Source organism: Aptenodytes patagonicus, chromosome 1 (assembly GCF_965638725.1).
Source record: "Aptenodytes patagonicus chromosome 1, bAptPat1.pri.cur, whole genome shotgun sequence".
In the NCBI taxonomy this organism is placed as follows: domain Eukaryota; kingdom Metazoa; phylum Chordata; class Aves; order Sphenisciformes; family Spheniscidae; genus Aptenodytes; species Aptenodytes patagonicus.
In genome coordinates, this window is record NC_134949.1 from 79,146,667 (window position 1) to 79,268,991 (window position 122,325).

At 44.1% G+C, this 122,325-nt stretch overlaps 1 protein-coding gene across 4 annotated transcripts; it reads left to right on the plus strand.

Moving 5' to 3' along the window:
- Positions 1 to 19,214: 19,214 nt before the first annotated feature.
- PRR5 (proline rich 5) lies at positions 19,215 to 110,899 on the plus strand. Of its 4 annotated transcripts, none has more exons than XM_076344109.1 (11): positions 19,215 to 19,315; positions 19,827 to 19,910; positions 42,986 to 43,123; positions 58,870 to 58,983; positions 69,505 to 69,585; positions 76,222 to 76,270; positions 76,941 to 76,998; positions 81,366 to 81,457; positions 83,697 to 83,837; positions 106,746 to 106,884; positions 109,747 to 110,899. In XM_076344109.1, exons 4-11 carry the CDS (start codon positions 58,880 to 58,882, stop codon positions 110,295 to 110,297), a joined length of 1,215 nt encoding a protein of 404 aa, XP_076200224.1. In that variant the 5' UTR covers positions 19,215 to 19,315; positions 19,827 to 19,910; positions 42,986 to 43,123; positions 58,870 to 58,879; the 3' UTR covers positions 110,298 to 110,899. The 4 variants fall into 4 exon arrangements, with proteins under 4 accessions (XP_076200224.1, XP_076200243.1, XP_076200234.1 ...); XM_076344128.1 differs by having other exon boundaries at positions 19,827 to 19,845; XM_076344119.1 differs by lacking the exon at positions 19,827 to 19,910.
- The last annotated feature ends 11,426 nt before the right edge of the window (positions 110,900 to 122,325 follow it).

Below are 122,325 nucleotides of genomic sequence, written 5' to 3' on the forward strand. Positions count from 1 at the left end.
TAATGCATTGCATTCCAAAGTAATCCTTCCTGGGTTTGTTTTTTCTGCTGGCTTCCAAATGTTTCACAAACTGATTTCAATTTAGAGCACTGGCTCTGTGGTTCATAACTACTCACCAAATAATTTCTGCAGCTTACATTGCCAGCCTTCTGTTTATTGGTTGTCGATGTTAATATTTGTACCTGGGATTTATGTTGCTGCTTTCACAGGGACGAACGAGATGTGGTACCCAGGCCACATAATTTCCATTCCCTCCTTGGATATCCAAGGGTGTGACTTCACATTGTACCCCCTCTGATTTATGATGTGCTGGTGAGAAGGGCAGCCTTGTCCTCATCAGCCTTTCTGCATTGAAAATGGTGGTCTGCAGCCTCACTGGCAGGAGATCACCTCACTCATCTCAGAGACAAGAAGCTTCTTTTCTGCAAACTGATCTGATTCAACCCATGGCTGCAAAATCTGTATTTGATGCAGTGAAAATAGCGGGGAGGGTGCAGCCAAGACAGGAGAGACCAGCATCTGCAGTTAGACAAGGTTAGGAATAATATTAAACTACACCACTAAGTCCCACTGATAGTAACATTATTTGTAGGTTTAAAGGCAATTACTCTGAGTTCTGCCTAAACCCATGAATAGGAGACCAAGAAATGGAAAAAGAGTTAATAACAAGTGACTAATGTAATTTATTATTTACTTACTTGTAATGGTGGTTTCCAGAATGCAATCTAAAGTCCAAGCTACAAGTAGACAAAAAAGGAAAGGTTGTGTAAAGTGTAAAGTGTATGTCCTTTCTTTTTGGAGAGCTCATTGTATGAAATACATATTTTTTTATAGAATTTCATCCCGAACAGGGAACAGAAGACTTTCTTCATTTTGTAGAAAGCAATCCTTTCTTTTGCAATTCTTGAAAGTTTTGTTATCAGCAAATGTTTTGGTTGCTGTTATAATCTAGACTCATATCTAGATTTCACTTATCTCAAACTTGCCTCTCTTCAGATAACTAGGTATACCCTCAGGTCATCTAAGTATTCCCGAGGGATGAACAGTGCAACCTTGCAAGTAGATCAAAGTCAGCGTTCCCATTCACAATCATATTTCTTCTTAGCTTTTCTCGGTTTGTTTTTTGCCTAATCTAATGACGAACAGCTCAGATGAATGCATTGACTTAGAGATTGGAGGAGCCCTGCGTGAAGTGATGTAGGTCCCCTAAAAATATGTCACGTTCCTTTTGTCTGCAAATCTTTCTGAAAGAGGGCTGCCACAGAATTCCTGTGAATGCGGGAAAAAGCAAAAAGCTGGCACATGTAAAGAACAAGTAAGCGTAGCAAAGATTTAGGAATGTCACTTGCCATATGTGCATGCTGAGTAAAGAAATGCAGCAAAGTGTTTCTGCCTTGTTAGCTATGGGGTTTTCTTAGGACAAATACCTTTATTACCTTCTCTTCTGGTGCATTTATGTTTTCAACCATGTAGATTTTTTTAAAATGATTTATGAAGCCCATTGCCCCCACTGATTACTTGTCTCCTTCCTTAGCAGAAATAAATGCAGGTAACTATGGAGCAAACAATTATTATTTCACTGGAATATCATTAGAATTTCCACTCTGGCTGCAGATGGTTTCAGGTCTTGTGGCCAAGCAAAATAGCCTAAGTTTTTGCAGCAAGAGAATGGATCAAAAGGCCTCACTCTTTTCAAGTTCACAGCTACTACTTAGATAATCTACAGCTGCTTCTCATATGTAATTTTTTTCAGTTTGTGAAAAGCATGCTATCCTCAGGCTAGCAGAAGGAAAAAACCTAGCAAACCTATCCTGTACATTCAATGCAATTCTTTCTGAGGCAAAAAAGATGTAAAGATTAGATACATGTTATGAATCCCAGCCAGGAATCTGTCCTGTGCCCAAAATTCCCTGGAGAGCTAAAGATGTTGCTTCTTGGTAACGTTAGCCTCTCGTTTGCCCTAAGAATATTTCTGAATGAGCCTGATCCTCCCTGTACTGCTCAACTAGGAAAGGCTCCAGGCCTGCCCTGGTCACCCCCTTCCCTCCCAGTTCTTCCCATTCATTTTCTGACATGCTTTCCATGTTTTCTCTTCCTCCCCCCCATTATTGTTCTATTTTTGCATGTGTGTTTGTGTGGTGCCTATGTAGCTTTCTTCCGCTGTAAGCCTTATTAAATCTAATTGCATTGCCTGGGTAGCCTTCTACAGAGTTTTGTCTGCACCATCCCATTTGGTTTAACTCAACTGTTAACTAAATGTTCATGTGTCTTTCTGAAAGCATGTCAAATGAGACAGAGCCTAGGCTATATAAAGCAAGCGTGGCTCTAGCACATTCAGCTGAATAGTGAATAAGAAGAAATAAAATGGAACACCATAGCTGCTCTCTGTTCAACCTCTCCTTTGCTTGGAATTGTAAATGCAAGCAAATATTTTGCAATTTGGGTATTTTTGTTGGTTTTCTAACATTCAGGGACTCCTGTAGGTTCCTGAAGGAACAGGGGGAGGTGAGGGTTAAGGGATTGCAAATGCTGGAGCAAGGTGAGAGCTCAGTTAATGTTACAGGACACGGAGCAAGGTCCAGAAGAGCTGCCCCCCTCAGTGCATCATTTTACTCCCCAAAAGGTGAAAGGCTCACGCTTATGAAGTGAACAGTGCTCACCATCCATTTGAGGCCTGGATGAAGCCCTGTTGGACTCATGAACTCATTAATACCTCAGTAGTTATGTTAATCTTTGAACTAAGTTTATTTTTATGCTAAGGTGTAGTGAATAGCTTAAACTGGTATGATGTTCTTGCTTGTATGTTTTACGAAGACAAGATACAAAGCTTGCACTAGATATTCTGGTTATGATAATGTTAACCCTCATGATCCAGCTGACAGGAGCAAGGGATGGAAGTGTAATCAATTTATATTCAGATAGCTACAATGCCCACCCCTAGGAACTGGTTCACAGGTCAAGGGGTGGAAATTTAATGAGTTCAAATTGAGACTGATATAATGTGAACCCCAATAATCTGGTCTACAGGGGCAAGGGGAGGAGGAGTTTGAGATAGGTAGTTAATTCAGGCTGTGGTGATGTTAATCCCAGTAACTCGTTTCCCAGAGGTGAGGGGGAGGGTAAGTGCATGTGTGTTTTGCTGCCATGCTGTGACCGGCCCTTACAATCTGATCCCCGGGGACAAAGGGTGGAGTTTATAAAGAAAATATATTAACACTGTGATGATGTTGATAGTAGAGTTTATAATGTATTTACAAGAACATGGGTGCCCCTGAGGAGGATGGTGGTCCACACCAGGGCAGGGATGCCCCCAAGGGGACTGTGGATGTCCTGTGCTGGAGCAGAGGAAGAGAAGTAAAGAAGTCAGGTGCAGCAGGAAGAAAGTGTTAGGTATACAACCCCAACCTTCAGAGCTGCCCAACTCCTCACCAGAGGAATTGGGATGGACAGAGAGTGACCCTCTGCAAAAACTGGGGAAGCTGGGACAAGGAAGGAGAGAAGTGTTTGGTTTAAGTTGAGCCTAGGGCAGGGGGAAGAAAACATTTTAAGTGTTTGCATTCCTTTTTCCCCTCAAATTACCTGATCTCATGATCAGAAGTTGGTGTTAATTGGCAATAAATTGAATAAAATACAGATTCCCTGAGTCGAGACTTTTGTCTGTGACCTTGCTGAAGGACCAGGAATACTCAGGTGAAATGGAAGAACAAAGGGTCCCAAGAAAAGCCTTGAGTAGAAGGCCCTGGCTATCCAGAGGACATGGGTCCAAACTAAAGAACACATGAGAGAGCAAGGAAGTTGAGGCAAGGATGTTTACTAGGCTTATTACTTTGCTTAGATCATATTTCTTCTATTTCTTGGCTAAAGAGTCAAGAAAAGCAGTCTTGTGAGATTCATGTGCCACTTCTGTATATGTGCCTTTGACTGTGTGCGTATGTTTGTTTACATCTATAACACATCCAAGAAGTTAATCGTAAACCAAAGAATGCAATCATGCATTTGGGGTTGGAGTGTGTTTAGGTCACTACAGAGCAGGAACTCGGGAGGTGATGTCAGTTCCCTAACTGGTCACCATTTTAATGGTGTGATACCTCAAAGAAAGATACGTGTCTTTCATCTGGCTCTGAACTTTTTTAACTTCCAATCACTGCATCTTATAGTACTATTTGCTGCTAGCTTAATTATTCATCTAATATCACAAGTCTTTTCTCTATAGAGCTTGTTAAGAGATCATTAGCAGGTCTTCTCGCACATTTATCTTGTGTGGTGGAATGAAGGCAGGCTTTCCAGTCCTCAAGTCATCTATCTTATGCTTATACCTTCTTTTTTGACTTTTTTGAAATATGGACACCAGCAGATAATCTGCTGCCTTGCAATTGGGAAAGGGAAAAGTGAAGAGAGAATGACCTTTGAACTTTTTCATTTTTTGCCATTGAATTTCTTTTCCTTTCACACAGGAGTCTGGATATTCGGATAATACTAGACTTAGGCTAGAAATATCCCTGGTTCTTAGATTTACTTGTGTCTCTGTGTGATATAACGCAGATATGTTTTTCAAGAACACTTTTAAAAGTGGGTAGGTTCTTCCTCCAAGAGCTAGGAGATGTCTGTGTCTAGTGTCTTAAAAGATCCTGGTCCTTCACAGAACTTTAGTTGAATGTTTTTGGGAAGGGCTAATCAAATCAACTGCTTTTGACATTAAACCTCAGTGCTTTGAATCATCCCTTCCCCCCACCAGGAAATGTAGCCTCTGTTATTCACTAGCTACATAGGCAGCATAAGCATTACTTTGAATACGAAAGGAGCTTAAGCTAAATGCCTGAAGAAGCGGGTGTGAATTTTCCCTTCTGGATACATCTGCATGGCATGGTGCAGTGCTGTGTAAAGATATTCTTCTTTCCATGCGGAGTCCCACTTAAGTCAGTGGTTCTGTATTTACAAACTGTTTGAAGCATCAGGTCCTCAGCTTTGATTGTTAAAATATATAGATATTTCACTGTAGCCGAGGCTGAAGCAAGATTGATATTTTTGCTATGTGCACAATGATGCAGCTAGATTTCATTCTTCGGCATTCTTCTACATTTACACATTTCTCTGTTTGTCAGTATGACCTACAACAGAAATACACTGAAGTGACTGCGGAGCATGAACATATTACAGAAACATGTCAGATAATACATTTCTATCATAAAGCTTTAACACATTGTGGTGTGTATTTGGAAAAAAGGTATTGTGATTTAAGGCCTATCCCATTTAAGTTAAATTGCTGGGGGAAGAAGAAAGGAATAGAGAATGCAGAATTAAAATTGGCTTTTCTGGAGCTCTTCTGAGCTGGAATATGTATCAGCAATACGATACCTGGAGCACAGAATCGCTATGATCTTCCTTGTTAAAGGAGAAGAGCTTCATCCAAAATCTTTCATGAATGTCACAAAAGTCGCATTTACTATTCTGGTATATTGTTATGAATGTGTCTTAGATGCAAAAATTATATTTGATCTCTCTACTTTCTCTGCAGATTCACTGTAGTGGGAGTAGGATCAGGCTTTCGTTAGATATTTTATTCTGCACTCTGTCTATCTGTCTGCACCTCCCTTTCTCGTGCTGTCTTTAATCTTTCTGAGCAATTTTCTCTCTTCCTGCAGGGGTGATTGAAATGATCCTTTGAAGCAACCAGCTTTGACATTTGGGAAAAAAAAATTCAAAAATGAAAGAATGCTCTAATTAAGTAAAACATCAGTTAAAGCTCAAGCAAAAATATAAGATTCTGATCAGTTCTTTCACATATGCTTGAAAACTGCACTGCGTTAGCAAAGGGGCTCATTAGAGGGTGCTTACAGAAAGTCCAGATTATTGAGCAGAGACACCCATGAGTGATAGCCAAGATTGTATGTAGGAAAATTAAATATTTACCACCCTTCACGTAACACATGTTCTGGCCTGCTGCCCAAGCAGTTCAGGAAAAGGAGAAAACTTTTGTTTACACTGGGGCTATTAAACACTGTTCCAGAAGTGAAAAGTGGCTCAAAAGAGTGTGTGTATTCTCCACTGTTGGTTTCACTGAGAACTGAGCCCTCTGGGTCCAGGCACTTGCATATGTTTGTGCTTAATAGTACCTGTGTGATATATCAAATATATGGCAAGATTTTTTTAAGAAAAAGATCTCTTCGAGGCCATGGTCTTCTGTTCTTCCATGGTGTTGTCCCCATCTTAGGTGTTCGGTAGGTTGAGGAAGTTCTGAAAGTGCAAGCTTCGCCTTCTATCCCCATGTCTCATGGCCACCTGATATAAAAAGCTGAATTTGAATGTTGAGAGCTGAGGCTGGCATTTCTGTACACAAAATGCCCCCAGCCCATTGTTTCAGCTGTAATGCCATTGCTAAGATAGCAATTACTTTTGTTGTGCCAATGACACACACGATATAATGAGATGTTCCAAGTTTAACCTCAGAGAGGCTCTCTGCAAGGCAGGGCTGGGGAGCATGTCGCAGGCCAGTGGGTTCAGCCCCGCGGTGCCTCAGCCAGCCAGTTCGCAGAATCCACTTCATAACAGTAGTGAGATACAGCTTAAAAATGAATAATTGTGGCATGCCCACACACCGCCTTTTGAAAAGCTGTTTAAGTGGAATGATATAAATCGTTTGCATTGTTTTACTCACTTTCCTTTTCTTTTTTGCTGAGCGAGGAATAATTTTCTGCAGTAAGGTTGTGCACTGCTGAGTTTGGGTTTTTTTTTCTGAAGCTTTCTCAACTCATTTAGTGGTGTTGGGCAAAAATGCTAGAGGAGCAAGCTGGGTGGAACTCACAAAAACCCCTGGTTTCAGCCTCCCTGAGTTTTGGGTGTGCCCAATTCCTGGTATGGGTAGTTTTCATTTAGTCATAGGGCTTTTTGCTCCAGGCCTGCAGACAGTTACAAGCATCCTTAAAAGTTCTACCACAAGCCCTCCCATTGGGAAGCTGCACAACCACAGGAGGCAAAATGGATGAAATGGGCACAGAGGCAGGAGGAAGGTCACAGCACTCTGGCAGGACTGGGAGTTTATTGCCTGCATTAATAACATGCTATTGCAGGAGAAATAAATTTTGAGAACCAATTGCCTGTGGGGGTGGTACTGTGGTATGAAGTCTTTTCCCTGCAAGAATCCACAGCCTTTATCTTGCAGCGGTCATTTGTCACCAAACACTGTCCTAGAGACTGGGCACCTTTAGCCTGGCTGCTTCAGGTGGTTCTCTCCAGATTTTGCTGGCCTTGCCTGGCTTACAGCATGGGTATAATGCTCTGTCCCCATGGACTGCAGAAGGAGCCTTCTCAGTTAGCTTAGAAGAACACCCAAGCATTAGGGGGCCAGTCCGTGCATGCATGTGAACAGGTTCTTGTGTCTTGTTGCTCTTTTAAGGGCACCTTGCAGAAGTCTTACTGCTGGGGCTGAGCAAGAACCTCTTCCCTCAGGCAACAAGAACTGTTTATGAACAGGGTTTACTGATGGACAGGGGTGCTTTTCTGGGGACACAGACTGGAGAATTCCTGACCGCTCTGGTTGGTCTCAGTTTCAACATGAGACAGCACGGCACATGTATATGTGGAACAGCTTTGCAGTTATCATGGTGGTGCTCCACAGATCTTCATAGTGTAGTTAAGAGTTGGGAAAGATGTGGCTGCCTGGGTGAGAATTATTTCCTCATGTACAAGTACAGCATAGGTTAAAAAACTGCTTTTTGGAAAAATGGAAAAAGTACTAAAATCTTGAACTGTTGGCGGAACAAGGAAGAGCCTGTTCTTTACTCCTTCAGTCATCAGGCTTTTGTTGACAATTACTTTGGCATGCATAACACACATACACACTATGATTGACCATTATGCAACCTCTTGAAAAAAACAAGGATTGTGCTGGTGTTTGATTCTGCAGCCTTCTCTGATGCCCAACATAACAGAAAACAAGATCTAATAGAGTAAGTCTTGTGTTCTTTTACTTTTGAATACATGTATTTTAGTTGACTCCTTTGATAGCTTCAATCAGATCTGACAAGAAGTCTGTTCCCAACAGATATTTGTTGGGGCTTCTTGGCTAAAGCATCTTCCCAATCTTTTGACAAATTCAGTGTCTCAACACTGTGAATCTCACACCTACCACCCCCAAGATACTGTCAGAGCAAGTGGCTTTCTTTAGAAATGTCCTCTTTCCAAGTTTTGCATGCTGAAGTTCCTCTTCAGATTTACTGAAGTCTAGCTTGTGGGAGGATCTGATGACGTCTATCTCTTTTTATCTTCATCTGCAGCAGATCAGTTGTTCTTGCCCTGCGGACCCGATGGCTGATCCCTCACCGCACGCACCCCTCTAGCCTGCCTGTGTGTCCTAATAAGGCTGGAAAGCGAGTTGCTCGGTGCTGGTCCTGTGAGCAGGACTTTGCACCGGGGCGCCTGCGTAACTACCGCAAGCAAAGGCTGGGAATTGAAGTCGTGTCACCGGATCACCTAGCACAGTTCAGAGTAACAAATATTAATTGCCATTTGCTGACTAACAGTGCTGGCTATGTGACAGACAGTATCTATCTTGCTTGTTCTCGTTTCGTAGATTATCTCCCTGTAAGAAGAGAGAAGCTGGGTGAAGAGGCCTCTGGAAGGAGAAGGGATGCTTGTTCCCTTAGGGAGCAATTGAATCTGCCCAAAGGAGAGAGACATCCAGATTACTGGGTGGATCAGAGGAAGCAGCAGCAAGGCTTTAGCAAGGCAGCAACTTGCAGCGCAGCGAGGAAGCGAGAGACTTCATATGTCTGAGAGAATCAGCGAGCACTGTTTGAGGTTTGTGCTGATGTAAGAGAAAACTTCTTAGAGTTGAGGGGGCTCTGCAGATAGTTGCAACCCACTGAAAAACTCCAAAATATAGCTTGAGAGCAATGGCTTGCCTTTCTAGGATACAATGGGCAGGGGGAGACTTGTTTATAAGCCTGTTAAACTACTCCTCTGTCTTACCTACTGTCTTACCTAGTCACTTGGCATCTTCTGATCTAAAAAGTCAACAAGTCAGGTTTTTGGTCTAATAAAGACTGGCTCTTTCTAAATTTGAATGCCTTCTAGGTTGTCTTTGAGGAGCTCCCTGTGAAAGAAAAGGTCTTGACAGATTTGTATCAAAGTTTGGGCTAGTCTGGGATCCCATCACACAATCTGGTGGTTTTCATAAAATTAGTTAGCAATCTGACCTGATTTGAATTGAATCATCATAGTAGTAAATGACACTTTGTTCTCATGTTACCAGACTTAACAGAAAATCCTAAGACTGAATCATCAGATCACCATGAAGATAAGGTGCTTTTCCATCCTCTGTGCCTGGTCTCTGCAGATCTGCTCTGAGGTGCATGGTTGGGCTGCCTCTGCCTGGGTGGAGGGACTTCATCTTTGCAGAGCAGTTGACACTTCAATTCGCTCCTTCATCAGGGTATTGTACATCTCTAACACTGAGAAACTGCCTCCCCAAAATGTATCTTCAAGTTTTGCAATGTTTTGGGGTAGGTTATGCTTTCCTGTGCCCTGAGGGGTAGAGGGCACTGGCAGGACTAGTTGTCAGATGAAGAGTGTGATGGAAAGAAGAACACTTCCTTGTGTGGGCTCTTTTTTCTGCCTGTCTCTGTTCCACTGGCACCCCTTGGGGCAGGAACTGTCTTGCACTGTGTGACTGTATGATGCACATTAATGGTCTCGCTCTGGGCTGAGGCTGCTGGGAGAATCTCTGAAGAGGGAAAAGGAGCATTTCTTTTCTCTGACCTTGGCAGATGAGGTGTACTGCTCTTGTGCTGCCCCAGATAGGCCAGGTGGATGCCTTAGCCATATTTCCTCTCTCAGATGCTGGCCAGCAAATCAAACCCCATGAGGCAGGAGTGCATGTTGAACCTCTCCAAAGGTTGGTTCAGTGGCTCTGTTCTCCCTTTCCTTCTCCACAGCTCCGTATGGACTGAACCTGCCCTGAGCCCAGGCAGAAGCACATCTTCCCCTGCTTCTCTGAGTCAGCAGAGCTACAAGATTTGCCTCTGGTGCTCCAGACCCTCCATCCCCCTCTCTGGGTTTAGACTTATCACTGGCCTTATGATTTGGCAAAGGCAGAGGAAAATTTCTTGGGGAGGAGGAAGCTCTTTTCTGCCCAGTATTCAAAAACATGCTGGTGTATATTAAGTCCATACTGTCCATGTGAGAAAGAAGCACAGTAAAGGAAAATAGGTACCTCCCACAGGAAAAAAGCATCATCAGTGCGCAGCTGAACTTGAAAAATGTTATACAATATCAGTCTGAAACTCTTCAGTGGGTTTGTAGCTGGTCTAACCAGTCTTTTACATCATGGAATCTTCCCCTACATATTATTCATTAAGCAAAGGTATTTATTAGAGCAGGAACCGCAGCATGTGACATAGATAACATCTCTAGTGCAGGGGAAAAAAGCTCTAACTGCTCTTTGGAAGACACCTTGCTTTTGTGTGAATGGCAGGTAATGTTCCTTCAGTGGCAGGGGCAACATATTCCTGAGGAGTACACAGAGGATTTTCATTGTCGGAGCAGTTAGGAGCCAGCAAACTCTCTAGTGCTGCTTCCTCCCCCCTCGTTCATTCATGACTGTTGCTCTTAGTATGCTTTTCTACCTTGTTTTTCTGTGTGTTCCATGCAGTGGGCTTCCAGCTGCTCCTGAGGGGCAGCCTTTTAAATCTGTGCCTTTTACTCTTTTTTTTTCATGGGCTCCTGAGTGTCTCTAATTATAAGGGGTCCACCCAAAAGGTACAAACAAAAAAGCCATCCTGCGGGCAAGTGGGCTTACATTTGGCACGTAGGAGGCTGTAGAGTCACTTGGAAGGCTTTACAATTGCACAGCTAAAGAGATTGAAAACCCCAGTTTAGATGAAAGCAGGAGGGATTATTATACTTGTACCCCTGTATGTTTTGCCTGCCTGATAATGGCCTTATCAGAGCAAAGGCGTTCTCCAAAGGACTTGAGTTACATAGGCAGTGTGGCATGCAAGCCTTTCTTCCAGTTATTTGCACAGATTGTTCATCTTTCCATATTGCTAACTGTTATTCTCTTTTAAATTTCCTTGAATTGTCTCTCCAAGGCATCAACAAGAAAAACTCCTTAATGACTGTAGATTGCTCCTTGATCATGGATATTTCTTGGTAGGTCTCTCTTCCATAGAGCTGTTCTTCAGAAATGTCGTGATGGTTTTGACCAGGGAGCCGAGTTGCTCATGATAGAAAAGATGTCCTTTAAGCAGGAATGCTACATACCCGTGTATGTACCTATCCACATGGATATGCCACTTGACCTTTTGAAAATACAAAACCTGCAGACTTTGGATCTTGACTGAGTAGCAAACTACCTCCTGACACTGTTTTGTACGACTCCCAAAGTCTTCAGCTGTTCCCAGCAAGAGAGAATGCTCAAGATAGCTGGAATTTTCTCAGTCTACCTCTATTGCTCCTCTCTCCCAAAGTGAGCTGTACAAAGGTGTCTGTAATGATGCCCTGCTTCCTTATGTAGCCAGTAGAGGCCAGCAGTTTAAACTCAAGAAACTCCTAACCCACAAATACGTAAGATATGAGTTAATTTGTATTTGCTGTTGGAGAAAGGTCAGCTACGGGTGCTGCAAACAAGCATTAGCCAAAGTATAAATGAAATGGAGCAGATCTAAACAGACCTGGGCAGCCAGTCATTATGCAAGCAATGTATCTGGATACCTCAAAAGAGATCAAACTTTTTTATTTGGAAACAGCAGTGGCTGTGCAAAGACAAATAGGATATGCTGTTGGAGTTTGACAGAAATTTCAGATATTTTTATGGTAATGGTAACGTCTTTGAAAGAACCATTGCAACAGTGGGTATAAGGGAGCAAATATGTATGAATTAAATTTTATTACTTCTAGTCTAGCATCAGCTTTGTAATGTTATTTATTAAAGTCATTTTGGTATATGGATTTTAAAGAAGATATTATTATTCCCTAAAGCATTACTAGTGTGCTGCTATTAATATTTAAAATCTGTTACATAGGACTACTGTGAGTTTGATCTTCAGGGTATTAAAAACAGTACTTAAAGAAAACACTCTCTTACACTGCTGAGGCTCTTCCTTAATAAACAACTTGTTTAAACACATCAGAAAATATAAAGTGAAAAATATTAAAATGAAAATATCTTTGTAAGAACCTGAAATCACTGTAAATGATACATGTGGGTTCTTTAGCCAAACATTTTTCCTTAAAGTCTGTGTCATTTCACACTCACTTCTGATTGTCTCATTGTCCTGAGAAATTTAATCATGATAATTTTGCAGCATCTCTTCTTTGACAAAAGACCCTTAGCACTTAAACTTTTAATGATATTATGAGATATAGGAATCACTTTTGCAATCAGGGAAATGCAGCCAGCACTGGCATGGAGTATGGCAACTGCTTAGTAGCAAGGCAAATGTGCTACATGGCATCACAGAAGGAATTGTTGAATTGGATCCAGTGGTGAGATAAACAGCGGTCCCAATTTATTAATGACCTAAAATCTCAGAAAGGATGGCCAGAGAAGTCCTATAACCTAGTTCCCTGGACCAGAGCGAGTTACTGATTCAGAAGGGCAAGAGCATGATATCAAGAAACCACCTGCATCATTCCCTGCCAGCACCTGCAGCAGAGCAGTGCAGAAACAGTTTTTACTTCCTGCAGCACTCTTCAAGATTCAAAATATTGTCTTTTTTTTTCTTGTTAGAGCTGTTCTACTTTGAGGAAGTCATCAGATACTCCACGTAGCTGGGAGAGTCCTAGTACCTGCCGACCAGCGAGAGGCAGGGGCAGTCTAGACCTATGCGGAGCACGAGGAAGGTTTGAGAAATGGAGGGACGGGAGGGGACAGCGGTGTCTGCAGCCCTGTTACACGGTAAGGGAGAGTGAGCCTCTCCGCAGCCCTTGCCAATAGGGGTGGGAATAGGGTGAGAGGGCAGCAATAGCTTCTTTGATAGATTGCTTTTGCTGGTGGATCTCATGTGTTAGGGATGGAGGCACTTCCACGATTCATGTCATCACTGTGGAGTTCCCTGATGTCCAACAGGAAGGTCACTGGGCAAGAGCCTGTTTCTTTGCCTGGTTCACACTGAACAATTCACACCAAATTAAATAGTTCCAAAGACAAGACAGACAGGTTCTTCCTCGAGCAGCCAAAGTCACAGTTGTAGTTTTGCTGCTGCAGGAGCTGTGGGAGACCCGCCTGCAAATTCAACATTTGAACCAAAGCAGGAACTTGGGTCCCTGGCATCCTGGACAAGCATTTTCAGTCCTCAGGTGCATCGTGTATTCTCAGGGCAGCCTCACTGATTTGAATCAAAAGTTTCAGTCTGGATTTGAGACTCTCTTCCCAATGAAAGCTTCATTTGAAAATTACCCAATCCTGATTGGTTTACAAGATGAGACAAAACCAGGAGGAAGCATAGTGTCTCTCTCTACTCTGTGGTTCATAATCATCTTGTCTCTGGGATGGTGGGTTTGGGACTGCGGGCTCCTGACAGACTTCACCTGAGTGTGTTTGAGCAATGCTAAGTGCAAAGAGAGCAGAGATCCCAGCAGGCATCTCTGCAGAGTACTGTGGTACTGCTACCAGTAATTGTGCTCAGGGCTGACGTTGCACTGAATTGCATCATCAAAGATGCTGGGTTTTGAAATGTCAGCTAAACTGCAATTCCTTTTCCTTCTCTGCTGTCAAGTTGAAACCTCTGGTTTATTTCTTATGTCCTCCAATGTTGGCCAAAACAACTCCAAAATAAAAAATGGTGTTCTGGTGTTCAAACCTGTTTGTGTATGCTGAATTCTTGGTGGCAGCCATCTACTGCTGTACTTACCTTTAACTTACCAGAACACTTGGAGGTACCTTGAGGTTGGAAAGCTCCTGGACCACCAAGAAGCAACATGAGATGGAATATAGGATGTCTAAGACATACCAGTGGTACATCGCTGATTTGCTACATGCCCTTCAGCAGCTCATACCTGCTTTTAATCTCTTTTGGTGTTAAGTACTGTTATAGGTATTTTGGTGTTTTACCTATTGCAGCTATTTTGCAAAATAACTACCAACGTCTTAACTAGACGCTTTGAGAGCTAATTAATTAATGTTAGTGAAGCATTTGGTATTCTTGGGTAAAAGACACTACAGAAAAACAAATTATCATCCCTTATGTTGTAAATCAGATTCCACTCTGTTCCTAAATACTCGCTTTATCTAAGGCTAATAGGAAAAACCAACAAGCTCATAAAAAAAAAGGTAAGATATGGTTGCCTGAGGGCATCCTTAATCAGAGAAGATCTTTCTTTTTCAGATGAAAAGACATCTACAGTGAACAATTTCACTAGCCAAGAAACAATAAAGAAAAGGCTTCCCACGCTAAGTTAAATAGGTGGTAACTACTTTGTGGCTAGAGAAAGGGGTGTGGGAAGAAGGCTGAGAGAAGCATCCCATTTCTGGGCCACTTAGGACCTTGGCTTCCTTCATAGCTTGTGGCTCCATTAAGAATCAGAAGTTAGAGGTCTTTATCCCAGCTGTCCCATAGCTGAGAAAGCGATTTAATCATCTACCTGCGCCTTGGTTGCCTAGGTAGGTTTCCTTTTCCACTGTCTGCAACTGTACCTTTGTACTACAAGCCCTATTTAAAATTTTGTGATTATGGTTCATTTCCACTTCCCCTGAGCTTCCCATCCTCAACTCCTCTGACAACACTCCCTTGTGTAATTTGAGGAGATGCAACAGCAGGGACACGTAAAACAAGTGCGCACACAAAACCCATAACTGTGTGCAATAAAGTAAATCCAGCCTCATATTAATTTTAACCAGCTGGTGAAAACTGAGCTTTCTCTGTGCTCACTTCACTGTTTAGAAAAATGGTTGGCGAAGTATTGTTCTTGCAGATGGAGGGAAATTTCAGCCTCCAGTAATATCTGTGGAATGAAGTTGCCTGGAGTGGGTATGCTATGGCTTAACTGAGGACACACTCCAGCAGTCATAGTCTTTGACAGTGTGAGCTGGTAGTTTTCCACAGCCTTTACCCGGTATCAGGGCAACCTTTTTCCATTAACTCATCCTTTCTGCAGCACTGTGGTTTCCTGTGCTTGTTCTAGTGTGAATTTCCTTCCATCCACAACTTTGTTGTGCAGCTTTTACTTCAGGAGGCAAGAGGTTTGCCTTTGTTTTGATAACTGTGAACTGCTGAGGGCACCAAAAAAAAGTGCTAACAGCTAATGCCCTACATTTCCAAAAGCCCTACATATTCTTTCTGCTGCCATAGCTGAGACATCTAAAAAACATGCCACCTCAGCATATCTAGGTTTAAAATTAACTTTACCAATCTCCCGTCTCTTTGGCAGCCTGAGAATATGAGCACCAGAGTCTCCAACTACATGTGGATGACTGCATTTCTCACAGAGCTGTCTCGGAGCTTGGCAGCCTGGCTCAGCGTGGCTTATGCAGGCTGCTCTTGCTGCTCGTCTCAGCCTTTGCTGCTGCAGCTCAGGCTGCCCTGGTGATTAACATTGCTGGCAGGGGTGGCCCAGCTCCTTGCAAATATTCCAGCTGATTTTTGCCATCTAATCAAGTCTCCTTGGTGACAGCACCCGCGGGAGGGAAATGGAGCTCATAAATCTGGTAATCTAGTTTAAAAGCTGCTGCTGGTTCTAACCACATCTCGGTCTATTTGTGTGTGATGCTGCTGCTCCCTTTGGTCACCTAGTGCAGGAAAACGAAGCAAGATGGAAATTAGATGAGGTCTTGTCAGTAGGATAGCCCCCAAGACCTGGCCCCTCCTGTGAGGCATAATTACCTTGCTGCTTAGCGCAGACCCTCTGCTAGACAAGCTCCTTCAGGTAGAGAAGCCTCCTACTCCGGCTGTACAGACTTCTGCCTCCCTCGACAACCGACCAAGAGCGTACCTGCATGTGCAAGGCAGCAGTTTGGGCTTTTGCAGTGTGAGGGTGCCCTGCCAGCTCTCGCACGCAGCCTGCTAGCAAAGCCATCTTTGTGAGGAGGTGAAGAGCGGTGAGGGGGATCCTCCTGTGTCAGCACCCCAGCCGGCTGCCTCCACGTACCCCCTGTTTTGCTGGAAGCACGTTTTCGGACAAGAATCTAAAACTGGCTCTGGGAAGGGAGGAACTGAAACAGAGAATGGGGCTGAGCTACCTGTTGATTTGGCTTCTGCTGCCTTTCTGGACATGCTTTGGTTGATCATTTCTAGTTTTATACAGGTACTGAAGGGGGCTTGCTTTCTCTCTGGCTGTGTCTTTTAAGACGGGGGAAAAATTAGCAATTGCTTCCTATGTACAGATAACTCTACACCAGACTGCTTTGTTGCCCTGGGCACCTGGGCTGACTACAGTTATAACACTCCTAGTCTGCTTCTTGCTGCACTTACATCAGTATCAAACTGATGGAGAGCAATAAAATCAGTCGACACTTTCTCTGAACTATTGCTGTCTCCGTGTTAGAACTGGTGCCAGCGTAGCTATGCTGTACTAAACTCTGCCCATCATCTCTTGTACTTATACTAGTAAAAAGTGTAAGTATACAGATTAGACCTTAGTAGGAAGATGTTGCTAGTGACGTGGGTTTTTTTCTGAAGCAACTGGATGCGTTTGGCTGTTAGCAAAGTATTTGAGCGTATTCTGACAGATGTTACTCCATCTGGCACTGAGATTAATTTGAATACTTTGGTATTTTTTCCTTTTCTGAAAACCAAGCATAACTAAATATTTCTCACACCAAGACGCCATATCAGGGTGGTGTTTCACCTACCTAGAGTAATCACAAATTAATACTGCAAAATGAGGCTCTGATCCTGTAAGAGGTTCCTAACAGAAGGAGTTTTGTGCCCATGTTAGTTTTGATGGAAGTCAGCTGGGCTGTGGAGGGGTGCAGAGAGGTTGCTCATTCGGCTGTAGCTATGATCCTGGTAGTCATCATTGAAATCAATTGTAAGTACCGATGCTCTCATTTTTATGCTTGCTAGGGAGTATGTAGTTTTTAAAGCAAAGCTTTCAGGAAACTTCCAGAGAGAATGTAACCTGTAGGTTTTTGCTTTGTTAAATAAAAAAATGAATGTATTTGAGGCTTCTGATGACAAATTCAGATACCAGTTCCTACCAAAAAAAGCATCGTTTAACAGTGATTCTGTAACACTTAGGGATCAAAGACCTAACTCAAGTTCCTTTGCATGTTAATTAATTGTGTTTTAATCATTCTGTTTAGATTTTCTAAAATGGAGACAACTTAAAAGAAAACAGTGATGAAAATGTCTCTTCAAGGGCTTTAATTTGTCCTGAAGACCTACTGTTTGAAAAAAAATGCCAGATCTGGAGAAGAAACTGCTCCCTGATCCTAAGATTAACTCTTCTTTGCATTCAGGGACACAGGCAATCAGGGACATTCTTTTCATTCCTCCACCACAAGTTTAGAAGGGCAAAGTTGTCTGCCCCAGATTTCTGGGTCAGTTAAGCTAATGAGAAATCACGGCTTTCTTCTATGCAGGAGTATAGTTTTATAGGTTACATGACTCTTGGACTACTTAGTCATGAACTTGATTGTTTCACCATTTAATCGCAAAGGACACCACGAATTCTGCAGGTATAAATACCCAGTGAAAACTCATGCACTGCTGCTGTTGCCTTTGCAGTCAGAAAATAGGCAATGGTGTACTTTATTAATTGCTTTTAAAGTGTACCAATTTGCCCTGATCACCCCAAAGGATCATACAAAGGGGTCCTCCTTACTTTCTCCTCTCAGATTCCTTCATCTAGTGTAACCATTCAAAGTAACTATAGTCTGAACGCATACTGGATCGAATCAATATAGTAAGTCGCCGATGTCCAGCTTCCACTGACATGGGAAGAAAGTGAAGCATGAGCAGCCCCTTCTGAGATCAGAAGACCACATATTTTGAAGCCTACGGTACTGTGACACGATGCTGTGGCATTAACGCAGCCCTCATTTGAGTCAGCTTCTTGGCACTGTCATTCCCTCTGGCGGGACAGCTGAAGCGGGTAGGAAACCAAAGTAGCGTGCCTGCCAGATACCCCAAATGAGCTGTGATTTGATGTGGCTGAAACTTGTGGTGGAATTGATTCGTATAAAACTTCCTTCGGTTTAAATCCCTGCAGGGTGTACTTTAAATTCCATAACTCAGATCAAAACTACCAACTACAGACCGGGCGAAGCCACAGGTTTTGATTGATACACAGCCATAAAGCAAGCTTCGGCCAGCCAGCCTCTCCCTGTGCAGGATTTCATGCTCCGGCGAAACCCTCGCCCGGGACCTCTGCGCATGGGAGCCCTTGTGCCGATGCCTGGCTCAAGGCGCGATGCTTCCCAGGGGGCTGCCAGCTCCTCCGGCACCGCAGCGCCTGGAGCAGCACTGGCTCTCCTCGAGAAACGACACCTTCGCTTGACACCCGTGGACAGGCTCGTTTGTACTCCTGCCTCCATCAAACTCCTGCCTCAATCTGCACCCTTCTCGTAGGAATTAAACGTACTAGTCCCTTTTCTTCCCCTTCGGCAGCCGCAATCCGGCAGCTCGCTGGAGCAGAGAGGGGGCTCATCAGCCAGGCTTCGCCTCGGCGGTTGTTCCGCAAAACAACTCGGAGGCTGCACGAACAAGCTCAGCGCTGAGCTACCCCAAACCGGCCGCCGCTCAGCTATCAGCCGGCACCGGCGCGGGCCGCCGAGCCCCGCTCCCGGGCGGCGGGGGCCGGGGGGGACCCTGCCCACCGAGAGGCAGCGGGCGGGGAGGGAAGGGGCTGCCGATAAACACGCTGGGGCCGCGCCGGGGTACGGCTTGGCGAGAGGCCGCGGGGGCAGAGCCCGACCCGGCGCCGAGGGACCCCGCCGCGGAAGGGGCCCCCCCTCCGTCCCCGGGCGGGGAGGGGACTGCGGAGCCGGGCCGGGGACAGAGACAGGCGGAGTCGCAGCGGGGAGAAGGGCTCGGGGCTCCCCGCCGGTCCGCGGCCGGGGTGGGGCTTGGTGGATTTGGGGTTTTTGAGGTTTTGTTTTCCCCTTGGCTCCCTCCCGCCGCTGCCCCTCCCGGCGGCGAGGCGGGCGCCGTGCCCCCCCACCCCCCGGCTCTCTCCGCCCCGCCCCGCCCCGCCCCGCCCCGCCCCCGCCCTGCCGGCGCGGCTCCCGCGGCCGCGCATTGTGCATCGCGCCGCTGCCCCGGGCGGCAGCGCCAGCCGCTCTCCTTTGCGGCGCCGCCGGACCACCCCCTCCCTCCCATCCCACCGGCCGGGCTGGGCCTCCGGCTCCTTCCCCCGGCGGCGGCCGGGGTCGCGCACGGTGAGTGGGGGGCGGCGGGGCCGGCACCTGCGGGCGGCGGGGGCTGCGCACCCCCGGCGGCGCGGTCTGGAGGGACCGGGCGCTGCCGCCGCCGGGTCTGTGCCCAGCCTGGGGCTCGCCCCGGGAAATCGGGGAAGGGAAAGTGGGTCTCTTCCCGTCCACCCCCCCCCCCGCTCCCCCAGCGTACACGGCGCCTGCGGGGGGGTGCGGCGTGTCCCCTGGCAGCTGGGGGCTTGGGAGCGGCTCCGGGGACCCCTCTTGCCGCCCAAGGGCCGTGCGGCGGTGGGAAGTCGGGGGCTTCCAGTGAGACAGGTCAGCCTGCAGAGAAACGGTCTCCGTGGTCTAAGGGGGGCTCCCGGCTTTGTGTATTCCTGTGAAGTGCGATAAAATACAGCCCTCGTAGCCGTGTAGATGATTTCTGCTAATTCTAGACCTCGGGCTCGCAGTTTTTGCACACTACGTGAATGTTAAATTAGTGTTTGTGCAGACACTCATCTCCTTTCTTTTACAGTCTGAAATAGCTCTCTCAGGTAACTGGAGTTGACTCTAAATGTGATTCCTGTGGGTTGACCTGCTGTAAGCCTTATTCACGCAAGTAAGATCTATATGCTTGAGTAAGATTTTAATTTTTTTTTTCCCCAGAATGATTTTGCATGTTTCCACCCTGAAGTGTATAATCTCTGATAGCTTTTGCAGAAGATGGGCTTGTCCGTTTCAGTTCGTGTGTGTGTGCGCGCCTGCAGTTGCTGTTAATTTTGGCAGCTCATAAGTGATCGTTGGTAGAGGTCTGGTGTCTTCGTTTTCGTCAAGAATACATTAAGTTGGATGTATGCCAGTGTTTTAATATTGTAGAAGCAACAAGAGAGACAGCCTTAGAAAAAGGATTGAGGAAGCGATTTAGCTTTTCTAATGTTTATCGTTTCCAGCCAGGGTACTTTTAAGCATTTCATTTTAAATTACAGGAAACAATGGGTATTTGCATTTGCCAGCATGTTGATTAATAATGGAAAGATAGGTCTAAAACTAAATTTTGATGCTTCATTTAAAATAAATGCTTTTCACTTCTTCTGTCTCGCGCACCTATTTGCTTTTAGGAAAGAGAGGAATAGCAGGTGATGATTAGGCAGCTTTCTTACGATTTGAATAAAAGAAATAGTTCAATATAGGCCAGCTATAGAATAATGGACGCACTTGGCAGCTAGTGCGTAGTTGGATGTAGAGCTGTGGTGCTGCCTAGCAAAACTCTTCCTTGTTCATAACTTCTCCCGTAGCCAAGGAATAGCATATCTAAGACTTAGTTCTAGGAGTCAGATGAATACTGCACGTAACTCTAGTTTCTCTATGGTAGTCTATTAATACGTGACTTACTATGAAACATGTATTGGCAGGGATTTCGTATTTATAATATACAGCATTGATTGAATGACTTAATGCTTCATCTTTCTTTTTCTCATTAATAATCTAATTAGGGGAAGACTCTGGAAGGAATATGGAATTAAGACATGTTCCCAGTGGATATGCAGTAAAAAAGACACTGCAAAGCAGACAGTGTAAGAGGAATTTCCAAAAGTACTCGTCACCCAAGACAGAGCCAGATTTTGAACACTCCTAGGCTTGTGTTTAGGCTCCAGAGTGAATTTCTAGATTTTCAGTTAATTCTTGTTAGTTCTCAAACTTTTGTATCCAAAGTTCTTTGAGGGACCTTGAGGGAAATGTGTCTGTGTAAGCCAAGTTCTGAGTCTTTTGACACTTAAGAAAATCAAGCCCTGAGCACTTCAAAAAATCTGATCCTTGGGTTACAGTCATACCTCTCCCCATTTCCATTCTAGAGGCATTTCCTTTTAATTTTTATGGCAGATAGAATTATAGTTGTAAAATGTAGCCACAATAAAGCAAGCCAATAAAATTACTTCAATTTTTTTTTATTAATGTAGAAGCCAGCAGGATTAATGAACAGCTTCATAAATACACATGATAAAATGCAGGATCGGTAATAGAACTGTAAGTGGCACTTCATCTTTGAACAAAAATAATAGGTAATGGCTAAAAATAGTATTTCCCGTCTCAACAATAGAGTTAAATATTGTAATAGATATTAACTACAACAAGGTAGATTGGTCCAGAGCTGGAGGCTCTGACCATTCGTACTGGCTGACCTTCTGGCCTACTTCTTTGTTTTCCTTTAAAGTATCACTCTTGCATGTGTGTTTGATAATAAACCACAAATGCAAACCAAAAGCTGTTCTTTAAAGGGAAAATTGGAGCTTTTTTGCTGCACAATAGTGGCACTATAATTTCCGGAATGTATTCTGATCTCGTGTAGCTCAGCGCAAACTGCTGAGCTACATTCAGGTTGTGTCTATAGATTTACACAAGTGGTTTGGTCCCACGCATGGGCAAGAGCATCCTTGCGCCAGAGAGAAAGCACTGAGGTCTGGTTCTGATCATTTAACAGTGTTTGAAGTGTTTCAACATCACTGTTAGAAAAATGCCTTCACATTAAGGTCAATGAAAAATTTGCCTTTCCGATAGCCCTGGCCGCAGCCTCTCAAGGAACTGGTTGAATTCTGAGAGCTGGTAATTATCTGCCTACATCTGTGGCCCAGGACTCATTGACGCTGAGCACAAAGAACAGAAGTAAATGACAAATGCTTGTCCAGATGCACGTCCTTTCGGTGGCGTTTGCTTTCCCCCCGATTTCTTAGGATAAGACTGGCGAGTTTGGGGTGTGGAGAAAACAGTGGGTAATAGTGGCTAGTGCATAACTAGCCCTTGGAAGATGGAAAATACTGTATGGGGATGATTTGAATTAAGTACTGTTCCCTGCTATCGAAGAAATTGCTTGCCTGCTCTACGTCTCAAGTTGGAGTCGTAGGTGACTTTAAAGCATTATTTAAACTGTGGTTTAGGTCTGTTGAAGCAGAAAGGCCACGGAAAGTCTTTCAATAGGAAAAATAATAGGTAAAGATTTTCTTGTTTAAGCCTTTTTCTTAGTAGCTGCAAAATCTGTGTACGTGGCAGGGAGGAAAAGGGAGTCAGATGGAGCCAAGCGAGGAGCTGTTGTGTGAGGTAAAATTCTGATACTGTTCTCTCATGCCACCCTGCAAATACATTTGCATTTAAAATTTTCAGGCAAGCGAAACTGTAGGACCGGTGCAGAATGCTAAACGAAACCTGATGGCTAACTCGGAAAACGCCACATAACGACGCCGGGCATTCCCTTGCTCGGACAACTGAGTTGAAGATTGTTTCTTGTAATGATTATGGATCTGAAACAAAGACAGGTGCAGGAAAAAAGTGGGACATCAATTTTATTCTGAGCTATTTTCACTTGAAATATGTTTACTTTCTGTCACATTACCCTGTGACTGCTGGAAGACTCAGAGGAACCCAAATCCCTTCCTGCCCATCACCTAGCCACAATATACGCCTTTGCGTCGCTCAGGCTGAAATTCATTCTGCTTGGGAGGCTGACAAGCAGTTCAGGGTGCAGTTGTGATCTGAAAGGTATTGGGTATCACCAGGGAGGTACCCTTTATGCTGCTTGTAGGAGCAGACAAAGCAGCAGCTCTTTTGGGGAACTTGGTGATGCATCTCCTGTACAAGAATAAAACGTATTGATGCTCGGTGGTGGTGTGATGTAGAAGCCAGGATGATGACAACCGAGGAAGGAACATAAAAGCCATCAGAAGACATCGGTGGGTTTTACCTTTTCACGTGTAAAACTTGGATGTCTGTAGTAGTTGGCAATGAACCGTCCCTCTGCAGACAGACCGACAGTGCAGAACAATCTGAGGAGACCGAGGGATAGAAACAGGAAAATAAAATGAATGATAGGTTAACGTGTGTATCGGGTGTGAAAGAGCACACGCAAAGTCACAGGGCTGGAACAAATCAAGGGCCTGTGGTCGGGCATGGTTGCTGCAGTGAAGCAGTAATACAAGGCAGCTCAGTTGTCCGTGATATCCTGGTTATGAATGGAAGAATAACAGGCTTTACGTGTGCAGTGTGGATGCATCTGGCTCCCTGGCTTCAATATAGGACACCTGCCCTTTGAAAGTTTGAGAGGGAAGGGAAAGAGCTGATCAGGAGAGCAAAGGGACTGATTTCTGAGGAATGATTAAAAATGCTTAATATAGATAGATTATCTAAGAAGCAAAGATAGCAACAATTTCAGGTGTGGGTACTCAAGAGATAATCACTTAGCCTTTGCAAGAGGGTGCAACTAGACTTAATGGGCTGCAAAAGAGAAGGTAGCTTGAACACCAAGAAAAGCTTCTTGATGGAATGAAGCTAAATAATCTTCCATGAAAAATGCTGGTAGCGTTGGTGGTTGGAGTTTTGTAAAGCTCATAGAGAGCCCTGGAAGATGTTCTGCAGGGCTGGCAGCTCAGGGTCACATCTCCCCTGGCTGAAAAGTGCCTGGGGATTAGGGTGGAGGTTTTAGAAACAAGGCTCTTCAGTTAGCAGGCCAACTCCTCTGCTGGGAGTCAACTTCTGAACTCCCCTGTGTGGTCTGCTGGAAGGGACAGGATCATTCTCTGCTAACTTGGATTAGATGCTGATAGGGAGGGAGATGGACTGGATGAATTAATAGATCTTATTCCATCTTTAGCTCATAGGAGCCTGTGATCCAGGCAATAGATGAATGCTTACCTTGCTGGCAGCTAAAATGCATGCCGTTATTCCGTAAAACAAATGCTATAGCATCTCATATGCCTTTCTGCTCACGCAGGGAGTGAGGATGGGAGGAGGGATGTGATGGAAGACGCTCCTGTGGTGAGCACAGCAGGGCAGGCTAGAAATATTGCTCAGTTTACAGTGACTCTGTTATTTGGTGTCCTTGGACCCATGTTGAATTCTCCTCTAGAGGAAAAGCTAGAAAGCAACAGGCTCAGGGTGTTTTCCTGCTTTAAGTTCCAGCCGTTATTAGCAGGAAAACAAAAAAAGGGTATTCTTGGACAGTAGTTACCTCTTCCTTTGCTGAGTCCTGTAAAAGACACAACATTGCGTACTTGCTGAAATGTGAGGAGCAACTTCAACGGGGCGTGCAGCTCTGCTGAAGTCGTAGGTGATGCATAAACAGATTAGAAGGGCCGAGGGACATGATCCAAAACGCACGGCAGTCGGGGGAGAGACTGCTGCTTTGGATCAGCTCCAGCAGTTCTTCAGTCCAAGATCTCATATTTGCTTATGTTTGGATTTAATAAATTTCTTTGGGATTTCTTATTTTTTAGTATTTTTTAGAATGTGGTTCCAAGAATATAAAGAGGTTGCAATTTTGAACTGAATTAGTTTCATGGTGTTACTGTATACTATTGATACTGTCCTGTACCTCTCTTCAGATACGAGGTGGGTCAGTTCAGGAAAAGTCTGATTAAAGAGACCACTGAATAGTATGATGTACGATAGTACGATAATGTACCTCTCCCGGATGGTTTCCTGTCTTGACATACAATCTTTTCTCCACTGGATTTCTTGTTGTATCCCAGAATAAACCAGAGTTTATATAAATTAGACACGCTCTTACTGCAGAACAGGTGGAGTTACAGGTGCTCCAAGATGGTATGTTGTTGCTGGATAGGGAGGAATATTTTTATTCTGATTCATAGTGGCTGCTTTAAAAATTGGAGACAGTTTGGCTATCTTCAGCATGAATGGTTTATTGGCGGGCAGGCAGGGAAAACATTGACAAACATTTACAGCACTGGCGTAAGGATGACTCTCCTTTAATTAACTGTAACTTGAGCCCCAAAATTTCCTCATCTGGTGACTTGGTACCAGGTTTTTACTTCCTACATTGTACATTTAAAGTGGAAGGCCAGAAGAAAAGAAACTATGACATCTCGTTGTCTTGACTGCAAAGGAAATCAGAAAGCTGAGAGAAGTTAAGCAGTCTTCCAGAAAGTGCATTAACCCAGCTCGGATGTGCTCATCCAGCCCCTCTGTAAGCCAGTACTGCTGGTTTTCTTTTTGCCGCTACATTATTTTTTCTTTCTGTAAAATACTCTTTCAGGGCTTTCTCCAGGAAGAATGGAGGGCCTCTTCTCTTCCTTTGATTAACTATTTATATCTCGATCTAGAGAAATGCCAGCAAACTGGTTGAATTGGTGATTTTCATTGATTCCATTGACTAAATTAATTTCACATCCAATTGTCCCTGTAAGAGGAACACCCACTGCTGTCTGCATTAGTTTATAGGTGTGACTTGGGTTTATACTATCAATTACTTTTTAAAGTACGTGCACTAATGATTACATACAGAGAGTCTTGATTCACTCCTGACTGCTCCACTGGTGGTTACCATGACTTTGTGGTCATGGTTTTGCTTGTTTTGCTGTTTTTTGTGGTGGGGTTTTTTTTGGTTTGGGTTTTTCTTAAATTTTTTAAATTTTTGCTCTGCAGCACTAGGCAAAGGCCACTGTCAGCAGGTTATCAGACTAAACAGATGATTGGGTTGGCTGGGCATAACAAAACCTCCACTCCTAAATAAAGCATCGTTCCTGGTATAAATTATCCTGTAGTGTATCCTATCAGTGAGGTCTGAATCAGTCCAATTCAAAGTGCCAGGAAAAAGACATTCTTGTGGTAATTCTGGCATCCCTGAAGATAGGAAGTATTGGAAAATCTGGGAGAGAGCTTGTTCTCATAAAATATCCAAGCCAGTTTTGTATAACTGAGAAGCCTATTGGAAAGTTCAGATAAGAAGCCAGATGTTGTCCAAAACTTGAGATTTGCTTGCATGGATCAAATTTGGCATTACAGCATGCTTCCCAAATTAATTCTGTAGTGTATAATTCCAGCATGAGTCAATTTTCCATTTTATTCTGCATGACTTTCGTTCATTTATCATTACTAAACAATTTCCTGGGGATAGTCAGGCTTAAGTGTGTGTTTGTATGACTACCAGAATTGTCTGCGATTATCCAGACAGGACAGAAAATACTAATGGAGGTTAGAAGTTAATTTTTTCCCATCTACAGCACTGTATATACCTTGTTACAGTCATCAAGGATTTCTCAAAGTTTACCAGAAGATTTAATTTGAAGAATGGTCCCAGCCAGGAACAACGTGCAAGATTTATGCTTATCATACTCATGTACAGTAAATTCCTCTTTCTTTTGCTGTTTTTAGGGTCAAGTTTTTAACATTAATAATACACTACTGGCATCATCCCTTTTTACACTTTTGCTGGGAAAAGAGTGTCCAAAAGAATATTTATTAGCTGATTTAAATTCAGTTAACTTAATTTCCCTTTCATGGAGTTTTTAACAATGTTTAATGAGAGATGCAACTGAATTGCAGAGCTATTATCTCCCCCTGAATACATCGAGGTCTTTCTTGAATTCCCATGAAGTTTTCTCGATCATTCACATTTTAATCCTGCCCCTCATAATTATTTTGTAGCAGATGGGAAGTCCTGTAGATGCTAATTCTGTTGGCCTTAGTCATGCTTATTTAACAAATGGTTCCAGTCCCCCATTTATCTGCCTTAGTATCCACTGTTTATTGGTGATTTGATTTTTTTTTTTCCTGCCTTTAAACCCTTGGGTTGAGGAACTAAGACCACCCTGTGCTAGGCAGAGTACAAAGACAAAACAAAGTGCAGTCCCTACCCTGTACATTAACACTTTATTTTTATGACTGAATGAGGGAGAGTCCTCTTAACTGATCTGTACTCAGACCTCTCCAGACTCTCAGTTGCCACTTTAGCAGCATTTAGATATCCTAGAAAGTAAATCTCCAGTTTAGGGCAAACAATTTAAAACTGAGCACCACTGTTGCAAAAACAAGCCTTGTGCTTGTTGGAAGCTGTAAAGAATTTAGGTTTATAAAGCCTACCTTTCATCCGTGTGCTTAGGCAAAAATGTGATGCTCTTTCCTCTCTTCTTTGCCTTGCTTCTCCTCTCATTCAAGCAAATGGGCTGATGAATGCTTAGGTGAAATTTATCCGTCCTATTGTCTGTCTTGTTTGCTTGCCTTCTTTCAACAGCTTCTCTGTTCAGTGTTAAACAACAGGAGAAGAAAACCACTACTAAAAGTGAAGATATTCTATTATCACATTATCCTGTGAAGAAGGGTGTTCTGCTTACCCCACAAACGGTCAAACTAGAGAGGTTCCTTGCAGGCTGTAAAATCTGTGATGGCAAGAAGAATGATAAAAGCACATTGAAATTACAAATCATTGCATTGCTGAGCGCAAACTACTGTATGTGGAGCACTCTGTACCCTTTGAAGACTACAGCCTGGAGTGTGATTTTGTAGGCAGCAGAGGTTCAGAGGCAGAGCTGGGGGATGTCAGAGGGCAGTTAACTGAACTAGGCTCTTTTCTAAGCATTCCTTGTTCTTCCTTTGGTTTTCCGTATGGGCACTTACACGCGCACAGACATACATAGATACACATGGAGATGCACAATGTCTAACAGACCGAGCATGAAGGCTGACCCGCTGCTCTTAAAACAGAAGCCACTGCTGTGCACGTTTTGCAATGTGTCGTCCGTAGTGCCCCGTGCAACCTTGTATAAGGCATTACGCCGGGTAGCTAGATGATGCCTTTCTTGTATTGGCGCAGCTGGTGGAAAAAGCGTATGGGGCTTGCCATTCTTCTGATCCAGGAGAAGGCATGTCCAGACAGATTCCGGACGGCTTCTGTGTGGTGATCCTACCACCAGCAGGTGCTAGGAAGGATGGACGCAGCTTTACGCTGCTAGGACATGCCCTTTAAGGCTTCTTGCTTCATGCTCTCACGGGGAATGCGAGGAATGCTACATAGTCATGAAGAGCAATAAAACAGCTGACACATCTATTGGGATTCCTACTCTTTCAACCTGAGCTTTCCAAAGCCTGGTGAGATATATCTGGCAGAGTCCTGAAGAGCTCAGAATGGCTTTTTATCCACGAGTCCTACTGAGCAATATTTACATAACATGGGGCAGGATCCCCTGTGGTTTGATCTTTGGGTATGACCCAACTGTCTACCACTGTATGATCCCATATAAAGTCTAGAGGTGTGTTGTGGTTTGGGATGGCCACAGTGATTAGGAGAACTCCTCCTGGAGGGGCATGGGGAGCTTAGGCAACCATTGCTACTGCTTTGGCTGGCCCCAGCAGCTCCGTGCACGCATTCAGAGATGCCAGATATAAGCAAATAAAAGCTGTTTGCTTAGGTTCCCCCCCACTGCCTTTTTTTTTTTTTTAACTCCTGCATCTGCTGTGTTGCACAGTCTCCTGCCTGCCTCTACAAATGAGACAGTAACGGAGCAGATTTATTAAACTGATAGATTTAAAGAACAGGAAATAACAGTGGATTTAATGGCATTTGAAGACAGTTCTGACCTCTGAGGAACACAGCATTGTGTGCTGGAATAAAGCTGAAAGATGGTGGTGCCCTTGGTCAGGGTGCCCAAAGTCACGGGGAATTTAAGAGATACTCACTTTGCTTACGTTTTAAAAACACCTTGTTGTTTTGCTGACTCTACAGCAAAGCCCCTATCTTGGAAACAAAGTACAAAACCTTTAGCGTGCTAGTGATGCAGGTCCCTCTTAGACCAGCACTCAGTTTAGCTCTTAATTTATTACGTTTTTTGCTTACTGAGGGGAAGTCAAAAGGATTGTGGTGCTTTGGGTGGTGGCAGGAGGTGTTTGGGAATGGTGAGTCCGGTGCTATTGCAAACAAATCTTGGTGCTTGTGGCTTGCTTTGTAGCTGCCGAGCGGGGTGTGATGAGCCGGGGCTTAGGCTGTCGTGTTACAGGGTTGGGTGAATTCTGGGGGAGCACTCAAGTAAGAAATCTAAGTGCAGGGTTTATGTGAACAAGTGCGGAGTAGAGTAATGCCCATGCCTTTAGAGTAGCTAAAGGTATCGATTAATTTTGCATTGAGTTTAGGTATGAATCTTGTCTATAAGCAGCACCATGTGCCCTCGGAGCTTTTCCACGTGATCAGTGCTATCTCGTGTTGTAGCTGATGCCTGCAGCACTGACAGCCAAGTCTTGTGTGCTGTCCTGTTTCCCATCCCTCCCTCTTCCCCACCCCCTCTGATTACTTTTCAGTGTCTTCTATTTAAGAACTGTAAATGACTCCAGTAAACCTATTACTCTCTGGGGTTATGTTTATCTGTTGCCAATTTTACTGAATGGAACTGTGCAACAGCCTAAAAGATAAGACCATGTGAATTAGGATACTAGGTCATGTTGGTGGCTTTTAGTTTTGACTAAGTGGAAGAGCAAATATTGCAAGCTTGAAGAAATATAAGGGAAATATTTACTGCCACCTCTATGCATGGAATAACTTCAGGGGAGGATGCAGATTCGCCAGCCCTGCTGTACCTGAGTACACCTAAGTGAAACGTAGTGCGGCTCCCTGGTACCTAAGTGGAAGATGGACGTTTGGCACAGCACAGCTTGATGCAGCTGTGACCTTGTGCCTTGTCCCAACAAGGTTGTGCAACGGGGGACAGTGGCAGCAGGGAACGAGGACAGAAGGGAAACGACCTTCCAGTTTTCTCTTCTCCCTCCCAGGAAAACCTGGGCCTCGTGAAGTCACCCTGAAGCCAAAGCAGTTAGCTTTTAAACTCACCAAGTCAACCCACCACCCTTGCCGGAGGGCAGAAATCTGGTCTTCATTTCAGTTAATTTTGGTTCAGCCACCAAAACCCCTTTGTATTTGGTCCTTGGGGCGATATTCCAGCTGTTTATTTTAAAGAGCCAGTCTGGCTAATGCCTTCTTGGGGCAAGAGCCTTCCTCTTATGGGGGATGCCAAGCCTGGAGAGTCCTCTGGCTCCACAGAGGACATTTACATTCAAATAGAAACAAGCAGAGCTTTTTACTGAATCAAAAATCCCCGTCTCCAGTGCATTTGCCGGCTGACTGCTGCAGCGTCTTGTTTGCTGTGCTCTCTCGTGGCTCCCTGGCAGTGCTCTCCCCTGTCGTGTTTCATTGTACGTTTTCTGTGAACACAAAGGCATCTGTGTTAATCTCTCATTTTCCAGGCGATTCGGCGTTCTCTTCCAGCCTCTGGCTGCCTCCTATTTCTGAGATTTTTCCTAGGGTGGAAGTAAAATTTGGTAAAAATGAGGAACAAATATGTATAAGGGGGATTGACCCAAGTTTTCAAGACTTGAAAATTACTGTGAAAGGAAACCAATTGGGCTTATGCCCTTCTTTATTTCTGTTTGATTTTTTTTTATAGGAAGTCATATCCAGCCCAGCCTGTGAGTCTCCGTGACCGTAGTAAGTCAGGCAAGGCAAGAGGGACTCTTGCATTTCTTTCTTTAGCAAAACCTGTAGCCCTCTGGTCAAATCCTACCACCTTAGAAAGGCAGCAGATTATTTCAGCTCTTGAAGGCCTGCCTGCAGACTGCTCCATCACTGGAGAAAATGCTCTTGGGGGGCTGTGTGGGAGGGAGCGTTCCCTTGTCTTTCATTTTGTTTTTCACTTTTGAGGGCTATTTTTGTTCGTGTATTTTTTTCACTTCCTTGAGCATCACTATCATATCAGAAACTAACTTTTTAGAGTATCTTTCTTCTCCTGCCCTTTAATCAGTGGATGAGAGCTACCAAACATCATCCCATGAATATTTCGGCAAAACCAAGACATTCCTGGTGCATATATAAGGTAAACAAATGGAAGGAAAAAACAAACCAGGATTTTATAGCAGTCATATAATATTAATAGTAGACTTTCAACTTCTTCTGAGGCTTCAGAATTAATTTCGAGGCAGGGAAGTAATTTTTTTAATTACCTTTAAATAGAGCGCTGAGGAGTAAAAAAAGCTGCGTTGACTCTGCACGGGGAATGGAGTGGCACTGACCCAGACCATCTTTCCTTGGGGACCACTGCGTTGTAGTCGTCTCGGTGAGGTCTTCAGTATTCAGTCGGATACCAACTCTGTGTGGGACAAATGGAGTCCGCCAGCCTTTTGTGGCATCTTGTAAAAGCATTTTTCTCCCTCATCGCTTGAAAATGAAGGGAAATAGGGAGGAATTTTTTGAGTCATCTAGCTTGCTGCTATGAGATTATGTGGAAATGCTTTCACTACTCTTTAGCTACCCATGAACGATTGTGCCTAGAACATACCCTGAGAGAACATATGCTTCTGGTTTTGCTTATGCTTAATTATCTTTTTTGTGCTGCCTTCCCACAGCACCTACGTCAGTCAGATTTTGGTCTGTGAGTCTATGACTGAGGCTTCATAGTTTGAGAATAATGCAAAAAACCCCAACAAATAATAATTCAAAATCCTTAAATACAACTACTTTTATGCTATTTTGTAGATGGAGCCTGCTCAGTAAAGCTTGGAGGAAAAATTGTCTGACTTGTAGTTAATTTTTATTGAGGTGCAATTGCCCTTGAAGCTCTGAGAGAGTTTTCCCCGAATAAAAAGTCTGAGAAACGATACTTAGGCTTGTGCAGTCTCTGGAGCAGCTTTCAGGTTTGGGGTTTGGTTCTTGGGGGTTTCCCTCTCTTCGTTCTCTTTGTGTTTGAACCCTTGGCAGCTTTCCAGCATTGTTCTCCGACCTGCTGTGAACAAGTGGAGGAGCGGTGTGCTCTCACCGCTAATTCAGCAGAGATTGAACGATAGCATTTGGTAAAGGTTAGAGATGCCGGCTGAGGATAGGGTCAGAGTCACCCACCCGGCCACGTGCCTTGGGTTGTGGTTCCTCCACATTGTATGTGCCTGTTTCTTACTCAGTGAAGGTAAGCGCTACCAAAGCTGGCCATCGCTCTTCAGGATCTCTCTTCTGAGTTGCTTTTTTTTTTTTTTTTGCATGTATTTTTTCTTTTTTGTTGCGTAAGTGGAATAACTGACGCTCCAGTGTAAATACTGTGGCCCTGACAAAAGCCTCTCTCTCTCTCTTCATTGCAAGTGCTACGCACATGATTGTGACTCAGTATAATGCAGAACAGTAACCAACAAGAATCCAGAGAAATTCGTCATCAAAGCACTTACCAACCAGTGTTGTCCACCAGCACAGATTCAACAAGCTCCACAATATGCCTTGATACTCAGGTTCTTCCTTCTCTTTGGTTATCACCTAACTTTTGCTATTGTAATGTCATAAGATTTCCCAAAGTTTGGTTTCATGTGTAGCAAGATCTTCTGGTTGGGTTGTGCTGCTGGATCTGAAATCTAAACGGTGCTGCCGTTCAACTGCTTGTGATACTGAATCTCTAGTGTTTCCTTTGTTTTCATGGAAGCTTGAAAATTCTCCAACTATTATCTTTTGTTGAAGAAGCAGTTTTGTTCAGGTTTTAAATGACTCCTCCTACTTGCATAGGGTTGTTACCTGCTTACAAAAGGGTTGTGGAAATAGCGTTAAAAAAGTTTGCAGGTTTGTGTTCTCCTTGCACCAGCAGAAAATTGCATTGAGGGTTTTGCTGGATCACTCAGATAAGGCACAGCAAAGATGCTGCACTGCCGTCCACTTTGCAAACTGCTGTTTCCAGTTAAAATATGGCGAGGCCTCCTTTGCCACAGCTGTTTGATACTGCCCCTGCCCCTCTGCCAGCAGTTAGCCTTGCATGCATCTGCTTAGCAGAATAGACTGTGTGAGCACTGTCTAACTTACTTGAGGCAAAATCAGAAAGCTCAGGTTGAACTGCGAATGGGAGCTGCTTAAATGAGGATGGGTGTCTTAGTATTGGTGTGGCTGCTCCTCCTCTGCCCCAGGCAGGAGGGATGGCTGGACCTGGGACTGCTTTAACCCTCCCACTTGCATCTGCAAAGGGATCTGTTTGCACAGTGTGACGATATCTAAGCAGAAGCTTAGACTGATTTAAATAAATCCATTTAACACTAGTGCAGCAATCATATTTTGGCAGAACTGGAGTGTTCCTGTGAGCCTGGATAGCATTTAGTTTGCAAGATGTTCACCTTTAAAATGTCCAGTATTGTTTTTCTAGCAGCTCTTTTCCCCTCCTCTGCCTGGTGAGAGGCTAACATTTGGGGCTTTCATTTATGAGTGGGTTTTTTGTCCACATGCCTTGGTACATGCTCCCAAAGCTCACAGAGTGCTGTGCAGGTAGCAGGCTGCCTGTGGTCTCTCAGCAGGCAGCAACTCTTCCTTTGCTGGAAACAAACTCATCCATCCATTCATGTGTGAAAATCTCAACAGTCATGGAAATTTCGGTAGGAATGAAGACATGACAATGAAAGTCTCTCAGGAAAACCTGGCAAATTAAAATGGGGAAGAAAAAGACACCACCACCCAGACTGAAAAGGGTCTTACTTTAAAAAGTTTAAATTTTTGTAGAACTTTAGCCAAGTTGGGAACCAGTTGGGTAGTCCAGGATAACTCCTTGGTTTTATCGAGTGGAGGAGAATGGGGAAGAAGTTTTATTGATGAATCAGGGTTCCTTTTTTTTCTTTCTTGTTTTTGTACTAAGGATGTTTCTTTTCAGTTCAGGTGACACCAGTTTAGCACTCAAGATGGTCTTGAGGCTTTCATGTTTGTATGCTCACAACAGTGGCAGGTTGGGACAAAGCAGTGCCGTGATGGATGACGAAGTGACATCGTATTCTGGCTATAGAATGACTGAAGGGAGACTCTTAGTGATATTGTTGCTGTTGCAATTATTTGCTTATGATTGTGCTTAAGCAACTTATTAGCAGAACCATTGTATTAGGCTTTACATAAATGCATGGAAATAGACACTTAAAATGCATGCATACATACACATATATATGTACACACGTTCTAAGTTAATAAAAAATAAGAGGTCTGATAAGAACTGCTTGGAGTGAGAAGATACGTAGAGCCAGCGCCAGTAAGGATGCTACAGCCTCCTTCAGTCACCCGATAAATGCCCAGTGTCAACTGGCATGGTCTAAGTCTTAATGGACAAGTATATATTAGATTTTTCTCTTATTAAACCGCCAGCCATCCTGCAGGAATGCTTCCAAATCATGCTCTCCTCAGCTGATAAGCTGGGTTTTCTTCCTTGATTTCTTTGCAGCTGGTGAGCCAAACCACCTGCCTGCCGTTCATGTGCTGGCTTTGCCAGTGCCAGACCAGCTGTGCAAGAGCAGTTGCCATCTGTCTGGGGTGAGGACAGATTGCTAGTACAGAGGCTCGGGAAGTAATTATAAGGCAAATTTAATTTGCTCTTTGAGCATGTTGAGGTCCAAGTAGCTTTCCCTCCCCCCGCCAAAAGAATCGGGGTGGGGGTGAGGAAAGAAAATCATAGAAGGGAAATATAGGGAGGAAAGAATTGAGCTGCGTCCTCGCCATCTGTCCACTGCGACTCACGCAGCTGCTCTGCCACTGACAGGTTGCTGTCTCTCCACCCAGCGCAGACAGCCAAATGACTTGCATCGTAACACAAACCACTGAAGATTTAATACTAGTAAATAGCCTGGTCAGAATAAACTGTACCTGGAGGCAGAGCCTCTAGCTGCTCGAAAATGTTCAATATCCTCTTCCTTCTCTCGTTTCTCCCTTCTCTCGACCCAAGATTTTCCCAGAATTTGGGAGCCAAATACAATTTCAGTATGCATGCTTTTTCTGGATCAAATCCCGTACCTCTGAATGCAGCACGATCAGTTTTGGAACATTAAAAGGTTATCCAGAAACAAAGGGGAATGGCCAGTTAGAGCTACAGTGGGACTACTACTGTGCTTAAAATTAGTTAAGGATGTGCTTAAATGCTTCATTAGCTCAGGGCCTCCGTCTGCTACCTGGGGCTGCACAGTTTCTGACAGTCGCAGCTCCAGGGGCATGTGGAAGATGCCCTCCTTTTGTTTGTGAAGAATACGTATTTTGTATCTATTGCTGTGGAAACATGGCAAACAGGCAAACGTGGACTTCAAGGTAACAAATACTAGAAACTAAACAAAAATACCAAGGGTGTAGTGTGCTTTTGTGAATGGCTTTAGATATCTTTCTTGAAATCTCAGTCAGGCACTCAGGAGATGTCTGAGGGGTTCCCCCAGCACAAGGTGTGTGTGGAGTCCACCTCTTCTCTCCCAGAGGCTCTTCAGGGTGGGTCTTATAACAACCTGGGTCCTGATCCAGTATCAGTTGACATCAATAGAAAAATACCTTCTGTACCTAATATAAAAAAATCTGGCACAACACTGGTTTTGGTTTTCCTCTCCTGGTATTACTAATCATCATAGAGATTTTCCAGAGATTAGTCACTGGCAGGTGTCCCTTCCTGAGCCTGAAGGACCATTCAGGCAGTTGTTAATCCCCAAGAATAGCTCGGCACTTTAGTCATTACTGAAAAATTGAATGTTGTTTAGAGGCTCAATGTGTCTCTCATAACCGTTCAGAGAGGTGATGATGGGGTGACATTAAAGCTCCCTAATGTTTGCGCTGTAGGACTTTAAATTAGTGATGGCAGGAGCACAAAATGATGGCTGAGTTGAATCCAGGTGCTTTTTGTGATAGTCCTGTAATTGCTGCTACTTCTACTTACCTCTTCTTTTTTGAAGTCCGTTTATTTCCCACAAAACCCTTCCCTACATACTGCCTCCAGCACACCGAGTCCTGACATTGCTGCACAGTTTATCTAGTCTCTGGCTGGTTTTGGTGATGGAGGATTGATGGAGCCATGAACTTGCTGACTTCTGTGTAAGTCCAAGACCAACATTCAGATCTCCCCTAACTTTGGCAGCTGAGAGAGTAGAGACGTGGTCTGTCTTCTGCCAACAGTAGTTTATCCTCTGCTATCCAGGCATATCATCTTCACTAGAGATGAGTCAAAAACTTGTTTTATACCATTTTCTCCTTTTATTCTCAAGGGGTTCAGACAGCAATACCTGCTTTGAGAATGGCAACAGATACAGGCTGTGGAGCTGTATTCTTGTGTTACTGGGTTTCCTTGGGAAGCTTTTGACTAAGCAGCTGCCATCTCATGCGTAGTCAGAAGCTGAGTCTGAGAGCGTAGTAGAAACGTCAGAGGAAATATAAGAAGTTGCTGCCTCCAGCTATTTGCTACCTTTCTTGAAAATCTTCAAGTCTGGTAGAGCAGAAAGTATCTCAGTATTGCATGTGGCAGCTTCACTGGAACCTCACCTTCCTTGGCAGTGGAGCTGACACCACTGGATTTTGCACAGAAACAGATACAGAGTATAACGCCAACTTTGCTTTGGTAGAGCAGGGGAAGGGGCAGAAGGGGTGGTAGTGCCATCATTTCTTAAATTTCTCTTTCCAGACTTGGAAGACCTCTGTAATGAGCTGAGGATGAACTGCCTACTTATTTTTTTTTTCTTTCTTTTTTTTTTCTTCCCCCTTTCCCCTCACATTATTGAATGCAAGTGGCAATTACTTCTGCTTTCAGGATGCATGATTGCAGAGTACTACCCATGCAAGGATAGGAGTCTCTTTCCCCGCCCCCCCCCCCCCCCCCCTTTCCCCCCCTTGCAGTCATAGTGATCCTGGAAGTGGAGAATTACGACATTTCACATTCCTTTTGCCCAATCCATGCCACCCAAACAAAATTTTCTTTTGCAGACAGGGCCTTGTGAGCATCTGTTGTAAAACTCCGCTACAGGTCCTGCATATGTCTCTAATCTGGTACCAATGCTGGCATCGTTAAGCTTGGTTATTCCTAGTGTGGCCATCAGTAACCCCAGCTCTGCTCTAAAAATAGAGCAGAGTGGCTTTTCTGAGTGGCTTTTGCTCTGGTGTATGCCTGAAAGGTGCTAAGGTGCTAAGCCAGAAGCTTGGTGGTTCGAGTGGAGATGTCCCCATTAATGTTGGTGGGCCTTAGAGCATGTCCAGCAAAGTCTACAGATCTGTGAGAAGAGACAAAATTGTCAAGGGGCGTTGTGGGTCGTGGCCTCATCATTCTTTTTTTCCACGTAGACTTTAAATTCTTGCTGCATTGAAAGTCACTTTTGGCTCCGCTCTGCTGTCAGATGCGCCTCTCTCCCTCTTCTGTTGCTTCTTCCAAAGCTTGCTTATCGCTGGCTGTGCCAGGAGCGATGGATCAGATGAGAAGGGTGTGATTTGTTTCTCTAAGCTGGTTATGAGTCTCAGTTGCCCAGGATCCATCAGTCTCTTAATCTCTCCATAGAGGGTTGCTGTTCTTAATAGGCAGCTACTGTTCACAGCGGATGTTTTTCACATAGGCTTCAGAAGCAGCTGCCTTAAATGTGGTCTGGCACCTCTGCAGACAGAGGCTGAGCAGTGGGCTGGGAGAGGGGCCGGGGTGAGGATGGCTGTGGGCAGGGCCTCCCTGCGGTGCAGGAATTGCTTATAAATAGGAAGACAAATTGAAATGTTCCCTTTTCGGTTTTCCATGTCCCGCAGTTCTTGGGAATGAGGAAGGAGGCCAATAAGAAATGTTGGCATTTTAGTCAAAAGCAAAGGCGGCTGAAGGGGAGTGTCTTTTTTTTTTTTTTTTTTCCCCTAGTGTTCCTGCAGAGATAGTGTCAGGCTGCTGTGCAAAAAATCCTGCCTGGATTTGCTCGGTTTTCAAATACAGGGGTAAAGCAGTTGACAGTCCCTGTCGGTGAGATTGCCTAAAGTGACTGAGCAAGCAAAGGAGACCCAGCAGGTGCTCAAGTGAAATTCTTCCAAAATGCCCTCGTTTGCACTCACTGCATCCTTTCCCAGTAAAACCCTTCAAATGCTGCTTCAAAAATTCATGCATGAGTGCTTTAATGGAAGCAAAGGAGAGACCTTTCTGTTTCGTCCTGAAAGAGTCCGTGGAAAGTTCAAAGGGAACTTCTAGTGTTTAGTTATGCTGCGTTTACCCATCCAAGAATTCTTCTCCCTGAGTTACCTGAAGCTTTAATGTTTTATTGAAATTGCTGGGGGATGTTGACTTTCATGTGAGACCTGTAAATGAGCAGCCTGTAAAACCAAGGCACTGATATATCAAATATGAATTTAGCTTAAAATGATGGATGTTATGAATAGGATTTTTCCAGTCTCTTCCTGCTGAAATTGTTGACTTTTTTTTTATAATTTTCATTAAAGCAGAGCCAGGGCAGTGCAGAAAGATTTAAAAATGTCAGTCTGTAAAGACATTTATGAATTTGAGTGGTACTGCCGTCGGGATTTTTTTTTTTTGTCTGTTTTGTTAAGTGGTAGTCACCCCTTGAAAAATGTGTTACTGTTCTACCTCCACGATTAAATTCACAGCCTGCTTGCAGTGTGAAAACGCTGTCAGTGATGCAGTTGTGTTTGCAAGCTTTGCTTGTGAGATGTTTTCACTTACCTGAATCCGAATTAAACTTGGGGTGCTGTGAAATCGGTTCACAAGGTGCTCTCTGCAAAATGGAGCATCACCACCGACATCTGTGCAAGCACGCTGGCAGTAATCTGTGTGCCGCTTGTCCGTGCCATCAATTAGTCCTTACGTTTAAGACTTGATCTATGGGAAATGAAGAATGAGAGAGGTTTTAAATATGAATTATTGGAGTTTTGATTGTGGAGAGAGGTTTTAAGTAGGAGTTTTAAGTATGGAGAAAGTAATAATCTGAGATAAGATGGGAGATCTTTTGGTGCTTTTAGGCTAGGTTAATCCTGTAATTAGCCCCTTGAAGTTTCATTTTTGTTTTTGGTACATTCTAGCTTTTTCTTTGTCTCCATGGAGTTAGATTTGATGCTTTTTAATGCAGAGCTTTCTGTAACTTCTTCATCCGACTTCTTTTAAGGGTTTTCAGGAGAAATTATTGCCTTTAGGTTTCTATCTTTATAAGTTTATGTCCTCAGAGATATAAAAGCAAATTAAGTGTCACTATTGCAGCAGAAAAGAAACTCGGCAATACATGCAACAGAAACAGACTGTCAGCAAAAAAAATTCAGCTACGAGAAGTCAGCATTAAAAACAATCTTCTTCTTTGTCTGAGGTACAATGTTGCCCCAGGGAAAGTCAACAGGGGCTTTCCTATCCATTTCTGTAGCCAGAATTCATCAGAATTCATCCTTTAGTTATAATTTGAATTTATAGTATGAGCTTTAATTCCATTGAAGTGAAATATTTTTTTAAAGGAGAAAGATCAGGGAAGCAAAGCCCGGAAGACATACTGCCATCTTTTTATCGCTGGAAAAAAGAAAGAAAAAATATTTGATACCTGCAAATCTTTCACAGGTCTGAAAGAAGAGTGAACCAAGGTGCTTGGGAAGCCAGGTATAGCATAGGCTGAACCCCGTGGTCTTGCTTGTTGGGACCGGTTGTAGACTGGCTTGTTAAATGGCCGGGGAGGGGAAGGCCAAGAGCACAAAAGGCCACTTGCTTCGCGGACTGAAATAAGGCTTAACTATCCCAAAGGAAAATTTACATATATGTAACTCGAGGACTAAAGCCAAGAGTACAGATGGTATGTTTTATATCGATGTCTTTTCACTTCATTCTTCCCGTGCACTTTTTTCCACGCTTCTGGTTGATTGAGCTGAGCTTGCAAAACTCTGAAAGTAGTGACCAAGCCTTTGCAATTTCCAGCCATCCATATGCTTCCCGGTCACTGCAGCCCCAAATTAAAATCGTCCAGTAGAAAAAGGTCTATAATGCTGCTGCTGTGGGTTTTCACATGACAGATCTTGATCACATCAGCTTGCCAGGCTAATTGTAGTTTAATTGCAACCACCATTTCCAGCCAGTGTGTTGATTCTTGGCTTGCACCTTTGTAGACTGCAGTCACTGAAATGATAGAGCTTATTTGCCGGCCACTCACAGCTGAATTGAAAGACATACGCAGTAATACTCGAAATTAGAGTCCGTGTGACTGATTTCTCTGGCCGTAGCTGGCTGAGCGGTAGGTGTAAGTGGGGCAACTGTGTCAGCTCCACTGAAATAATGATGTACGGCAGCTCCTGTTGTCAGTCCTGAGGAGGAACTGACAGTCCCTTTGCTGAGCAAGTTCATGCTGTATGAAAAATTAATTTCACCCACACTGACAAATAAGTTAAAATACAGTCACTTAGAAAAGGAGGGCAGTTATATTAATGTGTTATTTATAATGCACCTGTGATGCATGATCCTGTGTTTTACCCTGTATTTTTGAATATTCACTAGTATTTGGACAACTACAACTCTGCCAGAAGTAGCATTTTGGATTTGAGCAAACTCTAAAATAGCTGTTCTTTCAAGTGGCATCACCAGTCATGCTACACCTTTTCCTCCTCTGCCTCACACGCATAGAATATACCTGAAAATTATACTGCCCTGTGGCTCAGAGCAGTTTGAGCTGAATCTGGGTTGGTGGCAGCCTTGGGGTCCAAAATCCTCTGGAGTCGTGTTTCTTTCCATGCTGGTCACGAGGTCTCTAAACCTACAACGTGACGGTTACGTCTGCAAAAGTATTTTGGGTCGTTCAGCGTGGTTCCCCTGAGACACTTGTGTTGCGGCTTTCCCTATAGCGAGGTGGAGGGATGGGTAAGTAGTATGTGCCTGAGAAAACTGTAAAGCAGTTCTGAAATTCTGCCTCAGGGAAATGCCTGGTTTAAGGCATGTTATCAATACTTGATAACAAAAGGCTATTTGAATTCTTGATTTGCTTTACCTGCCAAAATAACATACTGATTGCTCAGCTGGTGTGAGGAGTATGCTTATTTACAGTCTCCTGGAACTTCTGTACAACAGCATCATGGGTTGTTTTTTTTTCAGGCATTCTCTTTTTCCCTTTCCCCTGAACCTATAAATAGTTTAAGATATACAGGATATTAGATGAAAGCAAGATAAATGTAATTCACAAGTTTTAAAAAAATAATAATAATTTATACTTCATGCACGCATTGATGGAATACCTGAGCTTTGATCATCAAAGTTAGGTTGATTTAAATAAAAAAGGCAGTGGAGTTTTATTCTGAAATAACCCCCTCAAATCTTGAAGAATAGCACTATGATGCTGGTTTATTATCCCAGCTAATCAAATTATCACAGGTTATAGGCAAAATGGAGGATTTTTTTTTTAATCTGCTAGCATAGAAATGTCAAAGCAGGATCTCCAAGCAAAACACTATTTTCATACCCATAAGCATTTAATCTTTTGAGAACCAAATAGCTATTATTACACTTTCTGTTCATAATATCTGTCTAAAATCAGTGGGATTTCTCATATACTCTAAATTAGAGGATTGAGAATCATCTTCAATTTGCTTTTTAAGCAGGGAGGGGGGAAAAAAGCCAAAATTCATGGCAAGGCCTATTATTTTAGATACGTACTTTGATAGTATCCGCTTCCAGCTGAGATCAATTGGTCATAGCTTTTGGAAGACCTCAGTGTCCTGACCACTCCAGCAGTTTTGGCAGACGCTCCTAATATAAAACCCAGCTATATCAAGAAAGCTCTGCTGATACAGCTTGCTTTGCTCAGAGCAGTTTTTCATGTACTAGTACAATGTCTGGCTGCGTTCACAGGAGGTTTTGTTGGTATAGCATATTTGTAGCCAGTGTACTATGCTCATATCTTGTGTTTTTGCTATACATCGCTCACTTCAAATTTGATCGTGTGTCATCTCCCAGATACACGCGTGTTGCTGAAAAGGTTGCTTTCCCTACCTTGCCCCCAGGTACTAAAAATATCAGTTCATGGCTCTGTAGCCTACAAGCTGCGGATAATTTCTCCCATTCTGCAGGCTGTCTGCTGAGCTGCTTCTGTGTGCGCTCCTTAAGGCATTGCAGTCAAAATGCACTGACTTCGCACAACACTGTTATTTAAACTAACACCTCTGATTTTGACTAAAGTAAGTGGTAACAGAGTGAAGCTCACACCCATAGAGCACCAAAAGGTGGGAGTGTAAGGGGATTACTTAGTTCTCTCAAACGCAGGAAAGATGAACCTGAAAATACATATTTTTAAACACATGCAGTTATTTACATCCTTGCAAAGTGGTTATGGAATGCCGCAAAACAAAAGCAAGAGCGGTTTGTACCCAGGATAAACTGAGTCAAAAAGGAGATCTGTACATTCCTAGTTAGGTTTAGCAGTGTGTCAGAGCTGGTACTAATGACTATGCAAGTGCAAGGCATGAAGAACCATACTCAGAGTGTGGATGCGGATGTGTGTGAATGCCGCTGAGCGTCTGTGTGTATGTATGTGTGTATATATTTTTTTTTTCCTAATAGTGTTTTATATTTATTGATCAGTGGTTTAAAAAAAAAAAAATCTTTAAATTATGGAGATGTTTGTATTGGGGTTAGAAGTCCATAATGATAAATTCTGTGCTGCACCAAGATATCCACTCTGGGGTTGTTTATTGTGTTAACGGTCATCTCAGAGAGGCACTTCAAGACCAGCTCAGGACAGGCAGTGATATTATGACCATCATTTGAAGCCCTAAAGAAAGAATTTCCCGTATTTCTAAATGACACATTTAAGACTTTTCTGGGCCTTGTAGGACAGCTGCTCTCCGAAGGTGATCACCGCAGATCATGCAGCATATTTCAAACCTTTTTCTGTCACCTCTTTAGTGCTGGAACACAGAACTACTTGCACTGTGTGTGCTCATGAAAACTTTCTTATCCTCTTTAGTGATAGGTATAGCTCTTAGCGTTGGTGTCAATGTGTCGCCCACCCTACCCCCCCCAAGAAAACAAAACAGAAAAGGGAAAAGTGCAAGAAGTAAATGTTTATTTCTGTCAGTGATGAGGTGGAACAGCACTTGTTTCACTTCTGCGTGTGTTGTGTATGAGCTTATAAGTGCACTCTTGAGAAACAATCCCTAGAATAGCAATATGTGCAATACCACTTTTTGTTCTTCTTTTGTTGCAGAGCTGCCTTTTTTGCAAGGGGCTGACTTGTTTCAACCAAATTGTATCGCCTGTCAAGAATTTTCATGTAACTCTTGGAAACCTGCTGCAGAGTCTTCCCTATTTGCTATTCAGTCCTGTTTTCTTCTCCCTTTAGCAGGTAAGCACATGTTTCTGCAACACTGTTTGCAACTGGAAAATGTTTCCAATTTCAGACACCTGGAGAGTTCATTTTGTTGGACTCACTAGGGTTAACATCTCTCTTCCAAAATTTCCCATAGAACTGACTGTATTTCCTGCCATAGAAAAATATCTGAGTAACAGTGCAGTACTTCGGGATTTTTAACATCAGCTCATGTCAGTCTACTTCCCTCCAGCTTTAGTGCAGCTTAAAAAATGGTATGCATGGACTTTCAGCTGTGAATCTATTTACAGCTGAATCAGGTTTGTGAGCAAGCAATACAGAAAATTGCTTGAATTTCTGCTCTCTGAGAGGAGCCTCTAAATAACTTTGTGTCCTTGGGGAAGAAAAGCCCTGAAGTAGAGCGCCAGAATGGGTGATGCAAAAGCTCGGGTGTTATCTACCACGGCGACCTCGAGCTGAATGAGAGGGTTCAGATACTGTTCACCAAGATCATAGTCAGACAACCGTTGCAGAAACAGATTAAGCCGCCCCGGCTGACTGTGCACTGAAGCATATGAGGAATTCTCAAATGACCTATATATGATTGATGTATATGTGGGTGTGGCAAGAAGCGGCACCAAACAGCTGAGTGGTAGTAATATCTTACACAGCTGCAGCTATTTCTGCAGAGGTGCTTGGCACAACCTGCTAGAGTTGCTTAATATTCATTGCTAGAATTGGATCTGCGTTTAAGATTCAAGGTTTTTAGGAAGGAGGAAATTTTACAGATTTCTTGAAGACACTTTCAGTAAATGCTAGTCATTAATGGAGAGTGTGTATGGGGGTGTGTGTGTGCATTTATGTGAAAGGAAAGTAAATGTGCTTAATCTGTCTTTGATGTTCTGTTTTTTTTTAACATTATCATCGCATGTAGTAGCTCTTACTTTTTCAAAGCAACTTAGAAATTTTCTCAGAAAACAGTTGCCAGTTTCCTCCTCCAAAAGAATTTTCTTTCTGAACATATTAAGAGACTTATTTTCTCTTAAAGATTTATTTACTTTATCACTAAGCTGCAGAATCTAACCTCTGCCATGGCTTCGACTCTTTTTTTTCTGTTTTTTTTAAGCAGAGAGGTCTTTTCTAAAGGGTTCACTCTTGAAAACTTCTGTTTTGATTTACTTGGCGGTAATGCATGCTTTCTTCCCAATTTGTATCAAGCGGTAAATGATGGGAATGCCTATTCCATGCTACTTGATTGCAGTGGTAGCTGGATTTTACTACAGTGGTTACTTGGTCTCATCTCAAGCTGCAGGGGTAAACGGTCACCTATAATCTGCAGCTCCCATCGGGGCCTTGCATCATAATCCAGTTCAAGGCTGTGACCTACAGCAGAATTCAGCTTGGTCTTCAAACTGGGCACAGATGTTTAAAAGTGGGAGGTAATCATTTTCACTTGCGCTGCACTTTTTTCCCCAAGGATTTCCAGGGTGTTGTTACCTGCTGCCAGTCTGGATTCCCTGAGAAGTGAGTTAGCAGTGCCGGTAGCAGAGAGGGGGTATTTGACAGCTATGCATTGTACAGTGGGAACTTGATAGTCCCAGGTCATGAAGAGTATAGTTATGGGCATCACTTTTCTCCTTATAAGTCATTTCTCTGGAAAAGTTGAGGGAAGAATCTGAGTATAACTCAGTCAGGAAATCCCTGCTACCTCTGCCCATGTTATTTCAAGCATACCCAGAAAATTTCTGCTCCGGAACTTTACAACCTTCTTTAAAACAAATACCCACGTCTGCTGTTAACTAAGTTAGCAGTCTACCAACTAATCTGTTACCAAACATGAGTTCTGTCAGCAGCAACTCCAAATACTGCTGTTCAGAGGATTCAGCCATTGCCAGCAGAACTAAAAGCTGCTCTAATGTTTCACTGAAATATTTTGAAAAGTTCACTGTGAACACTCCATCTTTGTTTTGTTCGTTGTTAAACTTCTTATTATTGGTATTGTAAATAACCGCCCCTCAGAGTAAACAGACACACATGTGCACGCCTTCTGTTTTTAGCGGAGCATTTGCAAACTATCCCACTGTAAACTATTTATAGATTACTATGTAATCTGTAACTTTACTATGATGGACAGTCAGATCAGAGTTCCCACCACGCGAGGAGGCGTTATTACACATTATGCCTTGAGCAACTTACCACCACCCTGACAGAGGGTTTGCTGACTGGAAATACCAATGCCTTATGAAAAAACACTGCCTGCCTGCTGCAAACCCAGCATTTTATAACCACTTGGGTTTTTTTCATTGCAAAAGCCATAACTTCTCACTTGCTGGCAATATAATAGACTTTAAGTGATACTTATGGTTTTAAGTGCGGCATTGTATTAAAATTTTATATTCCGACAGTGTGCATATTTTCAGTTACATTTATTATTTGCTCTTTTATGTGGTATGATATAATTTAAAGGTCTTAGGAGTCTGGTCCTACTGTAATGGACAATAGAAAACACGTATTGAAGGTTTCAGGCCCCCATTAGTTTACATCTGCAGACCATGGCCTTTGTAAATGGTTGTACATAGGTTTTACTTTCTGGATGTGTAGAGTCCCATATTATTCCATGGAAATGTCAAAGGTTTCTAATCCAGCACATACAGAAGCCTTGGCATGGCAGGGACCTAATCAGAAACAGCGAAGTAATGTGTTTGCTGTGCTCACAAGGAGGCAGAAGTCAGTAGGAAAGTGTTGAGATAATAAAGGTGGTTAGCAATGTTTACTGTCACAGCTGATAAGCACTCAATCTTTTTGTAATTAGTATTATGAGAAGTTCCTGGCAAAGTTGTAACACTTTGTTTGCTCCCTTTTTTCTCCTTCTCCAATACAAAGAGGAGAACGGGACAGTATCTTTATTACTGTTTAATTCTCCTTGTCCACTGCTGGAGTGGGTGTTACTCTCAGCTCAAGTCTTCCCTAAAATCTCAGCTGATTCCCTAGCCAGAAAAAGCTCTTAACCAGCAAATGCCATTTGCCTTTCTGTTGAGGCTGTCCCACAAAGGCTGCAAACTTTGCCCTTTTCTCTCAGTCCCTCAGTGCCTTTGGTCAGCAGCAGACTCTCCTAGAAATACTCCTAATTTAATATCTCCCTACTTGAAATACCAACTGAGTTTGTAAACCAAAGACATCTCCCAAAGATCTCTTCATCTAGGGTCAGAGCACGTACCTGAGGAAGTGAAACATTTGTTAGTTGGATGCCAGATTATTTACGTTTGTATCATGATCAACCAGGCAGTAAGAGACTGGAGATGACATTCATCTCACCTAATTGTAGGTATTTACGGCTTGGAATACCATATCCATTATCTGAACTACTGACGTTATTTTCTCTTTATAGTTGGTGGAGAGAACAGGCACGTCCCGAGCATGACTTACCTGGCGAGTTTTAAATATCTTTTGTAGGATGCGATGAAGTGCACCCTGGATGTGCCCAGTTTTCTCCAGCAACTACAGAATAAGGCCTGGATTTTCCTGTACATCTTTACTTGTAGTTGTACACATCTCGCACATCCCACTCCCAATGTCCATTACCCCATTTCCTAGTAGCTAGTGCTGAATGAGCTTAAAACGTGGAAAGGCCAAGCTAGAGTGACTGAACTTTATCACAAGAGTGTCTTAATTGCACCTTCCAGTTCTGACCTCCATGATCACTACGCTGCTGTCACTGCGGTCACGAGTGTCTCCTCTCTCTTCACAGCTCTCACGGAGAATTTAATCAAAAGGAAGGAATTATTTCAAATGTTATTCCCGGTTTTCTTCCTGTTACTTATTTACCATCTTAGTAAAATACAGACAGTAGTGAAGTGTAGATAAAAGCATAAATACTCTATCTATTGATCTGCCTATCTAACTGTATGTAAAATAACTATCAACTATAGAACAGCTAAAGTCTTAGATTCATTACATTTAATTTTGCTGTAAGTAAAGGAAGGTGAAAATTGTATCTTTCATTCCTCTTTTTTCCCCAACTCCACACAAATGCAACCCAAACAACTTTCACAGAGCTGAGCAAAGGAGGACAGGTCACCTCACTGAGGTTTGAATAATCTTCCAAAAGTTAAATAATGAGGATTACCAAAATAAGGCCTTAAAAATCATATACCAGACACAAAAAATCATGATGTGGGCTTGAAAATTGGTTATTTTTTATTTCTTTAGAACTTGTGTTCACCTTTTGAGCTGAAATGGGACTGTTTCAGCACCTGGTGTTGAAGACTAGATAGCATTTCTTGATAAAGTAGTAAGAAAAGTATGTAGATAAATGCAAGTGGGTCCTGGTCACATTTTCATTAAACCTCTTAACTAGGACTTAACAAAGTATCTAATAATTTTGGACCCCTTTGGTTTTGGTCCTCTCATAGGGAAAAAATGTTACACAGTATTAAGGATTCAGTCTTTAAAAATTAAGGCTCCTATACTTTTTTTTTTGACACTACTGGGCACCAGCAGTAGTGTTGGAAAGCTTTTTGCCTTTTAAAAAAAAAAAAATGCTTCAAAACATTTGAACCAAGAAGATTTTCTGTTGAAAGCATAGGTAGGAAGCGATGCACTAAAGTAAATGAACAGTGAAAATTTCTGGTTTATTCCAGCAGAATACAGCAGAATAAGTTTAGATGCGTTTACGTTTCACATGACATGCTAAATTTTTGTACTAAACCCAAGGAAACGCAAAAGGAGTCAATGAACCAAAAGCCTGGATTAAAAAAAGCTGTTTTTCTTTATGCCAGTCTGAGTAAAAAGTTCAATTCCGGATATTCTTCTTCCTCGGAGTGTTCAAATCTGGATCCAAAAGTTTCTGTTGGAGCCAATCTCTAAAACAGATGACTAATAAAACTAACATCATGGCACGCACATATATACACGCGCATATCTCCTTTTTAACATGCGGAGTATTAGCTGAGGGCCAGGATTGTTTTAGATTTATTTTATGTATAAAGTGATTCAACTCTCCCTTCCCTGTCCTCCTCCCTTTTCCCAGTCTGGCCAAATCTTTGTGCTGGCTCCTACTGCTGCATAGCCAAGTATTACAGAAAGGAAGAAAGATGGCGCTTTTTTTTTTAATTATTAGTATTATTTTTAATTATTCTTAATTATTTTTATTATTATTTTTTATTATTATTTTTTACCTTTTACAAAAAAGGTAAAAAGTTTTTACTTTTTCTCCTTGTGTTCATCAGTCAAATTAAACAGCTTAAAAATCGATGCAAGCAAATGGCATCCAAAATGCCCTTGTGCATTTTATAATTGCACCCAGCTGTGATTACAGTCGCACAGAATATATTTTTGCATTTTCTTTTCTTTCGGTATGCTTCACTGGTGATTCACTCCCTAGAAGGGATTCACCCCTTTTAGGAGAGCGAGCATTTACTGGTTTCATGACGTTTTATTTCTGCAGTAGAAATGGGTGAACTCACTTGGAATAAATACGAACCAAGCCAAAACATTACACAGAACAAAATTAATTCCAAATCTGACTTTTCTGAGTCGGGGGGGGGGGAGGAAAAGGAAAAAAAGAGAAAAGGTTGCTTCCCTCTATATTTTGATCAGTGCCCTACAATTTGCAAGCACCAAAATATCACAGCAGGGACTAAAGCTTTATGGATGTGTGTCCTGGTGAAAAGCAGATGAACGGCAAGACTGGAAGACTCGCAGTGCTATGGCTGCTTTTCACGTGTGCTCCCGGAGCGTGGCTGGGGGAGCCCCTGTGGCCGCCTGGAAATGCCCGGATGCCACGGCTGCTTTGACGCTGCTGGTACGCCTTGCTGCTCCAACCCACCTCACCACCACCACTTGTGGTGGCTGTGGCTCAAAAGAGCGGGAATGAGAAAAGCAGCACTTAAAAACATAATGCTGTTTTGCCCCCCCCATTCAGTGCCAGGCTGTGGAGAACAGCGCAGAAGTGCGAGGCAAGGAGGCTTTATTTGCTCACCGGGGACACGAGAGTGTCCCGTGGGAAGCATCTCCCGCCAAGGAGGAGCACTGGCCTCAGATTTTTTTCCCCCCTCTAAGCAGGGGGTGACACACCGCTGGTCCTGCGAGCTGCCTCAGGGAACAGGGGGCCAGGGATGGGCCCTGCCTGTTGCGTTTGCCCTGCTGCCGCTGCCCCTTGTGTGCCAGCTGGAAAACCAAAAGATGGACATCTTTTATAAAAAAAAAACACCACACATGACACAACAGCGGTCGATTTATAAATGTTTGTGGGAGTTAAGCTGTTTCAATCACGGGGCCGCCGGCCTAGCTGTCAAGTGGAAGGGTCTCAGCGGGCCGCCCTGGCTGCCATTTTATGTCGCCTCCCCCGAGGCCGGCGCGGCCGCCCGGCCGGCAGGGGGCGCGGCGGCGGCCGGCACTCCTCGCCCTGCCCCCGGTGCTGGTGTCGGGGCGAGGAGCGGGGCGCGGCAGGACCCGCGGGGGGGATCGATCGATCGCCTCTGGCGAGCAGTAATAAAACGGCTTCCTTGGCAGCGTCTCCTCAGGTCGGGCGGAGGTAATGTGCATCCTGCCCGAAGGAAGCGGTAACGACTCGTGAGGGGCTCTGTCATACAGTTAAAATCTGGTTAAAAGCAACGTGCCTGGGAGCATGCCTTCACAGACGTTATGGTGCCTTTTTTATTGGGTTTTTTGTGCTTTACATGGCTGTTTTCAGGGTTTCCTCCCCATGCATATGGTGGGTGGGAGTGCTCAGCGCCACCGCAGCAGCCGCCGCGCTGCTGAGGGGGACACACAGGCCCAGCCCAGCCACCCTCCCTGGCGTCCTCATCACCTTAGGTCTTCGGCCCTTCAGGTATCATCAGGCTGAAACCTGGCATGTGGCTCAGATGGGCTTCAAATAATTAAAAAAAAAAAAAAAGTAGGCTGATACAAACAGGTTTGTCAGATTTTGAGAGAGTGAGCAAAGGCTGCAGTTTCTCTGTGAGGCCAAGCTTTGTCCGTCCTGTGATCCTCCCCTCAGTGATCACCCTGTCTCACCGTGAAAATGTCAAGTTGGTGAAGTTTGGTACCAACCTATTTATAAAGACCAAAGTATCTTAAAAGGACTTGAGACAGAGATTTAAGCATGGACCTCACCACAGTCCAGGCTTCCCTGCTCATGAGAGGTTTTCAATTTATTTGTTTTTTCCAATGACGTTCCCAAAATGGAGTATCTCCACAGGAAGCGATTCAAGCAAGTGCTGGCTGCAAGCCTGGGACTACCTGGCCTATGGCGTTCTGTATGAAGGAGCTGTATATCCTAGAAACATGGCCCAGGGCTTTCAGTAGCAGGATCTCAGTGGTCCAGCAGAGCATCTGGGAGCCTTGAGATATGTCCTTCAACCTCTCTGCTTCGGAGTGGGAGAGCTCAGTCTGCGTGGGCTTTCAAACTGCTGGTCCTAGAGCAGCAAGCATGAAAGACTTTGGATGGCTCACAGCTCCCGATGCCATGAAGCCTAAAACCTTTGTGATCCCAGCAGTTTTCTGAGAGGAAAAAAAAAAAGGAATTTTAGTTTTCCATACATTTAGAGAATTTGAACTATTTTGCAATGAAAAGTTGATATAGCCTGAGTTTGGAGAACAGATCGTTCGAAATGACTAAAGGAAGCCTGGTGAACAAGAAAGCTGGAGCAGCAGGACTCATCAGGAAAAAAAGACAGGGAAGATACCACAAAGCTGCTGAAGATGCATAAACCTTCTGAATGACATCTCTGTTCTTCCATTGCATCCCTCAGTAGCTTGAGGAGGCTGGTATTTATGCTGACTTTAGGGAGGGAGGAGTACCTTGACTAGTTATCTAGCTGTCGCTACGTTGTGGGGGGAAGAAAAAAATGTTTTCTGGAAGGAAACATAATGGAATTTGCCTTACCTCCTCGATAACAGGGCGTTCCTTCCAGGTCATAATTCAAACAGTGATGTCATGTTGATGTCTGATTGAAGATTGAGACTGGCTAATGAGCAGGAGTGAGAGTGAAAGGAGTTTTTCCAAACCTTGCCGTGGAGTCTAAAAAATTCCAGCGCTCTGCCCTTTGAGATAAGTTATTTCCCAGAGCATTCTGAGAAAATACTGACGTGATATATACTGGGAGGTCATAGTGGTGGACCTGCTGACCTGCTGAAATGAAGATTTAAAGGTACAAGTGTAAAATAATTTGTGTGATGAGGGCTTTTTTTACCCTTGCTGTTTCCACTGCCCAGTATCTCAGTCTGCAGGGACTGTCTCAGTACGTGTGTATGAAAAGATGGCAAAAGGTCCCCATTTTTAAGTTCATAATGAAAGCTCCACCATACTGAATGCTAGAGTCCAACTACACAGCTAGATGTTGCAATTTTGGATTATCTTTAAAACCTCTCTGGTGGTTTTTCCATTCAGAAAAATATCCTTGTGGTGCCAAGGGAGAGTGATAAATTTTCTGAAAAAATCCATTTGTATTGAAGGCCAGGCTTTTGTGACTTTTACAGGGCTACAAGATTTGTTCCAGAGAGGTATAGTACTGTTTGAGTAACAGCAGCGTAGTACCACCAGAGTCAAAGATCCCCCAAATTTGCAGAGCTGTCTCTTGCATTGCTCAGTACTGAAGTGATCTCCCTGACTTATGCACAGGAGGTGGCAGTAATCTCAAGGTATGGTTCATGTTTCCAGCCACGCTCACATTCTCATAGAGAGAGAATATCACACAAGTGATACCCTGGCTTTGAGAGTAAAGCCGGGATATCACTCGTAACTAACAGCTGGCCGCCAGTGCAGTTTATTAGAAACTCAGCTAGTTACTGAAGTGGGTTCTTTATCTTGGTGACCTTCCAAGGCAATCAGAGCCTTCTTGGAAGACCTTGAATCAGAAATGTTTGGATATAAGAAAAATAGCACTGCGCAGCACACAATTCTGATCTCCCAGGGTTCACAGATTTGGAAGGCGCTGTACCATATATAACTGTAGAAGACAGCACTAAGATACTGTAGCTGCTGCATCAAGGTCAGGGTGTTCTGGGATCCAATTAAAATTATGCAAGATAGGCAATTTAGGAAAGAATTCACATAGAGCTCAGGGAGGAAAAAAAGTCATATGTGTTATGAGCTCAGTTACTTTGTAAGATTAATTTTCCATTATCTCATGATCTTGTAATAAGAGCACAAAGTATTTTAAACGTTTGATTTGTTTATTGATCAGAACTCTGAGACCTTACTTTCTAAATCACAGTTACAGGTTTGGCTTCCATTTAACAGCAAAGTTGTGGGCTTGCCTTGAAGTATATGCTGGTTGCAATGGGTTGTGAATTCGGTGAGTGGGCAACAGTGAAACCTGGAACAAGCACGTCTGACACTCGGAAACCCACCTCCTTCCCTGGAGGAGATGTGAATAGAAAAGGTGGTAATGCCGCAGGTCCTGTAATCCAGAGCATTGATCCTCACCTTCTCCAACATAACCATCGTGCTCATTCAGATCACTGTGCTGTCTTTAATTCCCAGAACTTATAAAGAGAGAATGAGGAGCAATACTGTGAGCTAGGGGAATTTCCATTTGATGGAAGGCTTGATATTTTGGATGGGGGTGTAACAGGCCTATTCCTATCCTAATTCTCTCCTAATTCCTATCTCCTGAAGGACAAGGATAAAAGATTTAGCTGTCTGCTGTATTTTAAGAACTGCTTCTATTGTTATGCTCTGTAAACCAAAAACTGCTGCTGGCAAAGGGGATGGGATTTCATGGATGCTTTGAGCAAAGGTTTCCTTACAGGTATTGCTAGATTCATGACCTGTGTTAGATTATGCTGGTGACTGGGGACTTACTCTGAGCTCAGGGCCCTGTTTGGCTAGCTGGAGTACAAACACCGAGTGAAAAGGGTAAAGAAGAGCTCACAGTCCAAACAGGCAAGACAAAGACTTGATTCCCGTAGAGCCAGCCGAAGAGTGGTTTGCAAACACTGTGTTAGTACCAGTGTTTTGGTCTCCTTTTTCTTTTTCCTTTCCTTTATATTTAAAAACTTTGCCTGAGGAAGAATTAGCTAACCAAGAAAGATGAGAAAGGAAGAGGGAGTGGAAGAGCAAAGGGTGACAGAGAAGCATGAAGGGAGCAAGGTGGGAAGACTGAGAAGCTGAAACAGTCAGTGAACAGATAAGAAATGTCGTCCAGCAGAAAACTGTGAAAAGAAACTAGACATGGATGGTTGCTGCAATCTGGATGGTCCTTTGCTCAGATGCAGGTCTCTTTCTGCTGAGAAAGTCTCCTAGGCACATTCACGCTGCTCTGCCTCACACCGAACAAAACTGGGAAGGGAAGGTCCAGGAAATTGGCCCTGATCAGGTCACAATGATAACGGGTGTCCTTGTTTGGTGCAAGCCAGTGTATCTCCAAGGCAGGCAGTGGAACTGCAGCAGCCATGGCTGCCTGCGTGTCAGGTCTGAAGCTTTGTAGGACGGACTGTGCTTGCAGGTGTTACTGCAGGAATGGCGAGGGGAGCAGAGCATCCCTTTCTGGCAGTAGTCAAAGGACTCTTCTTAGGCGTCACCTTCTGCTTGCCTAGGAAGGAGATACTGTCTTGAGCATTTCTTCTTTTTCACAGCATAAAAGACAAAGAAACCCATGTGTGAGTCCTACATGCAGTTGAAGGAGCAGAAACCCCAGCTCTGTCTAAAGAGAGGCAACTGTGGTCATGTTGGTCACAGAACGCAGAAGTACAGGAGTACACAGGAGGTGTTTCAGAGGTTGGAGAGATGGCCCAGTAAGCCCAGGTCCCCTCCTATAAATCAGAGCTTGGCTGTGGTGAGAGCAGAAATAAAGCAAAGGACTAGCAAAACCAAGGCTGTCCAGTGACCAGCCTCAGTAAACGACAGGCAGAAACTGTCCTTGAGAGTGCCTTTATCTCCAGGGATTGCAGAGTCAGTGGGATGGAGGGGGAAGGGTGCAAATAGTGCTTGTTTGGTTTCATACTTTCTTTATTCTCTTTATTCTTTGTTTTCTGATGATAAAGGAGCTTTATGTGGATATTGTAGCAAAAGAATTGATGAGTCATAAGGTTTGCAACTTCATTTCCCCCTCCGCTCCTTTTATTTTTCTCCTGATATTCACATCTCCTTCTTCCCTCCCGCCTTGCCCCTCCTCTGCTGGCGCAGCAGGACGTGCTGTGCCTTTAAGAAGTGTGGTTTTTCAGAAGACTAATTCCTGAGCTTTGGCACGTGTTGAGGCATGCCCTACGTTTTGTGGTGTGGTTTATGAAAAACTAAAGTGCATTTGTCTAGGGAGGTTTTTAACTCCTTTCTGCCATAGATACACTCTACCTCTTTGTTCTTCGCTTGCAGAGCATACACCATTCAGCATTTCCATAGGGATTTCTGCTCTTTTCTCCAAAAGAGGAGGGGAGATAAAGTGAAGTAGTGGGCTCCGCCCCTCCCCCCCCCCCCCCCCCTTAAAATTTATATTTATTGTTTTTTACATGGCAAAGCTCTGGTGAATAAAGCTGAGATAGCAAATTCTCTTGCTGATTATATCCTCCCACTGGCACCAATATCGCTGCAGTGTTAACCTGTCATTGCAGTAGCAGAACGGTGTAGCCGAAGACACATTGACCCGTAGCAGTCACAGCATTGGCAGCTTTATTATGAATTTCATACATTGTGAATTTCTTAATGTTCCCGTTCATCAACTTTACTTTTTGCTTCCTTTCCCCTCTCATCGTGGTCAAAAAGAAACTTGTAAGAAGACAATATGATTGTACTGTGAAAATTAACATAGCATTACGTAAATAAAATGTAGGGGTTTTTTCTTTTTTTTTTTTAGCCAATCTCATTCTTTTGAAACCAAGTGTATGCTTGGGAAGGTCTGCCTGGATTTTTTTTGACATTTTCTAGGGGCAGCGATGCAATCTTTAAACCACAGCTCCTGGCGAGAACGTTGCAGGCGTTACAGGCATACCAGGTGGTAACTACAGAGTTACCTTTCGTGCTTATTTTAAAAGCCGTGTTTGCTACGAGGTCCTGGATCTGTATGCTAATGTTGTCTTGTAATAACAGTATAAAACCTCTTGGGCTGTCAGCCTATATTCATGTACCTGTACGTTGTTTTAGGCCTCAAGATAGCAAGCAAGTCCAGGTGAGCAGAATTCCCCTACGTCTCCAGCACCGTGGCAGCTACAGGACTTGCCATGCAGTCACTCGCAGGATGTGGGCCCCACAGATGAAAGAACGGTTTCTAGTAGAGACAGGCCGGTTTTTATGAGGAGAGATGTTGGAGGGGAAGGGAGGGAGCAGGAGCTAGGGCTGGATGTGCCTTCCACACTGAGGTGGTTGTGTGGCTTTGATTAGATCACTTCACCTTTGAGCTGCAGGTTTCGTGTGAGTGAAATAGTGGTATTAGCACCGTGTACAGCATGCTGGGATTAAATGAATTAATGTAACAGTACTTTACAGTCTCAGCTCTGTAAATGTGCTGAGTGCAGTTGTTCTATTTCAGAAGCTTGTAGAGCTCGTTATTGAGCCTACGGGAGGGCCCCTGCCAATCCCCTGTCCTCCCCTCCTTCCCAATTAGTCTGGTCAGTGCTCTTATCCCTCTCCATGACCAATAGCGAGCAATCTCTGCCGCTTAGCCTCTTGATCTTGAAGCAGTGCTGTATTGCGACAACTCTCTTCACAAGTGGCTACAGAGGAACGGCCACACCGCAAGCCCTGGCAAGGAGCTCTGTCTTCTGCATCGCCCTCCGGCCGCCCCGGCCCAAGGAGTCCCCGGCTACCCAGTCCCTGCAGCATCCCCTCGATAGTGTGCTGGAACGGGAGGCAGAGGTCCTGGGATCTCTTGACATCTCTGCCACCTGCTCAGGGGTGGCTTGGGCAAGTCACATCAGCTTTTTCTTCTTCACTCTTAACGCTGAAGTGCGGATTTTATCTTTTACCTTCATACCCAAGAGCTGCTCAGGGCTGGATTAATGAAGGCCGTGAAGTCAAGGATGTCCGTGGACGCACAGCACAATGTAAACGTGAAGTATTACTCTGTAATTATGGGTGAAGGTAACCCTTGTTGAAAATGATTTATTTTATCATAAATCAACATTTGATCAGGTGGAATCGTAGGAAGGAGGAAGTAGTGTAGAGAAAGCCTGTCCTCTGTTACCTCAATCTGAAATTTTTCAGGAAACTGGAATGCTGCCTCTCCCATGTGTTTTGTTCATGCGTTGAATCTGAATCTAGTACTGGTTACTGAGATTGATGGGGTGGCATAAAAATAGTCTGACTTCTACAGGTGTAATATTTCAGCATACAGATGGGAAGAGGTCCTTTTTTTTTCTTCTCTTGGGATTTGGCATTTTATGAGGAAGCAAAGTGCTGCTTTTTGCCCTGTTGTCTGGCATATCCAAGGTTGACACGGCAGCTCCTTGGGTTCAGTCAATTAGCTGGTTGAGGATTTGGGGGAAAAAAAGCAGATGAAATGTTATTATGTAGCTGCTGACATACTGGCATCATCAGGGTACAGTTTATAAAGTCTTTGGTGCTGCTGAGGGATCAAAGAGTTAAAAATTCCAAGGGTTTAATCCAGTATAACAACATTTTGCAAGGCCTATCAAATTCACAGCAAGTGAGAAGCAGAAAAGCAACTGAGCTAGGTGGAAAATGAAACTAGATGGAATTACATTGCCACAGATTTATCTAACTAGTTGTTTCACTTGACAGGGTAGACGCACATTTACCTGAGCCCTCAGCAGAAGCTCAGACCGAGTTGTGCTCCCTTGCTCTCCTGGGCTGTATTATCCACAGAAACGGAGTGCCCTTCATCCGATTTGAACAAAGCAGTGTTCTGCTGTACCTATTTTTGGTCACTGATTTGTATGCTGTAGAAGCCATCTCATTTCTTAGAATACAGCCATATATTGTTGTGTTTGTTTTCCTTTTGCTGCTTTGTACATAGTGGATTGTTGTTCATTTGTTTGAAGGATTTAAACATCTGAAAGAGACCAGGGATAGCGATGTCATTGTACGTAGGTTAGATGTGGAACTGCAGGTCCCTTCCAAAATGAAACATTATATGCCATCTACTGTGATGCTCATTTGTATACTTGAGGGTTTTGGTGTGGGAAGGACAATCGATATAACGTTAATCCAAGCAGCTGGATAAAACTACTACTGCTAAAACTAGCACAAGGTAAAAATGGATTTATTTCCCTAGGTAGTTCTGCAACTGGTTCCCATAGAGGTAATGCCAAATATAAATTTTGGAAGTAAATATTTATATGCAATAAGCTTAGCTGAGTTTGGATGAGTAGTGAGAGGAATCAGTTTTTACTAAAATATGTCAGAAAATTATGCCCATAGGGCAGATCTTGCTGTGAGAAATTCAGTTCTCCTGTAATGTAAGCTTTGCCATATTATTTGGACACAAGCAAATCCAATTATAGCCCAAATCTAGACAATAGGTTATCACAGATGAAAAGAGTAAGTAGAAAGTGGGGAAAAAAAGAAAGGATAAGTACGTCTGTAGTGCAGCCCCCTTGCAGTGAGTGGAAGGTTACTCTGCAAGGAGCCCTTGTGGCTTTTACCAGACTACTTGCAGACCAATGCCGTAGCAACAGAAGAGCAGTTCTTACGCTCTGGCTCAGTCTATTGCAAACAATTTCTTTTCTGAGAAAGCTAGTCGCTGTTTTGTTACATTACTTCCCAGCAGATGAGCCAGGCACTCCTGAATTTAAACCAGAACCACAAGTGAGTGACAGCGAGCTAAGCACGGGCTGGAGTCTTGTAGCAGCACATCCTTCAGCTCCAGTGCTGCAGTCAGAGAGAGAAAGAAGATTTTTCCTTTGAAGATAACACCTGGGGCTTTTGTAGAAACTAAGTATGCCCCGAGTTGTGCAGCTGTTATCTCGATTTAAAGAAAAAAAAAAGGCAGAGAAAGACAAAGCGTCTGGCTCTTCTACGCACCACCAAAAATTCCTCAAAATGCTAAAACCCAAACCAGCACTTGTCATTCTGCAGTTGTGTTGCTTGCAAATACTTTCCGTCTTGTGGCTTATGTGACACTTGCAGCTGAAGCAGCCTCCCAGGCGAGCCGTGAGGCTGTGCTGTGTGTGTACGGGAGAGAGGGAGTGCGGGAGTGTGCGTATGTATATGTATGAGCGAGGGAGCGAGAGCGCGTGTGTGCAGTGTCGTAACGTGGCAAGGCACAGGCAGTTATGAAACTTTCCAATAAAGTCTCAGTGCGTCAGTATTGGCTGCTTGGGTTTTTTTTTTTCTGCCCATTGCCCTCCAGTTTCATTTCCATTTATGAGTGCAGAGAGGGAGGGAGAGGTTGAGAAATGCTAGCAGACCCCCCCAAGCCACTGGAGGAGCCGGGCAGTTCCCACGACAGGTGGAGCATGCCACCGCGGTGCTGAGCGAGATTCCCGGGTCGTGGTGCCCGGGGACGGGGGGAGGGGAAGCCCTCGCACTCAGGGCAGCTGCGGTTGCAAGGGGCCCCTTCAAAGAGCTGCAGCAGCAGCCAGAAGTTCGACTTTTATTTTTTGAAAGGACTGGAGAAATTATTAACCACAGTTGATGACGTCAGAGTTGATCTGATTAAAGGTTTGTTTTCTTGCTGGCAGAGGTGTGCTCCGTAGAGACTGGTTCTCTCTTCTTTTTTTTTTAAGTTTCTTTTTTGAACAGCAAACGGAGGGAACTGCTCGCATTGCTGCTGCTGCTGCTGCCGCTGCTGCTGCTCCAGCTGCGTGTGTGTGTGTGTAAACAGGATGGTGTATCTGTAGCTGCCACGCGCAAACACACATTTGACCATGAGGACTCTTCGCAGGTTGAAGTTCATGAGTTCGCCCAGCCTCAGTGATCTGGGCAAGAGAGAGCAGGCAGCCTTGGATGAGCGGGGGACCCAGCAGCGACGGGCCTGCTCCAACGCTACCTGGAACAGGTAAGGTCTCGCACGATGTGCCGACTCTCCTGCAGCCTCTCCGCGCTCCCGCGGCCGTGATTAACGTGCAGGTAGCCACTCCGTCAGCTTGCAGGAAGGGCTGCCTTGCTCCCAGCTCGGCAAGATTACAGTACGTCAGGCTTCTGCCTTGGTGCACTACACGTACCGGAGTTTGTGTTCAAGTAAAAGACGGGAGCGGCTTTTTTCCCATTGCTGTTAACCTTTGTGAAGACTGATAGCAAAGAGCCTTTCCTGCAGATGGCTCAGCCTGCTCTTCCTTATGACAGACAAGGACTTACTTCAAAGGGTCCAGCTACAAATATGCCTTTATGTCTATCTAGATATTCTCATTCGAGGTTGATTTGGTTTATTTTAGTTAAAAAAAAATTACATATACACAACTATTAAAATACTTTATTTTTATCTGCATAACTATATATATATTGCTGGTTGTTGATACAGATACGACAAGGTCTACTCAATTTACTCACATTAATACAAATATCTCTGTGTGTGTGTGTATGCGCGCACGCAAGCACACACACTTTGGACAGGGAAAAAAAAGCCCTGATTGTTTTCTTTATTGTGTTTATACATCTGAATTTTATTACTGTTTGACAAAAAAACCCCCCCTGGAAACATTTTGTTGAGGAAACCATGCAAACATTTTGTTGAGAATGTGTCACTTAGCACAGATATTCAGAAGGCATCTTAATGACCGTTTTGGTGACACTCTTAAAGATGAGTCTAAGTCTCTAAGTTGTTAGGAATTATATTATGTCTTTTTTGAAAATGAAATGTTATCTCCTGGGTCACAGCTTGGAAAGCATCATTTGTAATGTTTTATATTTGTATGGCAGTACAGCTGTAGGAAGAAAAATACCGGTGAACTATAGACACATTTGTTAAAGGTATTTGAGTTCTGAGCAAAAAAAAAAAAAATTATAAAATATCACATCTTCTGTCCGTCTCACCACTTGATTTGTGGTTTCATGCCTGCATTATGAATTAGTTGCCAGCAGCACACCAAGCAGTGAAACTGTACCGGTCACAAAAGAGACTGAGTTTCTGCTCCAATACTGTGCTATTTATATGACCCGGAGTTGCCCTCAAGGTATGGATGGTGGCAGTAATTAAAGGCTAGATTGGGCCACCTTGGCTTGTGCCAGTTGGGGTTTCACTTGGCCAGTAGCCCCATGGGAAGCAGCAGGGAGTAAGATATTCCTTGGTGTGAACCAAGGTGGCAGAATATGGTCCCCAAAGCCTTTTTGTGATGGTGTGCTGATGGCTTTTATTGGCAGGGATTAGCGTTTCCAGGTCTTGCTTGCGGGGAGGGAGCCGTGGAGGCAGATGCAAGTGGAGAACAGGTCACGCACCAGACTTGCTGGGAGGGGGAGAGCTCCAGGCTTAGGGGCAGCTGATAATCAAACCAGAGGGTTTTCCTAAGGGAGCCGGAGCAAGAGTTTGTTATTTTTAATTTGAACAGGACAGGTATAGCTCTGGCCAGAAGTGGTTGCCTACCAGTGAGCTAGACTTCTGCGCGTTTCATCCACAAGATTAGACAACCATCCCGTTGCCTGTTCCTGGACTAGGTGTCCGCAAGTCATCCTGTCGCTGCTTTGTGTGAGCTCGGGCCTAACTCTGTTTTCCTGCCTTTTCCCTGTGCAGGGATCGCCAGGCCATCCCTGCTGTTTGGTGGCATGTGCCTCCGAAATGCCTTGGGAGTGCTGGCAGAGCTGCTGTCGTGTGGTGGCAGGCTGGTGCTACCTGCGGTGGCAAGTCAAGTGGGCATTGCATGCTAGCGCTAACAGCTGCCTAAAGTTATGGCAAGTAATGCTGATTACAAGCCAGTTGCACTGCATGGGCAAAGGGAAGACCCTTTATTTCTTATTTAACAGTGCAAGGCTTTCTCCTGAGTGAAAGAGAGAGTGAGGGTAATTCTTCTTTCAGGTGCAAAGACTTGTATCCTCGCTGGAGCTTATCCTCAGGAAGGCCAGGGCTTAAATGATGTTGGATTAATTGTATTAGGCAGAAGCCTCAGTGGATAACTTCTTACCACCAGTGCGTGCCCATCTTGGCATGTGTAACAGGGTCTGGTCTTGAGGGAGTCGGTGCTCATCTCTCTTGGAGAGACCGTAATGACAATGTGGCAAACTGGGTGTCTAAACTTTGACTCATCAGAAATCTCGGGTGGGTTTTGAAAATCTTGGGCTGTGGAAGGTTTTTAATTTTTCCCCTGCAAAATTAAAACACCCCAACAGAGGACTAGCATACCATACTTTGGTTTATGGGAATATTTGTTCTTCCAAATGAAAGGATTGCCTGTGCTGTTTCATTCTGTGCCATATCGAGCGTAAGAGCTTGCTGATCAAGGAAGTCGAGGTGCACCGGCAGAACTCTTCCCTCTCACCAAGCCTGGCTGTTCTGTATTTAAATGTCTGCTGGTTTCTTGCCTAATCTTAGCAGCTGTGCCTGGGTGTGGCATGTGTGTATCTGCTTTTGAAAGAGGCTTTGAACCAAGTTCATCAAAACTGATGTGGGGAGAGGTAAAGCACAACCCCACAGCAGGCCCTGCCCCACACGAGACTGCTGATCCCGCGCTGAAGGTCAGCTCTTTGAGGTGGAGCGAGGATGCTGCCTCGGCCCTGCCGGGGACCGCACTGAAATGCTGCCGAGCCGGAGTTTCACTGGTGGGGTCTTCTGCAAGGTAGCAGCTCCGTCACCGTGGGCTTTTTCTGCAGAGGATGTGCGGCTCCCCTCCTGGAATCGGCTTGTGTGTGGCTACAGTCTGGCTGCCCAGCGACATCCCCTCCACCACCTCCGCTCTGTTCAGACCAGTCTCAGCCCTCAAACTGTTTATACCAGAGGATGCCTGCTGCTTTCTGACACCAAGGGAGGGCAAACTGCAGGAGCTTAATCGCAGGGTTCGGTGTGCAGGGGGCACATAGCACTCAGTGCTAGCAAGGAAGGTCTCTTCCTCCCCAATAACTTTCCTTCACCTCCAAACTAAAATGCTTTAAATCTTCTCGACACTGTTCGATCAAAGGGAAATCAGTGCTGAGCTGCTGTCTGCTGCTATGCAAATTAGACTTTATATCACGGCTTTTTTGAGCTTGCTTTCCCATGAACCCCAAAAGATCTGTACAGCAACACACCGGCAGTGCACGTTAACTAGCAACCAACAGCAACATAGTGGAACAATATAGTTTCGTTACAGCTCACAGAATTTGCATTGGATTAAAATAGCTTAGATTTTTTCACTAGCATTGTCTTCAATTCCTTTTCTCCCCCCCTTTTCTGCTTCAGGCAGAAAATGAGGGCTGAATGCTGACTAAACCAATTGGACTGAGAAACCGAGGGTTTTTAATCTTGAGCTTGCAAGCCAGGGGGGCCCCTCTCAGGGCAAATAAAATCCGCAAGGTTTTCATTCTGACTGAGCTAGCACAGACTGCCTAATCAGGAGCTGATACTGTCTGAGTTGTGCTGTGGGAAAGCCTCTAGTCAAAGGCACTTAGATCTTCTGGTATAAGAAAATGGGGAAAATTCACGGAAACATGAAGGACTAGGAGATAGCAAAGAAAAGGCGAAGAAAACACAGATGAGATGCCTGTGACATTAGTGAGATCAGCAGTAAATCCAAGGAGACATACAGAATCAGAAGGAAATCCGGGCTAATTTTTACAGGGTTGTAATAAGCACAATAACTTGCTGTAAAGTAATTTTTACAGTCATGGGAACCATATTTCATCTTCTAATTAAAAATGAATGCTTTTTCAGATCACAGGGAGGCTTTTCTAGTGGAGAAAACATTCCAGACCAGCATATTTAGCTATTGTTTCTACTCGGAAATTTTCTTTCTTCCAATATTTAGTGTATTTAGAAATATTTTGAAGTATTTCTGCCTGTCTGAAGATCACCTTCTTTTTCCTGACCCGTTATTTGGACAGAGCTGAGCTACGGGTTGGGGAGGAGGGACGGGGGGGTGAAGGGGACTTCCCAGCTGGTCAGGCCACCACTGCACCATGGAGCATGTGCCGGCCTTGACTACAGTAATAGAAAGTGGTAGTGGTGGAGAATTGCTGCTCCCCATGGCCCTCCAGACGTCTTTATACTTGCTTGAATGCAGGTATAATTGGAAGCCAAAATCTCCTTAGTCCTACACTCTGTAGATACTAACTCTTGGTAACACTTCAGGGAAGTCCCTTCACCTGTCTGTCTCAACTTCTTCATATGTAAGAGTAGTGTTTATAGTTGGTGAAGTTAGTGAACTAATGCCTCTAAAACTCTTTGAAGATGGAGTTTTGCAGACCAGCTTATTTCCACTTGTGTGATCCAGTGCGTAATTGCAGCCTAACCCTCTTTGCAGATTGCTTTACCTTGGGTAGAAATTTCAGAAACGTAAGTGGACTAGCAGCTGCAAGCTTATTTTGAAAGGGCCGAGGCATCATGGAAAGCCTGTGGAGTTGCAGCTGAACTGAAGCTGTGCTGAAAATGGGCTCTTCCCAATTGGATTAAGCTAGTTCAGGAAAATGAGGTTTTATTCTGGAGCGAGAGTGTCTTCAAGGAGGTTTTGATGCAAGTATATTAGGTTTTGATGCAAGTATATTAGGTTAATTATTGTTAATTAGCTATTCCCATAACTGTCCAGCGGAAGTGAGCCCTAAGTCACTTAGTCACTTCTGAAAATGAAAATGTTGCCTTTAACTACCCACTACTCTCAGGGTGTGATTATTCACACAGCATTGTTTTCGCTCATGGACTTCACCTGGAGCATTGCAAACACTAAATAAAAAACGCCATGATATTTTCACCCATGCTGTTTGCATGCAAAGGTAGTGACTGCTTTAGAGAACCAAAATTATCTGTGTGCTGTGCACGAATGAAAACGTGGGCCCCTCCACCTGCTTTGCCAGGAAATGCCGAGCTGGGAGGGCCGTGGCGACGGTCAAAGCAAACAGGGTGTCAGGATTCAGACAAGAGACTTGCAAGCCCAACTTTGCAATTGTTCCTCAACTCTGTGGACAAACTGATTTTCACCTGGCAGAAACCAGTGTTTTAATCACAGCAGTTTTTCCTTCTTGGCTTCTTAAAAACATCAGTGAAAGAACGGGGATGGTACTTCAGTGCTGGGGGGAGCCAGCCTCCTACCCACCAAAGGCAGTGGTGTCTGGGTGGAGAACTAGCAACTCAAGGGGAATGTGTGTTTTGGTGGTATTGAGCTACTTAGGCAGTGGCTTTCTATTATGCAAAAATCAGAATAATAAACCCCACCCTCCTTGTCTTGGCACTCATGCTGTTAGGCTGGATGGGAGTGCCGTCAGCAAGCATCCAGCTTTGTATGCTGGGGATTTACACCTTTCAGATCCCTCCGTGCTAAAGCCAACAGTGGGGAAGGTCTGTGCTGTGTGTGCTTGAGCTGTCATTTCCCATGTTCCAGGCGGCCAAATAGCGAGTCCTGGAGCCGCTGCCGCCTCCTCTGGAGGATCAGGCAAATCTAGAATGAGTAGTCTGTCCATAGAGGTGAAGTAGGCTGCTGGGTTGATTTTTGTTGCTGTGAGTGCCACCTTGGTTGTAGGTAGTTTTCTTTTGGCAATCTGTGGCCACTGTGGGATAGATAAGTACAATACATTGCTGGAGCCATCTGACATTTTGTCTTAATTCTAAAGGCAGCCCCCCCAAAAAAAAACCTGGTCTCTGCAGTTTTCCGATCCTGATTTCCCCTCCTACAGCCAGCCTGCTCTAGCCATGCTTGTCTCTTCCCTACCCATCCACTGACCTGTGGGAAGCCTCCTCCCAGGCTTATTTCTGCCCCGCTGCTCGTCTCTCAAAATGTCTTCTTCTAGCCATAGTCCTCAGACCAAGAGTGACCTATGGCATATGTCTTTATGGAAAGGTGCCAGCACTGCCACAGCAATTTACCCCGATTCATACCAGTTGAGAAGCTGGCTAATGAATCGGTGTTGTGCTTTCAAGAAATGCCATAATCCCATAACACAGAGATTTGCCTTTTCTTGCAGTGTGAGGGTGGCTGTAGCTTGTTTCAAAGGTGCACTGCTCGGGTGCACAGAGCTTCCAGGTGCCCCTTGTTCCAGCAGAAGATACTGGTGGGGGAGTGTTAGCAATTGCGCATTTCCTTAAGCAGGAGAAAGTGCAGTGCTGCAGGAGTAGGAGGTTACATATGCGCTTCTGTGGAAAACGTATCTGTTGGTACAATACAGCAAACCAGAAGCATTTATAACCCTGGACATGCCGTATAGGGTCTGGTCTTGATTGGAGACTGGAATCTTACTCAGTACTCAGCATGGGCAATTCAGGAGCTGACCTTTTTTTCTGGTCTCTTTTGGGCTCTTTTTTGTCTCCTCTGCGGTGCTGTGTTCTTGTGCACACATTTACACACACAGCAACTACAGGGAAGGTGTTCAGTGTAATATCAGTGCATGAGCACACCCATTATTAACTTTCATGTTGTAAAAGAGTTACAGAAGGCAGTTTACAAGAGATTTCCAGTTCAGGTTAACTATTAAAATATAAGTTTAATTATATACATTATTTACTTAAGCCTTGATGGAGGCTAGTCACAGGCACAAGTAAAGGTGATCCACCCACCTCAAGCATCTTGCAGGACTTCTGTGTGTAAGCAGCAGCTCAGATTTTCTTTATGCCAAAAGGTTGTACCATTCTGACTAAACCCTTTTAAACAATCACTCATTATAGAAACCATAGCATTACTTTGATTTAAGCAAGGGTTGGGTTTGGTTTTTTCATTAGCTTAAGGTAACTAATAAACTAGCTTTTTATTACCCTGACACCAACTTATGCCGCTGATAGCATCCTGGTTATTCCGACTCTTCTTTATTGCCTCTTGAGCAAGTGTGGAGGGCCAGATCGCGGTGGCATTCCCATGTCACCTGTAGCCTGGGACTGCATGCCTGCACCCTGCATGCAAGCGCTGCTGTCTGCGATAGGAGGGAAAGGCAGCTGGTCAATGCAGCAGGGCCAAGACTTGTTTTCTAGACAAGGCAGTTGTCCCTCACTACAAGGAAGATTCCAGGCAGATTAAAAGATCACCACTAGGATGTTTTATGTAGGTGCAGTTCTACTACATGGGCAATAACTTAAATGCTCACAACCTGTCCCCCTAAGTTCTTGTTAAAAAAGCTTGCTCTCTCTTATTTCTTTGAGGAATAATAATAGACCGGTTAAGCTGGAAAGATAAAACCTCCCCCTCGTTTAGAAAGGAGTGCCAGAGAGAAGGAGAGAGAGTGCACTGGCTTCTAGGAGAGATATTTAGTCATTCTTCTCTGCAGAAGGCTGGCAGGGAACATTGCAAAGTTCATTTCCGAATCAGAAGAGCGTGTAAAGACTGCTTGTTTTATTCACTACATTAATCGTACTTCACATATTACTCATAATATTAAAATACCCAAGTCGCTTCACTGTATAGCAGAGACATTTAGCTGCCAATTTTCAAATAATCGTAAATTGAGTGTGTCTGTTTGAGCCAGCCAAAATAAGCTGGGTTAGATCATGAGTGTATGTCTGTGCACGTGGGTGTAGGGGGGAAAGAGGGACCAACGGGGGAGGGGGGGAAGCGCTTAACGCCTTGGAAATGTCCTCAAAGGAGCAAAAGAGAGAAGAGGATAATGATTCCTATTTTGATCTGCTTGTGTGTTTCTCCACAGCGGGTCATATCCTTCACCTGCCACTTTTAATTTCCTTTTTCCACAGATGAACGCGGCTGAGCTTTTCTAGCAGTGCATGTCTTTGCTGTTCAGTGTTGTTGTGTGCCTGCATTTTGAATCTCTCAGTGAATAGCGGCAGTTTTACCTTCCAGCCCAGTCCTCTGCTCCCAGCAAGCACTGAAAGGGGTTGTCTTACCAGGGACCTGGGGAGGTTTAACGTGGGCGCCTGAGGTCCCCCCACACACTCCGCTGCCACCTGGCATAGCGCCTGCAATGAGATCCCCATGCAGTGGGAGCAGCAGTGTGTGGCTGGATCTGGCCCTGAGCCAACTAAGCTTGTCCACCAGTAGGAATCAGGCTTTCTCCCGCTGGAGATTTTATGAACAGATACCGTCTTTAGCTCTTCTTCACAATACAGGGCAATCCCAAATCCTGGTACCTCCAGGATGGGCAAATCTGGTCCTCGTTTTGCTTTCCAGAGCTCTGAAGCTGGTTGCTGCTCTGTTGCATGAGACTCCAGCGCAGTGTGAGCAGGGGGAGGTCAGCTGCAAAGCTCTGAAAAATGGTGTTGCAGAGTCACTGGTAAAACCAGATCCCCAGGAGGGATCTGCATGCTGTAGCTTCTGATCCTCGGAAGATCTTTTCAGTAGATGTTCTAGGGGTGTGATTTAAGTTGGTGACTCCCAAATACACCTCCTGAACACTCTGTGGCTGGTTGTTACTATTCCTTGCTCCTGCTCAGTACAGGCTGGGAGGTGGTATGCAGAAAGAGCCACCCAGGGAGATAGTGCAGAGCAGGAAGACTTCTGCTCTGTGGTTTTTTTTAATAAGCCTTAAGATGTCGTCTCCCTTTCTCAGGTGCAACATTGAATAGGAAGAGGCACATGCCAAAATCTGTATTTTCCCTTTGCGATCAGGAGGATTGTGGGAGAAGAAGAAAAAAGCAGTGACAATGATGGCATGTAATACTGCTACTGATAATTACACTCATTGCTTTTGTTATGATTTTCACAAATATATCTTAAAACACCATTTAGTGGTCAGTGTCATTATCTTTATTTCACACGTGGGGTAACTGAGGCAGACAGAAGTGAAATAACTTGCAGTCACTGCCAGCGGTGGGAATGGTCGTTTCAGTAAAAGCAGTCGTATTAGAAACCAAGTAGCAGTAGTATGAGCAATGGAGCTGATAAAGGTTGCTTTCTTGTGTGTTAGTGTCAGGAAGCTAAAGCATCTGTGTGCATGTTGAATAAAGGCTGAGCTCACCCTGCAGTATGTTCTTAGTCACTAAAAGATGCTCCTTCTACCCCAGCTGAAACCTAGAAGACCTTAATGTTTTGGGGACTTCCACTCCATAGTTAAATGTGGCAGAAACCGCGAAGCGGTTCCAGGAGTGGAGGAGTGGAGGAGTGGGGATGAGCTGACAGACGGAGGGACCACGTGAGTCTTCTTTCCTTTTGGAGTCAAAGCTGTGAGGCTATAAAAGGTGGCACTGGGTTGGGGAAGCAGAATGAGACTTCTACTCCCTTCTACTAATGCTGGAACAGGTTTGGTCTCACCTTTCACTGGCATTTCTTTACCTTTGTCCTCAGACCTAAGCTCAGTGATTTAGGCTGATGTGTCATCACGCTAATTGAGTTGGGTGTATTTCAGGAGCATTTCAGAGCTTCATATTTAAGCACATACTCATTTCAGTAATCCTTCGAGGTGCAGTCTTGTTAAGTTCATGGGACCAGTAAGCATCCCTGCTAAGCATGTGGATTGCCAGGTACCTGCAGTACCTGGCAGGTTTTTGCCATTCAGCATCCTAGAATTTATGGGGCTGCTGGCCATACACCCCAGGGAGACGGACAGTGTTGGGTATGTGGCTTTCTGTTGAGCTAGAGAATTTTGTGGTTTGCGTCTGATTGCAGCAGAAAGTCACTACCTCTAAGCAACATCTGCTTGCAGAACAGTTACAAATGGCATTGAAAATGAAAAGGGAACATTTTTGTAGGACAGATGGTTTTGCCTATGCCTAGCATCTCACTGCCTCTCTCTCTGTCCGCCTTAAAAACTCTAGACCTGTTCTTTCAGCGCAGCCTTGGTTTTCCTTTAGCTGGAGCAAGAGCGTAAATCTTTGAGAAATGAGTAAGTGGTAATAGGAAACAGTCTTTGTAACCAATTGCCCCTTTTCTGTTGTTTCATTTTTGAAAATAAATGAGAGATTGGTTAAATTGACTTAAAATTCCTAATTGTTCAGTGTTTCTTTTATGTTTTCTTTTAAAGAAGTAACCATTCTTGAGATTCCATTCTAGTAGAGGGATGCTATATTTGTGGGTTAAACTTCAGGTATAGTGTCCAGCCTGGATAAATGCTGACTTGTTGATAAAGAAATCAAGTAACCATAGCTCAGACAAACATATGCCAACAATGCCAGGAATATCATCACTGATCTCATAGTGAAGCTGTTAATTGTCTCTGTGGTGAGCCACAGAGACAAAAACATACTTAAAAAGACTTCAAATATACTTAATATATGAATATATTAAAAGTTATACTTAATATACTTAAAGTACCTAAAATATATAAGCCTAAGTTTTCTGAAATTACTGATTTCAGATGTGCGACTGTTGGAAGTTACCAAGTTGGAACAAATCAAAAAGAACTGATTTTCAAAGACGTCATCTATTTTCTAGGCAATAATTCCCTTTAAGGCATCTGGGATGGGGTACCAGAAGTCATCTATGACTTTTAAAAAGGCCCTGCAGTGTCTAGGCAGAGATGTTAGGCTTATTGTGGAAGTGATGCCCTTCTAAAATGTAATCGGGTGTTAATGACTCCTAATGTCCTCTTTCAGTATCCACAATGGAGTAATAGCGGTGTTCCAGCGTAAGGGTCTCCCGGACCATGAACTTTACAACCTCAATGAAGGAGTCAGGTAAGAGACTCGACTCTATGCAAGGTGTTATTAGCCAGCGTGCACAGTACTGTTTCCTAGCACTCGCACTTGAAAGCTTCTACAGCAGTATTACAGGGTTTTTTTCCCAGTGGTAGTTTCAACTAATACAGTCAATTTGGCCTCAGTGAACAGCTGTTGCCGATGTGTGTCAACACCTCGCTGCGTAGCGAGGGCTGCGTTCCTCCTTCTGCAGAGGAGGTATTTAGCTGTGAGGAGGATGGATTATTTCAGAGTCTGTCTTGATGTACTGGATTGAAACTAAGGAGGTCTAAGTTTTAAGACCCCTCTAGTAATGCAGCCCTGTACCACTGCAATGATGCTGCCCTTTCCATAGGTGCCAGGCCTAGCTCTGAGGTGCTTCCCTTGCATCTCATGGAGGATGTAAAGCCTCCAAGCGCTCAGTGCGACACGGCAAGGAAAGGTGGCCTGCCTGGTGGTCCCTTACATCTAGCTGCTCCTTCCGCGCAGGCTGAATATACTGTAGGTGTTATAAAGCTGTCTTGTCAGCACGGTGACCTGAGTGACACAGTTTAAGGTTCCTATTTCTTTCTCATACTGTGATGATACTGTTCGCAACAGACTAAATACAGACCAGTGAGATGTATAATGGGAACTTTTTTCCCTAAAAAAAAAAAAAAGAGAAGGTGAAAATCCTACCATTTGAGTTATTTAAGTTACAGCTGCAAAGAAAAGTTTACCAAGAGATAAGCTGATATCTGGATTTACAGCACTTCACTTTTTACTACTTTTTCTAGCACTTACTATTACCTACTAAACCCTCTCTTACTGACAAGGGCAAGGTAGCAGATTTCCTTTTAGAAATTTGTCCCAAGGCTTTGAAGAATAAACAGTGGAAAAGAAGCTGCACTTACAAAAGACAGACAGCTTATTACATTCTCTGGCTGTCTTCAGATAAGAGCCTCAGTAATTTCCTTTCCCTACTGCTTATTCCCACTCAGCCGGGCACTGGAGTCTGCCAAAATCCACAGAATATCCAGATATTCTGGGATTATCTGTCCCTGTCTGGTTCCCAGTCTGGGATAGCTGGCCCAGTCTGGTTCCTTTAATTGTGGGAATATCTTCAGAGAAGTCCAGGCGAATGACGTTTGGCCTGTGATCTCTCTTTTTCCCTCTCTCTCTGTCTTTATGAAGTTAAAAGAAACTTATTCTCCAGTTATTTCTTACTTCTCTGGGGAGAAAATGACATACAAAGAACAGCTTTTCTAGGATGGTTGTCAGTTAGCATGATCAGTCAATCATTTTGAGTTAGTTTTTGGAATAATGGTTGATGATTATTACTAAGTGCAGTTAGGATTCTTCAGCTTTATCTGAATGACAAAAAATGGTAGTTCTGGGCTGAGATTTCCTGGCCCAATGCCTTTGCCTCAGGATGCTCGTCTGCTGGTGAGGGACAGAAGAGGAAAAACTATCTGCTGATGTGACAGAGACAAATACAATCTTGTATGAACCAACAAATAGAAGATAGATGGATGGATGGATGGATGGATGGATGGATGTTATTTGGTGAATTGTGCCCAGATTTTACTTTCATTTACCTGGGTATAAACCCTGCACCATGATGATGCTTGCTAATATAGTTGTGTTGAATTTATTGCAACATCCCAGGCAGCCGAACAGGCAAGCTGACTACAAATAGGCTGATTTTTTTTCCATTTTATGATGGGCTTTTCTGCCGCATGATAGGCCCATTTCTTTTTGTTAGGGTAAGGATAACGCTGCTTTGTTATCTCGGCTGATCGCTCAGTTTTGTGCTGCTTCCTGGAGAACAACGCTTGGTGACTCATACCTGAGCTGATGGACAAAATATTGTGAAATCTAGACTGAGCTAGAAAGCTGCTGTCATAAATGAGGCATCAGCAGCGTAACTCTCATGGGATGAGCGAGCATTTGGTGAGCTGCAGCATGGCTTTTGAGAGTGGTTCTTGTCTACTGCTGCTTTGAGCTTGTTCCCTCTTGCCCCTGACTTGGCCTGAACAGCCTTCTAATTTATTGCCAAAAGCTGTCCATCCTCTCAGTGACAACTCTGAGTTTGTTTTTGTGAAGCTTCTCGTGTGTGTCCTGCTTGCTTCATTCATAGAAAAAAAGCTAAGATGAGAAAACTGCGAGTGGGCAAAGAGGACACAACAGCTGAAAGATCTGTTTCTAGAGGAGAACGTGGTAGTGGTATTTTTTTAAACACGTCTGTTCACACGTCCAGCCACAGCCTCTTTCCAGAAGCTACTGCACTCCTGCTGTGTGCTTCATTTTAGTGCCGACCACAGTCAATAATGTTTTAGGGCCTCCTGACTATTTGCATCCGAAGCCCTTTTGCCTCACTTAAATTCAGCTCAAAACCCAGCTAAGAAATTACTGATTTGACACGTACCAAAAATACCTGGCTTACTACTATTGTTATTTAATTCAAAATAACTTTCTTTGGGTTAGTGTTATTATTGAATGCAAAAATATCTGATTCATAAACATGACCTCAGAAGTAGAACAAGTCTATATTTGCTTTATGATTGTTTTAGATGCATTTTCCCCACAAGTACATACATAAAAAGAAACAAATAGCCATTATTTCCACTGGGCAGAATTTGGGTGTGGAAGCGTTCAGGTAAATGGCTAGTATCAGTAACTTTTTTCAAAAGCTACAGGACAGTAAAAGAAGTTATTTTATTTTACCACTTTAATTAGAGCAGATTCCGGGATACTTTTCATAATTAAACCTTGAATATCCAAGTTGACTCACAGACCAAGTGTAAATATTTGAACGGTTACGTTATGCCCGCAATATTTGCACACCATCGTTTTGACTCAGGAATGTCACGTATATCAACTACTGTATGTCACATATGTGCAAACAAATACGTATAACTTCCTTTTCTGAACACGCACCTTGAGGCTTTGAACCCTGATTGTGTATGCACTGATTATTTAAGAAAACATCAGTGGGTACAAATCTGTGCAGTACCATTTACTTTTCTTCTAGGTTTGGCTCATAAAAGCTTCCACTCATTTATACCAATGCCTTTTGACACCGTTCTTGCATTCCTCTGGCATTAGAAAGTGGCCTTAAATATGGAGTTATGTAGCGCTCAGAAGCCCTACTACTAATAAAATCAGTGTGTGACTTCAGTCTCTTTCATATTGCTTTAACTCCTGAATAACTCTGCTAAAGCTAATGAAGTACAGTAAGGTGGTCAGAAGAAGATACTCCAGTAACTGGGAGTATCACCAGTGTATGTCCTGTACATTACTTCTTCTGAGCCCTTACTAGGTGATTTAATAGGGCATTGATTCAAAAGTCAGGTAATAAAAATCTATATGCATATACTTACTGTTTAGTATTTCTCTTAATGTCCGTGTGTGATACTAGTAATCATATAGTGTTTTGTCCTTTTTCATTTCATGCACCATAAGTTTTTTCAAAATGTTTATTTACACCACTTGTAAATCAAGGAAGAAAAAGAAGGAAGCGGAAACACAGTGGAAGCAGGATGTCCTGTATTAAAGCTAATACATAATTATAGCTGCCTCTTTTCTGAGTTTCAGGATACTGATTTGATGCAGACAAAGCACATTTTAGTGGCATTTCCTCTTTTGTAGCAAGAGTTCATATCCAGTAAAGTCACTTGTTTCCATTTGCTTCATTTAACTTTATTTAGCAGATATTACACAGTGTTAGACTGTCCATTCTGAGTAATGTTGCAAGAGTTAATTTCAAAATGAACCAAAGAAGTGGCAGCAGGAAGATACAAAGAAGTCAGGAGCTATTTTAGCATATTTTATGTGAATTTATATTATCATCTTAATTTATCATTAAACAGGCAATGAAGACCTGATACCAATGATACACAAGCTTCATAAGAGTGCAAAATGACTGGCTTCAAAATCAGATGCGCTTGAAACGAGGTCTGCCATCTGATCAGGGATCTCTTTTAGGTTTAATCAGATTTTTACCTGGATTCTGCCATGATGTCCACATATCTAGATAAGGTTATTCAGTAATCTGAATTATCCAGGATCTGACAGGTGACAACCAAACTGATTTTTGTTAAAGGAAATTAAGCAAGGATTAAAAAAATTTGCAAGCAATGTCTTGGGTCCAGTTTTGTTGTAGATCTCTCTTAAATGAATATGGGTACAGAGAACATCAAACACCAGTGTTCTGATGTGCCCTGAGGGCCTCGCTATTTCATGAGAAATTAATTAAGCAGTGTGAAGTATCTGTTTTATTAGGGATTCAAAGAGCAAGATGTATTAATTGGCTGTCAGTTTTTCTTCCACCCTGTAAACAGAGATGCTAATGTAGCCATAGTGCTGCTTGGTGTGATGCAGTCCAGTGCATATAATTAACTACAGGCTGGTTGTTTAGTTCATTCACAGCTGAAAAAATGGAAATGTGGTGGGATATTGTTTTATCAAAGGGCTAGTTATTCGGTAAGTAGAACATCATTTTGTATTTCCTGCCCTAAATGCCAGGAATTATCAGTAGAACCTAAAACATGAAAAGAGAAGGTATTTGCAAATCACCTGTTCAAGACTATGAGGAATCCAGGACTAGACTTCAAAGAGCTGCTAGCTTGAGGAGAGGGTAGAAAATTAAGCAGAACCTGTCAGCATAAAGTATCAGTATTTTTTTCAAACAGTGGCACAAAGAGATATCTGGGAATAAATTGTCTCTATCATAGAAGAATTCAAAACTGCAGCTCTCTTGTTATTTTAACCTAAAAATGGTTTATCTATCCATGTTCAAAGTAAGAAAAACCTTTAGTGCCATTGCTTGCGATCCAGAAAAAAATCACACCACTTGGACAGTAAATTCCCACTTTGAGTGAGCATGGCACGATGCATTCTTGTACTTATTGACGTACTTTTAAGGCTTTAAGACTTCAACTATCTTTGGGGAGGTGGGTTTTAACCCCTGCCAAGGGCTTGTCAGTGGGTACCATTGGGGATGGAGTCTCAGGACACTGCAAGGGTTGTCCTCTCCCACATGTTGCAACAGCATGCCAAGGGGGCTAGCCATACGATGGCCATTCATGGCAATGAGAGACCTATGGCTAAAGCCTGAGCTGGCTTTGAAAATTTTTGTCCATAGACAGTTTGTCTGAATTAATCAGGTTTCTAGCAGAAAAGCATTTTGATGCTTAGGAGCATCTGAACCCGCCCTTCCTTTTGTTTATTTTCTATTTCATTTATGCCTAGTGTTTCCACAGGGTGCTGTGAGGTCAGTGTGGACATGTGCTTCAGGATAAATAAATAAGAGATTGTATTTCAGCCTCCTAAAGATTGACCTGCTCCTCCTTTCCCTGAACTTTCAGATCTCAAGAGGCTGTGCTGAAGCATGTGGTGTTAAAAACATCAGATCCAACTCCTGCAGACTTTTTCATGGGGCATAGGGATATGCTGAACTTTTTAAACCAGACGTGTATTTGTTTACTAGTTAAATAATTTGATTAATTGGTTATTTGTTAGTTAAAGACATAACCCAAAGCGATAGATTATAACATGCTACCGAATATATAATTTACATAACTAATTGAAGTGGGTGTTTAGATTTCAAGTTGAATTTGACCTCATTTCTTCATGGGACCTGAGGTGGTCACACAGGGACAGGTTTTCAAAACAGCTCCAGGCCAGGTTTGCAAATGTTCAGAAAACCCAGCTGGGGCTACATTTTTGTAAGGTCTGAGCTCTCATTTATGCATCTAAATAGTGACCTGAGTGCAAAGAAGTACATCTAGCATCCAATATGTGAGACGTAAATGACGTACAGCTCTTCAGCAATGTAGTGAGTTTTATCTGGATACAAATGTTGGGTTTGCAGATCAGGTTGAATTCAGTTTCTGAATTTGAGGGTGGTTTGTGGGAATTTTTTTTGCATGTGAGTTTGGTTTGCTCTCTGAGATTGCTTTGTAGGTTTTAGTGTAGAGGAATCATGAAAGGCAGAGCTAAACTGTTAAATTCCTACCTGCTTTTTCACTGAAACCGTATGAAACTTCAGCTGTCTTGGGTCTCCTGACTGGAAGATCGTGACCCTTTCAATGAAAACTGGCCAAGTTTCATGCCTGCAACAAAACCCACAGACTATCATCCTGCTTCAGGTTTCTCTCTGAACATTTTGTCACGGCTCTTTTTTTCAACCTTACACAGGACAGGGATGATTTGGCTCTGAACACATCAGCCAAGTCATGTGCTCGTTTTTTGGCTCAGGCCCATGGATGGGCAGAGAGCGCCAGGAGTTCTCCCACGTCTACAACACCAGGTGCCAGTGAAGCCCTGGCACGCAGGAGAACAATTTGAGCATTTTTAAAAGGGTTAGACATAGGATGGAAAGCATCCTCTTTTTGTCAAATCTCAGTTTCCTTTCATATGTATTTGTGCAACTGAGTCATCTAAAAGCACAGCAGATTATCTTTCAACACATAGAAATGCTGGTTGAAGTCTTGGTATCGTTGACCCTATTTGCTCTATTTTTGGTTAGGCATTATTGACAGGCTCTGTGCTCATATGAAAATATTTTGCTATTAGTGAATTCCCCTTTTCCATGCAGTGCACAGCTAATATGATTTGCTGGTTACACAGATCCTTTTCTTCTTTTTAATACAGGCAATTACTGAAAACAGAACTGGGATCCTTTTTCACTGAATATCTACAGGTAGGCATGTGTTTTCTTTCATTTAAATCAGATTTCGGTATATGCTACTGAGCAAAATCATTTCACCCACTCTAAATGCTGATCTGGAGCCCCTTGAAACCATTCCAAGATGTCCACTGACTTCTCTGTGTACTGTCATTCATGGACTAAGGAGATTTGGATTTTTTTATATATATATAGTTAGATGGTGAAAGCCCAAGCCATGGAATAGATTTGTGCAGTCACTGTGTTTCTGTATGACATTGCTGTCTTCAGACATTCTGTTTTAACTTAAAATTTAAGTTCCTGTGTAAACCAGTTAAGTTCATTGTAGTATAGTTAATAGGAAAGGCATTTAGTAGTAAGTACACACTGTCTATTGAAGCAGTGTTCTTTTTGCTTCTCTAAGACAGAGTACTTGCTTTATGGGTCAGCCATTTGATGTTTGAGAAGCACTTTGTACCGCACAGAATACATGCTGTATCCTGAAAGCAGTAGGTGATTGTATCATCGTTTGACAAGTGGCCCAAGTGATTTAAGCAAGATGGACACAGGAGGAGTCTTTTGATGATTGATCATTGAAATAAAAGACCGCCTTTATTGTCAAAAGTTAAGAATGAACAAAATGTGAAATATGATGGCTGTAGGGAAGAACAGAATGGAGTAAAGGTAGTCTATATTTTATTTACAGAATCAGCTCCTCACAAAAGGCATGGTGATCCTAAGGGACAAGATCCGGTTTTATGAAGGTAACTTGGATTTTAGCATGGCTATCTATGACTGTCACAGGAGTTTTAGCAAATGCATTCTGGAGGCAGCGTGATGCTTTCCACTATCTTCCCGGGACTGTGGATTAGTTTGTGTCAGTTCATTCCTGCAGTCTGTTGTTGTGTCCTGCCTTGGTGTTCCCATTGGCTTTCATCAAGGCGAGGCAATTGCCTAGAGCAGCAGCGAGGGAGTAAAGGAGGGATTACCTCCAGCATGGACGCTTCCTTCTCCTTCAGTTACAGCCTGCTCAATGTTAAGGAAAAGTGGAAAACTAGAGTGAGATATCTTAATAAACAAAAAACTAAGCACTAAGATCCCAGTTAGTTGAAATGTCTGGCTAAGTCCAAAATAATGCTGTAGGTTGTTTTAAGAGTTATTCTGGGCTTACATAAACGGGATCAGACACCGTCTCTTTTTTTACAGTCAGGGCTCCATTTGTCTGTCTGCACCTTCTCGAGGTGTCAACTTACGGAAGTAAACATGAAGGATAACCTCCACCCAATGTGTCATTTTACAGTCACCCTTATTTCGTGTCCTATGCTATTGTGCGGCATTTAGATGTGCTGTTAAATATGCCGTTTTGTCCTAGATGAAGGCATACAAGTTGTGCCAGGGGAGGTTTAGATTGGATATTAGGAAAAATTTCTTCACAGAAAAGGTTGTCAAGCATTGGAACAGGCTGCCCAGGGAAGTGGTTGAGTCACCAGCCCTGGAGGTATTTAAAAGACGTGTAGACGTGGCACTTAGGGACATGGTTTAGTGGGACTTGGCAGTGCCAGGTTAATGGTTGGACTTGATAATCTTAAAGGTCTTTTCCAACCTAAACGATTCTATGATTCTATATGCCATCAGAGGGTGAAATTATTTTGGAATATCTTCAAGAATTATTGCCCACGTAAACAGCCTGAAGATATTTGGGGAGTTTTGAGGCAATTTTAAAGAAATGCATCTTTCCTTTTCCAAAGCTGCAGTCATAATACCACTTAGTCTAAATATACTGTTTAAGCGGTAGCCTGGAGACAACTGTTTCCATTAGTTTCAGCTATCTATAAATCCTAAATGTGACCTTTCATTACTGACAGTACAGTTGATCAGATTAAGATGGTGCTATGGGACCCAGCTTTTCTGATGAAAAGACAATAGCCCTGAACACCGCAAAAAGAGAACAAATTTCACATTAAAAAAATAGCCCCCAAAAAGTACCCAAGCTCTTCTAAGCTGAACACAGAATTCCTCAGTTATATAAAATAACAGCTTGGATACCACGAGGGGAGCTGTAAGGATCTCGAGGCCTTCATAGCTGCTTTGTACATCACAAAGGAAGTTGGTTTTTAAGTATGAAGTCAGCAAATTAGATGCAGAGGCTTAGCGAAGTCCAACCCCTTTTTCTTCTGGTTTTACTACCTTGAAAATCAAAAATACTATCATCTCCAATGTTTGAGATCAAAGCTGAGATGAAACATTGAAATGTGAGTCCACTAAATGGCTTTCAAATGTAGGAGGACGTTTAGCAACTACAAAATTTCAGCAAGCTGTTAAGTTTATTTTGGTTTTGAATTTGGTGTGTCATTTTGTGGTTGCCCCTTAAAATATGGTCAGAAATGCTGGTAAAGTGAAGATTAAATCAGTCATGTTTTTTCCAAGTCCATCCTCAGAAATGTCAGCTCACTAAAACTGGCAAGTTACAGGAGGGTAGCTGTGATTTAGGAATCTCATTCAGAGGCAGAGGTCTTTCTGACAGACAGCTTTCTGTTAGCTTGCCTGGGGAGCTGCTGGTGGATGTGAGTTTCCAAGGCTGGAATTTGGGTTTCCTGACAGCAGAGGCAGCAGCACCCCATCCTGTAGTCAGTGACCCTATGGCTCCCAAAACACCCGAGACAAAGTTGGGAGCATGGAAATCTTGGGAGCTCCCATTCTGAGCAGGGCTCCCTTCCTGGGTCTGCAGCAGCAGCAGTCCTGCCCTCAAATCTCAGGTTGTGCCGCATCCTATGGTTTGAGTTTCCCTATCCAGTTGGTGTTGAAGTTTTCAAAAGAGAAAAAAGATCACTTCAGAGCACACTTTGGAGGGTTTTTGTCCTGCAGGAGGTTTTGAAAATTTTAGCTTTTGTTTTGAAACGATTTTTTATTCTTACATTTCTTTCAGGAGTTTCAATTAACTTTTAGAAGCCCTGTGAAAAGTGCCACATGCATTTTTATGTCATATTGACTATATTGTGCTTCATTAAAATGAGCATTTAGAGTAACCCAGCTTCCTGGAATCTGGCAAATGCTTATGGTAAATGTAGGGATCTTTGCCTGACAGTAAAACAAACGTATTCTTGAAAGGACACGGAAGTCACGTTCTTCCATGTGAAAGATGCTTATCATCAACAAACCATAGGAACTCTTCCACAGCCCCCAGTAAAAGGTCTGCCTGGCGAAAGGCAGTTAACTGCAGCCTTTCTGAGCTGCTGTACAGAAGTCCATCACTTCACAAAACAAGCTGCCCACAAGATGAAAGGAGTGTGTGACAGTAAAGGCGTGTTTATCTCAACAGGGTAATTTGACTTCATGCAATTCTAGCAGCAAGATTCGAGAAGGACCGATGTTCAGCACCCACATCCGGAGCCAGATTTGTAAGGGCTTAGTTTCCACTTAACCTCAACTTGTGGGCAACTAATGTATTTAACTCTTTTTAAAACTCTGCCCTCAAGGCATAGAGTGGTTGGGCTTCTCCTTCATGATCGGATTTATATCTTTGAAACACTTTAGTGTTTCAGACACTAGTGTGTGGAGGTTATAATGCAGCGGTATTTATTATTATTGCTGCTACAGCTGCTAGGAATTTTGGACCTGGTTCCCTGCTGTGTTTCACTGGAACTAATGCAAGACAAATTTTTAAAAAATGGAAACCGAGAACACCCTTTTCAGTCTTGTGCAGGGGTGTGTAGGACAGAGAGAACTCCTGCCTGGTGGTGCAGAAACGAAGACCTTGGCGTGGTTCACAAGCCAGCAGCTGCAGTATAGCATGGTGATCCACATTTGTCAATGAAAGCACTTAAAGTCATCAACCCAGGAATAATTCAGGAGCTGCAGATGGGCCAGAACTGGTGCTATTTGTCATGTCCTTAAAAATGCAGGGAGATCAAGTATCCCATAATAAAGATTGGCACTTGCTAACTTGCAGTGTAGATGCTTTCATGCAGAGTTTCTTTGTGATGTGTGTGTAATTCTGGGCAAAATGTTCCCTGGGCTGAGGCCCTAAGTAATGCTGTAATACAGAAATTAAGAATAGTATGTGATTCTGACACCAATAGTAATATTGATTGATTGCTATTGAATTTGCTTCCTGATAAGTCATATTGTCTTGTCTGAATGCCTCATAATTATTGATGTATTTATCTCCATAATACTTGCTGGTGGAGGTGCAGCGGCATTGCTTTCCTTTTACAGTTGGGTTAGGGGCACAGGGATGCTAAAGAGCTTGCCCAAGGTCACACAGGGCCGTTTTGGGGAACGGGGATTTGAAGCCAGCATCCAGCTATCGAGCCAGACTTCCTCTCCCGTAGATCTCAGCTCCTGCATTTGCCTGTGTGTTTTACAAAATGTTCTGTGAGGAACTCCGTGTCCAACTTGGTTGTAGGACCTGGCCAGAGCTTCTCTGATCTCCACTGGGGAGGCTTCCAGGTGGCTGCAGCTGGGGAGGGAATAGAGAGGGAGGTGGCCTCGCTGCGAGGACCGTGGGGAACTCAGGTCATAGCAGGTTTTGACTGCATCCTTTGAAAGTTACAGTAAAAAGTAGAGCCGCAACACCATTCTCTTTTTCCATAGATCTTGGGTGAGATTTTCTATGTAAGTGGAGATACAGGGAATTTAAGGGATCAATCTGAGGGGATGCTTTGTGGAGGATCTCCACAGAGCACAGTTTGCTGTGCTGGCTTATGGCTTAGAGGGCAGAGGGGAGCATGGTGGGGCAGATTTCTCTGCAAGAATGTTTCCACGTTTAACCTGCTTGTGTCCTCCTCCTACTGCTCTCCTCCGCAGTCTTGTCCAGTAGGTATTGCTGCAAGAAGAGGAGGAGGTAACCTGAGCTATTATTCTTTATTCTTCACGGGGTTTTTCTGAGTAAGCTTTAACCTCAAAGTCTCTGAGTTTACTAAGAACATTAGATGTGTCATCTGAAAAGACACAAATACTGAATGATCCGATACAGCGAAAGGAATACTAATTCCATACTGCTAATAGTAGCTGTTACATGATTCATCCTTGTGTATAATAGCAGATCCACGTTGTTTCCTGCGTGTTTTAGTCTTTGCAGTTAGCTGATTACAACCTAAACGGTTCACTAGTTTGTTTTGTGTTTTTGCAGGGCAGAAACTACTCGATACCTTAGCTGAAACCTGGGATTTTTTCTTCAGTGATGTCCTGCCCATGCTTCAGGCTATTTTCTATCCTGTGCAGGTGAAAAATTACTCTGTTACTATAGAATCTTGAAAAACTGGAAGAAGCAACTTTACTGGTTCATCAACAGATTGATGCAATCCTTAACTCTCTCTCCTTGGGCCAACCTCCCAGTGCAGCTGTTCTGTATAGTCATGTCATGCAAAGAAGTTACTTATGCAAACAGCGGTTTGAAGTGCTTGGGTGAAAAAGATGAAGGGGAACTTTGAAAACAGGAGTGGAGTGCAGGGAGGATGGTTAGTCCTTCTGTCAGCTCACACTAAAAGTCAAAAAAGGTTACGAATGGTAAACTGAAACATGCACACATTGAAGTAAGTGGAGCTGTGTTGACTTAAATATATACATTTCCTTCTCTGCGATGTGACTTCGTCTCTGAAGTATCTCCACTTTTGAAAAGGAGTTGTATTTCCAAGGTCAAATTCTATGCTACTATAAATGAACAACAATAGTCAGTGAAGTTAGACCAGTTTACATGAGCACAGAATTTGACTCCAGTAATTTTAAATCCTCAATAGGTACTTGATCTGTTTTGGATGAGGCTCACTCGTCTAACTTAGTGATGGCCACAGAGTGTTGTTTATCACTTAAGTCCCAAGGAAATCTGTACCAGATAGGTATAAGTGACCTTCTGGAATTGCTCTTAGATGTCTACAGATTTTAGTGGGAGTTTGGTGCCTAAACATATTTGGGGAAACTTTGGAAACTTTCTCCCATTTTTCCAAGTGGACTTCATGCCTAAAACGACTGACCAAATGTTGTCGATATTACCGTTTGCATCTGCAGTTAATTACAGGCATGAAATCTGAATTCAGTGGAAAAGCTGCAACTTCACACAGAATTTGATTCTGAAAGAGAAGAGCTCTAAAAACATAAAGGGCTACTTCACCCATTGACTTGTGTCTTACCAGTAGAAACTTTAAAATGATAGACATATATGGTATTAAAACCCTATTAGAACACAATGGGAGATTTTTCTAAGTGCCACATATTTTAAATCCAAGGCATTTGGGAATCTAGAGATATAGGTAGGCTCTCAACCTGGTTTTCCATGCTAACTTGACTAAATTAGAACTCACTCAGATGTTTTTGAAAATTGCACCAAATACCCCTTTACACTGTTGTGTTCCTGAGGCCTTTGAAAATAATTTAGCAATACAAGTCTCCTCACCTTTCAGATGAAAATAATTGTTTGAATTTTCAAAGGAGCCTGGAGGGGGTAAGAACCCCAAGTCCCATGTAATTTCAAATAGATCTAGGTTCCTCATGTTCTAAGGATACTTCCAAAAGCCCAGCTGGTGCTTATGTGCTCTTGTAAATTCTATTCATTAGCAACTGAAACAGATTTGGCCTTATTTCCTTCAGTACAAATAATTAACAAAGTGAAAAGGAATGGGTGGGCCGGGCCGGGCCGGGCTGGGCTAGGCTAGGCTTTTTTATTCTAAACTAAGGTAAGTCAATACCAGCTGAATACCAGCCTTTCCAGGAGGGTTAATATTTGGCTGGCAGCACTCAGAACTGTAGGCAAGAATATATGTGTACAGCCATATATACCCAAAGAAAAAGCCCTGGTGCCAGCAATGGGAACAGTTTTACAACTCCTCATCAGGTATAAAGCAAGTGGTGTTAACCTCTGCAGGCAGAGCTAGCATTGTATTCTTCAGATGAGGTTTTTTTCAGTGAGAAGTGATGCTTGAACTGCAAAAAGATGTCTTTGAAAATGCAATATGAAACTTCAGCTCTGTTTCTACCTTACAGTGAAGTCTCCTAAACTGTAGAGAAAAGGAGGATCTACAGGTGGGCTGAGTCAGGATTCCCACCATAATTTGAAGAGAGTATGCAGCCAGTACTCAAAATCTTGAGGAAATAATGGAAATTCAACCCTTTTTCAACCCTGCTTTTTTTTTCTTTTTTTTAAAACATATGATACGTTTTATTACTGTTAAAGTACAAAATATTCATATGTATTCCGTGCTCAAGTATGATCCCCCCACCCCAACCCCTCATCATCTTCATACACAGTCAGACTCAGTCATTGTCTGCAGCGTTCATTACTGACAAATCAAATTCACTGTGCAGATTTGTAGGCTGCTCTGTGTCCTTTGTTATGTTTCCTCTGCTTTTCATTCAGGTTTACCATTCTTGTAACCCCTCAGAAGTGCAGGAAGGAGTTTTGGCGGAGGACTTTGAAACTCATTTTCACACTCCTCATAATCCATCTTGTTTTGTTTCTGTTTCTAAGGGGAAGGAGCCCTCGGTTCGGCAGCTGGCTCTTCTGCACTTTAGGAATATAATTACCCTCAACATTAAATTGGAAGATGCATTATCACGTTCCAGAGCCAGAGTTCCACCTTCTATTATTCAGATGCTGTTAATACTCCAGGTAAATTTGTTACTTTTCTCAGGCTGTTTTCTTTATCTGTCTTTCTGTACTGTATTGCTGAAGTCTTCTTAAGCAGTCTCTGATTTTGCTCATTCATTGAAAACTTCTTACCCAGAATGCCAAAGCCTCTGTGCAATTAAATATGGTCCTAGTATCTAAAAGTAGAGACTGTAGAGGTTCAGATTTCATGCCTTAAGATCCAGAGGGTCTGAGAGTAAAGACTCATTTTGAAACTGTGGGCCTTGAAATATGAAGTTTTGCAAGCAGACCAGTCAGTGTATGTGGTAATAACATGACTTCCATGAAATGCTGCGTGTTGCTGCATTAGCAGTTCTGGATATGAAGCTTCACATCTGGAGTAGGCCACAAAGTGAATATGCAATTTATGGTTGAATCATGGTCCTATTTGGTCACTGGAACCACATTCTGTCAAAGCTGTTGATACAAAAAATTAAGACTAGATGGATACTGGTATTTGCCTTCAGTGTTAGATTATTTTTTTTAGTAGTAGTGAGGAGAAACAAAACGAGGAACTCCAGGCAAAAGGCAAGTTTAAGATTTTTTTTTTTGCTTAATTAAAGAAAAGCATGAGCTTGTGTTGAGGAGAAGGGGAATGAGGCAGAAGGGAGGGAGGGAGCCAGGAGTGGATTCTTAGGGGGTGAGGAAGTTGAGATTTTCCTGGCTGGTGATTTTTTTTAATAAACAAATAGATTTACAGCAAATGAAAGGATATAGTTTCTCACACTTAAAATGATTCTTTGCTTTTCCTCACTGTATGAATTAGTTCTGTGTCTGAAATTGTTTTAAAGAGCAGGATAATCTAAAGGCCAGTGATGAAAATGGAGCAAGGAGCAAGATTCTCTGTGCTGGGTCAAGAAATGGTATTTCACCCCTGCTATCGCAGTGTACGTTTGTTGGAGTGAATAACGGTGTGTTTAACCTAGTTTTCTCAGAAAAAGACACTTATGCGATAGAACTGCCTGCTTGCCCCTTGTCTCCCTTCTCCCTAACCTCCAACTTGCCAAATGCTTCTTGAAACTGCTGGCTGATTGTGGCACAGTGACAGCGATATCGGAGATACTAAGGAGTTTCATGGAAATTAGTGTCTGGAGAGAGGAGAGGAGCCTGCGGGAAAAACTGGAGCATGGGCTTAACTGCATAATGAGACATCAAAGAATTCACGTACTTGAACTGTGAACCCAGCTGTGTTAATAGACACCAGAGACTCCACATGTGAGAGTACCATCACGAAAATGTTAATCACAGGAAGGTTGTCTATCAGGCCTCATCCCTTCTTAGATGCGAGGTAAACTGTCCATTCTAAACCAGGCTTCAGCAGTGTCGCTAACAGATCTGCTAGCTTTTTTGTGGTTTCTTGTTTACAGAGTCTGTGTTGGCTATGGGCAAGATCCGAATGAATTCAGTGGTGAGCTGGAAACTGAATAACATCCTGATTTAGAAAGTTCATAGGAGGTGATGTGGAGTCATTTGTCAGGATTAGTGCTACAAGAAACAGTTTCTTTGCAAATCTGCTTTCTTCAGCAACCAGAGGTGTTAACAAGGTGGATGCCTGTTTAGGGTAAAAGGCCAAATCCATTCTCATTGCAAAGCTGTTGATGGAAATCAGTAACAAAGTGAGAGGGAGTTTGCCCCTGGGCATTTATTTCTGCATACGTTACCTATGGTTGCGTGGTAGGGTTGGTGAAAGTCCTTTCATGGCAATAGCTCTGCCAAAGTTGTGGTTTAAAATCTAGTGGAAATTACAGGAAAAGGTCAGAAGAGGATCTGGAAATAAGCTAGCATGCTTAGCAGTGTTAGTCAATAATTGGATTTCAGAGCAAAGGCTTTTTCCCAAACTCAAATGTCACTTTAAACAAAAGCAAATTTTAGACATTTAGGGCATAATAATGGAATTTCCTTGACTTAGATTAACTCAATGTGTGAATAGGGCTGGAAGAGAGAGAACAATTCAGCTGTCCAAAGAGCACATGGTGGGCTTGTGTGCATGGATTTCCCAGATTGAGAGATGATGTCTTGGTGTGGACATTGTCTAATCTCTATTTCTGTCTACCACGGATGTCTCTTCCATAACAAACTCGGTGACACTGGAGCGGACTCCCATGGCTAGAAGATGAGTCTAGTGATGTCAGCCCTGGACCAAGTGTTGAACCTGACGCTAAGTTTCCTGGTTTTTGTCCTTGACAGCCTTGTGCAGCTGTGTTACATAATTAAGGAGTAGGTCATGTTCTTCAAGACAGCAGCTGTAATGTCAGCTGAAGGTCACAGGTTGAGAAAGGCCCATGCTGACATGCACCAATCTGTCCTGTTAGACTGGATTAAAGCAGCAGAGATTTGGTAACTAATGCAGGGTGCATCTGGTATTGGTCATGTTTTAGCTTGTCATGGTGTAGGGGAAGAGCTCCATCAGTGTATCTGGAGAAGACACTTTCCTTATGGAGGGGAAGGGAAGGTTTTTAAAGAGGAAATGTAAGCTGCAGCAATCCTTGGGCTTTATTCAGGAGGTAGGTGCTGATTTGGCAAAGCTCAGTAAGCACGTTTTACCTGAGCGTGGGTTGGCTTCACTGGCTTCAGCATGTGAGCGATTTCATTGACCTCTGTGAAGTTACTGGCCTATTGCAAGTTGCACACATTCCTTGCTTGCTCAGCTGGCTGCGCTCTGGCAAGGAGAATAAAACAGCCCCTGCCAAAGACCTCCTGAATAAAAGGGCCTGAAATGAAGTTGAGGCCCTTTACTTCATTGTTTGGGTGGTTGATTTTCCTTCTTTGCATCAAATCTTTCATCCTGTCCACAGTAATCTATTTGCTGGAAGTATGCCTACCAGCCATGCATTTAGTACCCTAGCATGTGATACAGCACCCACAGCAGTCCTCTGGCACACAGTGACATGATAGAGGATATACACTGGGACAGAAGGGATCACCAACCTGACACATACCTCACAATTTGCCCAGAGAGCCAGATACCTCCATTTCTTTGCATCTAAGACAGCAAAGATTCTTTTTTTAAAGGGGGGGGGGGGGGGGGCAGGAAAATCTCATACCTTTTCTATGCAGTCCCTCTTTGAAGGAAAGAAGAACCTCCATTTCTGGGATAAAGCTGTTACAAGTATTGTAATAGCAGATTGTATATCTGAAGCTTTATTGTGAGATACCCCTCATTTAAAGGATCAGAAATTATTCCTCAGGTTGATTATTAGACTTGGGTTCTCCAATCCAGTAGACCCACTTCTGCATCTCACCAGTGCTATAGCCTGGACTAATTGCAAGCCAGTAATCTATCAGGAAAGCAGCAGTCCCCCAGAACTGGGGGAAGGAGTGATACTCCCATGCGGTTGAAGTCAGTGGGAGTTTTAGCACGGTGTGGAAGAAGGGCCTTACACCGCTTAAACTTTCTGTTGCCGGCATAGCCTGAGCCGGTTACAAAGCGCAAACCGAAATGTTAATCCTTTGTGGCCACTTATAGGCAACATAAGCTATAGTGCCTCCAGGATGCTCCTGTTTAACTTTCAGGGCCTTCAAGAGCAGAGTGATGATTGAGGGAAGTAAAAGAAGGACTAAAACTGCTTTTGAGCACAGAGGGATGCACAGGAGCTCACGTAACTACACTGAGTTGTCAGTCTTGCCTTGATGGCTTTTCTCTTTGGGTGGAATTAGGAAGCTGGAGGGAGAGGGATAAACAGAAGGAGACATTAGAAAAGAATTTTCTCCTTTATGCTCTGTGAACCAAAGAGAGCAAAACTACCACCAGAGGATAAACAATATCTGACTTATTTCCCAAAATGTGTTGTCAAAGATGACCTTTGCCACTGAAACTGGAACATGTTATCTCCAGGTATCTCTCCTGAGGTCTGAGAAGGTTGGAAGAAAAGAATTAAAGAGTGTTTATCTGCATCTTTCTATTAACATCAGGATTATTTGAGTTCACAGAATCTCTCTGGGTGATCCGAGGTATTTAAAAACCCTAGAAAAGCACAGCACAATATGTCTCGTGCTGAGGGATTAGGCCTCACTAAACATAAGCTCTGAAGAGGAAAATAAAACCTGTGGTTTCCTTTTTGGCTTCTCTGAGCTTTGTTTGAACTCCCTTGCCTGTTGTCTTTCTCTGTAAAGGAAGACAAAATAAATACATAAAACTGCCCGGTGGGACCTATTTATTATCTCTGGAAAGTTCCAAAATGTAGGTTCAGCTCCTTGCGCTTTAAAGGGGTGCAAAAGCACATTGCAAGAGCTGAAAGCATATGCAAAGAGTGCTGTTCTTCCATCTCAGCAGCCACACAGCAAACCAAAGACAGCGTAGTGGTTAAAAACAAAATACCCTTTGCTATCAGAAAACTGCAGGGTCCTGCCTGCGGAACCACAGGTTTGCTGTAACACTGCAGTGTGTGTCAACTGGCATCAATTCTTTATGGCCATAGCGTTTCGAATTTGGTGGTTGCTTTTGAGAGGTTTTCTTACCAAGTCTCTCAGACCTGAAACATAGGTTGAACAAAGTGGTGTGGGCGTGAGGTTTCAACATGCTTTTAATTTCTCTACCTTTTTCTGAATTCCTGGTTTATAAGACACAAAAAATAGAAACCCATAAATAAATGTTTTGTAGACCCTATTTAAATATAAATCACCATATCAAAAACCTGTGCTTCCCCTGGGTTGTGCATAAATGTGTTTTCTTCCTGGTGAAAGGGTGGATTCTCTGTGTGGTTTGCATCAGCCCCATAGGCACGTAAGGAGTTGGGTAAGAAATCTTACAGCCAGGATACTGCCTGACACAAAGGGAAGAGTCCTCCATTGCTTTGTATTGACGTAGGTGAAACTGAGAATCTGGCCCTCAAGATTTACACCTCAGAGTATTTTGTAGAAACAATGCTCGCTTCTAAGCAATATCCTCTGTCTTATTCTGTCTTATTTATTGCCTCTATCAGCAAGTGCAGTTTGCAGTAATTAAATAGACACAGGTTTGTTATCCTGGAATGAATTTGTATTGCCATGATTTTTAACAAGGCATAGCATTCATTTGTTGCAGGAAAAAGATCCTTTTGAAAGAAAATCTTGACCTTTTTGCTAGTGAGGAGTACTCATCATACTTGATTTTGAATTTCTTCATATAGTTTTTATTATTGTCCTCGTTTTCTGGTGCTGGGAATCATTTCTGCACGGAAGCAGCAAAATGCTAGAATTATTTCATCTACATCTTGGGGTATTTTCTCAAGCAGGTTGGGATGTACTGTGTCAGAGTATGAGACAAGAAGCTGGGAACTGACTGGAGAGTTCAAAAAAGCAGCAGCAGCAGTAGCCTGAGTGCAACACAGGGGAACCAGAAAGGTCTAAATGTACATTACAGCGGCGCTGACACTTCGGTTGGCCAATGGTGCCAGGTGGGAGTGCTAAATACACTATTTGTACTAACCAAAGTACCGCCTTCACTTGCTTGCATGTCAATCGAGAGCAACTCCCCTGCCATAGCTGGGGACCTTGGTGTAAGTGGTAAGGACGTGAGTCAGCGACAGTCAGTGGCTGTCTGTTTTCCATTTACAAGCTGTAGGCTTATAGTTAAGGAGGGAAACCACATCAGAGGCATTTTCCCTCTATAATGTTTTTAGCTCTGTTTCCACCTGGCACTTACTTCACGGCTCACTGTGAAAACTCATGTTTTCTCTAGGGGCAGAGGTAGGGGGAGCGAGCGTGGTTGCTCTTAACCATTCTGTAAGCCTGACTGATGGGGCTTTTTCAATAGTAACTTAAACGCAGCCCTCGTTTCTGCACAACGGACCTTGAAAGATCTGCGCTCATGTGGACCCTCTTTGTAACTAAGGCCAATGGAAGTCCATTGCCATATGAAAAGAACAGATTTTGTTTTGAAATCGAGTACTCTCCAAAACTAGCTCTCAACATACTTGACAACACTACGTGTTGCCATTTCTGTAACCTTATGCAGCGGAAAAACAGAAAAGCAAGATAAAATGTTGTAGTTGTTTTGCTTTGTTATATATCAACCTGTCTCATGAACACCATGGCATAGTAATTCAAATGTGCATCTTGTCCCTCCTAACAGAAAGACAGCATTCCAAGGGAAAGTGACCACAACCTTGTCCGTACCAATTAAGCACAATTGTTTTAGAAGGCAGTTTGCACTGTGCAAACTCCCTTTGGGTGTATGCTCATAGTGCATTTTAAGAGTACCTCGCATTAAGTAAAATGTCACTTCTGTGAAGGATACCAGTTAGTTAACCAAAGGTATGGCTTCAGACGGAGTTGGTCAAACGCCGCAGCAGTTGTCTAGAGCGCCCTGAGTTATGCTGTTACCGTCCATCAGGTGCTCAGCAGTTATTGCCCATTTGCTGTCTTGCACTGTAGTAGGTGAGAAGTGCTTACGTGTCCTCCTTCAAATTACCCTACACTTGCCTTGGGTGGGCGTGCATGGAGTTACGGTGTAGCTGCTGCCCACGGCACCTGTGACTACCTTAGCCCGCAATAATTTACTTGTGCAACCTAAATGTGAGTTGTTTCAGCTGAAGTCAGTTAGATACATGTTTAACCTCAACTAAAACAGGTTGTCCTTACTAAAATATATGTCTCCTGGAGTTTGCCTCCATTAATGAAACTGGCCTATTAAAACCAGTACAAGTTCATTGGTAGGCAAATCCTTAATCCTTAACAAAATAGAGTTAAATCAGTAAAATCATTCTTAACTTGAATTAGAACGTCCCTGCAGACCCTATAATTTTATCGAGTAAGAGGGAGAAGGTTTTAACTAATTGCATTAGTTCATACAAATGTCTTCTGTGCACCCATTTGGGCCAGTAGACTAAAACTGGCATAAAAGATAGCATGGAAGTTTTGAGCAGGAAATGTTCCCACGGTGCAAGAATCCTTTGAGGCAGGGTGCTTTAATACTGTAATTCATGGGTTGTCTACAGGGGGGAACATAAGAAAGTTAATCTAAGCTACCTTTTAAAGAAGATTAATTAAACCTCATTAAAACTCTGTATGGACGCTCATTCTGAGAATTAAAGGATAGGAAGGGAAGTGAGTTAAATTAATGGCACTTCAATTCTACATCAGAGGCCTAAGCACAATTTATCTAAACAGCTTTCTGTTCTTAATTTAGTGAATATAATTTCGTTTTCCTGAGTGTCCCCGGGTAGACAAAGCCACCAGGGAATCGCGGCTGTTGAATTGCCCAGGGCACTACAGGGGGGGTCCCCAAGAGGTGGCACTCACTTCTTGGCTGTTATGGCTGACCACAGACCTGAGAGCCGTCTCCAGTGCCACCGGCACTGTGGGTGGTATCTACCAGCTATGGCAGTGGTGGCACCTGGCACAAAAGGGGAGGACTGTTTGCTCTCCATGACTGAGTTGTGTCCCTGCAGGTAGCAGGGTCAGCCGATGCTGTGGTCAGGGTCGCTGGTGCAGCACCTCCTGTTCTGCCCTGCTGGGATTCATCTAGCCTTGCTCACGAGAATAATGGCAAAAGTCACATTTCCAACAGAAAGACTGTGCAGGGTTGTTTCGTAGTGTTGCATACGTGGGTTCCCCTGTGGTTTTTGGAGACGAGTCAACATTGGTTTCCAGTCAGATCTGTCCTGAGCTGCAGCTGGGTGCGGAGTGGCTTGTGTACTGGAGTACAGGAGTACCTGCGCAGGTACCACCATCCCCCTGCCTTCTCACTGCCTAAAGCTTTCCAGCTGAGCACAGGGCTAGCAGAGTAGCTTTCCGCCAGGAGATTTCAGAGGCAGCCCATGTGCCCGTTCTCCTCCGGCTCCTTGAGCCTTTCCTGTGGCAGACATGGGGCTGCACAGTGCTCGCTGGATTTTGAACGCTGGTGCTTGCTGGTAGCACAGCTTCTCCCATCATCTTGCAGGCTGCTTCGTCACTTTTTACCTTCCCATATGTTGCTTTCTGATTCTTTTCCTCCCCCGACCCCATCTATTTTCCCACAGGGCGGAAGGGAGGAAAGCAGAGAGGGAAGTGGCTGGCAGCGTGTTAGTCACATGCAAGACAGCTGGAAGCTTGTCCTTGCAGGCAGCTGTTTCTCTGATCTCAAATTTCCCCCTTGGGTCTTCGATTATGCCCATAGACCGGGTCGAGACCCAGTAGCAGCCGGTTGCAGAGTGCCAGAACACACAACGGGGGGAGCTGCCTGCGCCGCAGGCCCATTAGGTGGTCGTGACTGATGAGCATCTCTCGGCGACGCCAGAACTGCTGAGTCCTCTCGGAGGCAGCGGTGACCTGAGCGAGTTACGGGGACCTGGGCTGCAGCTAGTGGAAATGTGAACCTCTGTTTGCCGTGTAGGCAGTGGGAGCTGGAGCTGGCTGTGGTCTCTGGCAGGCAGCCAGCTGCCCGTCTGGTTTGGGGCAGCGTGGCCAGCACTCCTTGCCCTAGAAGGGGGGTGTCCCCCCGGCAGCAGGCACGGAGCGGTTTGCCCACACGGATGTGAATGGCAACTTTGTGGAAAAGTCCCCTATAATTAGAGAGGAGCGAAAGGAATCATCTTCTGTATGAATTGTTTGGAGGCAACTCTGGCAGCTGTTTGCTCTCCGTCAGGAGTGATTTCTCCTGGGATTTTGGTGTTTGCCTGTTTCTCCGTCTATGCTATAGAATTTTATTATTATGGGAAGATGTGTTTCCATTGAAGCCGGCATGGTGATTAAAACAAATGATATAAAATGCCCTAGCCTCCGCTTTCTCCCCTGAACGTGCACTAAGAATAGAAAGTTATGAAGGGTATGGAAGCTCCTGCTCTGCAATACCCCCTGAGTCCCATCCCCAAGCCTGTCCTCTCCCAGTCTGTGGTTGCTAGTGCAGCACCCTGTGGGAACAGCGTGTACCAGGCTGGTGGCACAGGGACTTGTGCAGACGGTAACTGCTTTGTGGTGTATTTCCTCCAAAAATAAAAAGGCTGTGCATTGCAATCTGCAAAAGATAGGGGAGTGATTGAACGAGTTTCTCAGAGGCATCCTTTCTCCCATGGTGAGTGGACAGGGTTAATTGTCTTCTATCAGTAATTTCACAGTCTTACCCTTAGCTCTGCTGCGGCTGCAGAAGAAACAACTATGTGGCACGGTGATATGCGACACATACTGTGAAATTCATTAACTTGCCACTACCCAATTACTACAGGCAATTAAAAGGTAAACAGTTAATCATGTGACAGAGCAGGATTCGGATTACGTTATTTGATTTAAACCGTTATCTGTTGGGAGCCTTCTCCTGTTTCCAGTGAGCTACCGGGTGGTTGCAGCAAAACTTCTGCAGCGCAGGGTGATAACGATGTGACAGGTTGTGCCTGTGCGTCAAGCGTGTGGGCAGTCATGCTGAGCGTCCCCGGTACGTTATGGCTTTGCCGCGAGTGAACCGGCTGGCCGTGGTGGCGCAGTTTTGCTGAGAAGCAATCATCCATCAGAAAGAGGGTGGGAGCTGCGGTGGGGCAAGCCAGGGCCGCGGAGAAGGGGAGGGGACCGCTCCCGACTCGTGTGCTCTTCAAAATGGATCCAGAGGCCTCCGGTTTGAAGTCATTAGGTGCTCTCTGATCCAAATGCAAAGCAAAAAGCAAGCCTGCTGCAATCAAGCAGACGCTGGCAAGAGGAAGAGGCATTGTTTAGCCTGGCTGAAATCTGTCAGAAGGGTATTTTGCAAAATACAGCTGTTGTACTCAGAGTGGCTCTTGCATAAAACCAATTAAATTTCTTCTCCTTGAGCAGCTCAGAGCTGTCAGCTGCTTCTATTACCAGATGCTGTGTATCTCCAAGCCTCCTTTCTTGCTAGTGTGGGTAGACAAGAGCCTTCACGCACTGGGCGCTGTATAAACACAATGAAAATATGGTCTCTGCACTAAAAATCATGCAGCCTGATGCAAGAGACGGTAGATGTATCTGGACAGACAAATGGGGAACAGAAGGAAACCAGGAGACAAACATACTAGAAGTGATTTTATGACAAATAATACATCATTGGCCTTAGTGGTCTAGATGTCCTCTAGAGGCTAAGGGCAATGTGGTCCTCCTTGTCCTCTTGTTGTAGGTTGCCTGTTGGGCTCCAAGAAAAAAAACCACATCCCTCATTCCTCCTGTATCACTCACGAGCCTTTCTTGTGGTTTCCTTGTTTAGCTGAAGAGAACAAAACCTTGGAAGAAGCAGTGGGGTATTTCCATTGTTTCTCAAAATGTCTGAATCACACGAGGACAGATGTTTAGGCAGTATGAAGCTAATGCAGCTCTGCTAAAACCTGTGTATAGTAGAGGAGGAATTGGTCAGTAGTTTTGTCTGAAAAGTTCTAAAATAAGATTATATATTTAGCAGTGTTGTTAACATTTAAAACAGAAGCAAGGAGAAGGCTTGCTCCATGGAGGTGGCTGTGTGATATTATGCGAATTAAGTTAAAGCATCAGTCAGGTTTGGAAAAAAGAAAAAGAAAAAAAGACTTTCGTTTCAGTAGTAGGGTCATATCTACAAGAGGTAGGTCAGGGCGCTTGTTGGTTTCAACCACACAGGTTTCCATTACATGTAGATCTACCACGGTTGTTGCAAGAATTGCTGAATGCTGCAGAATTCTGCCAGAGTGTGGAGTTGCCAGTGTGCATGTCCCTGCCGTGTGATGGGGACGAAGGAGGGCAGGTCAGCCCTTTAGAGCCACTCATACAATCACATCCCTACTCTGTGTACTGTTCGCATTTGGGGACTATGCTGCTCAGTGCTCTCTGGCTGTAAACTCAGATTTTGTGTCCTTTTTATCTTCTACACATTGGGTTGTTGAGAGGGGGTTTCTGCTCTAGATCCAGTCAGTTACTTTCCAAGTATTTTGAAATGGCAAAGACTTCTTTATTGAAATTGAATTGTTCTGTAGGAATGTGTTGCTTTCAGCAAAGCTTTTGCTGCAAGCCAGGAGGGCTCAAGCAGGCCCCGGCTGCTGGGCACCTGGGCTCCAAAATGAATGTGTTCTGGGACTGATGGAAGCTTGACCTCCTTGTGCAAGAGAATAACCACAAAGCACTCGCTCAGGAGCGCGCTGCTCAGTTCCCAGTTGTACCTGTGGGTTGCTCCCTGCCTGCACAAGCATCAGGCTGAGGGCAAGCAGCTGTCCTGAGTGGCTGGTTGCCCTAGCAGGCAGCTGCCCGTGGGTGGTGACTGAACCACGCACCTTCTTAAGCCAGGGTAGATAGGTGATCTGGAAATGGTCTGCTGCTTTCTGGCTCACAGGGGTGAGTTGTTGGTGGTAAAAATTCTGTCACTACCAGAAATAGCAAAAATTTTAAAAATCCAGAAGGCACGGCTGACAACATTTGCTCAGTCTGTTCAAGCTTATTTCAGAAAAGAAGAAAATTCGCAGAGTAGATTCAGTCACCGCAAAGGATGAAGCAGAATGGAGGATGCTGAGGGATGAATGTTCATTAATGATTTAAAAGGGGAGTGTGGCTGTGAAAGGCAGTATCAGAAACCCTCACAAGTAGGTAACAGCAGTCAAGTTAATGTTTACGGCTCTTCAAAAGTGTTTCTTGGATGTCTCTTCAAAAGAGCCTGGATACACTGAGGGAGGGCTCTGCCATCCTTTTTTCTGTTTGAGTACCTGCCTGAAATTAAATGCAAGATGGATTTTCTTGTAATAAATGTTAAATGAGAAAACACTCGGAGCCAAGACTCGGTAAAAGACTTGAATGCTCAGAGTTAAAAGTCATCAATTCCCCAGCAAGGTTAGATGAGCTTAATGTGTATAGATCAGCAAGAACTTCAGAAGGGAGCCTAAAAAATGAGAAGCTTTATTCTCTTGGACGTTAAACATCACATCTAATTATTTGGTAACTCACAGGGTGATCTCTGCATGGGGCTGCACATGCGCTTCCGTGCACGTGTGTGTTTGCCCGTGAGTGTAATGTGGCAGTGCCAAAGCATTTGTAAATACAGATAAACTAATTCCAGCTCAAGTTTATTCCATAAACAGCTCTTCAGAGACACTCACCTATGCATAGATTCATTTGGTGGGTTGTTTCAAAGTCGCATTAGCTTATTTGACTGAGATGATTGCAGCTCTCGTCTGTGCCCAGGGGAGTCACTTAGCCAGGAATCAGACGACCTCTGGCCCTAAAACTATGAAAGGCAGAAATACATACCATTATTTTTGGTGGATCTTTATTAGCAAACTGGCTGTTCAGCTTCTGCAGGATCCTAAGCACTGTATTTCAAGCCTCCAAGTAACTTCCTTACTTCTAATCATTTCATATCTTTTACTTATCTTCAGTCTTCATCTTCTGCTTTGTCTTTTGCAGTCTCATATAAAATGTTTAATAACGGTTTAAGGAAAAATAATACATTGATTTCTGTGGGTCAGGGGAAGACTACCCTGTTCTTGGTGTTTGATCCTTTCTGGAAAGAAAAATCCTATTGCTATCTTTCTGCAGCTGAGCCATTTGAAAAACTCTCACCAGCCTAACACAAACCGTATCTGGGTGTTTTGTCTTCCTTATCTTTTGTCCTTGCCTCAGTGCCACCAATGAAAGGAAGAGAGAGACACAGCAGCTTCTCACACTGACATTGACATAACTTGGCACTTGCTGCAGATTAAAGTGAATATGACAAGATCTTTATTTCTGAGGCAGTCACAGGGATCTGAAGTGCTGACTTCTGTCAATACGGCAATGGCAAGCCTCTCTGCCTCTCCCTCCTGTGAATGCTGTTGCTATGAGAAAAGCAAGAGGAAGAGATGAGACAAGACATGATTTAACCCTTCAAATATTCTAGGCTTTACCAGTATGCCAGTGGCTTAGGATAAAATGAAGAGAGGAAAAAATAATGTGAGGCAACACTACTGAGGGCTCATAACGATACAGCCATGAATTGTGCAGCTGCATCTGTCCACACGTGCAAAAGGATACCGGTGCCTAGGAGTAGACATGTAATGCATAGGGCATGACCTCCTGTGGTAGTAAACCAGTATAAAATTATTAACCTAGCAGGGTTTATTCTGACTTAAAGCAATTGAGAATTTGATGTACAAGTCCTACTTTTCACATTTCCTCCCGCCATGAGATACACCTGTTTGTGAACACGCATAGCACAGTCTTAGAGGTTTACTGAAAATAAGTCCATTATGAATTCTTAGCCACCTCCATCAGGCTGATATAAGCCTCTGAGTGGGGAAACTGCTTTCTACCAGCTTGTCTGCAAAGGCGTGGCCTCCATTTCCCCCCAGCCCAGGCACATTTTCTCGTTCTGCCTTTGGACTGCTGCAGAGAAAGCCCCATGGGGAAGAGGGCACACGTAGTTTAAGTGGATCAGGTTCAGACAAAGCAAAATTTAGTCCCTGCTTGAAGCAGTTTTGATCCTGTTTTGAGTCTGTTTCCTAAAGGCTAAAAAATGTCTGAGTTGTCTGCTTGGGATGAAAGTGGCATGAATCATCAGGGAAACTCAGGAGGAAGTACCTGAAATTTTCTGTCCTGGCAAACACAGACAAGTGGGCTAGAAGCAGGAGCAGGAAGATTAAACTCCCAGTCCTTGACCCCTTTCTGCTCCCAGTTAGTTTGATGCAGGGCATTTCTTTTTACTGAGATGTCTCTTCAAAATGGATCAACTGATCTTGTAGTCCCTGTAAGTGAGCTCCCAGAGTTTAATTCAGTGTTTTTATGGGACTTGAAGCTCTCAGATGGAGAGTCGTGTTGTGTCCAGTTGTGGGCTCCTCAGTACAAGGGAGACATGGACATACTGGAGAGAGTCCAACAAAGGGTCATGAATATGATAAAGGGACAGGAGCATCTCTCATACGAGGAAAGGCTGAGAGAGCTGGGACTGTTCAGCCTGGAGAAGAGAAGGCTCGGGGGGGATCTTACCAATGTTTATAAATACCTGAATGGAGGATGTAAAGAAGATGAAGCCAAGCTCTTTTCGGTGGTGCTCAGTGACAACCAGATGCAGTGGGCACAAACTGAAACACAGGAGGGTCTGTCTGATCATAAGGAAACACTGTTTTACTGTGAGGGTGACTGAGCACTGGCACAAGTTGCCCAAAGAGGTGGTAGAGTCTACCTCCTTGGAGACATTGAAAAGCCATCTGCACATGGTCCTGGGCAACTGGCTGTAGGTGGCCCTGCTTGAGCAAGGAGGGGTTGGACCAGATGACTCTAGAGGTCCCTGCCAACCTCAGCCATACTGTGATTCTGTGAACATTACGATTTCATCAATATAAGTGGAAAAAATAATCACTCTCTCCATGTCTTATGTTTTCACCCTGTTTTCGCCCTTTGTGGCTTGGGCTGGACTGCCAGCTGACATCACTCAGCGTAGTTCTACTAACTTCAATTAACGTTCAGAGTTAAGCTGAATAATTGTTGCCAACAGTCTGGTCCTCCATTAGACAACAGAAGAGTTCAGCATTGCACTCGCTCACCTCATAAATAGGAGAGCTGCAACTACATGAGGAAAGCACCTAGTGAAAGTACCAAAGAAAGCCATCCTCTCCCTTGTTCAGAGGATTCAGTAGTTAGGCTGGTTCTTTATTTCTGGAAACTAGTTATTCTATCAATTATTGACCATCTTCATCTTGTTGGTTAAATAATTTCTAGCACGGATTGTTTATGCTTAAGAGCTACTGCAGAGTCCCGTGCAGCAAGTTTTTACATCACTATTTGCCAGAAGCACCAACATACACTACAAGAAAGCCTGCACTGAGCGTGCCCTGTTTCCTCTTTTTTTTTTTTTTCATGCACTTTTCCTACTATCTCTGTTAGCAAGAAAATGTTGAATTTAATTAACTTTTGGTTTGACACTGTATGGCTGATTCTACGCACTGTGTTACCCCTGGTGTCAAGATAGCAAAGGCTGAGAAGAATCCGTTATTACATCTGATACCTCCATGAGTTTACTTATGAGTCTGCATTTACTCCATGTGTAAACGGAGGCCAGATGCTGCTCCACAAATGTAATTCCATTTGTATAATACTCGGGGATTCGCTCTGCAGGGCTGAGTCCCAGGGAACAAGGTGGGCAGTTGGGGGTGAGGGATCCCAATGTATCCACCTACTTGGGCTTCCTCATTTTGTGTTGGAGCCCAGGCAGTTGCAGCAAGGGATATAAGAGCAAGATCTTTGAGTTTTCCAGTAGAGCGTTGTCAGCTGAGGATGGAAGAAATGGGGGCACGAGGCTCCCATGATGATTCTCAGCAGTGCAGTAAGAGCAGCAGCTCTGAACAGCTGTACGCAGGAGGACAGCTTCGGCTGTTTGGGCAACAGTCGCTGCTCCAAGGGCCACTGTGGTCTCTTCCAAAGCATGAGGCTGGGTGGGCCTGGTCAATGAAAATGCCACAGTGCTTTAGAGAAAACAAAAATTCTACGCGTCTGGGGACCAATCCTGAAGCCTCTTCTCAACCAAGTAATCCAAAACATAACTTTGCTGCCATAGGTTTGTGTGTGAGCATTACAAGATCAGTAAAAATTAGATGATTAGGTATTAGATGATATTCAGTATGTGTATCTGTCTATTCAAAGTAAGATGGAGGGATGCAGACCTCAATCCAGAATGTGTCTCATAACATACCTGGGAGCACGTGCTGTGCTGCTAGCAGTGCACGTGGCAAGGACTGGTAGCCCATTTCTCCCCAATTTCTCCTCACGGTGATTTCATGCCTGCCTTGAGACTGGGTTGCTCTGTGTTGCTCAAGTTTTAGAAGGTTAGGTACGATGCAATGAAAGGTGTTACATGCACCAAAATGGGATAACAAGTAGTCATGGCCTGTAAGGGCACTGGTTTCCAAATCTCTTACAAGCAAGGCTACTGCTATCTCTTTGACTAAAATAAGAAGCAGATCTTGCTGTTTATGTGGTCACCAGAGTGTGCGCTGCAGTCTGCACACCCTTATCAAGTCTCCACCAGCAGTGTTGGCTGAGTAATGCATGTTTTCACTACAGATATTATTCTGTGTCTGCCTTGCAGTATGTCTTGCGACTTTTATTTTCAGTTTTCCCTGGGAGTAGTTGGGCAACTATTATTACCCAGTATTTGTCAGATTATTGCCGCTGCATGTGTGTTTCTTTCAGTCATATTGATCTGACCCGTTACCAATTAAAGAAAGAAATGCATTTCTTAATGCGTTTTTCTTTCCTCGAAGGAATCTGCTGCTTTTAAGCAGAAAATAGTTACATTTCTTAGCTGTTTTCCTGTGTGGTTAAGAGAGGGCAGTACATGAGGCCAGGACCTCATTTTGCGTTTGGGCTTGACCCTGTAAACACTTCCTGCAGCACGTTTCGTTTCACGTAGCACCAGGTAAGGACTGCTTCAACAGTAGGTCATGGCTTTTCGTTGGTAGACCAGGGTGGAGGCCAGCTGCTAAAGATGGCCCAGCAGACCCGAGCTGAGACACCCCAGCGGACCCAGGCTGAGGACACCCCAGCAGACTGAGGTTCAGTCTTGGCCATGAGCTGAGCCGTATACGGGCACTTCCTGTCCCATGGGCAGAGGACTTTGCTCTTCTGGGTCATCAAGTCACCAAGAGTAACGATTGCTGAAATGACTTCACTAAATCATCTAGAAGTCTGGCTTCTACTCCTTCCTTTCTTGAGTCCAGAAGTTGGTAACCCCAGAACTGGCTCACGGCTGTTCCTGCTTGGTGTCCCCTGTGGTAGAGCTGCTCCCATGTCAAGCACCAAGACGTGCTGTGCCTCCCTCGGTGCCATGTCCGCTCCTGGCAGGGTGCTGGCCTTGGCTGCAGAAGGCCTGCCTGCTTTGCCCCCTCTGACCTGGGGGAAGACAGACTTTATTTTATATTTTATTATATTTTTATTTTAATTTTATTCTATTTTATTCTATTTTATTTTTCATTTAAAAGCTATCCATCAGTTTGTCAATTGAAATAGGAGGCAATCTTCTACCACCAGTACTTACTTGTGTAAACATGCTCATCAGCTGAAACATTAAAGCTAAAGTTGAGTGCTACATCATTTAATCAATGACCAGTGTATACTTCAGCACATCTACAGTTGCAGCTGGGGGTGAAGTAGTTCCCACAATTATGTCCAGTTGTTAGGGTACACTTAGACACTGGAGATCTCTTTTTCATGTATCATTTATTAGGTAAATGGTCCTAAATGTAATATTCTGTGCTGAGGAGGGACGTGAAAAGCAACTGAGTCAGACCACCATTTCTGGATGTTACTAGTGGTGGGTGCTATTAGTCAGAATTGGAAACTGTAAAGGACCTATGACCTTTTATAAGTACTCAGCAAACACTAAGTTTAAAGGCGCAGGAGCAGGCTGTCCCCATGTGCCGTAAGAAGAACGGGCGGGGAAGACGACCGGCCTGGCTGAACGGGGAGCTCTTGCTGGGACTCAGGAAAAAAAGGAGAGTTTACCACTTGTGGAAGAAAGGGCAGGCAACTCAAGAAGAGTACAGGGATCTCGTTAGGTCGTGCAGAGAGGAAATGAGAAAGGCAAAAGCCCAGCTAGAACGCAATATGGCCGCTGTCGTTAGAGACAACAAAAAAAGTTTTTACAAATATATTAATGACAAGAAGAGAGCCAAGGAAAATCTCCATCCTTTATTGGATGCGGGGGGGAACATTGTCACCGAGGATGAGGAAAAGGCTGAGGTACTCAATGCCTTCTTTGCCTCAGTCTTTAACAGGCAGACCAGTTATCCTCAGGGTACTCGGCCCCCCGAGCTGGAAGACAGGGACGGCGAGCAGGATGAACCCCCCGTAATCCAAGAGGAAGCAGTCAATGACCTGCTACGCCACCTGGATGCTCACAAGTCTATGGGGCCAGATGGGATCCACCCGAGAGTGCTGAGGGAGCTGGCGGAGGTGCTCGCCAAGCCGCTTTCCATCATTTATCAGCGGTCCTGGTTAACGGGGGAGGTCCCGGGCGACTGGAGGCTTGCCAATGTGACGCCCATCTACAAGAAGGGCCGGAAGGAGGATCCGGGGAACTACAGGCCTGTCAGCCTGACCTCGGTGCCGGGAAAGATTATGGAGCGGTTCATCTTGAGGGCGCTCACAAGGCATGAGCAGGACAACCAGGGGATCCGGCCTAGCCAGCACGGGTTCATGAAAGGCAGGTCCTGCCTGACCAACCTAATCTCCTTCTATGACCAGGTGACCCGCCTAGTGGATGAGGGAAAGGCTGTGGATGTGGTCTACCTGGACTTGAGTAAGGCCTTTGACACTGTCTCCCACAGCATTCTCCTCGAGAAGCTGGCGGCTCACGGCTTAGACAGGTGTACTCTGCGCTGGGTCAAAAACTGGCTGGACGGCCGGGCCCAGAGAGTTGTGGTGAATGGAGTCAAATCCAGTTGGTGACCGGTCACGAGCGGTGTTCCCCAGGGCTCAGTACTGGGGCCGGTCTTGTTTAATATCTTTATCGATGATCTGGATGAGGGGATCGAGTGCACCCTCAGTAAGTTTGCAGACGACACCAAGTTGGGCGGGAGTGTTGATCTGCTCGAGGGTAGGAAGGCTCTGCAGAGAGACCTGGACAGGCTGGATGGATGGGCCCAGGCCAACTGTATGAGGTTCAACAAGGCCAAGTGCCGGGTCCTGCACTTCGGCCACAACAACCCCATGCAGCGCTACAGGCTTGGGGAAGAGTGGCTGGAAAGCTGCCCAGCAGAGAAGGACCTGGGGGTGCTGGTCGACAGCCGGCTGAACATGAGCCGGCAGTGTGCCCAGGCGGCCAAGAAGGCCAATGGCATCCTGGCCTGTATCAGAAATAGTGTGGCCAGCAGGAGTAGGGAAGTGATCGTGCCCCTGTACTCGGCCCTGGTGAGGCCGCACCTCGAATACTGTGTTCAGTTTTGGGCCCCTCACTACAAGAAGGACATTGAGGTGCTGGAGCGTGTCCAGAGAAGGGCAACGAAGTTGGTGAAGGGTCTGGAGAACAAGTCTGATGGGGAGCGGCTGAGGGAACTGGGGTTGTTTAGCCTGGAGAAAAGGAGGCTGAGGGGAGACCTCATCGCTCTCTACAACTACCTGAAAGGAGGTTGTAGCGAGGTGGGTGTCGGTCTCTTCTCCCAAGTAACAAGCGATAGCACAAGAGGAAATGGCCTCAAGTTGTGCCAGGGGAGGTTTAGATTGGACGTGAGGAAAAATGTCTTTACTGAAAGAGTGGTGAAACATTGGAACAGGCTGCCCAGGGAAGTGGTGGAGTCCCCATCCCTGGAGGTATTTAAAAGACGAGTAGATGAGGCACTTAGGGACATGGTTTAGTGGGCATGGTGGTGTTGGGTCGATGGTTGGACTCGATGATCTTAGAGGTCTTTTCCAACCTCAATGATTCTATGATTCTATGATTCTAAGTTGCTGCTAGTCGGTTAAAAGCAGTTTGGTGTTTAATAGTGGTTTATGATTATTTTCAGACACAGATGAGTGAGGAGTTACCTGGGGCAACTTGCTGTTGTCCAGCCAGAACTGAAGCAGCCTGCGGTAAAGATGAATACAGGGAGGCTCATAACAGCAGAGCAGCTCAGCAGATGACAGGGCGCTTGCCCAGGGCCTGAAAGAGGAGCTCAGGATGGATATGGGATATTACAAAACAGCAGATATCAAGGGGATGAAGCAAAGGCTTAAAACGAAAGGAGTCAGGCATGAGAGAGTGATGGCCACGTGGAGATGCAGCTAAGGCACTGAAGTGGAATAACATGAACCAAGCATCAACAAAAAGCAGCCAGGAGAAGCAGGTAGCAAAAAGAACAGCCAGCAGCTAGGTTTATTTCTAGCCTCTTGGCATGCATGAGACATCCCCTTCAGCTGTGCCTGATAGCCAGAGGACATGACAGCTTTAGCTGTAGCTCTTTTGTCTCCAACTATTGTGATTTATGTGCTCAGTTCTCTGGGCTGGTGCCTCGCCTGCCATCAAGAGAGTGAGGCATTGCAGGATTTTTAGGGTAAGTCATTTTTCAGTCAATGATGTAACCCACCAATTCCCAAGATTTCAAGACAGTTGGATGAAGTGGTGAATATACCATTCTTCTGCTGGTGGCTGCTCTGCCTACCAGGAGCACTTAAGAAAGAAATGCAGGAAAAACTCTTTTACAGGAGTTCAGGACATTGCAGCCTGTTACAGTCCTGCTCTCACAGAAACTCCACACCGAGAGAATGTTTTAAGGGAACTGCCCCATCGAGTGCCTGCAGGAAGGCCTGGAACAATGGCTAACGCAGGAAGGATGTTGCAGGTGGATACAGCATGTTTGTGCCAAGGTGCAGAGCAGAAGAGAAGTCACCACGGCTCTAGCGGACGCCAGATGTTTTATGACTTTTCAGTATGTTTTGAAAAGCATCCCGTGGATGATTGCAGAACTGAGGAATAAGACTAATGGCAGGCTGTGTTAATACTGGGTGGTTTTACACTGTAAACGTGGTATTTTGTGGCCTCTTCACTTCAAAGGTGGGAACTAAAAGAAGCTGAAGTGAAAAGAGGGGTGGAGATTAGCACAGCTCTTGGGAGAGCAGGAACGAAGGTTGAGGGCAAGACTGAAGAAGCTGATGCAAGTGGTTAGGGAGTTGGGTTTTTGAGAGAAGAGGGTGTTTCTTGGGAGCAGTGAGCCGATGGGCTCTCCAGGCACAGCAGCTGCAGGGCAGCGGTGGCAGGGACAAGGCAAATCCATGCCCCAGCACAGCTGCTCCCCGGCCCCGTGATGGAGGGGTGTCGCAGCAGCTGGAGCTTGGGGGTTCAGTCTCCGTCCTCTCTGCTCACCCCAGGAGCCTACCCCAACCCAAGAGAGCTGCTGGAAGCCTCCTCCGCCAGAGCAGCAGTGAGTGCAGAATACAGCTCAGGCTTTTGAGGTGTTCATCAGGGAAGAAGGAGTGTATAGCAGAACAGATAATTGACAACCAAGAGGGAAACCAGAAGAACTTTCCAGGCATGTAAGGCCGATAGGAAATCAGACAGTGTTAAGATGCCACTGGACAAGGACCCTTTTATCACTTGTACAGCGTTGCGGTTCTGCTAGTGATAAGAGTTATTTTGTGGGCAGCATGGTACTAGTGAATTACTGGGTTTCATTCTCCACAGTTGATATTTAGCTACCGTCTTTCACAAGTATCAAAAATACTTAAATGGCAGAAAAGTAAATAAAGCCTTACCACAAAGTCTGGGCATGAGCAATGCTAAATATCACTGACTTTTGCCACTAGTATTATATATCACATTTAGGAGACCGGTTCCGGAGGTAATTGGAGTGGGAGCCTGGAGCAGATGGCCTAACACACTGGCCTTTGCCAGTGGGTTATGAGCTTGATGCGATCATGAATATGTAGAAAGGTGTCAGGGATGTTGCCCTTCTGAGGGCTGAAAAGATCTTGGCTAAATCCCAGCAAGACAGGAGGAGAAACCCTGGAGCAGATTGCAACAGAATAAAAATTGAGACCCTTCCTCCTGTTACTTGAAACGTTTTCTCTGATACAGGCCAAGGACTTTGAAATAATATGTGCACCTTCACTAAGTCTTCTGAATTATTCCTATGTTATTTTTGTCTGGTTTTAATTGGTTGAATATCTGTGGGCTCATTCTGCTGTTACTTCGGTGTTTGTAAGCTTTCAGATTCACTGCATGTGCCCTTGTGTTCATATTTGTATTTGTGACTCTCCTGAAGTTTTACAGGACATAGCACGTCTTCAGAGATTGTTATTCATTATTTAAAACCCGCTGAATTGGAATCCAAATTCTATCCATTCTCTGTTGGCCATTATTTATTTTCCATTCATAAACTTATATCAAGTAACACCAGGCAGCATTCAGGCAGCGCAGCAGCCAAGAGGCGAAGTAAGCCATTCACAAACACATCTCGGGCTGATAGTCACCCGTAGACACTGGTTGGTGAGTCATACTGAGCAGCAAATACGGCCTGAACATCAGGATCCTTTCACATGCTGAAGGAAGTGTTGCAATTTTACTCATTTGATCTTCATATTGCTCTCTGGAGGCTTTCATCCCAACTGTTTCTTTTTACAATAATTCGGGGACATGTTATGAAATCTGGAATTCTGCTAAATTCAAGCCAACTTCTTGCTCAGTATGACATTTAGGATCTTAATTCTGCAACAAGATACGTCAAACATATGGCCACATAGCAACACACTAAAATGTGAATTTACTTCGAGTTGCAAGCGGAATCCCACACATGAGTATACAGGGCCCTGCTCAGACAACGCAGGAGCATGCACGCTGCAGTTCTAAGTGGAAGGGAGACTACAGCTCCACGGGGTTTTCCGGTCACCTCTGCAGCCTTATAAGTCCATTTGTGGGTGAAAGTGCAGAATTAACAGCTAAGGGCAAAAGATTTTGCCTGTGTGTGAATCTTACTATGCTAGTTATAATGTGACCTTTCCCTGGATAATGGCAAGTGCCAGGGAGGGGGTGAGGAAAGAGATACAAACATCTTCACTATGAATATTTCTTGTTGAAAATAATCCTGGAAGAAATATTTCTGCGAGACTCAGTTTCACCTTTTTCTGAACCCTGTTGGTATTGCTTAGATGGCAGTGACACCCTGTGGTACCAGCCGCTGGTGCAGCACTCAGGCGGTAGTTCGTTCAGGAAGTCAGTATAAGATGCAATAACAAAAAGTCTAGGGATGTTTTTAATTCATCTTCACAGACCGCATCCTCCATCCTCCCTGAGTGCCTTTGCGCTAAGCAGGATGTACCTTTCTGGATCTAAATGTCCTGGAAGTAGCTACTGCCTCTTTCTGAGCATTTGTGCAGTGCCTGCATGGTGGGTCTCTCTGGTTCGACTCACATCTCTTGGCTTTACAGTAAGAGGAATCAGCTGTAGTAACAAACCAGTATTGCATCACGGTGCACCTTTGCTATATAACTTAGTGAAAATGCTTGCTGCCTTTCTGCTTGCCCCGGTGAGCAAGGAAAGCTTCTGGTTGGAGGGGACAGTGCTCATCTTAGGTATTTCCTCTCTTTCAGGGGGTTCACGAGTCGAAAGGTGTGACTGAAGATTATTTGAAACTGGAATCCCTGATCCAGAAAGTTGTTTCGCCTTACTTGGGCACATACGGTCTGTATTCCAGCGATGGACCCTTCACGCACTCTTCCTGTATCTTGGGTAAGAATAACAGAGACTCGATTTGACATAGCACAGAGGGCTTCACCAAAACCTTGGTCCACACAGGGCCAGGGCCCACACGAGAGGAGACTGCCAGTATTGACGCAATGCGGTCAGGCTCCTTTTCTAAGGCCATGCTCTTTGCAATGTGCAAAGTCACAGTGAAACTTGCCGGTGGTGGAAGATGAAAACAGATCATCGTAACAGCGCTCATTAATAAATCTGTGAATCTAGAGTGTGTTTAGCATTTCCATTCTACCTTTTAATGAGAGCGCTTTAACACAGGATGCTTTATGGACAGTGAGAGGAAGAAGCAAGAAGCCATTTCTAGAGTGCCGAGTAGTGTCTGTTCATTAGTGCACAAAGATCATACAAGGCTGTTTCAAGCAGGGGAGAGAGTAGGAATTTGTCTTAGAAAAGACTAATGGATAAGCCTTCAAACACGTAAAAGCTTTCTGCAGAGTGGAAAGTAATAAGCTGTTCTCCATCCCACTGGAGATAAGAAAAATAGAGTGGACCATGTGTAGCAGGGGAAATTCAGATTACATGGAAGGAAGAATCTCTAATGTCACGTAAACCACCTCTGGAGGCTGTTGAATCTTCCCTGCTAGAGGCGCTATATACATGTCACATACATAGGCATCCATAAGGAGCAAGGTGGGTAAACGTGGTCCTGCCTGGTGGCGGAGGCTGAGTGACCTTCTTGAGTCCCTTCCAGCTTGTTTTCTATGATTCTTTGAGCTCTGAAGCATTCAGTGTCTTCCGTGAAGGCAAGATTTGGCCAAGATGAAGGTCTTCTGAATATCCCACATAGTAATTCAAACTGTTGAAAATGCAAGGGGGATACTACCAGTGTAAATCAAAAAGGAAATGTGGTAGTACCTGAATATTTTAATGTAAATACTGTGATGGCCTCCTTGAGAAAACAGAGGGGAAAATAAGTTCAATTGTGTGTTTTCTATGCAGTCAATTTAATCTGTTTTCTTGTCAGAAATGGTCAATAAAGTAGTTGATTGTCCCTTGAAGCTGAATGGAAAAATGGATGTATTGCAGTAGGCATTTAAGAAACAAATCAGTTTTACGGGAATAAATAGAGGCCAGTTATTTACGGAAAATGGTTCAGGATTACTACTTCGTATTTATTGCTTGCCATTAAAAGGCCACAAGCATTTAAATGGAGCCCCAAATTGACGTTTTCCGAATACAAGCTTTTGTATGTCAGGACAGAAAAAACGCACCCAAAGAGAATAAAACTCCAGGGAAATGGATTGTTAGAAAATGAATGTTGTATTACATGACTGCAGAAGATACGAAGGTTTTGATGAACCGGGCACTTCCCCTTGCTGCGGTCTGGGGTGTAGATCTGTAGCAGTACCCCTGAATAGGTCTTACTATAGTCAATGAACTTGGATCCAAGGGAGCTGAGCGCATAAGTCTCTGCTGCTTTTAAACTAACGCATCTAGTTCTGCCCAACTGTTTTGGTAGCATGATTTAAAGCTGTGACATATTGTCCTTGGGACTGGTGAGGCCACTGACCTCTTTTCTTCCCCGTCTGACCAACACACCCAGCCTTCCCTTCCAGCCAAGCCTTGGTGTGACCAAAAGCCAGAGTTCCTGTGGCAGGGCAGCCCCAGGGAACCTTTTCTGTTTGCCAGGTCAAACTCCTAACAAAGAAAAAGTCCAAAAGTGAACTTGGCTCAGCTGATTTCACTGCTGAGGCAGACACAACTGCAAAATACAATCTTAAGTACAGAAACTGGCTTTTTTCGTAGTACGGCATATGATTGGAATTTGTGTCCAGGTAAGCACGTAATTATACATAAGTATAATTTTAGAAGAGACTGGCATTTCTAAAGGAAATTGCGTGGTTTTCAGGGGAACATATACAAGCATCCTGATTTAAAGCAGTTAGTTCATATGCAGTGGCTGTGGTTGACTTCCAGAGCATAACTTGATTCCCTTCTCCAGTCGTGCCCCTTTCATGGGGTTGGCAAAGTGAGAGTAGCAGGAAGAGAGCTTCAAAAGTGAGACCTATTATTCACACTACTTTTTTCTTTAGCACAAGTGAGTCTGAGCACTGAGGCCTGCAAAAAGTTTGCGTGATGGTCGTTTTGATCTAGCTGCCGGAGAGCACTCCAGCCCTAAACCACTGGTGGCGGATCTCCGTGCTGACTTGCTGCCACCTGCTGCTCATTCTTTGGAAAGAGCCCACTTGTTTAACAGCAGCATTCGTACAATCACTGCTGGATCGAGTGCAGGTTTGTCCCCCAAAAAGGTTGCTGTGGGCACTGCCCTCCAGTTAACATTTCCAAACACTCTTCGTGCTCTCTCCTTGTATGGTCTCTGAATGGTGCTTTGAATTTAAGTTTTTCCAGAATTATTAGTAAGACTGCCTGTCTTAATTCTTGTGCCCCAAATCTGAAGAGACCCGATTTTCCCAGGGTGGGTGGAAAAGTTAGATTTCAACTACTAGAAATTAGTGATGACCTTTATAGCCTGAACAAGAACAGACTTGCACTTTCTGTTCTTGTCTAAAGAAAGTGTTTGCAATTGTCTATCAGGTCTCCCACAATATTTACTGTTTTACTCCAGCTGCTGAAGTTGTATGAATATAAGAGTATCTCAGCTATTATTTGTAAAGATATGTTTGGGGTCTTCAATATGCTGAAGAAATCTAGGAAATCTGAATCCTGTGGATCTATAAAACCAGCAAAATGTATTCTTGAATGACAAAAACTTTTTTAAACAGAAAAGCTCGTGAATATTCAGGTCTTGACTTTTCTTTTGAACACTTGTAATCATTAGTACCACAAATATGGGAGACTTTGTAGATATGACTCTGGATCTTTCTCTATTTACAGAGAAGCGGTTCTTCAGGCGTTCAAAATCAGGTGACATCCTTGCCAAGAACCCCGTGGTGCGATCAAAAAGCTACAACAATCCACTGCTGACGCCAGTGGCCGAGTATGAAACCGAGGGCATGGCTGCCAATGGAACGGGCATCCGAAGGCACTCTGTTTCAGAAATGACCTCCTGCCTGGAGCTACAGGGGTACTCCAACCTCACCACCATCATGGACAACGGTTCCAAGAGCTCCATGACGGCCACGAAAAGCTCTCTGTCAGGGGACCAGGAGAGGCCCAGCACTGGGTCAGTGCAATGCTCTAGCAAACTCAGCACAGTTGAGCAACAGAAAGGACTCTTCCACTCGATGGACGACCCACATAGGTCTTTTGAGCTGGACAGGGACCCTGCCTTGATTCCAGTTCCTTCTTCCAGCCCTGAGAACATAGTGGATCAGATTTTGGAGTCGATCGACTCTGATTCTGAAGGCATTTTTATTGATTTTGGCCGAGGCTGTTCCAATTCATCAGCATACAATGTGGATGTGAACAGACAGAGCATCATGTGAAGGACATTGGGAGACAAACCTTGGGTTTTAATATTATATATGAAAGTTACTAACACATTGAGTCGGACTATGGGCAAGCTATATATGTCTAGGGCAGAACCTCTGTTGTAGGTCATCACAGCTGTACTGAAGTACACAAAAGTTTACAGCAGGTGGGAATCTGCTGTGAGGGGGGAGAAACTCCAACCACTTCTCCCTGTCCCTGTCACTCTGCAGTCAGATTTCTTATTGTCTTTATAAACTTAGGGGTACACAAGCTGACAAGTGTCTGGTAAAATGCTATTAGTGCAGCTGGCAGTGTTCGTTCAGTAAAACAGCCTAGCACATAGCTGTGTTCACTTTAAATTTTCTCAAGAGATTTCCTGTAAATGGCAGGTTGTTCTCTGAACTGTAACACTTCAGCCAGAGTAAAAACATAGCCTTTTAAAAAAAACCAAAAAAACCCCAGAGGCTGTGGGCCTTCGTGCCACAGAATACAGTGATAAAGAAGTCTCTTTTAATCTTTTTCTTGTACATCTTGTATGCACTCCTTTGCCTAATGGTGAGTTAGAGTTCTTGAAGAAAGGCAAATAAACAGAAATGTGCTACCTGATGTCACACGATACCTCATGTCTCATGTTCTGTTTCACAGCCAATACCTTGTGTCTGTGAGCGAGTTGTCTTGAAACTGGCTTCTAAGGCCGTGTTAATTTGCTCTGAATGTGGCACTTCCAAGAAATCTGTGCACTGTTGACTCCTGGAGCATCCATTGTATGGAGAGATTCCAGCAGAATTCAACTTACTTGTTTGCTAAATAAATAAAAATATGGCCTCTCGGTGGAAATCCTCATTATATATTTATATTCTTAAAGAAATACAATAATGCATATATTGTCAATTATGTATTGATATTTGGGGAGTGTGAACCTTGCAGCTCTTCTCATCCTGAGCACTCCCAGCTCTTTGAGTCTCCCTTGCAGTAACACGGTGTTGTAAGAGCTGTGTCAGCGGTTTTACAGAGGATTGATGCACATGATACTAAGGTGAAGTAGAAGTCCTGATGCCTGACAGATGTTTGATCGGACGGTTTTACAGTGAAGAAAGAGCTACTTCAGGTCACTCCATTCAAGGCATCTCCTCTGGAGGAGAGAGTCAGTAACTCCTGAGCTGCTCAGCAGAGACTTGTCCTCAGTTCGGTCTGGCAGCACCTGGCGCTTAGCTCAGATGCTCAAGGACTCTCCAGCTTCGCTCTGCACTTGCACTGCTGACCCCAACATTCGCCAAACTCTTCCCCGGGTTTTGATTACGTTTCTAGGCTCAAGGCCCCACTTCTGATACTTAATTTCCTTTGGCCTCACTACTTGATCTTTTGGAAACTGTGAGCTCAGTCTTTTGCTACTGCCCTGCTTCACTGCTGGAGATTTCAGCTTCTGGGTGGATGTGCAGGCTCCCCATAACACACAGATTTGAGAACCTCAGAAGCCAGCTGAGACAGGAGCCCCATAAGCGAGGCAGAGGTTTGGTGTCTGTTTTGCTTCTTTGTGTTTGGCATGTTCAGCTGTGCAGCCTCCCCTACAGGTAGGCACTTAAGTTAGGTCATACTTAAAAGTTTCTTTAAACAGAGACAAATAATTGCTTCTATGTCCCAATGGTCTCAAACCTAACAGCCAGGGACCACACCTGGTTGGGACCATCCGATGTGGGGCAGAGTCAGTGTGGAAGTACTTGACACCAACTGGTGGAAATCCAGGTGCTCTCCCTCAGCGAGAGCAGCTCCGGTGCCTGGGGGGATCTTTGAGGTCCAATAAACAAAACAGCTTAGGATGCAGCCCCCTAACTATCCCTCTGGATGTGCAACTAAAAGTTGCAGATTATCAGGTCACCCATCTGGCCGCTTCCTGGCCATGGCGATGCCTGTACAATCCCGCAGTTGTGCACCGGGGCACACTCGGGAGTACTTCGCTCCCAAAGGGGCTGAGTATGTTGGCAGCTCGCTTACATCTGAGGTGTATCTGGTTCCTACCAACTGGTTGGTGCTACCAATGGGTGTTTGCTCACCCCCTCCTAGCTGGGGGGCATGGTGAGCCCGCAGTCTCAAGTCACGTTTGTTGCTGCATTTGGTGCTGTGCAAACCACAGGAGAGAGGAGGTCTCACTGAACTTGGATCCAATACACGACAGGATCGGTGATTTCCAAAAGTGCCTTAAAGTGGTACAAGCCCCCATTCTGGCGCCCTCGGTCTCCACCCTCATCCCTTCTGACAAATGCTGTTCAGTTTCCTGAATTATTATTTAGGTTGGAGAAAAAGAGCAGCCACAGCCTTGTTCTAAGGACACAGTGCAGGGGAGGAGAAGATAGATTGAAACCCCTACAAGAAAATTTAAAAAAATACAGTGGATCAAGGCCTCTGCACACCTTCTTCCCTTAGGGAACATTCAATGTAATAGGAGTCATAAGCTTAATTATTGGAGAATTTTTAAGCACAGTTTCAACTGAGGCTAGGACCCTTCCCACCTGAGCTTTTGCACAGTTAGTGCCCTCCCCTATGATAGCAGACCCTGAATCCCCTGGTATGCTGGCAACGAATTAACCTCTCCCACCTTGCATGCATGGAGCTAGTGAATGAAAATCCTCCTCTAGCTGTTTTAGAAGGTTATTTAAAGATTGGGTTCAAGACAGTGACCACGTAAGAGGAGTATTCCTAACAGCCACCTCAGAAAGCCTCAAAGAGGAGCAGGATTTAGGAAATAGTCTTGTCTTCAGCGTTTCCTCTTGGCCAAGGCAGCCTGGCGCTTGTGGTAAAAGCCTGTTCTTGGACACTTCGCCTTCCCACATGTGCTGCATGGGGAACCAGCTATCCCAGAGCGTTGTAGCATTGCAGGCCAGCACTTCCAATCTAGCTTTACATTTCTAACTCTTACACTTAAAGTGGGCTCTTTAGGGTCAAAGCTCTAGCAGCAGAAAGATCTAACGGTAGGCTTTTCATTAGCAGCACATAGACTCTTCAGCAGATACAGACCAAGCCCTGCTCAGCAGGACCACACTGGAGAATGGGAGAAGAGAAAAGCCAAGCCTCGCCCAGCCCCACCCCACCCCCAAAACTGATTACCAGCTGTGATAGGGTTGAATGAGTATTTAAGGAAGTTGGGCTCAGACCTGTTGAGACTCATTACTTGTTGTTAGGTGTTGGGATGTTCTGCGAGTGCTGCTGAGCTGAAATAAAAGGCTATATTTATCCTCTTTAGGATGAAGAGGCTCTCAATTGGCTTCAGTTAAAGTAAGTTAACCTGATGATGCTGTAACGGAACAGGCTGAGCTCTGCTGTTGCTGTGGTTTAGAGCTTGCTGAACTAAACTTGCCTCTGCTAGCAAATGTGGTATTCACCGAAGTGTTTTGTCTGCTATGCTAAAGCTCTGCTACTGGGGTAATGACTAAAGAATGAGCAAATGCATTCTGGCTCTAAGGGTTCAAACTGCAGTTTCAGGGCTATTTTTGAATTACAGAAAACATTATAAACTCAGCAGGCTTGCTATGAAGAGCCTGAAAATCTGAAGTCAGAGTTAAGTTCCCTACTGCAATGGTGATAGGGTGGCATTTTGTCTCTCCTTCAAGTTTATATTAAAATACAGGCAGATATATAAAAATAGGCAGATATGACTGTAAATTGAAAAACTGGGTGTGGTGGTCTAGCTGATTCCTGTGAAAGCCACCATCTCTGTTGTCCTCAGTGATGAAGTTTGTCACCAACTCATTCCCCAAGAAGTGGCATGAGTCGGGGCACTACATATTCTGTAGAAAGACGTAGGTGGAGCTGTGCTCTAGCTCTGTGCTTTGAGCCCTTGTGCAGGTCTGGTTTGGAGTCGCAAGATCACGCGTGTGAATGTGCAAGGTGTGGAGGGGCATGGAGTCAGATGCAGCCCTGGGAGGACAGATCATGTGAGTGATGCAGAGCCAGGCGCGTGCGGGCAATCGAAGCTCGGTGTGCCAGTGTTCAGTGACTTTAAATGCTGCACAGATGTGAGATTCCCCTAATTTGTGATCCTTCTACTCGTAATCCCAATGCAGACAAGTCAGGGATGTGGTCTTCTTAGAGACAAATCATGGAGTCATTGCAAAGGAAGAATGTGTATCAAAGAGTAGTGCAGGTTCTTGCCAAAATATATTTATGAAGTGATGGCTTTCAGCCTTCAAATGCTGCTGCGTGGCAGTGTCCCAGTGCACCAGTGATACTCGGGCTTTGTCCCTAAGGGGGCATTCTCAGTATGCCAGTTATTCCTCTTCACCCTTCCTTTGTTATGGTAAACTGTGGCATTTGATATCCTAATCCGAAAATAAAAAGCGCTCTGCTCTTTCCCTGGTTGGGATGGGTTCCAAAACCCTACGAGGGATAATACAGAGCAACAGATAGCACTTACAGCTCCCGTCATCTGGCACGGCAGGGTGAATGTTACACAAGCAAAAGGAACTGGGAGACTAAACTAGTGAACAGCTGCTGAGCTCTGTGGAGAAGTAATACTGCTCCCTGGAGCACAACTGGAGATAGCAGAAAAATTGACTGCAAATAATGCTGCCCAAATAGAGGCCTCTTTTTGGTAGAAATGGGGAAAATGACTTTCCATTATTCAATTACCTGCTGGCAAGCTGCTTTTGATAGTGCTTTTGACTAAAACAAACGCGCTTGCTGATACCATCTGAACCACTAAGCTGTGGTGACAGAAGAGCTGTGGGCCGCCTTCTTCTAGGGCTACCCCCTTCTAGGTCCGCCATACAGGCATGCAAGTATGTGAAAATATCCGATCTCTCTCTAAAGTTCTGAGTAGAGATGTATGGATTGCCCCTTTATTAGGATAATATCCTGTAAGAACATCTTGGAAATACAGTTGTCAGAAAGCCCTCAGTGTTATTTTTGAGCTCTGGTCTGCAGAGGTGTGACTGTCATTCCAGAACTTTGAGAAAAGTAACAAAATTTGGGGGTGGGGGAGGAACAGAAACCCAGATAACAATCGAGCTGGCAGTGCTGCAAATAACATAGGCAGCCATTTTAATAATAAATAAATCCTTGCCACCATGTCCTCCAGGAGAATAAAATGCTTGGTTTACAATTGAAGTCTTGTTTGCACCTTTCCCCAAAGGAAAAAATATACTTCTAAAAAGGGAATAAATATATCTTTGCATCAAAGAGCCTTCTGACATCCCTTTTTCTTCATGTGGCGTGGTAGCCACAGCAGCAGATTGCTGTGCTCAGTGGTTTGCAAGTTCCTAGACTCCTCTTCCAGTGCAAAGCAAGGAGAGTCTCAAAGAGCAGGCCAGCATCTCAAGCTGGGCGCAGGGTGCCAAGAAAGCAGCTGTGTCATTGTGTCCTCTAAAATCCAACTCAGGTTAGAGCTGCTCGAGGCAGTTTATTTGTCTCAACTGGCAGCAGGCTTCAGAAAACCACAGGCCACCTGATGTTTGTTGGGCTGCTGCGGATCGGCTGCCAGCCCACCCTTCCTAGGAAGGTGATGTGGAGAAGAGCTGCCAGGGAATAGCTGCTGGAGGCATCCAAGGTGGCTCCTGGTCCCTCCATATGGCCAGAAGGACCTCAGGCTTCTGCCTGTTTTCTGATGTTACTGACGGATTAGGGATCTCTGAGGGACTGAGGTTATACCAAATGATTGAACTCCCCGAGCTATTGAGAGAAGTTCCAGAAAGTATTTTGTGTGGTCCCAGGATACTGCAAACGAGTGGACACGAACTTTCCTAGGTGCTCTGTGTTGGCCTTGTTGCTCCATCAAAACCAATGTTTAAACTCAACTGGTTTCATCAGACTCAGAATTAGGCATTGTCTGTCTGAAATCCCCTACCTGGCTTAAAGCTGCTGCTTAGTCCTCTGTCACCCTCAGAAGCCACGTTTTGGGGAGATCTGCAGAAAGGATTTAGCTTTGACCTGCTGTCTCAATGTCATAATTACGCTGGCATTTTAATATTCTTCAGGCAAGTAACAGGACTAGTAATTAAATAATGAAAACAGCCTATTCTTTCACAAATGGTGCACCCCTCAGGTCTTGCATAATTGGATTAGCAAATTGGCTGCTTGCCTGCCTATAGCAGGATTGCCTACCTGAGAGAGGAACTGCCAGGATGCTCCGCCAAAGCCAGAGGAGAGGGAAGGGAAAACTGGGTGTGTGAACAGCCATGGAACTGCTGGGCTAATAAACCTGCCAGAAGTTTATTGTTAGTTAGTTGCCTTTGTAAAATGAGGTAGCGGGGGCTAAGTTTATACTTCTGTTACTGAAGGTCTGTGTCAGCATTTTCACCTTAAGATTGCTGACTCTTCCAGAACGTACTTATTTCCTAATTATTTTAGGATGATTTTTTCCTTCCCCTTGCAAAAGCAAATAGTTAGCCTTAGGCAGAATTTTAGCTAGATTTCAAAATGCATTCCCTTTATAAACCCTAGCCCTCTGAACTCTGGTTTTGGAAATCAGGATTTAAAGGGAATTCTTAGGGCACTGGTGTTGTCTTTACAATGAAGATTAGTCTTGGGATCAGATTGCTGGGCTGGAACTCAGAGACTGGGATGGCTTAATTTCATGTCCTCCACAGGCTTTTTGCATAGATTTAAGTCACTTAATAGCTCTATACCTCTTCAGAACATGGGGATAATGTTCTTACCTGTCTTTCTTATAATCCACTAGACAATTTAAAATGTCTGTTGCTTAAAGGTTTCATGATAAAGCGTGCACAACAAGAGGAGAGGAGGCAGTGTACTGGAGAATGATTGAATATAAATTAGCAATGCAACCCTAACTTTTGTGTATAGAACTTTGTTGCCATCATATTCTTTTAATGTAGCTGCACCACTGATTTAGGTCTATATATGCTAATTGAGTCTTATTTATGATCCAGTCCCTATCTATCTTCATGCCTTGTTTGGCTTTCCTCCTCAATAGCAATCTTCACTGACACGTTTACAATGACACTAGGCTCTGTTTCTTTAGCTGATATTACCTCTTTAACACTCTGTGAGCTTTGAGCACTTCATGGGGTTTTTTTCTTTCAATCCGTCTTACTTTGTTCTTATCAGCATCAAGCTTCTTATTGCCCATTACTCTAAATAGTTTAGGTCCCTCTGAAATTCCTCATGTTCTGTCCCGAACATATTCAGTAACCCCCAGGAGCAAATATCTCTGCTTCACGCTTCATCCATCTCTTCCAATCAAAAAATTGGAAGGCATTAGGCTTGATTTCCAAGGAGGAAAAATTATCTTCCCACTTGCAGTAGTTTTGTGGAAAATTGAGATCATAATGTTCTGTTCTTTATGATCACTTGAACTGTTTTTTCCCAGATACAGATGTACAGGTTGCTAGTTTATAAGTGTTTGGATCATACCCTCGGGCTTATGTTAAAATACAGGTATGGTACTTGTGCTCTCCAGTTCTCTACAGTAACGTCTGTCTTGCATAAATACTCCATTTGCTGTGAATTATTAAGCCACTTCATTCTTAAACCTCATGGAGATGCAGTCATCTGGGATGGTAACACACTACAGGAAGCTGGAGAAGTTGGTAACCTCTTGGGGTATCCACAAGCAATCTCTTTACACGGTAAGATAGAGCAGTAAAAGTAGAAATGAAAATGCTGCACCTAAAAATTGGAAGCAGAATGGCATGTGGGTGCTAGAGCAGACAAAAGATGCAAACCATTTAAAGGCAAAACTTAACTGACTTAAAATGCAGCCAAGATCTCACCCCACACCTGCACCAACAGCTTTGCAATGTCCCTATTGTTAAACCTTCTTCAAGCCTCTCTGGGGGAGGAGGGTGAACAGAAATTATTCTGATGAAAAAATTGTGCAGAGCTCTGAGTGGATAATTTTGTAAGGCTTGTGAGGGGAGGAATTTGTCAGGGTAAGGGTGGAAAACATTTTCAGTTTCACTGGTTCAATTTAAATCCTGATTTGTCATACAAATGTTCCAAATCTTTGGCAAAATTGGCTTTTAAAATTATTTTTAATTGCTTTTTGTGTCATCTACTCCAGAAGTGAGGAGTGGTGACAGTTGAGTACATTTTATCCACTTGAGTACTGCCTGGTTTGCTAGTGGTACCAGCTTTCTGAAGAAAACTCCAGATTTCCAGGGCACGTTGACTGAGAGGAGGAAGAAAGGGCTTTGTTGCACAAACATTCCTGCAACTCCCCAGCTGCTGCTGTGCACAGCAAGGGGGAAGGCGATCGGCTGCGCTCTCTGGGATATGATGAACATTGCTGAGAAGAACAGGCTTGGGATGTTAGTTATTTTCTAAATTCACTTCTCCCTTCCTTGGGTCAAACACCAAGACTCTGTTCATGCACAAAACGGCATTTGGGTGCCAAGATCCAAGGTGGCATTTGAAGTTTTACTCTGTCAGATGCAGATACATCCCAACGCATCTGGGGCAGCGCTAGTCCCCCACCTCCTCTTTTTCTTCTACTTCCTATAAACAAGTAATTACTGGTTATTGACAAACAGCTCTACTATTTTGAAATTGGCCTTGTATGGGTCAAGCCCTGGAAGGTACTACAGATGCATCCACAGTGTATGGATCCATCCAGATACTTCCACTAAGCGTGTCCATGGAGTATCAGGGAGCCTTCTGCAATCTGAGACTGCAAGCATCCAGCAGAGCTCAGGATCTGGACCTGTGAGTCTGGAATTAGCAAGTGATGAAGCAACAGAGGAAAACTGATGCCACACTTAGCAGGGAAAGAAACTGCACATTGATGCCTCCACTTGGCATGTACAGCCCGGAAGGACTACGCACTACTGTGCAGATTCAAGTGAATCCAACTTTCTGTCAGCCAGAATCGCTTAATGATTTGCTTACGCTGAAGAACTAATTTGATGTTCTACTTTTTGCATCTTCCAAAAGTTAGTCCTTAAATGTTGTGTGTGGGCGGAGGTTCTTGGCTGGTAATGCTGCAGCTTAAATGCTTCATTTTTAAATGCTCACAGCGGATGTATCAGTCTTGGTTCAGGTTGTAGGAGTATTCAAATATAGCACCAAGTCACTGCTAAACAGTCTCATACATATGAAGATATGATTCCTCCCCCCCCTTACTTTTGAAACTGTCATATGTCTTCCTCTTACTGGTTAAGTGGAGTTCAGGGATTTATGTGTGTGGTGGTGGGGTTTTTTTACTTGTTTGTTTTTTCCCAGAGGATGCTTTATAAATCAAACCTGAAGTCCTGCTTTTCTGCTCTTGGCACACACTGGGATTATCTCTCTGTCTTTTCTAATACAGGTGACTATACCGTTCTTATTTCTTCTTTTATACTGTAACCCTGCCAGCTAGCTCACTGGGACACTCGGTGACAAAAGCTGACCACTGGCTTCACGTAAGGAGGCGCTCCCTCAGCGGTGTGCCAGTGGCCAGGCTGCACGTTGAAGAAGGGAGAAATAACTGTAAACAGGACTGACTCAAAATGACTATGCTGTTTGCTCTTTCCACTGGAATTTCTCTTTTCCCTCATTAATCTAGCTGCTGCTGCCTTTCTAACCAATCTTGTTGACTCTACAAGCTACAAAGAAAGACACCACAATAATCTTGTTCAGGATGTGTTTCTTGGGCTCCTTTTTGCATGGCCAAGAAGCCTGTTGGTGAGGGAGGTGAAGATGGCAAGCAGATGCACCCAGAGCTGAGCCTCTCCTTGGAGGTACTCCTGTCGCAGCCTGGCTTGCAGAAGACAATTTCTGATCTCATATGGTCAAAAGTGGTGAACAGCTTCCTTCAGCAACACCTCCTCTTCTCTCTTCTCCAAACTAAAGCATATGTAGCAACTACACAGAGTAAGGAGTCTACTCAGCATAAACGCTTCCCCTTCCGGCAGTGGCTTTTCAGGAGGGCTACGCAGTGCAACGTTTGCTCAAGTCACTGCCACAAGCCGATGTTTTCCCAATGCAGGAGTCCAAAGGCAATTCTTGGAGGGGAGATCCTTCCTCACAACTGGCTGGGTAGCAGTCAGTCTTCAGACTAAGATTTTCTACAGTCTATTTCTGCAGGATTTCTATGGCCTCACCTCTGTGATTCCTTGGGTGAGCAGTGATACCAAGCCTACACCATTTCCCATTGGGATGAAAGGATCCTGCAGGTCCACTTCTTTGCCTCTCTCCATGTGCTCTCCAGGCCAAAATGCCTAGTCTATAGCAACAGATCAAATAAATCCACATTCCTGCCTCCAGATGCTGGCCCTCAGAAAATCAACGTATTTAAAATGTTAATTTATTACTGACAGTGGCAGCACTAACACCTTCTAGACAGCGGGCCCCTTCCTTGCTGGAGGGCTGTTGTGGAAGTAGTGTGCTCCCTGGTCTGGGGTGCCGGTCCTCTTCTGGGACGTGCTTTCCGCTCCAGAGCGGTGTGGTGCTGGGCTTGGTGCCAGCATGCACAGCACTTGTACTTAGCATGACAGGGAAATAATACTCAGAAAAATGTTAGTGAGAGTTGTACGGTTTTGTGAGGATGGGCTCTACTGCCTGTAAAGAAGAGCCGCCCCATTTATTGATTCCAACAGCTCAGTCCTGAGCCTCCGTTATCAAGAAACACGGATCCTTTGTGCATCTCTTAAGATCACTCATCAATAGACATCACTGCTTCTCTGCAGGCTCAGTGGTATCACAGCTCCCTTTAGGTGCTTCCTGGTTTTGCAGTGGATTAGGGCTTGTACAGTATTTCTGTGTTACTATCCAAACTGGCCACTGGATTGCACCATTGCTCCAAATAAATGCATCTGAAAGCAGTGCAGCATCTGAGAGCGGAGGAGCCAGCTCTGTATATAAAAGGCCTTTTGTGTTCTCACTTTCCAAAGTCCCTCTGAGAGAACAGCAGCAACATGCTGAGGTTGCTGCAAGAAAATCAGTCTCTGATCAAACTTGTATCTTCATTTGTGGGCTGATGGGGACTGAGAAACACGACAACCTTGGCACCCTTTGATTTCCTTGGGCCCTGGTTCCTGTGATATACTCAGCCACACACAGTCTGGTGATGAGCTGGGCAAGAGCCACTGCGTGGTGTTTCAGAAGAACGCCCCTTCTGTGGCCTCTCATCTCATGGTGAAGGTGAGAAGATTGAGCAACTTGGAGAACTAATTGCTCTTTTGAAAGACCCTGGTGAGAGGAAGAAACAGCAGAGGGGCAGCACAGAAAGGCAGAGTCCAGGCTGCCCAACACAGCTGTCACAGCAGGGCCATCTCCTGAGATGTGGAGAGCTGGGATGTGGAAGGCCCTTTTAATGAACTGGAGCAAATACCTCTTGCAATAGCTGTCTTGCTTCCACCTTGCGCGTCACCTCTCTAACCCCAAGCATGCCTGGAGTTGCTGATGTCTTCCCTATACCCCAGCCCAGGAGCCAGCAGCCTGAGACATGGGCACTGCCACAGGGCTGCTGAAGCTCGGTATCTAGAAGATCCATTTCTACAGAGAGATCAGATGACCCTCCTACAGATTTGGACCAGGGTTCCCACATGTAGCTCCTCTGCCTCAGGCACTCTGCAAGGCAGGGACCTCTACCATCGGTGTTCAGGTCCACCAATGGGTCTCCTCGGAGGTCTTTGGGCGAGCTTCCCCAGACCTGATCTGCCACAGCTTGTGCTTATATTGGAGGTCTCTGGTCATCCAGTCAGTTAGATCCTTCTTTGTCTTGCCGTGATGCTATTCGGTTGTCTTAAGTCCCCAGTGGACCATCACTCTCTGTTGTGACTTTCGATCGGCTGCCTTGCAGCTATAGTTCATTTCATATCCTGCCCATCACCTTAAAGCCACAGTTTAGGCATTTCTCTGGCACGTTGAAGGTGTCCAGGGAAGGCCCTGCAGACTCCTCCACGGGTCCCAAGCAGAGCAAATGGGCAGGTTACAGAGAGGCATTGAGGGGCTGGCATGGGGTCGAGAACTGAGGGCCAGGGTGTCCCCAGCAAGGCATTCTCTTGTTCCTTCCCGTGTGTGACATTTTCAGGACGCAAAATACCGTTAATAAGCTCACAGGCACCTTGCCTCTGAGAGGCAGCCTCCCCTGATCTCCCCGGGTTCAAGTGG

Coding starts and splice junctions, on each gene's coding strand:
- PRR5 (XM_076344100.1), top strand. CDS start 58,853: ATGAGGACTCTTCGCAGGTTGAAGTTCATGAGTTCGCCCAGCCTCAGT. Junction 58,984..69,504: donor TCCAACGCTACCTGGAACAG/GTAAGGTCTCGC, acceptor GTCCTCTTTCAG/TATCCACAATGGAGTAATAG. Junction 76,271..76,940: donor TTTTCACTGAATATCTACAG/GTAGGCATGTGT, acceptor TTTTATTTACAG/AATCAGCTCCTCACAAAAGG.